We start from the raw sequence: 144,179 nt of genomic DNA on the forward strand, positions 1-144,179 counted from the left end.
CAATTTGGTAGTCGGTCGCAAGGTTCTTATGAAGTGCACAATCTGATGGTACTGGAACCACGCACCTGCCCGTGGGTCGCCCTCTCCGGCAAGTACCTCCATTTGTAGGATCCCATCCTTATCTATGATATCGCGAACCCTGGGGCATTGTAGACCAAGTCCCTCTAACAATGGCGATCCAGCTTCACCTTGGGGGAAATCTGGGTTTTACGTCAGGGGAGTCCATGGCCCCGGTACCCTTATCAGCCCGCACCTGACTGCGCATCCGTCCCATATTTTCAGAAGAACATATAAAGGGGGATACTTTCGTGCCACGTCTACCCAGGCCTCCTTTTAGACAAAATAACCCTTGTATTCGTTTAGCTGTACGTTCCAGTTCCCCGCAGTGTTCCGTGGGATCTTTTCGTGTCAGGTCTAGTACTACTTTGCTTATTGCCGCTCTATAGTAAGATCACGGGTCTGGGAGACCCAGACCCCCTTTGTTCTTCCGTTGTGTTAGTAATTTGTAACTAAGGCGTGGTCTGGAGCCTTTCCATATGTAGCTCGTTACTATTTTTTTGAGTCTATTGAAGTATTCTTTCGGTAAATTAATGGGTAAGGTTTGAAAGAGATAAAGAAGTCTGGGTAAAATATTCATTTTAAGCCTATTGAGTCTGCCGAACCACGATAAATTCAATGCTCTCCATTTGTCTAGGTCTTTTGTGATAGCTATAAGGATGGGCTCGTAGTTTAACTCGTACAGTTTTCCTGTCTCTGGGGATAGGACCACCCCTAGATATTTTATTTGGTCCTCTCGCCATCTTAGGGGAAATTTAGATGCTAATTGGGTAATATCCCTTGTGGGCAGAGAAATGTTTAGTATCTCAGACTTAGGCCTCCTTCCCACGAACGGATTTCCGCCGCGTAATTTGCAGTGGAAATCCGCTGCGTAGCCCGCAGCTATTAGGTTCTATTGAACCTAATAGCTATGGGCTCACGGTGCGGAATTCCACCGTGGAATTCTGCAGCGTGAATTCACCCGTCCTCACCCACGGCATGCTCTATTTGGCGTGGGTGTACGCGCGGACGGCTTCCATTGCAGTCAATGGAAGCCGTCCGTTCACGCTATCTTCCGCTACATATGACACGACCGGCCGCATCATATGACACGGCCGCCCGCGTCATGTGACGCGGTGAGCATGTCACATGATGCGGCGGAGGTGGACGGGGAAGCATCATGCGGGAGCGAGGGCGCCGGATCCGCAGGTAAGTATGGGGTCTCCTGGGGGGCACCGTGACAGGCTCCGCCGCGGAATTTTGCGGCGCAGCCCGTCACGGCCGTGTGCAGCCGGCCTTAGTCATGTTAATTTTGAAATTACTGACTCAGCTATATGTTTCGCATTCGCTTAGAATAGCGGGTATGTCCTTTTTGGGGTTTGTCGTGTAAATCAATAAGTCATCCGCAAATAGCGCAGCCTTATGCGTATTTCCCATGACTTCATATCCTGATATTTCTTTATTTCCTCTAATGGAATTGGCAAGCGACTCCATCACCAGTGCATACAGAGTCGGCGAAAGAGGGCGCCCTTGGCGTGTTCCGTTCTTTATGCTAAATGGTTTGGAAAGCGCGCCATTTAACCTAATCTGCGCCGTTGGATTGTTGTAAAGGGCCATTACCGATTGCCTACATCTATTGCCCATTCCTATCTGTTTCAGGGTGCTTTTTCAGGAATGACCAGTTGACCCGGTCGAACGCTTTTTCAGCGTCGACTGAGAGTAAGCAAAATGGTGTGTTAGCTTCCTTTGCCCTTTCCATCAGGGAGAGTGTTCTTATAGTGTTGTCCCTGGCTTCCCTTCCAGGGACAAACCCCACTTGATCTCTGTTTATAATTTCCCGGGTTATCGGTCTTAGGCGAGCTGCGATGATCTTCGCGAAGATTTTCGTATCGATATTTAGCAGGGAGATCGGGCGGTAGTTTTCGCACGCCATCGGATCTTTACTCGGTTTGGGCAATACAGTAATGGTAGCCTGCAGTGACTGCTGTGGGAAGGAGCATGTGTCTGAAATTACGTTGAAGGCCTTGCTTAGTATTGGAGCTAGGAGATCTCCAAAAGCTTTGTAAAACCTTGGCGTAAAACCGTTGGGTCCCGGGCTTTTTCCTATTTTTAACTCTTTTATTTCTTTAATACTTTCCTGATCTAAGAAATCCTCTTCTAGTGCCCGTGCTTGGTCTGGGGGCATTGTTTTCAATGTGTGCGTCTGTAGGTACTGGTCAATTTCCCTTTGGTCTACTGGGTTTTCTATATTATAGAGCTCGCTATAGTAGTTCTGAAAGCATTCTAAAATGTCTTTTGTTGAGTGAATTTTCCCCTTTTCTTTGGATTTCATCGCGAATACGTAGCTTTGATTGCCCCTGGGATTTAAAGCTCGTGCTAACCACGATCCGCTTTTGTTGCCATATTCGTAGAATTTTCCCTTGAATCTATCCCTAATGCAAAGGTGATTTTTCTACAAAATTCCCAGCACCTGCTGGCGTAGGGCTGAGATTTCTGCACTTAAGATCTGTGTGGGTTTTGCTTTGTTTGTTTGTTCCGCTTTCTCCATTTGGGCAATCAAGTGTGACAATTTACCTATCCTGTCCTTCTTTATGCGTGCCCCGTGGGATATAAATACCCCTCTTAGCACGCACTTGAGGGCTTCCCACTGTACCGTGGGCGCTGTAGTATCTGTACTGTGTATTTCTACAAAGGTATTGATGGTCTTTCCGATCTCCTGGAGACAGCACGAGTCACTCAAAAGGTTATCGTTTAGTCTCCAGGAGTTCAGTCCCCCGCCTCTCCTCTGCCCCAAGAGTGCCCCGTAGACAGGTGCGTGGTCCGACCATACGAAGTTGCCCATCGAACACTTTGGGTCTAGGTCTAAGAGATCGTGTGAGATGAAGATATAATCCAGTCTCCCATAACTATTATGGAACACTGAATGGTGACTGTAGTCCTTGACCCCCGGATGCAGAATCCTCCAGAGGTCAACGAGTCTCAGTTCTGCCAGTTGTCTCCGCATTCTACGCATGGACGCCAAGGGGAATCCGGACTTACCTGTGGAGGAATCCAGTTCTGGGTCCAAGCTGATGTTAAAGTCCCCTCCGAGGACGATCCTGGAACCTGAGGCGAACCGCGCCAGCTCTCCCAGAGTACGGTATCCAAACGAGACCTGTCCGGAATTTGGAAAATACATGTTAGCTATTGTTATTATACTTCCTCCCAGGTCAAGCTTTAGAAATATATATCTCCCTTCCTTATCTACTTTTGTATCCAGTACTCTATGTGGGAGGGTCTTATGAATTGCGATCGACACTCCACAGATTCTCTTGTCAGGGTGAGCACCGTGATACCAATTGGTGTAGTATCGGTTATTGCCTTTTGGTATATGCCCTACTTTATAGTGTGTCTCCTAAAAGAGGGCTATCATAACCTGTTTCTTATGTAAATGTGCCAGAATCTGTCCCCGTTTGGCTGGTGCATTCATTCCTCTGACGTATGTACAAAAAGTCAAACCAACCATAGTGTGATGGTTTTAGTAAAGGGTGGCTCTAAAGTCGGGCTGTGTCCGAGGTGTTAATGAGGCTTAGATCCCTGAGAGAGAGGAAGAAGAAAGTGATAAATAGAAAGGGGGTATGGGGCTGGGGTGGGTGACAGAAAACTATTATTCTGTCGATTGGATTCCAGGTGTCCAATCTAGCATAATGGGAAACCAACCTAAGGTTGGCTGCAGATGATGCATAAGCATCGTCCATCCTGCGGAGTAGAGTACTAGACAGCAGAGGGCGCCCCGCCGCCCCCACCAGCAACACAACCCAAATCTTAGTGATAAATTTGTAAACCTTACTTTCCGCATATTCTAGAATACTTATATAACTGTGAAGCAAATTAAAACTTTAACATGTTAAACTTCGATCCCAGGTGACCCTCCTCCCTCCAACCAGGTAGTTCCCCGCATGATATCTATCAATATTCGGTTCTTAGAGTCCGAATTACATTTCCCACACAATTCTATGGCAAGTATCCATAACTCCTTTTTTCACACAGGCTCTTCCGGGTTCCAAAGCTCATCGCTTTGCTCTGTTGTTGGTCTCGGAAGGTCTGGATCTGTGTGGTCTGACCTCTTGCCATGACTCTCTTGGAGCCTCGATAGGTAGGGCTGGGACATGGGGCCAATCTGGAATCATCACCATGGGTAGCTCTAAAGTTCCCAAGAACCCTGGCAGGTCCACTGGCGATTTAAAGGAAGCTGTTTTCCCGTTTCTTGTTGCCGTAAGTTGAAACAGGTACCCCCATCTATACATGATGTTGTTTGCTCTCAGCACGTCCAGTATCGGTCTCACCGCCCTACGTAGCTGCAGCGTGCGGCAAGCCAAATCTGGGAACACTTCTATGGGAGTCCCGTTATGTCCTTTTTTTCTCGGGTTTTCTTCATGATGGCTTTCTTATCTTTAAAGTAGTGAATACGGCAGACTACATCCCGTGGTCTGTTTGCGTTGTCTAGCTTTGGCCCTAGAGTCCTATGTATACGATCAATCATGACTGGGTTCTCAGGACAACATTGCAACAGAGAGCCGAAGAAATTGCGTGCCCAGTCCTCCAGTTGAGCCGGGATGATCTCTTCTGATAGGCCCCTCAGGCGTAAATTATTCCACCTGTGGCGGTTCTCAATATCATCGATATGGGTCAAAATGTCTGCCAATTGTATAGCCTGCGCATTTATTGCTTGACTGTGTGTGTCTAATGTAGTAAGGACCTTCTCTTGTGTCTCTTCCACTCCGCTTAGCCTGTTGCCCACTTGCTTGATCTCCTGCTGCAACGTGTGCATAGCTTCCTTATGGGAGGCCTCCAACCTCTGAAAATCACTTTTGGTTGGTAGTGCGCGCAAATGATCCCTCCAATCCCATTCGTCCTCTGACGAGGGGTCTCTACCTTGCTGGTTATATTTGGGAGTTTTGGGTCTGGCAGCTATGGCGGCGCTCCTGCGGGCTTTGTGCGAGGGGTTATGGCTCCCCTCTGGAGAGCTTATGCTGCTGCTCCCCCCTTCTGCATCAACTATGTAGGGGCTCTGTTTTTTTCTCATTTTGCCCTCTGCAGTTTTGGGGAGTTCATAGTCCCTTGTGGGGGAGGGGTGAGAGGATGAGTCTCTATGCGTGGGCATGCCTTCCCCTATACTCTGGGGTTTCAGGCCCTGCATATAGCTGTGGGTGCTCGCTGGTGTATAGGGGGATGCAGCTGCTTCCTTATACTCCGCTGTGGCTGTCCCGCCGGCCTCCGCAGCTCTCTCATCCTTCTCGGATCTGGGCTCTTCTCCTCCGCTGTCTGCTGGGCTCCGTGCCATGCTCAGTGCCACGTGTGCTTGGTCCGGCGCCATCTTGGAGGGGGGAGCCGCCGTTCCGCGGCTCCCGAAGTAGCACTGAATAGTTGGCGGATCTTCGTCCCCGGCGTCCGGCGGCTTTCTGGTGACCCTCCTCTTCACCATGGTGCCACCTGGGGTCTTTTCTCTGCTCACGGTTAGTGCTTGGGAGGGTTAAACCAGTGGTTGCAGCGGGAGCTCCAGGCTCGTGCTTCCTATCTTTGCATAGCTAGGCTCTGCCCCTTATTTGTTATATTAATGCCTGGTAAAGGGGTTGTCCAGAGTTCCTACAACGCTGACAACCCCTTTAATGGGTTAATGTCAATGGACAGTGATCTAAACAGCAGTATTACAGTAGGCACTAGAGGGAGCTCCAATGAAGGGCAGTACAAGTCAATGGAACCATTATATTTTTTGGACTTTACTGAGCATGCTTAATAGGAATGTGCAGAAAACATCTAGAAAGGGGCTCTGATGAACTACTGGACATAAGGTGGCTGAGCAGAGCAGCGGTGGTTGTTGTTGGTGGAGAGTTCAGGGGAAAACAGTTCTGCTATTAAGGCTCAATGTCCACAGGTGGATCTAATTTACAGAATCTGCAAAGAAGATCCTCAAATCAAGCCGCCCACAGGGAAGCAAGGGCGTCTGCACATGAATTAAGGCATATGCATTTGTTTCACAGACCTTTTGTGGCATGTTGGCCACAATGCAAGGACAGACCAGTCACTCTGCCACTGTGTAGGACACTGGTTGACACTCGTAGTGCGGGGACTACAGGCTGCTAGCAGTATGTGTGTATGTTGTATGCTGATATTCTCCCTGTGACTCCTACCTTTGAGAGAGCGTTTTGGTTGTGGTTCCTTCTCTGTGCTACCTATCAGTGGGTAAGGAGGGCTTTATATTCCTACCACTCCCTTTGTCCATTGCTGTTAATTCAGTTCTGTTAATGGTCTGGTGGGAGCAAGTTGGAGCCTCTATTCTGAATGAAAGCCATCTCCATACAGATAAGTGCTGATCTATCTTTACTTTCTTTGTTAGTATTTTTCACAAGAGCTTTGATTTATTTAGTATATCACTTCATGTGCCCTCACAGGGACAGTCAGGTCCCATGAGAAGATCGTGGGGCCGTCCTTATCAGGACGCTGACGCCGCATTCAGGCAGGGGTTCCCCATCTACCTGTTTAGTAAACGTCCATCTTCTCTAGGCTGGTGTGGAGTAGTCTTCTCAGCATCATACTGCAGGTATCTCTGCAGTTCTGTGTGAACGCCGCCCTGTGTCTAGCTGGACATGGTGTCTGGTGCCACTTGGACACGACAGTTTGTTTCACTGGTGTGAACTATTTCATCTTATCTATGCTTGAGCAAAAAAATGTGTTCCCACATCTCCTTACATCATGTTGTATGCTAAAAGAAAGAGGGCGCCTTACCCACGATCCGTTACATATGAGTGATGCAGTACTACAATGCTTGCTCAATCCTTAGAGTTGCTGCACCTTGATGTGAGCAAAGGCCACACCTTACCCACTCTAGATAGCTGTCAACCGAATGCTCATTTGGCCGACTCCTCTTCCTCCCAACTCCCCCGTAAACATGTCGGCTCGCTCAGCTGAAGGTGACTGAGTAACCAAGGATAGCTCTCCATGGCTTCCATAATGGCACCCAATGGTTTCAATTTCCTGTCCCAGCTTACAGTAGGAAGTGCAGCTCTGAAGGTCAAATTTATAAACCATTGAAATATTGTGCAGACAGGAATATCTATGAGCTCATGTTTTATTACTTGTGAGTAAATCTGCTATAAATATACAAACAAAGCGGAAACGCAGAAGGAAGCTCTTCTATCATAGTAATGAACAATAGTATATTTTGTATAACATAACTATTAGAAACTACTATTTCCTACTTTCCCTGGAGGTTTGGATGATACATAGGGTGGGTCAGTGTATGCCCACTGCCTGGCATCATCGGTGCGGATGGGAAGGAGGACCTGTCATGCTGTGGACCAGAGATCTGCGTCACATGAGGGAGGAAACAGATTGGGATGAGTCTGACTTTTTGGATGAGGTCACCATCAGCAGCAAGCAAGAAGCCAACAGAAATTATGAAACTGACCGATGACATAATGTAAGCGTAGGAAAGATAGGAAACAGGAAACCATGAGAAACAGAAAGGAAAACATATGAGATAGTATTAGCAGCCAGAAACATGAATATTTAAAGGGGTTGTCCCGCAAAATAAAGTAAAGTTCAGCACTTCTGTATGGCCATATTAATGCACTTTGTAATATACATCGTGCATGAAATATTGGCCATACAGAAGTTATTTACTTACCTACAGGGGGTCCCCCCCTGTGTTGGCGTCCCCGTTGCCATGGCGCCGACCAAAGTACTCCTCTGGTCGTTGGATCCATTGCACTAGCGCAGAGACGAATCCTCTTCAGGATGGTCCGTGCTCACGAGCTGCGTCCTGACTCCTCCCTCGGCTGTCCTCTTCTCCGCGTCATCGCATTGCTCCGCCTCCGCCACGTGGTGCCAATCAGCCAATGAGGTGGCTGCAATCGGCAGTGGAACGCAGACTGCAGAAGAACACCCACGGTGCACCATGGGAGAAGACCCGCGGTGCACCGTGGGAGAAGTCCAGCGGCGCCATCTTGGACAGAAGATTTTTAAAAGTTGCTGTAAGGGGATCCAGGTAAGAGAATTTTTTTTTTTAAACATAACACATGGCTGCGGTATTCCCTTTGAGTAACTGGGGGACTGGGCAAAAATTTTTTTGAATGTTTTGGCGCGGGACAACCCCTTTAACCCTTTCCAATCCAATTTGTATCCTGGTTTTCCTAGGGGGCTTGCTCTTTTTCTGCCGTTATACAACAGCGCTATCTGCTGGCTAAAGCCAATACTGCATGAGGTGACACGTTGGATAGGCTCAGACAGCAGAGAGGCTGGCAATATACAGTAAGAGAACCCCAATGGACGTCTTCCAACATCAAAGTTGTACAGCCTTAAATCATAATGTCTTCATAGGTCAGACAGTGGATTGGAAAGGGTTAAGTGAACTGCCATAATACTTCTTCAACTGCCTAAATAATACCACAATATAGAAAGAAAAATGCAACATAGAACCCACATGATCCACGCACATGCTAACTCAATAGAGCATCAATGATTCTACCATAAGACAGTAACAAGCAAAAATATAACAAATATAGGCCCCACCAGGGGTGTAACTATAGAGGATGCAGGGGATGCGGTTGCACCCGGGCCCAGGAGCCTTAGGGGGTCCATAAGGCCTCTCTTCTCCATATAGGCAACACAGTACTATGCGTAAAGCATTATAGTTGGGGGCCCTGTTACAAGTTTTGCATCGGGGGACAGGAGCTTCAAGTTACGCCTCTGGGCCCCACGTATGTAGTAGCTTCAGACAGCACTCAACAGAAATGTGGCCATGCAATACCTACATAATAATTGTCATAGAGTACCTGAATAATAGAACATTGGGTGATGCCAAGATTATAATGTATGTAGTATCTACAGAATAGAGGATAAGCATCTGATCAGTAGGGGTCCAACCACTGGGACCAAGGGTGAATGAAGTAGACCATACAACTGCTATGGGGCCCATGGAGAAAGGATGAAAAAGCTCTGATTGCACCATCCCTTTTGTTACTGGGCAGCAAAAACATAGGCAGGGCCTTCTTCCAAAAGAGGACCTCCTTTGTTAGCCAAGAAAGTAGAGAATTGTCCCAAGGGTCATTATAAATAGCAAGGAATGGGAAGCAAACACTGGGCTCTCCTGCCCTTGCTGGCAAAACTGGGCACCATAATGGGGCTCCCATTTAAGTTTTTGCTATGGGGCTCCATTTCTTCTATGTATGCCACCGACCAGGACACAGAACAATCACAAGAACATTGAGGAACAGATGCAAGTAAGTTTTTACATAATAACTTAAATAACTTAAAGGGGTTTGTCAGTCAGTGGCCGCCAGGATACATCGGGGTCAGAGCGAAAGCACTGCTCCGACCCCTGTGTAGTGGCCGGCGCTCGTAAAAACGCAGCTCTCACTGAAGTCAATGTGACCCCGGCCTGCAATCAACCTCTGAAGATGGGTTACTGCCACAGGTCTTCCAACAGGATGGCACCTCTCCATATTATGCATTGGCCATGTATCAGTGACTACAGGAACAATTCCAGGGAGTGTGGATTAGGGACCAATGGAGTCGCCCGACCTCACACAGCTTGATTTTTATCAACTGGAGGCCACAGTTTATAAGGAACAAATCCAGAATGGGGCCCATCTGAAGAGGAATATCATCTGGGCTTGCAAACAGATCACCCCATAAGTATTGAACAGTGTTCTTGCAGACTGGGGTGAGCAGGTTCACCTATGTCTTGATGTGGGCGGCGTATACATCGAACACATTCTTTAACCTCTTAATGACGCGGCCCCCTTTTTTTTCTATTTTAGTTTTTTCCTCCCCCTTCAAAAAAATCGTAACTCCTTTATTTATCCATCAACGTCGCTGTATGAGGGCTTGTTTTTTGCGGGACGAGTTGTATTTTTCAATGGTGCTATTTAATGTACCATATAATGTACTGAAAAACTTTAAAAAGATTCTAAGTGGAGTAAAATGAAAAAAAAAGCGACATTCCGCCATCTTTCAGTGCGTCTTGTTTTTACGGCGCACAAACTGCAACAAAAATGACATGATAACTTTATTCTATAGGTCAGTACAATTACTACGATACCAAATTGTGTAGTTTTTTTCTTACTATACTACTCTTTTTTTTTCAGACATTTAATTTTTCACAATTATTTTCTGCCGCTATCTTCTGCGCGCAATAACTTTTTTATTGTTCTGTCAACATAGTTGAGCAAGGACTCATTTTTTACGGGATTTCCTGTAGTTTCCGTTAGTACCAATTCAGAATACATACAACTTTTTGATCGCTTTTTATTGCGTTTTTCCTGGGACACAGGGTGATTGAAAAAGTGCATTTCTGGTGTTCTTTATTTTTTTTTTTCGGACGACGTTCACCATGCAGGGTAAATAATGCACTACTTTTATAGATCGGACTTTTATAGACGTGGCGATATCAAATATGTATTTTTATTTTATAATTTAGATTTTTTAATTATAGATATGGCAAAAGGGGGGTGATTTAAACTTTTATAACGTTTTTTTTTTTTTACAATTAATAAAACTTTATTGCTCTTATTTTCACTTTTCTTTTAAGCCCCCCTGGGGGACTACAACATGCAATACTTTGATCGCTCCTGCAGTATGACGCAATGCTATAGCATTACATCATACTGCAATTTGACAGGCAGTCTATCAAGCCACCCCACAGGGATGGCTTGATAGGCAGTCTGCTAAGGCAGCCCTGGGGCCTGCATGGCATGGCTCCCCCGATCTCACCGCAGATTTAAATGCCGCTGTCAGAATTGCTTGCCAACTCCTCTCGGACGCTGATGTCAGACTCATAGAATTCTATAGATATCTTCTATTTTCTTTACTATGTTGAAATTTTGTAAGCGGATGTAAAACGCCTCTGTCAGTTACAACAACAATTGCTCAGAGTTCCTCATCACTTCAACCACTTAAAGTAATAAACTATCCAATAAACAGTAATAGATAAAACAAACTTTGCTGTCATCCATTATTTATTACATGTTCTGAAGAAATCGGTATTATATTAAGTAATGTGCAGGATTTAACGGAAGTAGTAAAAAAGAAACTAGATCAACGTTACTAGATACTAAATAATAAGCCATCTACACCTCTGGCCCGTAGACTCAGATCAAACCCTCCCACGAGCCCCTTTTATAAACTTTGTACCAAAAATGGTGCAATTAAGGCAAACTCTGCTTACAATTATCGCCCCATTTACCTTATCAATGTGGACCTAAAACTCCTCACCAAAATCTTAGCTTCACCTCTAAATATTGCCCTGCCTCTAATTATTAATGGAGACCAGATCAGGTTTGTTCCGGGCCGCCAAGCCTCAGATAATAACGCCGAATTACTCATCTTACACATATTTGTCAATCCGGGGGCATTCCTGCTGTGCCGCTCTCTCTAGATGTACCCTAAATTGGCCATATTTGTTCTCAGTGCTCGAGTACTGGAAGTTCCCTATTGAATTTGCTAAAAATACTATATACTTCCCCTAAAGCTTTTGTTCCTTATAAGGGCTTCGGTTCAGATACCATAACAATTCACTGAGGCGCTCAGCAGGGATGCTCTTTATCTCGGCTACTCTTCATTGTAGCGATGGAACCCTTTCCAATCAAAATTCGCAATAACCCAGATATTAAGGGAATTTAAATTGCATCGATTTACCACACATATCCTCTTCTTACACCACGATCCCTAACCTACTGGTGGAACTGTCAACTGCCTGACAATCAATAACGCAAAATCTAAAATCCTTGATCTCACCCTACCCCCAAATCTGGTCTCCCAACTTCAATCTCATTTCCCCTTTCAATGGCTTTTGGGGTCACTGGACTACCCGGGCATAAGTCTAACTAATTCTTACGCATCTGTAGAATACTCCTAGAAAGCTGGAATCTATGATTCTATGAACCACTATCATATCCCATGGATAGAAAGCGTAAATTCTTTGAAAATGTCACTCCGTCCTAAACTTCTATGTTTCTTCAGAACTCTTCCAGTTCATGTACCAGGGCACATTCTGAAAACATTTCAGCAAATGTCCCTTCATTTTATTTGGAAGGACTCCATCCTTAGAGTCGCATGTTCTACTTTATATAGGCATAGATTGCGAGGAGGGATGGGTGTACCAAACTTGTTAAAGTATTATGAGGCAGCACAGATAGCCTAGTTAGCTCTCTCCACACTACTAATAATACCCCACTCCGGCTGTCCTTAGAGGCAACTGAAGTCTATCCACTCACTACTGATTCAATTTTGTGGACCCCGCCAATACATAGACCCCCTATTACTAGAGATCAGCAAGTATACTCGCTAAAGGCAATTGCTCGAGCGAGCATTGCCTTTAGCGAGTATCTCCTCACTCGAGACAGAAGGTTCGGGTGCCGGCAGCGGGCAGGGAGCTGCGGGGGAGAGCGGGGCGGAACGGAGGGGAGATCTCTCTCTCCCTCTCTCCCCCCCGATCCCTCCTGCTGACTGCTGCTACTCACCGCTCCCCCGCGCCGACACTCGAACCTTCCGTCTCGAGCAGGGAGATACTCGCTAAAGGCAATGCTCGCTCGAGCAATTTCCTTTAGCGAGTATACTCGCTCATCTCTACCTATTACCAACCCTATTACAAAACATTCCCTTAAAGGGGTTCTGACATTAAAAAAGAAAAAATTTACTCACCTTGCTTGGCCAGGACTGATCGCCAGGCATGTCTCCTCCAGCCGGCATCTTCTTCTGTGGCTTGTAGAAGCAGAGCAGGAGCGGTCAAAATGACTGCTTCCTGCTCTGCTCCATCAGTCAGCCACTTCCGAGGTGAACAGGCGGGCCACCTACAGCAAGCACGTCACAAGCAGTGCTTGCTGTGGGCGGCCCGTCTGTCCTGGCTGAACTTTGAGATTCTGCGCGTGCGCAGTGGAGACGCGGCCCGTCCTGACTCCTGTCAGAGGGCACCTCTCCACTGCGCATGCGCGCAATCTCGGAGCGGCGCGGTTCGTGGAGGAAGAAGAGGAAGAGCAGCGCCTGCTGGGAGATGACCCCCCCGATGTCAACAACAACAGGAGACAAGGTAAGTATCATGTTTTTATGCTTTAACAGCCATTAAATTGTGGGTTCCCTGTGTCCATTAGGAAGACCAGGGAACAATGGCTGTTAAAGCATAAAAACATTATTCATGTCAGAACCCCTTTAAGATCTGGGATTCCATTAAATACTCTAGAAATTTAATCTCTCCCCATTTACTCCTCCTGCCATTTCTACGAAACCCGTTATTCTCTCCAGGCAATGATTCGCCTCAATCCTTTAAAGTCTGGACCAATAATATATCACTTACTTCCGCTGGTGGGGAGTGATACCTGGTTTCCAACTTTCCAGAGAAAGTATAATCTGCTGTTCTCTGAAATATTCCGATACCTACAACTAAAATACTTTAAATCCTTTTTCCTTAAAAATACAAAATCCCCTTTGACTAACCCCTTTTGAATCCTTTGCCTCAAGTACCCACAGGCCAAAGGTCTTATCTCTCACAAATATACTCTAGACTTGTCCATTCAACATATCGTACACGAATGACATATGTATCACGGTGTGAAAAAGATGTAGGCAGTGCCCTCTCAGATAAAGACTGGTCCTGGATCTGGAAATCCACCAATAGAAATGCCCGTAACATACTAATGCTGGAAACATCGTTTAAAGTGTCACTGTGTTGGTACTTGGTTCCCACCCGAATAGCTCATGCAGTGCCAGGCTACTCCCCAAACTGCTTTCACGGTTGTTCATAACCAGGTGATATACTACATTTGGTGGTCCTGTCCCAGAGCTAAGAGACTTTGGATCAGAGTCTGCCCATTAATCTACACAGTAACCAACCGTAACATACATAAGAATCCCTGGGAGGCTTTATTGAATAAGCGTATTGAGAACATCTCCTCAGCCTCCAGAAAACTAATATCTTTTTTTCTTCCTAGGTGCAAAACAAACCATCGCCCAATTGTGGAAAAAAGCTTCCCTGGATTTCTCGGCAGTAAAACGCCGAATGGATTGGTATTTAATTAATGAAAAATTAACATCAATAGTTGAAGATAGACACAAAGGTTTTCTGAAAATCTGGACCCCATGGATAAACTACACCCTTCCTTCTCAAAATAGTGGTCCCCTAAACACTGTACAAGCTACCATTTACCATTTACTCGTAAAAACCCTGCCACATAGCTTTGTACCCCTTCTCCGGACACTGGCCCCATAAGACAGGACTCCCCTTTCCTTCCGCCTCCCCACATCCCAATTTCTCTTCCTCTTCATCCTTAAGCAGGTTGGCCCTGGCCAGGTACCTATTAATTTAGCGATCTCATGAATGAAGACATTTATACATAATCTGAGAGATCCCATCATTCACAACAACATTATCGAATCTTTATTTTACTAATTCGTTATACTGTTTGATTATATCGTAATCAAACTGTATTGTACTTAGCATATATCAGCTTGCTACAAATCTCAAAATTTATTATAAATTATTGTTAAAAAAGCAAACCAGAAACCTTCAGTATTTTGATGACCAATACAGAATGTGGAGACCAGCAGACAAAGCAAAGGTTCCATTTTGTCAACTATTTATGGCAGAGTGGCCACCGGAGTGGCAGATTTATGCTGCGAGGAGGCCCAATTACAGATATCTCAGGCAGGCTGTGTGATAGATAGGGACCTCAGACCCAGAGAAACCCTAGTTAGATTAATTATGAACCAACTGGCAGTGCTTAATATAAACCTGCTGCGATTGTCCCACAGTGCTCCCAAACTAAAAGAGACTGGCTTATGCGAAAGGCCAGTGGGAGCCATCTGAGGGGACATATGTACATTTTGGGGTGTAGGTAGTACACCTTACCTCTGTTATAGAGGGAAAAGTTGCAATCAAAATTATTCAACACTAGAGATTAGTGAGCATACTCGCTAAGGACAATTACTCGAGCGAGCATTGTCCTTAGCGAGTACCTGCCCACTCGGAAGAAAAGATTTGGGTACCCGTGCGGGTGAGCGATGAGTTGCGGGAGTGAGCAGGGAGGGTGAGAGAGATCTCCCCTCCGTTCCCTCCGGTCTCTCCCCCGCCGCTTCCTGCCCCCGCCGGCACCCGAATCTTTTCTTCCGAGCGGCCAGGTACTCGCTAAGGACAATGCTCGCTCGAGTAATTGTCCTTAACAGGAATGCTCGCTCATCTCTATTCAACACACATTTTATTTTGTGATTTTGCGAAATTTACTAACTTTCAGCTGCTTGAAAAATAGATAAAAAATCACACAAGAACTATTTATATATCTCAACACAACTATATAACAAGTGGCTTCTCTAAATACAACATAAAATACCACTTTTAATGACAAGTAGAGTCTCAAAATTATTCAACACCCTGAAAAGAATTCCTAATAAGAGCACACATTTACAAATGAGGCGTTTTCCCAAGGAGACCTGATGCAACTGATCAAAGACTTCATTCATTGCATCAGGTGTGCTTGAGATGAAACACATCAAACACCTGGACAGCCTTGTACAAACAAGGAAATCGATACAAAAAAAATAACTTTCTCTTACTGTTGCACGGGCAAAAATCCTTCTGCGACTAGAACAATGGTGGGAAAATGTCTTTTTGGCGATTTTTAATGAGTACTGAAGAACAGGCACATAAGATTCATCCTGTTCATGATGCGAAGTTAACTCCGCCCAGCAGCACCCGAGGATCGGGACACAGCCTAGGAGACAGTGGGGTAGAGTTTATGCCTTTGTCCCAGTGACTCTACCATCTCCCAACCCGAGTGTAACCGGTGACACGTTTAAGGGCCGAGGGCAGGTTGATAAATGGGGAACCCAATACTGGAATGCCTTAGTCCTGTTTTATGTCACGCTTTTCTTCTGCCACGGGAGAATTTCTAGATAGCGGTGTAAACTCACCCTCGTGCCGCATCCTATTTGTCGGAGTAAATCTACACACACAGGATTCTTTTAAGACATAGCCTCCGGAAACGGACGGCGACTGGTCGCATAATTTGAAGTAACTGCATTACAACTTCAGAATACACGCCGGCAGGAAAATAGTGCCAAAACATGAAAGTGGTGTGACAGGGAGGACTCACGGGTGAACAGAAGAAGCCACAGTCTTGTTATCTGTAGATCCTGATCCTGGCAACACGCTCTCTTCTCTCCAAACACTCTACTGGTCAACACTCACATTTGACATAAAGGGTACGCTGCATGGCAGTTCCTCACTCTCTCTCTTAGTATGGAAGGAGCCCTTTGATATCTACTGGGTAGAGCATGCCCAGGGCAGGCTGTAGACTTCTTTCCGCTTTTTCCATTGAAGGTGCCTGTGTGGCCCTCTTGCAGAACACCGACTTGACTCTGCACAAGCTAACTCACTCCTGCAAGCCCAGAACAGAAGAACCTCTTGGGCACACCTTGCAATCACATATATCACACCAGGTCACATGACAAACAAACAGATACATTTTCCAGACAGTCAGCTCACATACCAGACAGTTAAGCCTTTCAGTGCTACACATATGCAATACACCTCAATCAAACAACACAAACGACTCTGACTAAACAATACTGAGCATACACACTTTTGAGGAGGGGCCCCGTTGTACCGAGTCACTACATCGGGAAACAAAAAGATTGGGAAAGTTGAAAATCAACTGCCAAATCCTTATCTTCTCAGGCATAGGTAACCAGATGAAAGAGAAGAGAAAGCATAGTTGTAAAGTTCAAAATTATAGGAACACTGGCCACACTACTTGGCTGTGGCAGAAAAAGGAAGCCATCATCGGCTGCCACCAGATTCCTGAGGTGGTAGGTGGCCAAAAACTCTTGAGTTTTTGGCCACCTACAAAAGACCTGCAGCAAGATTTGGTGTCAGCAGGCACTGAGGTTTCTGTTTGTACAGTAAGATGCTTTCACAAAAGTTGGAATATTTGGCAACAGCATTGCCATATATGCCATCCCAAAATTTGACATCAAAATCCACAGGTCTAACTGGGACTGTGATGCAGAACAGCCAGCAGATATCTGACATTTTCAATTCTGCTTCAAAATCCGCATGTTAGCAGTGCAGATTTTGGTGCTGAGTATTCAGTTACGCGTGAAATCATCATTAGACACATACTAAGCGCTGATGTTTTTCATGCCCGAATTCCTCAGGAACGTTGCCAAAAGCTGGTGTCTGGCTATGCATCATGTCTCCCTTGGCTTCCACACATATAGAAAGGAGTTGACAGATAGAAACAATTCCTTTAAAGCTCATAACATTGATAAAATACTCCTCCGTGTGTTATAAGACCCATGGACCCTGTTGTACTGAGGCATCACAACCTGCCACTATGGTCTGTAACGTGTCTGCTTAATTGGACTCAAGAAAGACAATGAGTTAGCATGGTGACTCAATACAACTGAATGATCTCCAGCTGTTTCGGATAAGAGTCTATAGACCCATGAGTCAAATGTAGAACTCTTTCAACAACAGAAATCTCAATGTGGTTGGTGTAAAGCAAACACAACATTCTGCAACATAAAACCAACATGGTGGTGGTGGAAGTATTAGTATAGTGAGTGGATGATGGACTGCGTCAGGACCTGGACAACTAACCATGAGTTCTGCACTGTATCAGAGAACTGTCCATTCAGCTCAACCTTGTGGGGTTTTTTCATGTAGCAGCGTGGAGAATGGTGCGGTCAAGAAAAAACATCCACGGTCTCCCTACTTTGCTGGATATGCGGTGCAGGACAGGGGACCCTTCTGCACATTTTGTGGGATTGCCCAGTGTTGACAGGTTTCTGGTCGGAGGTGTGGCCTATTACCTCCAAATTCACGGATTTTACCTTGCCAAAATCTCCCACATTCTTCCTCCCGTCTGGGCGGAGACTTTCACATATCAGGCTGCTGAGTACTAGCAGAGGTTGCCAGTGTTTGGTTAGACTTAGCTTTGCTAGCACCCGCATATACTGTTCCCAACTGTTTGTTCTTTGACCCATTTATGCCTTTGACTCAGCTCCTGTCCTAGTCCTTTTGTACTGCTCACATGCCTCCCCGGTTTGACTCGGTTTTCCATGACTACTCTCTATTTTACTCTCGGTCGTTTGCTCTCGGTAGGTTTTGACCCGGCTGGTTTTGACCATCCGTCTCCTGTCCCACTTTCTTGGGATCCCTGTCACTGGGTCAGAGCAGGGACCGCCGCCCAGTTGTCGCCCTGGGAATTAGCAGTAACAGTTGGGGCATTTGTAGCTGAATACAACATACAAAGTTGTGAAAGTTCATACAGTAAAAGCCCATTTACACCAGCCGATGATTGCTAAAAAATTGCAAAACGGTGATTGTTTTAGCGATAATCGGTGCATGTAAATGTGTGCCCATCTTGCGCTTTTCGGGCACTGTTAGCTGATCGTTAAATTCAAGCTAACCTAAAAATCGCCCTTCACTCTTATTAGTAGTTCTCCACGGGGAGTGCTGATAGCATTGCTTTCCTGTGGAGAACAAAGGATCTGAGGACAGATAATAGCCTTCGGGCTATCAACTGCATTCAGGAAAGGCTTCATTTACACACTTAATTGGTACTTAAGTAGCTGAGTAGCTACTTAATACTTTGTGCAAATAGATCGCTCAAAGCTGTCACTCACAATGTTGTTTGAGCGATCTTTGAGCGATCATCTGCCAGTGTAAATGGGCCTTTAAGCCCAATGTCCAGTTGCATGCATGGATTCCACGGTTGAATCCCACAGCAGAGTCCCTGTGAGCCCACAGCCATGGGGAGAAAAAAAGGTTTTCTTACCTCTCCGTTTCCAGCGCGAATCTCGTCTGTGCTGGCCAGATCTCCTTTCTTTAGCACGGGAGATGCGTCTGGACGTGCCAGCGACGTGTCGGACGCATGCGCAGTGTTTTTTTTTTTAAATGTCCTGCTTTCCCGTGAATATGCGGCACAGCCACAATGACAGCTGCAGCTGTGCCGCGGGTATAACGGCTTCCATCGACTTCAATGGAAGCCGTCCCGCGGGATCCGCAGACCTCTCTTTACTGTGATTCGGACAATGAACTCTTTCATCTCTCCTCCATTTTTCATATATTCAAATCCACAAAATCATCATCAATGAGAAATGACAGTGTAGGCATCTACTCTTCCATTCCTGGAAGACAGAATTGTATTTGCTGTTGTAGGGGCTGACTGACCCTGTGCACTGCCATTTAGCCTATTGTCTATTAGTTTTCCTGTGACACTAAAAACTATTACAGTCAGTAAAACTATCTCCTGAGCGTCATATGTTACTAATCATAGACTATTTATAATGACCAAAGACTGATGCAACTCTTTGTACCGACTGCTGTGTTACTAACGATTTGCAATCAGTAAAATAATATTACTTTCAGATATAATCAGTATTTCAAAAGCTGTACCCGCCTCGCTGCCAGAGCATTTACCATAATCCTGCTCAAAAACATTGGGTCAGTTTCCAATAAATTCCCCAATTCAGATTTAGAAACTACTGTTGCAGCGTTAGATAACAGGGACTTCCTTCCCAATTATACCAGCTCTAGGCACAATACTTGGTTTAAAGGGACAGTGCATGCCTGCACATTGGCTGTGAATCTGTTATTGACCTCTGCTCGTTAATTACATTTAGCTCCAGTAATTTATATGGTTTCTGCAGTACAACTAGGATGGGAGGCCCAGTGTAGTGTAGTATTATTCTGTACGGTTTGGGGGCCCAAAGCCCTTCACCTCGAACCAGCACCGTATACCTTTATGCAGGGTCAAAATTGTTTCTCTTTACAAAGAGCTCCAAGTCATTAACCCTTTAGCCGTATGAGGGCTTGTTTTCTTAGGATGAGTTGTACTTTTTAATGGCATCGCTCTGGGGTATATATAATGTGTTGTAGAATTTTTATTACATTTTTTGGGGAGTGGTTGGGGGTTGGGTGGAGTTTAAAATTCCACAATTGTTTTATTGTCTTGGGGTTTTGCTTTCACAGCGTTCACCATTCCGTGAAAACATGATAATTTTCTTATCTGATCAGCATGATTACTGCGATATCAAATTTAGATAGCTTTTTTAAAAATTCTTTTTCTACTTTTTCACAATAAAAACACATTTCTAAAGAAAAATAATTGAATCTGTATTGTCCCATTCTGAGACCCATAAAATGTCTGTTTTTCTCTGTGAGGTCTTGTTTTTTGTATTTTGAGGCACATGCGGCTTTTGAATGGCTTTTTATAGTGTTTTTTTGGTAGGCGAACAAAAGAAAAATAGGAATTACTTTTTCGAAATTATTTTCAAGGCGTTCTCTGTGCACGATAAACAATGAAATATTTTCATTGTTTGGATCGTTGCAAAGGCGGTAATACCTATTGTGTGTTGCCTTTTAAAGCATTTTTTAAAATATTTTATCCAGACCCCTTCACTTTTTTTTACATGTTATATTTTGGCCTTGTGCAAATTTAAGAAAAAAATTCAGTTTTTGTCCTCATCATTCTGCACTCAATACTCCATAGTGGCAAAGAGAAAAAAGAATGTTAGAAATCTTTGTAAATATATCAAATCTAGCATTTTGCATTGACATAAGTATTCAGACCCTTTGATATGACGCTTTAAATTTAGCTCTGGGGCTTCCCATGTCTCTTGAGCATCCTCAGATATTTCTACACCTTGATTGGAGTCACCTGTGGTAAATTCAGTTGATTGGACGTCATTTTAAAAGAAACCCCCCTGTCTATAGAAGGTCTCACAGCTCACAATGCATATCAGAGCCAAAACCAAACCATGAGGAGGAAAGAACTTATTGTAGAGCTCACAGATAGGATTATGGAGACACAGATCTGGAGAAGGTTACAAAAAATTTGTCCTGCACACAAAGTTCCCAAGAGCACAGCAGCTTCCATACTTCGTACATGGAAGAAGTTTGGAGCAACCAGGACTCTTCTTAGAGCTGCCAACCCACCAAACTAAGTAATCGGGTGCGAAGGGCCTAAGTAAGAGAGGTAACTAAGAACCCAATGGCCACTCTGGCTGAGCTCCAAAGTTTTATGGCAGACTAGCCAGAAAGAAGCCTCTCCTCAGTAAAAGACACATGAAAGCTGGCCTGGAGTTTGCCAAAAAACACCCAAAGGACCTCAGACTGTGAGAAACAGGATTCTCTGCTCTGATGAAAGAAAGGTTGAACTTTTGGCCTGAATTCTAAGCATTATGTCTGGAGTAAACCAGGCGCCGCTCACCACCTGCCCAATACCATCCCTACAGTGAAGTATGGTGGTGGTAGCATCATGCTGCAGGGTGTTCCTCAGCGTCCGGGAAAGGGAGACCGGTCAGGGTTCATGGAAAGCTGAATCGAGCAAAGTGCTGAGATATTCTTAACGAAGACCTGATCCAAAGCGTAAGGCACCTCCGACTGGGTGGAAGGGTCAACTTCCAACAAGACAATGACCCTAATCCCACAGCCAAGACAACACAGGAGGGGCTTAGGGACAACTCTGTGAATGTTCTTGAGTGGCCCAGCCAGAGCCCTGACTTGAACACAATCGAGCATCTCTGGACAGACCTGAAAATAGCCGTCCATAGACAGCCCCCATGCAATCTGATAATTTGAGAGGATCTGCAGAGAAGAATGGCAGAAAATCCCCAAACCTTGTGGCATCATACCCAAGAAGACCGGCGGCTGTAATCGCTGCCACAAGGTGCTTCAACTAAGTATTGAGTACGGGGTGGGAATACTTATGTCACTGCAAAATGTTAGTTTTTCATCTTTAGAAAATGTACAAAGATTTCTAACATTCTATTTTCACTTTGTTATTATGGGCTATTGAGTGCAGAATAATGAGGAACAACTTGATTTTTTTTTATTTGCATAAAGCCACAACATAACAAAATGTAAAAAAAAAGGGAAATGGTCTGAAGACTTTCCAGACCCACTGTAAGTAAGGCCCTGGATTAGTCTGGACTTGGTGGAGTAGAAAGCAGGAGGGTGGTGCAGCAGGAGTCCTTGAGAGTCAGGGTCAAAGCTAGAAGGACGCCCTACTGTTGGATTTAGTGTTTGAAGGTAACGTGGATCTGAAGATTGGTCTGGGAGTCTTTTAGTGAGATTTTCTACTGGGCAATAATCAGACTGTCAGAAGGTTGATTCAGACCAGACCTCTCAAACTATTTAAGACCCCAGACCAGACCCGAAAAGTCAAATGGGTGGTTTGGGACTTTACTATTGCTGTTCTATTCATTGGTCATCAATAGTTGATCGGCAGAGATTCACCACTTGGAATCCCCACCAATCATCTGCTGGAAGTGATGAATTGAATTCAGTTATGGAATTTAATGGGAGCTACGTCTGTAAATACCAACTCAGGAGTGCACTACAGACAGAGCTGTCCGCTTTTGGCTCTGTCCACAATGATAGCGGACATCTAATCACTGGGAGTCCCTGCCAGCAAGGGGAGGGGGCGGGACGGGGCGGGAGTTTAGCACACTAGCTCCCGCCCCCTCCCCTTGCCAACAGCCAACGAGAGGGCGGAAAGGGGGAGGCAGTTTAGTAGAGCTAAACTCTCTCCACCCACCCAAAGGTATTCCGGGTGCAGCATATACTCGCTGGACCCGGGCCGTCTGAGCGGGCGCATAAATGGGAGATGCAGTCAAGACTTGATCACGGCTGTCTCTCGTTCATTCAAAATCGCAGCGCCCGTGTGAAGGAGCCCTGAGCCTGAGGATAAGTCACCAGCAGTAAAGTCCTGGAGAACCCCTTTAAGTCAGAATTCAGACCAGTCCTCTAAAATTAATCCAAACCACAGACCAGACTGCTAAAATGAATTAGACCCCAGACCAGACTAAAAAAAGAAAATTGGAAAAACATATTTTCCACTCTCAGGTCTTCTTTCCTTCCAGGTGCCACCTCACAAGATGTTCCGATGCTAGGCAGTGTCAGGACCTTGTGGTATGGGCTCCGGTGGTACAGTAGTTCCTGATGGCAGACATGCTGTTATACATACATTGTATATATGACAGCTGATCTGTAAGATCCAGACAGCTGACATCCCTAGTCTGGATTCGGATCATGGTCCGCTAGTTGATTACTCTTGGCTGCTTTTACAATACAGTCACAGCTACAGGGAATTGGCCATATATCACCTGTGCATATGTCTGCTCTCACACAGACTAGTTGTCCCGGCAGTGAGTACAGGGTGCATTACCGAGCCGGGCGCAACCGAGAGTAGAATAGAAAATCTGTTTTGTCCTGAGAAGAAAAATAGGTACTTGGAATTTTAAAAAAAGGGTTTTTGTTAACCAGGAAAGAAGTGCCTGCTGTGCGTTTCCCTCTCCTCACCCGCTCCATGACTCTTGGTGCAGTTCACTACCCACTTGCTCACAAGCACCATATCTCCCCTGTAGAGGGGATTTTTGCAACTACTAGCTAGGGAGATAGGACCAAGCAGGGTTAGGCCCCCCCACTCAAAGGGTCCCTTTGCTGCCACATAGTCTGTCACTATGTTATACATGTTATTTTTCCACTACACCTGCTAATACAATACAAACTTTTATCCTGCTTTAGACCATTGAGAGTGGGTCCTAAAAACAGAAGAGGTGCAAATCTTTTCTTTACACGTTTGCCTTACAACTACTGTTGCAAACTAAACTCTAGAATAAGTTGTCATTTTGCTGCTAAACTCGTCCTGCAGTTCCATCTCAGGACAGCGGACCTATCACCTGAGGATCTAAAAGGCTCTTGTGTGTAGTGACCTCTTCTTCCACTTGTGTGGAGCTTGTTGGCCACTAGATGCCTCTACGACGCAGAGAAGAGATTTCACCCCGTTACCAGAGGGGGGCGCATTATTGGGATGTGAGAAGCTGGATAGTCATATCGATGAATTGTCCCTCACCAGCCATTCTGACCAGACTGTTAGGAGGTGTTGGGACCAGTGGATGTGTGAGAGCACACAAGGTGACCGGGCTCAGGACGCCCCCTACAGACCACCAGTAGAGAGGAGTGTCTGAACAGACTGTTAGGGGGTGTTGGGACCAGTGGATGTGTGAGGGCACAGAAGGTGCCCAGGCTCAGGACACCCCCTACAGACCACCAGTAGAGAGGAGCATCTGACCAGACTGTTAGGAGGTGTTGGGAATAGTGGATGTGTGAAGGTATACACACAAGGCAACCGGATCCAGGGCACCCTCAACAGACCACCAGCAGAGAAGATTGTGTGATCGTTCGACAAGCGCGAACAGCTCCAACTGTTTCATGGGACCATATTGGTTGCCAACTTCAACAGTCTATGAGTCTGCATGATCTAAAGGCTCAGTTACAGCAAATTTGGAGTGATATGTTGCAGAACACTATAAGGAGCCTATATTCCTTTATGCCCGCCTGTATCACATATTGCATCTAAGCTACAGGTGGTACAACAGGGTACTAGAGCCTCCATGCCCACCCGTATCACATCTTGTACCCAAGCTAAAGGTGGTACAACAGCATACTAGAGCCTCCCTACAAGGGGTCCGATCTCCACAATAAATGATCCATTTGCTCTGATATTGTAATCACTTATGGCAATGGTACAATCACACAGAGAAAGTTTGATTCCATTCTGACAACTTCTTCGAGGGAAGGGTTTGCTTTTTACAACAAGTGCACTAAAATAGTAACAGTGTGCAAGGCTAAAAAAAAGACATATGTCCATCCAGGTCAGCCTATTTAAGCCCCAATGTTGATCCAAAAGAAGGCAATAAAAACTCCAATGAGGAAAAAAGCCAATTTGCCCCATGACTTCTTTTGATGGACCCTATCATTCTATTTGCCTTGGCAGCAGCTGCCTGACACTAGTTGCTCCAGTTAAGCTTACAGTTAACTAAAATCCCCAAGTCCTTTTCCATGTCATTTAGTGTGTAATGGTGACATGTTAGTCCTCTGCCCATGTGCAGAACCGCACATTTATCAGTGTTAAATCTCATTTACCACTTTTACTGACCAGAATCCTGCAGTGTTATGCTGTCTTACAGAAGAGCGCAGCTAGCTGCCAACCGTATTGTCTTATCTTCTTCCTTAGGGTAGCACCAGGTTTCCGGTTATTCAGCAAAAAATGAAAAGCAACCAGCAGGGGGAATTGTAATAATATTCTTATTAAAATATGTCAGAGTCCTGATCCTGTGAGGTCACGCTGAGCTGAGGGTGGAGATTAGTGATGTCAGCACACGTTCCCCCACGACAGGGAACTCTCCAGCCCGGCGATCAGCCTTATAAAGAATGAAGAGGCATCAAATTCTTCACATTTCTGAAGCAGACGAGGAGCGGAGGTGAGTGCTAGCTCACTAGTCACAGCGACTACCGTAACTACTAGGGGGCGCTGAACCTACCGCAGCTATCCAACTGCCAGGCTGCAAGTATATCAGGGATGATTACTGGAAACCATCCAATGAGGATGAGAAATATATATATATGCAAATGTTCTGTATATCAGTGTATAAGATGTAGTCTCCTGTATGTGTATATATATAATAGGATGGCTCTCCGCTCTATATATCAGTGTATAGGATGTAGTCTCCGGGGTATATATATATATATATATATATATATATATAATAGGACTGTTCTCCGCTTTGTATATTAATCCCTGGTGTGTGTGTGTGTGTATATATATATATATATATATATATAATAGGACCGTTCTCAGCTCTGTATATCAGTGTATAGGATGTAGTCTCCGGGGTGTATATATATATATATATATATATATATATAATAGGACTGTTCTCCGCTTTGTATATTAATCCCTGGTGTGTGTGTGTGTATATATATATATATATATATATATATATAATAGGACTGTTCTCAGCTCTGTATATCAGTGTATAGGATGTAGTCTCCGGCATTTATATATAAAAGGACTGATCTCCGCTCTGTATATCAGTGTTTAGGATGTAGTCTCTGGTGTGTGTGTATGTATATATATATATATATAAAACTAGCTGATATACCCGGCTTCGCCCGAGTTAATTTGGTGCTAGCATTTATCTGGTGATAAATCATATGAAGTCGTGGTTACTTTAGAGATACCGAGGAAAAAAATATGTTCACCATTTTGCATGGTTCTTGCGTTACCCAGGAAACACCACGTGGAGGTAACCATGCCACGTTTCCCTTATATAAAATGACATCGGGAAGTGAGAGAATTAGATTACATACGTAAAATTTGGACGCTAATTCTTTTGCGCTTAAAATTGAATAATCTAGTTGGGACCCATTAGCTTTTCCTATTTATGACATAATCAATGCTCGTGCCAAATTTCAAGTTTCTATGCCAGCGGGAAGTAAGAGAATTAGATTCCGTAGGTAAAAGTTGGACGCTAATTCTTTTGGGCTAGAATTGAATAATCGATTTGGGACCCATTAGCTTTTCCTATTCATGACATAATCAATGCTCGTGCCAAATTTCAAGTTTCTATGCCACCGGGAAGTAAGAGAATTAGATTCCGTATGTAAAATTTGGACGCTAATTCTTTTGCACTAGAATTGAATAATCTGTTTACTTTTCCTATTTTGGACATAATCTATTCTTGTGCCATATTTCCTGTTTCTACGACATCAGGAAGTTGGAGAATTAGTGGTGAGTCAGTCAGTGAGTCAGTGAGGGCTTTCGTCTTTATATATATAGATAGGACTGTTCTCTGCTCTGTATATCAGTGTGTAGGATGTAGTCTCCGATGTATGTATACATAATAGGACTGTTTTCCGCTCTGTATATTTCCTGAATCTACCTCACTTCTATGTGTATATTCTGTGGGGGAAAGCAGAAGGGAAAGGGACTTGTCATTTGTGTAGCGCCAACTTATTCTGCATCGCTTTCAGGTAATTTATTTATTACCCCCCACCAAGCTCAGTCCTAATTTTAATGAACTCGGAAGGATAGAACGCTGAGTCAACCTTGGGCCGCCTACCTGAACCATGCGGGATTAAAGTTGAAACCTTCAGATCGTGAGCGAGAGCTTAGGTCTGCATGCCTTAACACTCTGCACTACACTAGGCACATCTACCTGACCTCTATGTGTATATATTTGAAGAATTTACCTCACTTCTATGTGTATATACTGAGGAGAATCTACATCACCTCTATGTGTATATACTGAGGAGAATCTACATCACCTCTATGTGTATATACTGAGGAGAATCTACCTCACCATTATGTGTATATACTGAGCAGAAGCTACCTCACCTCTATGTGTATATGCTGAGGAGAATCTATTTCACCTCTATGTGTATATGCTGAGGAGAATCTACTTCACCTCTATGTGTATATACTGAGGAGAATCTACATCACCTCTATGTGTATATACTGAGGAGAATCTACATCACCTCTATGTGTATATACTGAGGAGAATCTACCTCACCTCTATGTGTATATACTGAGGAGAATCTACATCACCTCTATGTGTATATACTGAGGGGAATCTACTTCCCCTCTATGTGTATATACTGAGGAGAATCTACCTCACCTTTATGTGTATATAGTGAGGAGAATCTACTTAACCTCTATGTGTATATACTGAAGAGAATCTATTTCACCTCTATGTGTATTGTGAGGGATTAGCGTTTAGGATCGGTAGCAACCTGGGCATAAGCAGTCAGAGACAGTGACACATAGGATTAAGTCTTTAGTCCAGGCTTTGCCTGGGTTTATTTCCAAGCAAACAAAAGCAAAATACAGGCCTTAACATCAGGCAAACATAACATAAATCCTGCTCGTCTGAGCACTTACTATACATGTAGCGTCCCTGTCTACACACTGGTAACAAATAGCTCCTGCACACAGCCAGCCAGGACTCTCAGACCTGCAAAGGTCTCAGCTCTCCCTCTGGCCCTGTAGGCCCAGGCTTTATATGGCCTGGTACCAGCCCCACCTGGTACGTGGGAGTGACCATCCCACCCTTCACTTTGGTCACTCCAGGAAAAGCCGGCCCGGATTATGTGGCTTGGAGCAACTTACATACTACAACGTGTTAGTGGCTTAATGCCACTAACACTAAACTGCCGGCTTCCTCCACCGAGCCCAGGCTGCTCGGTGGCACGCATCTGCCCAAGCGCTCCCCAAGGCAGCATAGGAGAGCATCCTAGGCGGGATATACCTTCCCTCCAGCACCTTGCCGGTCACTGTCTCACAGTATATAGTGAGGAGAATCTACCTCACCTCTATGTGTATATACTGAGGGGAATCTACCTCCCCTCTATGTGTATATGCTGAGGAGAATCTACATCACCTCTATGTGTATATAGTGAGGAGATCTACTTCACCTCTATGTGTATATAGTGAGGAGAATCTACCTCACCTCTATGGATATATACTGAGGAGAATCTACCTCACCTCTATGTGTATATACTGAGGAGAATCTACCTCACCTCTATGTGTATGTAGTGAGGAGAATCTACATCACCTCTATGTGTATATAGTGAGGAGTATCTACTTCACCTCTATGTGTATATAGTGAGGAGAATCTACCTCACCTCTATGGATATATACTGAGGAGAATCTACCTCACCTCTATGTGTATATACTGAGGAGAATCTACCTCACCTCTATGTGTATGTAGTGAGTAGAATCTACCTCACCTCTATGTGTATATACTGAGGAGAATCTACATCACCTCTATGTGTATATACTGAGGAGAATCTACATCACCTCTATGTGTATATACTGAGGAGAATCTACCTCACCATTATGTGTATATACTGAGCAGAAGCTACCTCACCTCTATGTGTATATGCTGAGGAGAATCTATTTCACCTCTATGTGTATATGCAGAGGAGAATCTACTTCACCTCTATGTGTATATACTGAGTAGAATCAACCTCACCTTTATGTGTATATGCTGAGGAGAATCTACTTCACCTCTGTGTGTATATACTGAAGATAATCTATTTCACCTCTATGTGTATATAGTGAGGAGAATCTACCTCACCTCTATGTGTATATACTGAAGGGGAATCTACCTCCCCTCTATGTCTATATAGTGAGGAGAATCTACCTCACCTCTATGTGTATATAGTGAGGAGAATCTACCTCACCTCTATGTGTATATACTGAGTAGAATCTACCTCACCTCTATGTGTATATACTGAGGAGAATCTACATCACCTCTATGTGTATATACTAAGGAGAATCTACCTCCCCTCTATGTGTATATACTGAGGAGAATCTACCTCACCTCTATGTGTATATACTGAGAAGAATCTACCTCACCTCTATGTGAATATACTGAGGGGAATCTACCTCCCCTCTATGTGTATATAGTGAGGAGAATCTACCTCACCTCTACGTGTATACACTGAGTAGAATCTACCTCACCTCTATGTGTATATACTGAGGAGAATCTACATCACCTCTATGTGTATATACTGAGGAGAATCTACATAACCTCTATGTGTATATACTGAGGAGAATCTACCTCACCTCTATGTGTATATACTGAGGAGAATCTACATCACCTCTATGTGTATATACTGAGGAGAATCTACTTCCCCTCTATGTGTATATACTGAGGAGAATCTACCTCACCTTTATGTGTATATAGTGAGGAGAATCTACTTTACCTCTATGTGTATATACTGAAGAGAATCTATTTCACCTCTATGTGTATATAGTGAGGAGAATCTACCTCACCTCTATGTGTATATACTGAGGGGAATCTACCTCCCCTCTATGTGTATATGCTGAGGAGAATCTACATCACCTCTATGTGTATATACTGAGGAGAATCTACTTCACCTCTATGTGTATATAGTGAGGAGAATCTACCTCACCTTTATGTGTATATAGTGAGGAGAATCTACTTCACCTCTATGTGTATATACTGAGGGGAATCTACCTCCCCTCTATGTGTATATAGTGAGGAGAATCTACCTCAACTCTATGTGTAAATACTGAGGGGAATCTACCTCCCCTCTATGTGTATATACTGAGGAGAATCTACATCACCTCTATGTGTATATACTGAAGAGAATCTATTTCACCTCTATGTGTATATAGTGAGGAGAATCTACCTCACCTCTATGTGTATATACTGAGGGGAACCTACCTCCCCTCTATGTGTATATAGTGAGGAGAATCTACCTCACCTCTATGTGTATATACTGAAGAGAATCTATTTCACCTCTATGTGTATATAGTGAGGAGAATCTACCCTACCTCTATCTTTATATACTGAGGGGAATCTACCTCCCCTCTATGTGTATATAGTGAGGAGAATCTACCTCACCTCTATGTGTATATACTGAGGGGAATCTACCTCACCTCTATGTGTATATAGTGAGGAGAATCTACCTCACCTCTATGTGTATATACTGAGGGGAATCTACCTCACCTCTATGTGTATATACTGAGGGGAATCTACCTAACCTCTATGTGTATTTAGTGAGTAGAATCTACCTCACCTCTATGTGTATATACTGAGGAGAATCTACCTCACGTCTCTGTGTATATATTGAGGAGTCTCTACCTCACCCCTGTGTGTATATACTGAGGAGAATCTACCTCACCTTTATGTGTTTATATTGAGGAGATTCTACATCACCCCTCTGTTTATATACTGAAGAGAATCTACCTCACCTCTATGTGTATATACTGAGGAGAATCTACCTCACCTTTATGTGTATATACCAAGGAGAATCTATCTCACCTCTATGTGTATATACCGAGGAGAATCTACCTCACCTCTCTGTGTATATACTGAGTATCTACCTCACCTCTCTGTGTATACACTGAGGAGAATCTACCTCACCTCTATGTGTATATACTGAGGGGAATCTACCTCCCCTCTATGTGTATATAGTGAGGAGAATCTACCTCACCTCTATGTGTATATACTGAAGAGAATCTATTTCACCTCCATGTGTATATAGTGAGGAGAATCTACCTGACCTCTATGTGTATATACTGAGGGGAATCTACCTCCCCTCTATGTGTATATAGTGAGGAGAATCTACCTTACCTCTATGTGTATATACTGAGGGGAATCTACCTCACCTCTATGTGTATATACTGAGGGGAATCTACCTCACCTTTATGTGTATATACCGAGGAGAATCTATCTCACCTCTATGTGTATATACCGAGGAGAATCTACCTCACCTCTCTGTGTATATACTGAGTATCTACCTCACCTCTCTGTGTATACACTGAGGAGAATATACCTCACCTCTGTGTGTATATACTGAGGAGAATCTACCTCACCTTTATGTGTATATACCGAGGAGAATCTATCTCACCTCTATGTGTATATACTGAAGAGAATCTATTTCACCTCTATGTGTATATAGTGAGGAGAATCTACCTCACCTCTATGTGTATATACTGAGGGGAATCTACTTCCCCTCTATGTGTATATGCTGAGGAGAATCTACATCACCTCTATGTGTATATACTGAGGAGAATCTACTTCACCTCTATGTGTATATAGTGAGGAGAATCTACCTCACCTTTATGTGTATATAGTGAGGAGAATCTACTTCACCTCTATGTGTATATACTGAGGGGAATCTACCTCCCCTCTATGTGTATATAGTGAGGAGAATCTACATCACCTCTATGTGTATATACTGAGGAGAATCTATTTCACCTCTATGTGTATATAGTGAGGAGAATCTACCTCACCTCTATGTGTATATACTGAGGGGAATCTACCTCCCCTCTATGTGTATATAGTGAGGAGAATCTACCTCACCTCTATGTGTATATACTGAAGAGAATCTATTTCACCTCTATGTGTATATAGTGAGGAGAATCTACCTGACCTCTATGTGTATATACTGAGAGGAATCTACCTCCCCTCTATGTGTATATAGTGAGGAGAATCTACCCTACCTCTATCTTTATATACTGAGGGGAATCTACCTCCCCTCTATGTGTATATAGTGAGGAGAATCTACCTCACCTCTATGTGTATATACTGAGGGGAATCTACCTCACCTCTATGTGTATATAGTGAGGAGAATCTACCTCACCTCTATGTGTATATACTGAGGGGAATCTACCTAACCTCTATGTGTATATACCGAGGAGAATCTATCTCACCTCTATGTGTATATACCGAGGAGAAGCTACCTCACCTCTCTGTGTATATACTGAGTATCTACCTCACCTCTCTGTGTATACACTGAGGGGAATCTACCTCCCCTCTATGTGCATATAGTGAGGAGAATCTACCTCACCTCTATGTGTATATACTGAAGAGAATCTATTTCACCTCCATGTGTATATAGTGAGGAGAATCTACCTGACCTCTCTGTGTATATACTGAGAATCTACCTCCCCTCTATGTGTATATAGTGAGGAGAATCTACCTTACCTCTATGTGTATATACTGAGGGGAATCTACCTCACCTCTATGTGTATATACTGAGGGGAATCTACCTCACCTTTATGTGTATATACTGAGGAGAATCTACCTCACCTCTCTGTGTATATACTGAGTATCTACCTCACCTCTCTGTGTATACACTGAGGAGAATATACCTCACCTCTGTGTGTATATACTGAGTATCTACCTCACCTCTCTGTGTATACACTGAGGAGAATATACCTCACTTCTATGTGTATATACTGAGGAGAATCTACCTCACCTTTATGTGTTTATATTGAGGATAATCTACATCACCTCTCTGTTTATATACTGAGGAGAATCTACCCCACCTCTATGTGTATATACTGAGGAGATTCTACCTCACCTCTATGTGTATATACTGAAGGGAATCTACCCAACCTCTATGTGTATATAGTGAGTAGAGTCTACCTCACCTCTATGTGTATATACTCAGGAGAATCTACCTGACCTCTGTGTGTATATACTGAGGGGAATCTACCTCACCTCTATGTGTATATAGTGAGTAGAGTCTACCTCACCTCTATGTGTATATACTGAGGAGAATCCACCTCACCTCTGTGTGTATATACTGAGGAGAATCTACCTGACCTCTATGTGTATATACTGAGGAGAATCTACCTCACCTCTATGTGTATATAGTGAGGAGAATCTACATATATATATATATTAGGACTGTTCCCCGCTCTGTTTATTTGTGTGTAGGACGTAGTCTCCGGTGTGTACATATACATAATAGGACTGTTCTCAGCTCTGTATATCAGTGAATAGAACACAGTTGATAAAGCAGGAAATGTATAGTAAATATATCATCTTCCAGTAGACACGCAGCCCCCCATAATACAATATACTGCAGTACATATTATTGCATTCTACGACTTCTTGATATCAGTCTGGTGCGGCTGGTGTATGTGCGGGATACTGGCTGGTGTATGTGCGAGATACTGGATGTGATCAGTGTGGGAGTCAGATAACCCTTATCAGCGGTGGGAGGTCATCACGCTGTAAACAAACTGATTCAACCCTGGGAGTCAGTATGGTAACACACAGATCCTCCATCACTGGGAAGAAGTACGGACAAAGTTTGAAGGAGCCATGCGGCCTCCCCCACGGTGCGGAATGCCAGGGGGATGCAATGATGCCACTTTGCTCTGGGCAGAATATTTAAATACAGGGCAGCAAACAACCTTTTCCAGCCAGGGGTCCTGCTACTAGTTACCCGCACACGGTATACAGGAAAGGGTAAATAAATCAGACAATATCACTGTATAGGCGAGTAAACCCCAAGGACCACGTGGATCCCTCAGCGTTTCCTCCTGTCATTTGCAGGTTGCCTGTAACGACCGGCACCCGTATGACTGATGTCCTGATCCTCAGAAGGAAGGAAATTGTTACTCATGATCCTATTTTGGACGTTTCACTTCCACGTTGCAACTCATTTTTTTTCGTCTATGTGTAAGAATTCGCGTCTGGCGCAGAATTAATGGCCGTTCACAGCAGATGATGTATCAGTCCGTCAGCGGTAATGTGAGACAGGTTCCTTGTATGAGTTGGATCTTTGTATCCAGGTATCGTTTACCATCACAGACAATTACACCTTTTTGGAAACACTTTCACTGTGAGTCACACGATGATATCGCCAACCACAAGATGCTGATGATGGCGCCTGTAGCGGAGACAAGCGGGCATTGTATTCTGTTAGGACACTTATCTCTGGCCCTGTTGTTTCGTGTGTCCTAGGATCCGTGAATACGGTGCGTCTCGCAGCACAGACGGTCAGGCAAGGCTTAGTAGTGATGATGTAGTCAAGACAGGCAGGTAACAGGCTGATGAAGCAGAGCCGGGCAGATCACTGGACTGAGTAGCAGAGCTGTGCGGGTCATTGGGCAGACTAGGTAAAAGAAGGTGACCTGGTTTAGCAGTTATTGGGAACAGACCAAGGATCAACTGCATAGATACTCAGACAAGGCCTGACTCAAGTCCTAAGACCACAGCCGGGCTCACACAAGTGTATCTCGCTGCGTGCCACTCCCACGAAAGACATACGCACGTCATGCAGCAAGTATGCAATCACCATGTACTATCTTGACGTGTATGCACGCGAAATACTGGATAGAACATGCTTCAATTTCTTCTCATGCACTTTGCGCAATTCGTGTGAGCGTCAACACCTATGGGGGTTGTTACAGCGTATTACGTGCAAAACCCACGCGCGAATAGGCTGCGACAATACATTCGTGTGACTTAATTTAAGGCTGTCTAATTTACTGCATGCCGCCCGCATATCATAGTCTCGCAGCACACAGCAAGAACCCAATGACATTGCATATTTGCTGCAGGCCACTGATTTCCATGCACTATCTTGGCGTGTACGCGTGCCAAGATAGAACACGATGCAGTCTGTATTACATACATGTTTTGCGCAATACGTGTAATCGGGAGCATGGAAGGCTATGGCAGGTTGGTACGTGCACAAAACTGCACCCGGGCAGAATAGGATGTACCGACACAGTCATGTCAAGAAGAACAAAGTAGTTAATGAGTTCATTAGAAACAACTTTGGCAACCCAGAGCGAGGAGAGTTAACCCCTGGATGGCCACGGTGGACCCAACTGTCAAAAGATTCTGGTCCTTGCCAATAACTTAGCGCCATGCTCAGAAGGCTTAGCGATATGGTAAAAGCTCTGCAGTAGAGATGAGCGAACCTACTCGCCCATGCCCCTTTTTCGCCCGAGCACCGCGATTTTCGAGTACTTCTGTACTCGGGCGAAAAGATTCGGGGGGCGCCGTGGGTGAGTGGGGGGGGGGGGGGGGGGAGAGGGAGAGAGATTGATTTCAATTAGATTGATTTCAATTAGAAATGTGAAATGCTTCATTTCCCCTGTGGGGGTGCTGTAGGGAAACTGAACACTACACATTCAGACACTCTATGATCATATTACTTTTGCAAAAAGAGATTGCCTGCACTGGACAACGCTTTACTATTTGTTGTTCAGCCATTGTCCTGAACTCTTTAATCCCAGCAGGGAGGATGAGAAGTTTTTTGTAACTGCTGAAACCTTCTTTGAAAACAAATGTTAGCAGATGTTGCATAATTTTTCGTTTGCATGAAAAGTACCAAAAACCCACAGAGCGGAGTGACCTATATATGATTTTTATATCCAGATCTTGAAATAGTCAACTTGACTTTACTAGGATGACTGTGTAATGATTCATAGTAACCAGACTACTTAATTATCCTGCCTTGAACAATCATCCCTTCCATCTGACAAGCAGCCCCAGCGCTGAAGAAACTACACAGAGTCTATCATGCTAAGAAGTAGTGGAGTGGAGACAAATGGCATTGATCTATTGGTAGTTTATAGTTTTTCTTGGAAGTTACGGACACTATAAAGCCTGTCACAAGTAACAGACTTCGCAAAAATGTTGCTCCATATATATCTGCGGTGGCTTGTTTCTGATGTAGTAGACCGATTCTCCTCCAGGGTTGTAGGTAGTGGCGTGACGCAGTTTCGGGGTGGCCCAGTAGCTAACAGACGGAGATGAAGGATAGATTTTTTTTTCATAGAAGTAAGCTTTTTCTGAACTGAAACTGGCATATAATTTTTGCTCCAAAGGAGATTTCGGCACTTGAGCGTTGCACAATAACTTGAACCAGAGGTCTCACAACGTTAGCTTTTTTGGAAAGGCAAAGTACTCGAACCCCAACTGAATCACTACATCTCCATCAACATAGTAAATACCAAACTTTTCCACGTTTGTGGCATCTCGCGGCCTTACACACTGTGTATGGCTAATTCTTGTATTCTGTGACCCCTCGGTCATCTTGGATTCTACAAAATTGCACCATCTGGCATTTGTACCATGCGGCTGTTGGCAACGAACTCTGAGTGGCAGAGCTGCTCGCATTGTAAGGGCTGGTGTGGGGCACCCCCTTACACCAACATCAGACACTAAATGAGGTTACCATGTAAAGTACATATACAGTAGGTCAGTCCACAACACACTCACTTTTATTATGTACCTTTCAAGGATTAAACACAGATATGACTCTGCAAAGTCCAGGAGGCCATCATGGACACTTAATTACCAGAATATACAGAAAGACACAATATCCAACCAAGTTATCAAATGGTCTTTATCCAATATGAGAACGACAGGCAGCATATGCAAACCACCTGATTGAAACGTCCTGTATCATTTTTATGTTGGATAAGTAATAACTTTTCTCCTTGATGAATACTAACACATTCTATATATACTAGATGAGGAGTCCTCCAAACCCACGAGGGTAGGCAAAGCAGTCAACATATCGAACAATATACTATACAATTTTTTTACCCAACCTTATACCAAGTTAGGAGTAGGGGTAAGGACGTGTTGGATTTTAATGGTCTCCAATGAAGAATTTTATCTACTGATCAATGAGCTGGATAATCCTTTATCATATCTACTATTCCCTGACTACGCAGGATCCACGCTCCGGACTATGTGGATATGAGCCTGGGTGGTTGCTATCCAGCACCATATCTTCCTACTGGTGTCCTATAGTGAAATAACAACAGTGTACTTGAATTGGAAGACATACATGCGCTACACGATAGTATGGGATATGAGCTCCTGGGGGCCCCGGGACATGGATATCAATTTTGTATTATGGACCCTGTAAGAGACAGAGAGTAGAACCCAATTCGAAAGTTGAAGAGTAGCGTGTGAGAAGGAGAAATCCACTTTTTGTGTCTCTCTAAGTCCTGTGGGACCTCTGCTATGACTGATGTAAGGTAAGCATACTGGAAGTGGCCTCCTTCTGCTACGATGCATGCATAGAGCCGTTGTTGGACCCCTGTCCATTTCAGGGACTCTCAATGTTTATCTGTACCTGAATCTCCTGCAGATGACAGTGGATGACATGCTGGATGATCTGCCGCTATTGTAGGAGAAGGAGGCCACTTCCAGTACTCTCAGAGGTCTCCTGGGATTTAGAGAGACGCGGAAATTGGATTTCTGCTTCTCACGTGCTACTCTTCAACTTTGCAATTGGGTTTTACTCTCTCTCTTACAGGAGCCATGGCCCAAAATTGAAATCCATGCTCCGCAGCCCATGCGCCACGCCATCATGTATCTCATCCATGCCAAGTACGCTATTGTTAGTTCAACATAGAAGGCAATTTCTCATCCATCTGAAGTAGTCAGCATGAGTAAATACGTGGTCAGCGATGAAAAAGTTGATGGACAAACACTTATAGTAAAAGCCATAAACATATCTGAGAGTAGAGTCCACTCACTCTGTGCTCATGTAAACTACTTGACATTCCACTTCTTACCCAGTTAACCCCTAGAATTCCCACAAATCCTGCAGTGCATAAAACCATTCACACATCTATGTATACTGCCTATATGCTGCATTATTAAGGATCAAGCACAGTAATTATGCAGCGCTTGGTCCTGGGCTTTAATCTCGGTGATAGTAAAAATATTGCGTGGGATTATGTAGCACCAGAGAAGAAAGCAGAAGCGTTTTTTAACCACTTCTGCTTTCTCTCTTGCAGGGTACATTGTGCTCAATGAGTGCTATGTAGTGAAGAGAGAAAGCGGAAGTATTATCCCCCCTATTCGACACGCTGATCACGGGACCAACAACAGCTGCCCTCTGCCACAGCAGTGCTGCAGGGTCCTAGCAGACCCAGATCAGCTATGTTAGTGACTACTGTCCCTACAGGGGGGATGTTTTCCCCTGTAACTGGGGCTCCTATGGATGCTGCTCCTATGAATGCCCCAGCTACAGTGGGAAGGTGTCAAATCATTAAAAAAAGACAATGTGAATGACCCCCAGAGGTCTTATATGATGCCATGGGGGTCACAGATGTGAAAAGAAATAGTTACAAAAATAAGTTTAAAAAAAATTACAAAACAAAATTAAAAAAATAAATAAATATATTCATATATATGAAAACAACCCATGGGCAACGCCAAATCTTTTGCCATATTCAGCCTGTAATCAGAGACTATACAAATGATATATCAAGATTAGAGATGAGCGAACCTACTTGGCCACGCCCCTTTTTCACCCGAGCGCCGCGATTTTCGAGTACTTCCGTACTTGGGTGAAAAGATTTGGGGGGGGCGCCGGGGGTGAGTGGGGGGTTGCAGCGGGGAGTGGGGGGGAGAGGGAGAGGGCTCCCCCCTGTTCCCCGCTGCTACCCCCCGCTCCGCCACGCCTCCCCCACCCCCCCGGCACCCCCAGAATCTTTTCACCCGAGTACGGAAGTACTCGAAAATCGCGGTGCTCGGTCGAGTAATTACTCGAAACGAGTAGGTTCGCTCATCTCTAATCAAGATGCCTGAAACAAAATGAGGAACCCATTCCCATACTTAATTTTAGCGTAAATATACTAATTTTAAAAATAAACTATAATTTCTATTTAAATAGGGTTGTTTTTTTTAGCTTTTTACCCCTAATAAAAATAAAGGAAAAAAGTTAGTGAAAAAGGATATAAAAAAATAGCTCTATATCTTACGGAAACAAATGCAGCAAAAATTATTTTGGTAGTTGAAGGAAAAACAACAGAGCAGTAAAACCAGCACATGGGTAGAATCCCTAAAAAGTATCGGGTCCCTCTGGAGCAGAACGCCCTGGTCCTTAAGGGGTTAATGTTGTCCCCTATAACTTCCTCTATATGAACCTTGTTGTGGTCCTCTCCAGCAGGACTCTCCTCCTCCTCCTCCGTCCCCCGCCTGCCGATCTGCTGGCTTTCTGCTGACTAACTCTTCAGTAATGTTGTCCTCTCTCTGTTCTCTGCAGCTGCTTGCAGTCGTTGGGGAGAACACAAGGCTGCGGACTGCAGAAGATCTAGCAAGGGATCTCCAAGGATGCAGAAGGTAAGTGAAGGCGGGAGGGTCACAATGCGATACTTCTACGAGTTACAGATTGTCCAAGCAGAATGATACATTTGCGGATGACATATATAAGAGGTTTTTGAACCCACCAATAAAAAAAATGTATGGAAGTGAGGGGCGGCAGAAAAAGTTCTCTACGATGTAAAACTATCTAAAAAAATCTGGTATACCAAATTGAGTTGAATGGTTGACTGGTTGAGCCCTCGTCGCTCCATATGTGCTAATAGTAGAGATATCGTTTGAAGCTGCCAGACCCCATCATTTATAATGCTTGATATGTGGCAAAGGGGTCTTTGAGTCACATTAGGTCCCACCGTACCAGGACCATGTGTAACGTCTACCACGCAGCCCCTATAACTACCCCTATGTGTAATAAGAAAGATAGCTTGCATCCCCCCTCCAGCAAAGGACACCAAATCTGCAATGTGCATTATGTCCCACTTCAACTACAACTTAGGGCTCATTCGCACAGGAGTATTTACGTTCCGTATCACGTATGTATTTTTTATGAGTGTAAGAGGTCTCTCACACAAGCGTGTATCTCGCGCACAGGAGCACGCAGCAAGTATGCCATGAAGTGTGTACTCGCCATGTGCCGACAATCCCCATACACTATCTTGGCGTATATGCGTGCGTAATACGCGCCAAGATAGTGCATGCTGCGATCTTTTTTTGTGCACGCCTATTGCACGCTGTTTGCAAGAGGCACAATTGAAAGCCAAAGTCAAGATTGGTGCTGCGTATTACCCGTGTAAAACCCACGCACAGAATACACGGCAGCATACGCCCGTATCAGAGAGCCCTAACATGGACAGAATAAGCCCCCTTGCTTTGTACTGATGTATTTAGATGAGCGTACGTTTCACTTGACTTTCAGTCCTACGAAAAAATTGCAGCACATCCTATTTTTGTCTGTAATCACGGACCAAAACTGCCTATTAATGTCTATTAGATCATGTAAAAACGCAGCAAATACAGAGTTGTTTGACTATTTACTGCACTTTTATGCAAGTTGGCTCACAATTTTCACGCCTGCAAAATTTTCTGAAAACGCGGTCATCAGCCCTAAAATAAATGCCATTTCTGGATCACTTGCTGCTCAGGTTTATCATTTGTCTGGGTTAAATCACATATAAACATTTTGTCGGGAGTCTACTATTGTCAGAAACTGACTCAGTCCTGAAATGTTGCAGTTTTGTCATGGGCACTGAGCCTTCCTATTATGATATAGCTTGTGTTGTGTACATCGGAATATTCAGCGGTAATCTCATGATAACCACATAAAAACACCTCAATTATAAAGGTGAAGGCAGATTGCACAAGGTCACAGTACTGAGAATAAGAGATGGATACAGTTCGGCTGCTCCTCCCTCCCCTCTCGCAGCACAGTGATTTCTGCAGGTTACGGAGCATGCCCACAACAGTGTCCCATAGAAGTCAACAACTTGTTTTTAGCTCTGTTTGTATGCCTGTTGTAATACAACTCTGTGGCAAGATGGTTCTTCCTATAATCATAATAAAAAAAAGTTACAAACAGCATATAAAAAACTAAAACAATAAAGGGATTGGTTTCTGTATAGGTTTTTAATAAGTGACAAAATATATATTCCCGTTCTGCATCCATTCACTTTATTGGATTACTGATCATGGGGATTTTGTGGGGTAGCTCACCACGGGTCACACATTGATGACCTAAAGCAGTGTTCCCCAACTCCAGTCCTCAGGGACCCCAACAGGTCATGTTTTCAGGATTTCCTCAGTGTTGTACAGGTGATGTCATTATTGTCAGTGCCTCAGACATTGCCACAGGTGTTCTTACTATAGGAGATCCTGAAAACATGACCTGTTCAACACTCATTGCTCAGCTGATCCATCTCTTGTGCAACCGAATAAATCATCGTTGTGGCTGCACATCTCCCGTCCACATGGAAATGGGAATACGGTGCCAACAGTGATGATTCTCCATGCAGGATGAACCAGCTTTCATCCTGCATAGTCTTTGAATCGGCCCGTGTAACATTAGGGTAGACGAGCACCAATCTTGTTGATCGGCACTAGTCTACTGGAGCAAATTGCTCCATGGAAAAGAGCCCTAAGCATAGGCCATCAATGATATATCCAGAAACTCCTGAAAGGGGTTTACCAGAATTTCAAGTTATTCCATATTTACAGGATAGGGGATAACTTGCTGATGGATGGGGGTCTCAGGGCTGAGACCCCCACCGATCTCAAAAGCAGGACTCCTGTATCTCGCTCTCTTGTCACTGCCAGGGTGGCTTCTCACCCTGTAGTGACATTACTCTGAATTGAGCACTGGTTACACATGTGTGGTCAACGCTCCATGTATTTCAATGGGACTGATGGAAATACTTGAGCGGGTGCTGCTCAGGCATCTCAGCTGTCCAGTTGCTCGACCAGCACTTCATTCAGTCTCCTGCTCACTGTGGGGGCTGCAGTTATTAAATTGCAAGCAAAGCCCAGAGAGTCGGTCGCCAGTAGCCCCCTGATGCAGAAATTCTTCAACTAGCTTGGGTATAGCAATGTTTAGCGCATCCTCAATAAAGAACCCGTTAGTAGACTCAGTCAGAAAGCAATGAGACTCGAGTTCATTGGAGAGGACAGGATAGGCCTGTAGCTCAGTCTAACTGGAGTGCACCGTAAGAGAAGAACCTGCAGCTCACACATGAAATATGAGGAAGACCACATCTCTGTTTTGCTATAAACTTTACTTTTTAACTGAAAAACAGCGGTATAGCAAACAGAGCAGTTCATTACTTTTGTGGGAAGACAACATGGAAGACGCGTATTATGCCCACGGTACCGGTATGGCGTGACCGAGAATATTCTACTTAGAAGAGAATCCGCAATGATCTGGCTCTCCAAGGGCCTTCTACTTCAGCACAAAATTCAATATCCTGTAGGGAAACTAAGCCAAGGACCTTGTAGCATTGTACTATCCCAAAGTCTCGTCGCATGCGTCCTGCTATCTTCCAGTACTGCTCTACTCTGCTCTTCCTGGAATCTTAGGCCCTACCTATGCATCAGGTGGAACAAGGGGTAAGAGCACATGCAACCAAGGCTGCCTCCCTTAAAGGCACAGAATGTTACAAGTAAATAACAGCATCCCACAATTACAGCACAAATACAGGGCATCTCACGCTCATACACAGTAATCCCACAGGGAGGTGTGGGACCCCTGTTCCTGAAAATGCCTATTGTGGATAGCAGATTCTGGTACGACCCCCTTTAAGTCATGATAAGAACTCATGATGCAACTGACTTATGGGGCATCACATCACCTTTGGCCCTTCAAAGATGAAGAACACCAACCCCCCCCCACCACACACACACACACAAAATTATTCCCGGAGCAACCAAAATGTGTCTGGTCATTGAGAATTACGATAAGTACCTCAAACATAATTTTACGATTCATCAGACTTGTTCCAGTAAGTACATCTGGATATGTTCCATCAAGCAGACATCAATTGTACAAAGTATAAATATTGGATAGTAGGAGTGTGAGGTATACTTGGCCAAACAGAGAAAAAGTTGAGACACAAAGCAGAAAATACACAACACTTCATTACATTCCAAGTAGTTGAGGCTCTGAGCCAACTATGAGATGCTCTAGTAACTCGAAGGGTCAGACAAGGCCCAGAGGGATGTTTTTCTTGACTTTATAGCATAAGCTCATGAGTCATTGGATGACCCATAAAGATTCACGGTTTCAGACATAGTTATAATTGGATCCAGCCCAACTTCACTTAAGTGTACTTTAGAAGAGTTTCGTGTGAGAGGTACGCAGACTTGTAGCTTTGTTATATAGTACAATTGCTGCAAAATGTTAATTGGGGTATGTCATTTGATATAATCACAGCCATATTTTTACTGTTTTAATTAAAAAGCATTTCCATTAAAAAGCAAAAAGAACACAAGTTAATATAAACCCACAAGTTTTCCACTCCTGGGCTCTTGAGTTATTAGTATGAATAACACCCAGGGGCTGTAAGGGTATTTAGGTTTGAATTAGATCTATAGTCTGCTAATGGGATTTGTATAAGCATTATTAGTAATAGTATCATTATTATAACAGTTTATATACCAAAAGGTCAGAACATACATTTTAGGAGGTGGTGTGCACTATAACTATGTATTTTATAGCACTGTTTTCTCTCCTGCCGACATAGCTTTTCATTTATTGGAAATTACAATGAATTTCCAGCCATTTTATTAGAAACACACATCTAGTATTGCGTTGGCCCCTATTGGACCTTCAGCCCTGCAGCAATTCATTGTGGTGTCCATCCACAAGTATTAGAGGACCCATGGTGTGCAAAGGAAACTATTCCTACACTATTACTCCACCTCCTCCAGCTTAAGTTGTTGACATCTGACAGAAAGGGGTCATCACTTCATGCTGCTTGTGCCAAATTTTGACTGTTCTATCAAGATGGTGCAACTAAAATCTAGATTGATCAGACCAGGAGATGCTTTCCACTGCTTAGTGATCCAATTTTTTTGCTCTTTTGCGGACTGGAATCTTGCCTTTCTTAGATAGCCATGGCATTGGAGCTGTTCCTCTGCTATTATGCATATTCTCTTAAGGAATGATGAGTTATACGTTCAGACACATTAGAGCAGCAGTTTTTTTTACTGTGCATCCTCAGCTGACCCCTTTCGTTAAGAAGATGTTTACGTCAACAGGATCCCCCTTTGCTGGATGTTTTTCCTGGACCATACCATTCTTAGTAAACTTGCCACACCAATACCTGAGAAAATTCCACAAGGTTGGCAGTGACATCCCGGCCCCGGCTAGTCTAGCACCAATGACTGGGCCTTGGTGGAAGTTGCTCAGATCGCTGGATTTTCCCATCTAATGTGGATTCAAACTGAAACTGATCCACGGAAAGTTGTCCCGTGATTTTATGCCACACTGGTCTAATTTCCATACATGGAAGCTCCAATTGTAAAAGGGCCGGGGCTCTAATAAAGTGGTCATTCAGCATAGTTCTAGTCTAATCAGTCTGCTTAGACCCTTCAGCTTTGAACTCATAACTGATCTCCAGTAATCGTATGATCAATCATGTAATCATAGGACATTAACAGGATGCGGTTGCGGTCAAGACTGTTTCATTTTTCTCATTTTTGGCCTTTAAACCAAATCCTACTATAAATCCCAGCACTCATTGTCACATACAGTAATGTACAGCTCAATGTAAAACTATGTGATAAGCAGACAGAAGGTCTTTGTTATGTAGGATGCCTGGAAAATTCTGCTTTATTGCATCTGTTCATTTGAACAATGGTTATTTCCAGACCCCACAAAGATAAGATTATATATTATGATGACTCTTCGAGAAGAATGTTGCTGTCATTACAGGCCTGAGTTTAATGGATGAGATTGGAGTGATAGAGTAGATGCTGGATGTTGGATGCAAGTTATGGAGTCTTGATGTCCGTAAAGAGAAGAATGTGAAGCTCCTGCTTCCAAATACAAGCCTGACTCCTCAGCTATATATATACTGTATTGTCTAGCTGTCTTATGGGTTAGTTTTCTTCCAGCCTTTCTTTACCTTGCTTGTGTGTGTTCCCCTTACAGATTAAAAGCCTTCTTCTTGGCCACCGAGCGATGACAATCTTATTGATCTTACTCCTTGGCGAGGTCGTATCATCTATTAAAGTATCACCCATTAAAGAGGTAAGAAGATTGATTAAAGGATGTTACAGTACATTGTAGGCCAGAAGGTATTAGATATAGGCCTTAACCTAAATGACTACCCACTGTATGGTCATTTGATTGAATGGCCCCTGTATGATACTACTGGTTTGGCTGGTTGAGGCTGTCTCCAGCTATTACCTGAGGGTTGTGGGACCTGTGACCCCAAACTGAATGGAGTTATCTGCAGTAACAACCTTAATGCTTATTTAAAGTTTTATATAAAGTGACTTAACTTTTTCTTGGGCACGTCTTCAAACAAAGGCTGGACAGATATATGGGATGATTTAGTGATCCTGCAATGAGCAGGGGGTTGGACCAGATGACCCTGGGGGTCCTTCCAACTCTACCAGTCTAAGATTTGATGCCTGAATATTTTTTGCATCTTTGTAGAAAAAGTAATTATCAGCATGCCTATTAACACCTCTATCATTTCTCTCCCAGGTTCTTCATCATCGAGAGACGAGAGGAACAAGGACAAATAAATGTGAATATGAATATTTACTATTTTTTAATCTTGGTTGGAGAATTAGTGGTGAAGAATGAGATAATAGGAAGGATGCAGTTGGGTGTCACAGATGAAAAAGGATAGTATAACTGTCTGGTTAGTGTAGTGGACCTCATGAGAACCAGAACCAGTAAGCCCAGTTCAAAACAATTTAGCAAAATGTGATCTCGTTTGGGTGGTGATCCTATCACTGACACATAAAAATACACAACTACTATCAGAATGGCTTCCTTTATGAGCAGGGGTGATCTGATAATGGAAGAAGGCAATAGCAGATAACAGTCATTGCGTTAATTCTCTGTTCTACAGCTCAGTGCACCGAAAGACCTTCGGGAAGAATCTACACCGCTGGAGACACTTGGCTGCGTCCTGCAGGACGGAGGGTGGAGTTCTGCCGCTGTAACGATGGTCGGATTAGGTGTCACAGTGTGCCGGTCATGGGTAAGTTAATTCCAACCGAGAAGTTGTCCAAAGTACTTGGTTCAGATCTGACCTTTGCAACATCTAAGATATTAACATAGCATGTTAGGCTGAAAACAGACAAATGTCCATCCAGTTCAGCCGGTTTCCACCGCCCAGAGGAAGGCAAAAAAGCCCCAATGAGGCAGAAGCCAATTCACCCCTTATTTTTTAGGGAAAAAAAATTCCTTCTCGACTCCATAATGGCAGTGAGAATAATCCCTGGATCAATATTTAAAAAGTTCCTACCGGACTCCAAGAGTGGCAGTTGGGAGATCCCCAGATCAAAAATCCTTCTGACTAGTTAATGTCCATAACCTGTAATGTCCTAGTGCTCTAAAAAGGCATCTAGTCCCCTCTTAAACTCCTCAATTGATTTCACCATCACCATGTCCTCAGGCAGAGAGTTCCACAGTCTCACTGCTCTTACAGTAAAGAACCCCCTTCGGTGTTGGTGGTGAAACCTTCTTTCCTCTAGATGTAGAGGATGCCCTCTTGTTACCGTCACAGTCTTGGATATAAATAGATAATCTGCATGGTGTTTCTATGTTGGACAATAACCTTAAAACGAGCCTCTGATTTGAAGACAATTTTCTCTTTTGGGACTGGAGGGAGTGTATATTACCTTCTGATGCTCTTTTCTGCCATCCCTCCGATCCATCGGTTCTGAGTCCTGTTTTTAACCATTCAAGATGGCTGATGCTGTCTTCATTACCTTTAGTTGTTCTTCTCTGCTGCCCCTCCAATTCGCTGGTTCTGGACCCCATTTTTGGCCATCCAAGATGGCTGCAAAGAACTTTCTAACTGATTGCCCTCTGATCACATAAGCATTTCTGGCCAATCAAAGAGCATGTGTAATGCAATGGTAGTCTAACACTAGTGGCGATTAGGTAGTCTGTAGATTGTATCATCTCAGATGGCTGAAAACAGGACTCAGAAGCGGTGGATCAGAGGGACAGCAAAGATACCATCCTTCCCCTTTGGTATTTTGTTCCCAAACCAGAAAATTGTTTTAAGTAGTTGCTGTGCTCACTTACCTTCTGAGTTCTAAGCTTAAAGTATATTTTCTCCTAATTGTATCGGACTACAGCTGAGATAGGGCCTTGTGTGTTATGGCAGCAGTATGCAGTCCTAATCTCTCACTCACGACCTCAAGGTTGCGAGTTCAATCCCCGCTTGGTTCAGGTAGCTGGCTCACGGTTGACTCAGCCTTCCATCCTTCCGAAGTCGGTAAAATGAGTACCCAGCTTGCTGGGAGGTAAAGATGACAAACCATCCCGCAAAAACAGTCTGCCAAGAAAATGTCACGATGTGACGTCACCCTAGGAGTCGGTCACGAATCGGTGCTTGCACCAGGGGACTTTACCTTTTACAACTGAGATGGGCTAAGGGAGGACAACAAAATTAATTAACTTTCATGTTGTTTTCTACAGATTGCAATGAGATTAAGTGTTACAATGGAGGACGTTGTGTCAAGGCTCTCTACTCCCCGAATTACTTGTGTAAATGTCTCAGCGGATTCACTGGAGAGCACTGTGAAACAGGTATGAAGAGCGGGCGCTGTATAGTACCACTATGTCCATACACTGGTAATGAATTGGTACATTGATGGTGAGCAGAGGTGTACAAACCCTAGGACAGGGGAGTCAAACTCATTATCACCGAGGGCCACATCAGCCTTATTATAATCGTAATTGTATAATAAGTGCTCAATCACAGGAGTGTATTTGCGAGGTGTATTACGCATGCAGTCATTAGAACCTGTTGATTTCAATGGGTTTCTTCAAAAACATACTTCTTGTGCGATAGCTTGAAAAAATATGCATGACCTACTTTGGTGTGTATTACACACCACAATAGGCAATCGAATGAGTGGGAGCAAATATGCAGTGAGTACACAGGAAACTTGCGTATGCACTGCATACCTGCGCGCCATTTCAATAAGTCTGTCTGCATCCTTTTTTGCGTGCGCACTTATGCCCGTGTGAACGAGTCCTAATAGGGACCAACACAGTGGCCATCATAGTAACAATGACCCCCATAGTGGTTCCAGTAGTAATAGTGATCCCCAGTATTAATAGCAACCCCCCTATTGGCCTGTGGCCGGGCAGCATCCCTACATGTTTCCACTCCGGTCTGGCAATGGCTGCTACTGCTGAGTCTATGACCATTGACCTCACACCATGGTGTCTGCGTACAGGGCGGTGCATGCAGACGACAGCAAGGGGAGAGGTCAGTGGTCACAGACTGTACTGCCGCTGCCGGACCGGAGCTGCAGACGGGGTGAGTAGAATTCCCGTTAAGTTTGATGTTAGGCAATTGCTGCCAGATCTTTGGGGAGCAAACGGGTGGGGAATCACCCCAAAAGTCTTAAAAATGGCGCAGAGAACGGAATAACAAATCCTTCTGTTTAAGAGGACAGATCACCACAATAAGGGACTCAGTTTGATTTCTGCTCTGGAGCGCTCTCGCTTCTATATACCGCTGATGCTGAGTACTGCCTTATACTGATTATATCCAGTGATATTTGGGATCTCGTTGACATTTTGCAGACACTTTGGCTTCCTGTTATGAGGGCTCTGGACAGTTCTACCGCGGAAACTACAGCCGGACAAACAGCGGACTGGTTTGTTTGAACTGGAACTCCCTGGAACTTAATGAGAAGATATACAAAGCTCAGCACAAAGACGCAGAGCAACTTGGGCTGGGGAACCACAACTACTGCAGGTACCCGGCGAACTGAATGAGTTATGTGTCTACTGCCCCCTACTGATGTGAGCATATCAGTACAGATGATGTAGTGTGTGATACAGTATACAACCTCTTGCTGGCACCTTGTTGTTGGTTAACCCCTTCACGATGCGGCACTTTTTCTGTTTTACATTTTTGATTTTTTTTTTCCTCCCCACTTTCAAAAAATCATAACTCATTTATTTTTCAATTCGCTTAGCTGTATGAGGGCTTTTTTTGGGGGGGAGGACGAGTTGTATTTTTCAATGTTACTATTTAATGTAACATAAAATGCACTGAAAAACTTTTTAAAAATTCTAAATGCAGTGAAATGGATAAAAAACGCAATTTTACCCATATTTGGGAGGTCTCATTTTTAGGGCGTACACACTGTGGCAAAAATAACCAAATTTACAGTTATTGGTCCTGGGCTTTAATTCTGGATGATAGCAAAAATGCAGCACAGGATTAAAGCCTCTGCTCCTACAATTAAGCAGCTGTCAGACACAGCAGAGGACCGAGAGGGGAGGGGAAAAGTGTTTTTTAACTGCTTCTGCCTTTCCAGGTTACATAGTCCTCAATGAGCACTATGTACTAAAGAGTGGAAGTAGAAGTGTCACTTCCGCTATTGAACTCAGGGATCAAGTGACCGCTAGGTGCCCCCTGTTACAGAAGAGCTGCAGGGTCCTGCCAGATCCTAATCAGCTCTTTTAGTGACTGATGTCACTGCATGGGATGTTTTCCTCTGTAACTGGGGCTCCTATGGATTCCTCAGCTACAGTGGGAAAGTGTGAAATTTAAAAAAAGACTATGTGAATGACCCCCTTCTAGAGCTCTTATATGACGTCATGGGGGACATGGATAAATTAAAAAAAATAATAATTACAAAAATAAGTTTAAAAAAATGCAGAATAAAATGAAAAAAAAAAAAAAATATATATATATATATATATATCAAAGAAAATTACCTACCACCTACGGAAACCAAAATTGCCGCCATACAAACCCTGTAACCCAAAACTATACAAATTTTATATCAAAACGTCTGAAATAAAATGAGGAACCCGTTCCCATATTTTATTTTAGCATAACTATACTGATTTTAAAAAATAAACAACTATAAATTTCAAAAAATCTTTATTTTTTAACTTTTTACCTCTTATAAAACAAAAAAACTGAAAACAAAAATCAGTGAAAAAAAAGACAGCCCTATATGTCACTGGAAAAAATGCAGCAAAAATAATTTTGGTAGCTGAAGAAAAAGAAAAGGCAGTAAATCTACCAGATGAGTAAAATCGTTAAAAAGTGCCTGGTCCTTAAGGGCTTAATAGGTCAGACTTTTATGAATGCAGTGGTACCTGTTTTTTTTGTCTTCAAATGGGGGTTAACTTTTAATATCCTTTCTTTTTACAATAATGAAAAAAACTTTTTTTTACTTATTTATACTCCCTATAGGGGACTTGAACTTGCGAAAATTTGATTGCTTATACCATATACTGCAATACTTTAGTATATTTCTGTAGGCATTCCATTAAAACAGGTCCTAGGCAAAAATACATGGCTGCCATGACATAAGGGTGGCACCCAGAGATCTCATCGCGGGAAAGCCATTTGGGATCTATCGATCCATCAAAAGATTCGGGTGCTGGCGGGGGTGAGCGGTGAGTTGCGGGAGTGAGCAGGGGGGAACGGGGGGGGGGGGGTTAACAGTGTTAACAGCCGAGATCATCGCGAATGCTGTCAAAGCTTGCCAACACCTGACGTCTATGTAGTGAGCCCTGGTCCCGAGCCCACTTCATATACAAGATACCCGAAAGTGTGCCGTACATGTATGGCGCACATTGGGAAGGGGTTAATTGTAATACAAAAGCATAATTGTCTACCTGGAAGAATGAAGGCAAAGACCAACACTACTGATATAAATCAGAGAAGTGCTAATTCTTGGGCTCTTTGGATGCCTCTGCGGTACAAGTTAGACCCCTCACACAGTAGGCCTAGTGGAAGGAGACGGTTCTGCTCTGAAGCAGGAAGTCACTTTGGTGCCGGTCCAGCAATCAGATATTTACATAGCCATAAAATTCTCTGACCTCCTGAAGGGGGACTGTCTGCGGCACCCAGATTAACGTCATTTACATTATTTTACAGGAATCCGGATGGCGATAAAAAACCCTGGTGTTATATATTTAAGAATGGGAAGTACATCTGGGATTATTGCAGTGTGCCGACCTGCAAAGCAAGTGAGTGCCAGCACAGCCTGGAGAACATCCATTGTCGTGCCGCAGGAGGGGCTGCCAGGAAGCCGCTTCTAGGACTACAATGGAATTTCCAGCAATTATGGATATAAATTATTTGCAGAGGTTGAATTATTACTGGCATCTAGTGATTGCCGCATGCACCTTTATTATCAATCTGCCAGGTCATACGAGGATACAGAAGCGTAACACTCAATGGAAAATCTATAACCAGATGCGCCATTTATAATGCAAGGGGAATTCAAAAAGAACCGTGCAGAAGTAAAGCAGTTTAATATGTAAAGTGACCCAGTACAGCCAGAATGACACGAAAAGATAGGAGAACTCTACAAGTTTGTATTGCACCTTACAGAAGTTTGATGGGGGGCGCTGCAGTGGAATCGAGAACAGAGGATATATCAGGACGTGTCTAGGCAGAATTGGGCTACTGACTTGACATCTAGCATGTCACCAGTGGTGACCACAGTAAAGTTATCACGGGTTGCCAGCCCTGCTGGATAAAGACTGGGGTGACAGCATGACATGATCCGCTCACCAGTACCCTGTTAGATAAAGACTGGGGTGACAGCATGGCATGATCCACTCACCAGTGCCCCGTTGGATAAAGACTGGGGTGACAGCATGGCATGATCCACTCACCAGTGCCCCGTTGGATAAAGACTGGGGTGACAGCATGGCATGATCCGCTCACCAGTGCATGGTCCGTTTCATTCCGGTGTTGACCACCAATATAAGCACTAGTGTGTGGATGAATTGACAGCTGGGACCGATCAGCTGTACATATTTTTATTTATTGTAGCAAATATTAGCCCTGTTTTCCGGTCAGGGTCGCCTGTGGGGTTGCCCTTATCAGGGCGAGTGCCCTGCTTTTTAGGAAGGGTCTCATTGCATTAATAGATTAGGGTCAGATTTCCTGTTCCTCCACTTTTTGGTTTAGTTATAAATACTGTCTGTTCTCCATGTTAGTATATTGTGTTTATATTCGTCCTTTTAGGACAGCAAATTACGTCTGATCCGGATTAGGGTTTTTTTGCATTCAGCTTTGATGTAACAAAGGTACATTAAAAGCTTGAAGAGTTCTTCTATCTTTTCATGTCATTGTGGCTGCTGTATGTCAACTTATTAGAGATGAGCGAGTATACTCACTAAGGCAAATTACTCGAGCGAGTAGTGCCTTAGCCGAGTATCTCCCCGCTCGTCTCCAAAGATTCGGGTGCTGGCGGCAGGTGGGGAGCGGGGAGGATATCTCTCTCCCTCTCTCCCCCCGCAACTCACCTGTCACCCGCGTCGGCCCCCGAATCTTTAGAGACGAGCGGGGAGATACTCGGCTAAGGCACTACTCGCTCGAGTAATGTGCCTTAGCGAGTATACTCGCTCATCTCTACAACTTATGTATGTAGAAATCAGCTTCACCTTAGCACCATTCTTTTTGATTCTCCCTGCACTTTTTTCTCTTATATAGTACTAGAGCAATTGCTACCTCTGCACCCCCTCTAGCTACATCTTTGAAGATACATCCCCCATTCCTGTTATTGATGTGTAACTAGGCAAATGTGCTTATCAGGACTCAGGAAAGCTGGGTATCACTAAGAAATAATTGGACAGTTCGCATTGAAATCAATGAGTCATTGGTGTAATGCACGGATATGCCTGGTTCTTGAGAGCAGGAGAAGCTGTATGTAGCCAGTATTTCAAATAATTGATGGGGGTCCTTGAAAAAAGACTTTCCAAATTTTCAAAAGCAGTTTGAGCTCTACCAATTCTGTTTTCCATCTAGAATTTCCTATTTTTCCACTACCTGCAATCCACATACAGGTGGGGGCGTCCTAAGCAGCTATTATGCCAGTACCGTACTGGCCAGGACTTCCTCTCCCACACTTGGCCAGCTCCAATCATCCTCCAGGTAGCATCTGAATCCCTGCCTATCCGTTGCATGCAGTAACTAGCAGTGCTCTTATATCCCTTTACAAACCAAATGCCTAACAACAAGCAGTGGATTGCAAAATGGCTGGAAGGGAAACCCCAAGTGGCAGACACTCCAAACTTGATTTTCAGTGATAAAACAAAAAATTCTGAAAATGCACATATATTACAAGATTGATGATACATACATAGGCTGTTAGATGAGCAGTAGTGTTGCATGAAAATTTTCTGTCCATTTAAGCAATTTGCTTACCTCTAAGTGCTTTCTTATAGCAAATCTGTGTATCTTAAAGTTCTGTATATCATACCACCCCATCAAAAATGCTTTACTAATGATACTATAGACCTATAGACCTACGTATGGATGCACATTTACTTGCAATCTATTTATGCACCATACACTTCCAACAGTTGTGGGCCGAACGTTCATGTGTTTAGGGTGGTAAGCTGCAGCCAGACAGCTCTGCTGGTGACTTGTCCCACAGGGAATAAAAGGATCGGAAATAGAAGCTCAACATTCCCAGTCGTTCTTTTCTCCTGTTCTGTTGGGAGAAAGTTGACCCGCCCCCATATATATCAGAGAGTCGTCCAGTCCCGAAATTGGTGAATTTGGACAACTAAGCACGAATGTGTATGGGAGCCTTTACAGCAAGCTCATTGACGCTGATAGCCTATTTCCTATAGTCTAGCAGAGACAGACTTCCTATTGAAGACTATGAGACTGTGATCCTATGCAAATTCCACTTACATGGTGCCAAGGCCTTTCTTGGGAATGCCAAAATGAATGGGACTGATCTGCAATACCAGGCACAACCACTATACAATGTACAGCGCTGTGCCTGGTATGCACTGATGTGATGCTCACCATTTTCACTTCAATCAGCTGATCAGCGAGGATCCTGAGTTGCAGACCCTCGATGATCAATTATTGATGACTTATCCTGAGGATAGATGTAACGTTCTTACTAAGGAATCATACATAGAAGTCTTCTGAAATCAAAGACGTCTTATCATTTGACTCCGCCTTGAGGTCATTAGTGGTACTTTGTTTTTTCTTTGCACCTGGCCTTTAATATGTAGGTTACTAAGAGGGATTCTGGGGTCCTATGTAAGTTCCCCAAAATACAACAGCACCGAATACTGTCTAGGCCGAATCCTCTATAGCTTGGCAGCATGATTGCACAGACACATCACTGACGAATGCCTGATAACTCATTAGTCATTCATAGATACAATGATGGTCATGAGATGCCCTAGATATAAAAAGGTATTTCTCCTCTCCAGACACAACAGACTGTTACTCTGAGCGAGGCACCACCTATCAAGGATCTACGAGTACCACCTTATCTGGTGACAGCTGCTTGCGTTGGGACTCACCTTTGGTGAAGACAAAGCAGTTTAGTGCCTGGCAAGGTAACGCCCGAACACTGGGACTGGGGAGTCACAATTACTGCAGGTAAGTGCGAGTTTTGGGGCAAGGCTTTAAAAAGAATGCCATATGTATATAACTAGTCTGCTCACCTTAAGGTGATGTAAAGAATATGACTGTAGATATAGGTACAGTATCTGGAATAGCTACTAGAGCGGCTTGGTGCCTATAATAGGAATGAAGCAGCTCTTTCTGTGCCTCTCACAGCAGGAAATCTCAGCACAATCTGAAGATCAATGAACAACGGAGTAAATGTAGTCACTTGTACCTACCTAGTCTAAGGCTGGGCTCACACGGGGCTGATTTCCAGCGGAATGTCCGCAGCAATTTCTGCAATTAATCCTCATTATGTCTATTTATACTGCAGATTTCAACCCTTGAAATACAAGGATCGAAACCCACGGCAGATCTGTAGCCAAATCTGGGTGCAGATTTGGCTACTGTAGATTTGATGCATATTTGCTTTGGGCTTTCCAGCGCAAAAAGCCTGCAGCGATTATGCTGTGTATAAAGGCTCATTCACCCGACAACTGGACTGTGTAAACGAACGAACAAACAGCTGATCATCCCCTACTGTTCTGTTCAGCCTTCCTTAGATAGTTACTCAGAGACTTCTTCTGGATGTTTCCAATATATTCCGATTGAACATACTCTGTAAGGTCCAAAGAATATAATGGCTCTATTGATTTTTATTCACGGTCTGTATTGGAGCTCCCTCTAGTAGCTAACTTTTATATTGCAGTCTATCCATTGACTTTAATGGGGCTGGCTTTACACTATTTGTAGCAGAGGCAGCCTGCCACCCTGCTACACAAGGATGTACTGTATTCTCCAACTCATCCATAAATGTGCACATCAATGTGCATGTCACTTTAGTAGGACGGGGCTGCTAGACATTGTCTTACCATGGATATGGGTAGGCATTAGTGATGAGCGAGCATTGCCCTTAGCGAGTACCTGCCCGCTCGAGAGAAAAGGTTCAGCTGCCGGCGGCGGGCAGGGAGCGGTGGAGGAGAGCGGGGAGGAACGGAGGGGAGATCTCTCTCTCCCTCTCTCCCCCCTGCTCCCTCCTGCTCACTGCCGCAACTCACCTGTCACCCGCGCCGGCTCCCGAACCTTCTCTGCCGAGCGGGCAGGTACTCGCTAAGGGCAATGCTCGATCGAGTAATTGTCCTTAGTGAGTATGCTCGCTCATCTCTAGTAGGCATATTTGATTGTCAGTAACTCCCATTGAAGTCCAAAAGCAATAATATATCGAATGCACTTGGCCCGCTATACTCTTGTGGCACACTTAGGTTACTGCCATTTAGAAGAGTTGGCAGCTCTCCCGACATGTCTATATTTGTAAATAGTTATATTCTCCATATAATATCATTTCTGGAGTATCTTTTCTTAGAACTGTGTTATGCTATCCCTCTGTTATTCCTCCTGGAAATATATGAATAAATTGACAACTTGGTGTTATCATTCCCTTTGTTTAGGAGCATAGTTTGTAAGGCTAAAAAAAAAAATATAAGTCCATCCAGTTCAGCCTGTTATCAATGACTTCTGTTGCTTACACATATTGAAAAGCGCTGTGCAGATATTATCAGCACTCAGACCGCTCGATGGGTGTATCACAGTGAGCAGCAACATGCCCACTGACCTAGGGAAAGGTAACGCCCAGTTGTCAAACTAGTTTTACATTTCCAGGAGGAATAACAGAGTATTCATGCCAGACAGCTAACGGGTCTTGTTTAACCCCTTCTCTGCTGTTTGAATACTTAAAGATCAAAAAAAGTAATATCGTCTTATGTCCATTACAGGAATCCGGACAATGACATGCGCCCTTGGTGTCACGTGATGAACGGTAGTGCGGCATCCTGGGAATTCTGTGATGTCGCCCGCTGCTGTAAGTGACAGTTAATGATTTGTGAGACAGCTAGGGTATGTTCACACACTACGGACTTTCAGTGCGGTTCCGCTGCATGTGTTGCCCGCGGATCTTGACGCGCAAATTTTACCCTCTTTATTTAAAAAAGTGAAATCTGCGCTGAAAATCCGCAGCACGCTACGGAAATAAAATCCGCATTGCAGGTCAATCTACGCGTGGACTCTCAGCCACGCGCTGCGAATTTCCTGCAACCAATTGCGCTACGTGTGAACATACACATAAGTAGGAGACTCTAGTCTAAGTGCGTCACTTTTTCCCGTTATGACAGCTACTTGTGGAATCCGGCGACCCCAGCTGAAGCCTCGTTTCAAGATCGCCAGGGGTAGATCTACACATATAACCTCCCACCCGTGGACGGCCGCCATCTTTCGCTTCTCCAAGAATGCAGAGTATTTTCGCTGTGGAGGGACGCTCATACACCCCTGCTGGGTAGTGACAGCCGCCCATTGCTTCCATGAAGAGTGAGTAGCTTACCCGGCCATGGATGATGCTAAATCTATATGGTCTGCCCACTGACAGCCTTTCTTTACAGGCAATCTCCAAAGCTATTACGGGTAAAACTGGGGCGGACGGTGCGGCTCGAACCCGGTGAGGAGGAACAAAGCTTCACAGTGGAACAACTGTACATACACCCTCAGTTTGATGATTACACCTTTGACAATGACATTGGTCAGTATACACTCTTCATGCCAAATCTTAAACGGGTTGTATGAGATTAGAAAAATATGGTGCTTTCTTACAGTAACAGCGCCACTCTTGTTTAGTGGCTGTGTTTGGTATTGCAGAGCAGCCCCGTTTCAGCTTTAAACCTATAACAGTTTCACTTTTCCATCCATGCTCCATGCAGCTTTGTGAGGGCTTGTTTTTTGTGGGACAGCTTGCAGATTTTTATGAGTGTCCTTTTGGAGTGTATATGCAACTTTTTGAACACTTTGTGTCGTGTTTGGACTTTTTTTCTTTTTTACCATGTACATCTTGCAAGATCAATAATGCGTTCATTTCACTGGGTCATGCAGAACTTTCTCTCCCAGCATTTCACGCTTGATTTGCAAAGGAACTTCAGAACGGACGCTCTGAACGCAGGCACAAACATAGGCCTATTGCCTGAAGGCCAATTAGCCCTTCAGATGCCATGGCAATCCATAAGCATCTCAGGGGGCCAAATGGGGTGTCAGAAGAATTCCCCTTTCTCTATTAAGTTGAGTCCATTTAAGCAGGAGTGTGGCTATAGGGGATGCAGAGGTAGAAGATACACCCATCCCTAATGTCTGAGGGGGTTCATAGCCTCATCAGTCCAATATTATAAATGCTATACGTAATATAGGTGGAGGGACCTGCTGCAATCTTTGGTCAGATTTCCTAGATGTGTATATCGCTTTGCTTGGCGTTAGACCCTGATAATTGTGTCCCCTGTATATAGTTAATCATAGAATGGTAGAGTTGGAAGGGACCCCCAGGTCATCGGGTCCAACCCCCTGCTCAGTGCAGGATTCATATTATATATCTGCTCCTGTTTGATTACTGTCTTATTCCTTTCCTTCATGGATACACATGTTATATATATTGCATGATGATTTATGTCTTACAGCTCTTCTAAAGCTCAAGTCTTCTTCTGGATCATGCGCTATGGAGACAGACAGCGCTCGGCCAGCATGTATGCCTGTCAGGGACCAGGCGCTACCGGACTGGACAGAATGTGAAATCGCAGGATTTGGGAAACATGAACATAGTAAGGAAACAACAATAATCAAAGCAGGGAAATACGGTGAACAACTTCTGATTGGACTCAAGTCGTATAGCTTTGACGATTTTTTTAAATAAAGACCCTGAAAGTGACCCTTCTGGGACAGGCGGGGCAGGAATGTATATTACCTGCAGGTATTCTTCTCTGCCGCCCCTCCAATTCTGGGCCCTGTTTTCAGACATCTGGCTGCAGCAATATTCTAACTACCTAATGCACACTGTACATTGGCCAGTGCTGATCACATGAGCAGCTCTGGCCAGTTAGAGAGCAGGCAAAGTGCATTAGTAGTCTAACTCCACCAATGCACTGTGGGTATCATATAACCCGAAGAGTGTGTCAACCATCAGCCAAAAACAGGATCCAAAATTACAGGATCAGAGGGATGGCAGAGAAAAACAACTGTAGGTAATATACTCCCTCGTCCTCCAGTGCCAGGACAAAATTTTATTCCAACACTGAAGGGTCACTTTAAAAGTAATGTATGAAAATCCATCTTATAGAAAATGTTACCGTTATATAAAGTATAATTTATTAGTATGCACCTAATAACATATGTCTTTGTCAAGATATCGGAGATTACCATTTATTGTAATACCACTTTCTACCACAGTTGGTGGAGAATATTTTTTAGTCACATCAATGCAACCGCACCCCTTTATCAATCTACTTCTTTATTAACCCATTAAGGATCAAGCTCTGTAAATTTACGGTGCTTGGTCCTGGGCCTTAGTCCTGGCTGATAGTAAAAATATGAAGCAGGTTGGGTGCTCGACTGTTAGTCACAGCTGGGGACTCAGAGGAGAAGGGAGAAGCGGTTTTTACCCCTTCTGCCTTCTCCATTACAGGCTACATATCGCTCAATGAGCACTATGTAGTGAATAGAGAAAGCGGAAGTGTTACTTTCACTATTTGACCTGGCTATCATGTGACCGCCGGGTGCGCCCTGCCAAGGTAGAGCTGCAGGGTCCTAGCAGACAGAGATCAGCTCTGTTAGTGACTTCTGTCGCTGCAGGGGGATGTTTTCTCCTGTAATTGAGGCTCCTATGGATGCTGCTCCTATGGATGCCCCAGCTACAGTGGGAAAGTGTGAAATTAAAGAAAAAAGAAACAATATGATTGACCCCAGAGGTCTTATATGACATCATGGAGGACATAGATGGTAAAAAAAGAGTTACAAAAATAAGTTTAAAAAATTATGGAATAAAATTAAATATATAAAAGAAAACGAACCACCAGCAACGCCAACCAAAACCGTCACCTTATATGCCCTGTAATCCAAAACAATACAAACTATATATCAAAATGAGGAACCCTTTCCTATACTTTATCTTAGCGTAAATATACTAATTTTTAAAATAATTATAAAATAAAACTTTTTTTTAGCTTTTTCCCTCCAATAAAACTTAAAAACTGAAATAAACAGAAAAAAAACAGCCCTATATGTCACAGAAAAAAATAATGCAGCAAAAATAATTTTGGTAGCTGCCATAAAAACATCACATGGGTAAAATCCCTAAAAAGCGTCTGGTCCTTAAGGGGTTAGAATACGTCTCAGAGACTCAAAAGCACTAACTTCTGTGATATAATAAATGTGTAAGTCCTCCTATATAATCAACAGACCCTTTCCAATCCTTTGGGCTAATTTAGACTACTGGCTGCCCCTCCGCACCGTACTGATAACTATGGGAATCGGAGTAGTAAATGTGAGCAGACCCCATGTGCCCTGTGGGGGTCCGTAGTTCTTCATCTCTCCTCTTGTATATTGCATACATGATTTTAACTCTTATTTTTCCTCTTCTCTCAGATTCTGCATTCCTGTCCAAGCAGCTTAAAGAAGGCCGTGTGAGGCTGTTTCCTGACAAGCTGTGCACTCCCCAACAACTCGCTGACCGGACGGTGACGGCTAACATGCTGTGTGCCGGGGACACCGTTAACCAGGATGATGCTTGCCAGGTGATTCCTTCATGCATTAGGAAAAGTTGATATCACCACCTCTATGTAAAGTATTTACCCCCAAAATCTGTTTCTGGCAGCTGTATATTCAGAGCAGTTATTAGTTTCATTAACCCCTTAAGGACCAGGCTGTTTTGTACCTTAAGGACCAGACACTTTTTAGGGATTTGACCCATGTGGCAGTTTTACTGCCCTATTTTATTTTTCCTTCAGCTACCAAAATTATTTTTGCTGCGTTATTTCTTCCTTGCCATAAAGGACTTCTTTTAAATAGATTTTTTTCACTGTATTTTTTTTTTGTTTTTTTAGTTTTATTAGGTGTAAAAAGCTGAAAAAAACTGATTTTTAAAATTTTATAGTTGTTTATTTTTAAAATGAGCAAATTTATGCTAAAATAAAGGACAGGAACGGGTTTCTAATTTTTTTCCAGACGTTTTGATATATAATTTGTATAGTTTGGGATTACAGGGCGCATATAGTGACAGATTAGGTTGGTGGTGGGTCTTTTTTTTTTTTACATATATATTTTTACTTTATTCTGTAATTTTTTTAAACTTATTTTTTAAACTATTTTTTTTTTATCATCTATGACTCTCATGATGTCATTATAAGACCTCTGGGGGTCATTCACATTGTCTTTTATGATATTTCACACTTTTTTACTGAAACTGGAGCATCCATGGGAGCCCCAGTTATAGTGGAAAACATCCCCTGTACTGAGAAGAGTCACTAACAGAGCTGATCTTGGTCTGCTAGGTTCCTTCAGCTTGGCTGCGGCAATGGGCACCTGTCGGTCACGTGATTGCTGGGTCGAATAGTGGAAATGACATTTCCGCTTTCTCTATTCACTACATAGTGCGCATTGAGAACTATGTAGTCTGCAAGAAAGAATACAGCAGCGCTTAAAAAACGCTTCTGTCCTCTCCTCCATGTATTCGGCTGTGACTAACAGCTGAGGACACGATGTGGCCTGCTCCTGCTAGATTACAGGAGTTTTAATCCTACGCCATATTTATACTATCAACCGAGAGTAAAGCCCAGGATCAATCCCCATAAATTTACGGAGTTTGGTCCATAATGGGTTAAAGAAAGGCATCATTATAGCTGGGCATTAAGGGTTGAAGCAACTTATTTTAGACTTCTGTCACATAGACATCACCCCAACTATTAGCAAGTCTTACATTTAAATGAGCCCCATGTAGTACTATAATATCCAGGTAGCGTTCACTTCAGGGAAATGTATGACCAGTGTAGCCACTGCAATGACAGGTTTGAAACTCTAGAGGGCGATGGTGTACAAAAAGTGTCAACAGAGGAGGGTTCTGTGATACTCCACCTGCAACAGGTGGAAGGTAGTCAGGAATGCACTTCTGAGCTACCATTCTGGCCATAGCTCGAATCCCGTGCTGCTGTATGCTGGTGATGTGAAGCTTCTGAGCTCCCTGGTTTCTGGCTTCCCCTCTGTTGGTACAAAGTCTTAGAGGAAAAGCCTTGTGAGCTGATGCCCGACAGGGTAAGAGATGCACCCTGTACTATTAAAGGAATGTATATGCACTGCCGTGTAACATTCTGTGGCACGAGGTCTATTGTTAATAAAGGCAATGCTTAAAGGGGATGTACCACCATTATAAGTTATCTCGTACTCACAGGATAGGGATAATTTGCTGATTAGCGGGGTTTCATCACTGAGATCCCTACCGATCTCTACAATGTGCATCCCAAGTGGATAGGGGATAATTTTTTAAAATCTTGGTACAGCCCCTTTGATGTATAGCGAGAGGCCAGGCGGACAGGATTTTGTTTTGTAACTGTCCGGGAAGATACAATAAAATTGGCATAAGCCAGAGTTCAAGAAAATTTCTGGTATTGGACTGAGTTCCTAAATGTGGCATTTATGTCAGAAAATGGCAGTCCCAAGCAAGTAACTGATCCCCTAATGTCACACCAGCCACAACTTGCCCCATGATATCAGCAACCATCAGTGATTTGTAATGTATCACGCTGTGACTAATATTATCTTCCTTCCCTGCAGGGTGATTCTGGAGGGCCACTTGTGTGCCCCATTGATGGCCGCATGCACCTCATCGGCGTCATAAGCTGGGGTGAGGAATGCGGGGTAAAAGACAAGCCTGGAGTTTACACCCGAGTGACCCGCTACATAGACTGGATAGAGCAAAAAACAGGCATTCGATTGAACTGAGAGCGGATAGACACTACCATTCAAACCACTAAAGACATTGCTGGAAATGTCCAAAGACTTTAGGGAGCTGCTACTAACGGGGCCAGGTGGATGCTGGGCAATAGGGAGAATGGATATTTATGAGTTTTTAATATTTAATCAGACGAAGGCCAAGGAACAAACTTCAGAGCAGGACTTGAGACTTGGACGGGTATTCTTCTGAAGGTCGCTCCCCTGCTTCAAGGTTGATTCAGCTGGAATCCCCAAGGTGATACGAAGTCTAATAGATCTGTATGGACCAACATTCTGGAAGTGCTGGAAGACATTGGAATGTGATACTATTTCCCAATCGGACTTTATTTTCCACTTTTCCATAGTGATGGGTAAATTCAGCTGTAGCAGACAGTGGAGGGATCTTAAGTTGATGCAAGTTTTTTATTATATATTTTTGTATTTCATTCTGTAAATTTTTTTTTAGCATTTTGTAACATTTTTTTATCCTCTGTGACCCCCGGGTCATCCTCTAAGATTTCTGTGGACATTCACACTGTCACTTTTTTCTTATTTCACTATTTTCCACTGTTCTAAGGCAGCCATAGTTACAGGTGAAAACGTCCACCAAGGGTGATAAGTCACTGGCAGAGCTGAGCTGGGGGCTGCTAAGACCCAGCAGCTCTATTATTCCAGGAGTCGCAGGCGATCGCGTGATCGCCGGGGCCAATAGAGGAAACTGCAGTGGAGCACGCAACCTGCTTCTGATACATTGTAGGAGCTTTAAAACCACATCGTATATCTATATATATAAAGACGAAAGCCCTCACTGACTGACTCACTGACTCACTGACTCACTGACTGACTCGCCAAAAGTTCTCCAACTTCCCGATGTCGTAGAAACATGAAATTTGGCACAAGCATAGATTATCTCCAAAATAGGAAAAGTAATTGGGTCACAACTCGATTATTCAATTCTAGCGCAAAAGAATTGGTGTCGAAATTTTACGTACATAATCTAAATCTCTCACTTCCCAATGTCATAGAAACTTAAAATTTGGCAGGAACATTGATTATGTCATACATAGGAAAAGCTAATGGGTCCCAACTCCATTATTCAATTCTAGCGCAAAAGAATTAGCGTCCAAATTTTACGTACGGAATGTAATTTTCTCACTTTCCGGTGTTATAGAAACGTGAAATTTGGCACGAGCATTGATTATGTCATAAATAGGAAAAGCTAATGGGTCCCAACTCGATTATTCAATTCTATGCGCAAAAGAATTAGCGTCCAAATTTTACGTACGGAATGTAATTTTCTCACTCTCCGGTGTCATAGAAACGTGAAATTTGGCACGAGCATTGATTATGTCATAAATAGGAAAAGCTAATAGGTCCCAACTCAATTATTCAATTCTATGCGCAAAAGAATTAGCGTCCAAATTTTACGTACGGAATGTAATTTTCTCACTTTCCGGTGTCATAGAAACGTGAAATTTGGCACGAGCATTGATTATGTCATAAATAGGAAAAGCTAATTGGTCCTAACTCGAATATTCAATTCTAGCGCAAAAGAATTAGCATCCAAATTTTACGTACGGAATGTAATTTTCTCACTTTCCGGTGTCATAGAAACGTGAAATTTGGCACGAGCATTGATTATGTCATAAATAGGAAAAGCTAATTGGTCCTAACTCGAATATTCAATTCTAGCGCAAAAGAATTAGCATCCAAATTTTACATACGGAATGTAATTTTCTCACTTACCAGTGTCATAGAAATGTGAAATTTGGCACGAGCATTGATGTCATTTTATATGAAGGAAACGTTGCATGGTTGCCTCCACGTGGTGTTTCCTGGGTAACGCAGAGAACTATGCAAAATGGTGAACATATGTTTTTCCTCAGTGTCTCTAAAGTAACCACGACTTCATAAGATTTCCGTGTGACCACCAGATAAACACCAGTACCAAATTAACTTGGGCAAAGCCGGGTATATCAGCTAGTTTACTATAAACTGGGAATAAAGTCCAGGCCCAAGCACCGTATATTTATGGCGGTTGGTCCTTTACAGTTTAAAAGGGCTGTCCAGTTGCAGACTACTGCTGGCCTACCCTAAGTATAGGCCATCAATAATAGATTGGTGGGAGTCGTCCTGTTTGCTAGCATGGTGATACTGAGCACAGAACTGATTTCTACAGGAAGCAGATAGCTTCATTCGGACTGTAGTGGCTTGGCTTGGTATTACATGCAAAGTTCCCATTCACTTCAATAGGAACTTTGCCTGTAATACCAAGCTTGGCCACTGCAGTAGGAACGGAGCTGCCTGTCAGCTCAGTGCACAATCCCACTGGTCCCTAGCGCCACACTCTCACCAATATACTATTGATGAGCTATTGTCATTAAAAGTTTACAACTGGACAACCCCTTTGACATTGGCTCTATAGTCAAAATATGTCGTATCTAGCATATATATCTTTACTATATAGAAAAATAATAATATTGCCACCTGAAAACCATCAGCAAGCAGCTGATAGTCTTAGTATGTGTATCTGTTTAGAGTCATATAGTCTTATGAGTACAGCTGCCAGTTGAACAGGTCCGAGGAATAAGTGGAGACTGACAATATAATTGGATACAGGCTACTACATGTATGTAACCTGGAGTTACACGGTATAGATATTATATCAATGAATGTAGAGAAACCACTATTTGTATACATGTATTCCTGGACGAATATGTTGTTTGGTTACATGATCATTGTGACTCGCTGTATTACTAAATGTGACTCTGAATGTTTTATATGATTTTCATATGAAGTGTGTTATTTTAGTCATAGCATCCATGTAGCTATGAAACCTCTGAACAAGAATCAGAAGTAGTATTTATATCCATATGTTACTAGTGGGGCTCAGTTGGTCCTAATGACATCGGGTACTCTCCGTGATATACTTTCTACTAGGGTCCGAAACACTTTAGCTGATATTTCCCTCCATTCATCCTGTAAAAGTCTGGCGAGTTCTGTCAAAGAAGATGGACGTTATTTATATTTCCTGAGTCGACGTTCTAGTTTTTCCCATAGATGTTCAGTAGAGTTTAGATCGGGACTCTGCAGGCCAGTTCAATCGTGGAACATCCATATTCTAAAACAACATAAAACAGTGTTGGATGTGTGACAAGGCGCGTTGTCTTGTTGGAAGTATGGCCGACCATTCCCAGAGTATTAGCACAATGTTGGCAGCACATTATTGTCTAGAATGTCAGGGAACACCTCTGTGTTCATGGTTCTTGTCACTACAACCAACGGACTGAGACCATGCAATGTAACACATCCCCAGAGTATAACTGAACCTCTGTCGTACTTAACTGTTGGCACAACACACTCGGGCAGAAGGCGTTCCCCAGGATCCTCCACACCCAGGTACATCTGATGTGAGGATGGAGTAGTGCTATTCATCACTCCATAAAACGTTCTTCCATTGCTCAACTATCCAATGATGACGCTCCTTGCACCACTGTAGATGAGACAATGCATCTTCTTTGTGAGAACTCACCAGATGTTTGCAGGATGAATGGAGGGAAATACCAGCTGAAGTGAAGCAGACATTATGAGAAACTATGCCACAGAGAGTATCCAGTGTCATTAGGGCCAAAGGAGCCCCACTAAGTAGTAACATATGGAAATAAATACTACTTTTGATTCTTGCTCAAAGGTGTCCAATTACTTTTGGTAGGATAGTGTACAATGTCATTGGAGCTGAGGTTTCTCGTTTGGGATCTTCTTCTATAAACACAGCAATATTTCCCACTCTGTAAGACTGAGCACCACCATGTATTACAGTCACCCATTCACATGAAAAGATGGCATGTAATAAGGTATTATCACACTTCCCCAGCAGGGGCGATTATGATGGTGGTCACGGATCCTGCCAGAAGTTGACCAGGAGAGGGCAGATGGTCCAGCCAATCATAAAATGTCTAAAGAATTTTTAGAAAAGCTCCTTTGCAGTAGAGGCTTCTGGCATTGTACGTTAGCCTAAGAAAGAAGATTGCCCTCTCCTCTGGCCGCACCTACTCGTGTCACTTTGAGACTTTCAGCGGGAGACAAATCTGACATCATTGAAGGTTCCTTATAATTAATCAACAAAATAGTCCACAACTCAATAATGATGGCCAACCTTCTAGATTGCAGCCCTCTATGTTGGGTCCCTTGTGGCTGGGGCCCCACTTATAAAATGTCCCAATGGCATTAGAGGTTAAAGCAACCCTCCAGTTTCGGGATAAAATAATGTCCCACAACTGGGTGGGGGGGTATATTACCTACACCTGTCCTTATCTACTGCCCATCTGATCTGCTGGTTTTGGGTCCTATTTTTTGGCTGTCCAAGATGGCCAAAACAATCTTCAGACTACCTAATCTTCATAGTGCATTTGGAGTGTTCGACTACTAATGCACTATACTTGATCTTTGATTGGCCAGTGCTGCTCACATGACCAGCACCAGCCAATCAGAGAGCAGCGTACAGTCTGCATTAGCTAGGTAGAAAATTACAGCAGCCATCTTAAACAGCCAAAACCAGAAGAAGAACAATATACTCCCTGCCTCTTTTAGGTCCAAGACAGAATTTTGTCCTGAAACTGGAGGTCGCTTTAATGAATACTTTGAAGTTGCACCCATAGGAATGTGTGCGGCCCAAAACCCCTGTGTCTCCAAGTTGTGCCCAAAACGCATTGGACACCAAATTTGGACCTCCTAACCATTCAGTCTTCCGCAAAAGTAAATGGGGACCAAAGTCTATTGACCAACCTTTCCTATAGATCTCTATTGAAGTCTTCATCACACATTGAGCCATGACCACCCTGTACCCGTGTTACAAGGCCAGGGTCATCATTGGCAATAATTAATGACTGCTTCCCGTAATTATGTGACATCAGTCACAGCAGACATGTTACAAGGGACCAACAACATTTTTGAACCTTCTGATGTCACCTCTACACATGCTGACTGCCGCTGGTCCCACCGAAGGCAGCTCCGGTGACAGTCATCTATTATGTATGGGTACTCAATGGGCGAGGTGTGAGCAGTGTATTACATTACTGCATTGCTAGGGCACAATAGCTGGATCTAAGCCCGTGTGGGAGAATATAAAGTTGTTATTCAGTAGCTGCTTCTATGAGAGCCAGGTTTTATGAGCGCTATGGGAGTCGTTATCAGTTAAGGCTAATTACGTTCTGGTTTTAATGTCGCCTTTTGTCTTGAGTGCTGCAGAATGCTGCAATAGTGGGGGGGAAAAGGAAACAACCCAAAGACAGCTCATGGGAATATATTAGGTGTGAAATGATGGAAATGATAATGAAATTCATTGTTAACACGAGTGGATGAAGAGAATACTAATAAAGTTTTACTTGATGTGAACTTCTTGGACTGTTTATTACTGTAATGCATCATGCCCCTTAGGTCCCCTTACATTGGCATATTTGGGGTCATGTGCTGTCCGTGTTAATCTATAGCCTATGTATAGGCTATACACATTGATGTTTTTTTCATATGTACTGACAGTCCATGTGAAAAAACTCATTACATGTCCTATTCCTGTCTGGAGGGGTATCATCACTCCTTAAGGAGAGCACCTAGGAGGTGAGTGAGGAGACTTATAAGGCCATGCAAGCTTCTCTGGGAAATATGCAAATAAGGGAGATGGAAGAATGCCTCTGCAGCGCCACCTATTGGATGTCAGCCTTCCTGCAAATCACAGATGAGAATCAGCACATGCACACTGTGTAAGTGACTGAGAACGACTGAGCGATCGGCATTTAAACCAGTTAGTGAACGAGCCAACGATGGCTTTTATGCCTGCAGGAAATCAACGATGAACAAGAAGCGAATGATTTACCGCTCTTCATTCAATTGTTGGCAGCGTTTATTCTGAACGATTATCGTTCATTTTCGCTCGATTGAATGAATTGTTCCGTGTAAAAGGGCCTTAACATATACTGAATAACCCCTTTATTAGAGACCCCCATCTAGTAGTGCGGTGGACCTCCTTTGGCCTTGAGGCCTCGTTCACACAGGTGACACGGCCTCGTGAAAAATCGCAGCAATATCGCGATGCTAGTCCGTGCGATATCGCTGTGTCTTCTCGTGGCAATACCGTGATTTTGAGGGACTAGAAAGTCGCGCAACTATGTAGCACTACCTGCGGGGATTTTCAAGGGTGGGGCTTGAAATATAAGCCTTACCCTGAAAATCAGCCGTAGCTCAAGAAAATTTTTTTTAAAGTATACATCACCTCTCCCGCACTGTCCGTGGCTCTGCTGCAGCTTCTCCCGGTGTCCCGGCACTGATCATCTTCTTCTCTTCTGGCTCGGATATAGAAAAATCCCTTCCTCCTGGAAGTGCTGACTGTGATTGGCTGATGCTTAGTCAATCAGAGCCAGTACTCGATGAATGGCTGTGATTGGTTCATCGAGTGCTGGCTGTGATTGTCAAAGTGGCAGCCATTCACAGCCAGCGCTTCCAGGAAGTGGGGATTTTTCAATCCCCGGCCAGAAGATGATGCAGAGAACAGTGTCGGGGACCCGGGGAGAAGACGGGGCCGGGCTGACAGCGCTAAGGTGATGAATGTGTATTTTTTTTTATCTATGTGTTATTTTTGCCTGGAATTAGGGCTTAGATTATGGCTTTGATAGTAGTATTTCCTACTGTTAAAGTTGCATCGCACCGTTTTCATGCAATGTGATGCAACAGAGAGGAAGGCTCCATAGGGAAACATTGGCTACAAAACCTCACAAGTTGCGTGCATATCCTCGGACCCCCACGGTTTTTGTGTCACGTTGTTGCATACTACAAAACATCGCATGTATGAAGCAACCTATAGGAAAGCATGGCCTTCTCATACATGCGATTTGTAGCAACGCTACAAAATTCCGCGGCTTTGTCGCCCATGTGAACGAGGCCTAAGAACCACAGCAATTTGTTGTGGCGTAGATTCCACTAGGTGATGAAATTGTTCTGCAGGAATACCGGCCCCTGCGGTATTGAAGTTGTCACAGGTTATCTTGAGGCACTGACATGCTCTGTACAGGGGTCACCAATTCATGCTGCTTGCGCCAAATTCTGCCCTTCATCAACAAGGCGCAACAGAAATCTGGATCCATCTGACCAGGAGATATATCTCCACTGCTCCGTGATACAATTTTTGTGCTCTTTTGTCCATCAAAAATTTCTCCTTTCTGTTTCACTTAGACAGCATTGGAGCTGGAACTGGTGGTCTGCTGTTATAGCCCATCCGTGCTCAGGAACGACTAGTTGTGCATTTGGACACGTTAGTTGGGACACCAGCATTGTATTTGGCTGCAGTTTGCTTGACTATGTACTGCCTGTTCATTAGATCAGTTCCTGACATCCTCTTCGGATTCCTTTTGTCAACAATTTGTTTACCTCCCCAGGATCCCCCTTCGGATGTTTTTCCTCCATCACTCCATTGTCGGTATACTCTCCAGAATACGGTAGAAGAAAACTCACAAAGTTGGTGGTGTATGAAATCCCGACCCCGGCTACTTTAGTACCAATGACCAGACCTCATTGGAAGTCACTCCGATTGCTGTATTTTCCCATCTAATGTGGATTCACACTGAAACTGATCCACAGAAAACTTATCATGTGATTTTATGACGCACTCCGGGGTCACGGGTGTAATTTGGAAGCACCAGTCGTGAAAGGTCCAGAGTCTGTAATAATGGGGTCAGTCAGATTGGGTAGGCAAGAGGGAGCATTGGACAAATACAAGGCAATGTGACTGTCAGACTACAAGGGTTTGTTTGTAGTCTGTTACTATGGAAACTATGGCATCTTTAGGAGCTCTGGACAAAACAAAAGGAGATTTTTAATTATAACTATTAGCAAAGTTGCCTTATTTTTCTACAGCTAGTGGAGAATGAGATGAGATGAGGGACTATCTGGAACCACTCATAGATTAAAGTATTGGTGGACCCTGTTAAATTCGGATGATGTATGAGGGCTGGATAGTGGCAAACAGGAGTCCCGCGCATCTGTACTATGGAGTTATAGCTGATGCTCCAGACATAGTCCATATATAGGACACATATTGCAATGCTTCTAAAAGGGGAATACCTGCATATCACAATACTTTTTCTGTTGCATAGGTTGAGTCTGCCAGAATGAGATATATCATGCATGGAGGCATATAATAAATCATCATGTTGTAGGGTCTGGCTGACCATAATATAGTACTGTACAACTAGAACGCCATCCTGGGAGGAATAACTTTATTACACAAAGGAACAGGTGAGACCTCCATCTCAAATCCCTTCCTCTAGGTATCCTTGAATCACACAGTACAGTGCTGGTGCTACAAGTCACCATCAGCACCTTGTAGAGTAGCAGTATTCCTGCAGCATGTACAATTATTAGCGGTTCTGCCATTTTGCACAGTCATTCATTGCATGCCGGATAATACAAGTGCAGTACTCTCTTATAAACACTTCAAGGAACACAGCGTACTTCAGTAGTCAGAGCATCACAGCAGAACTATATAATGTATTCACACATGGGAGGAGGAAAACGGACCACTATCTAGTAGGGATCTGCACTAGGTGTACCCTCGTATAATGATAAGATGCATGAAGAACAGTAAATGTTATCCGGGTAAACACACCATAGAATCAACCCATAGGCAGCTATGAGGAGGAACAGGGACAACTTCAAATCCATGTTCCTCAGGGGTGGGATTAACCTGAGCTAGACTCCTCCTCTCTTGGGGCAAGGCCAGAGCTGAGAACCATACATGCATCACTTTGTGCGTTTCTCCTGTAGGGAAGGAACATGGAAAGAAGAACAGACCTCATGTCATTTCCTGTCCTAATAATGGAGAGAACCAGCATCAGAAGGAGGAGGCATTTCTACTTGGCCTCTAATCAGAAGCTGGTGGTATAACATGGATTAAAGAGCGCGTCTCTCATTGATCTCATTCACAGCTTAGCTCTGGTGATCTATATACAAGACACAACCGCTATTAGTCATCTACACATACACACTGCAAGTCACATTTCCGTATTTACAAGAGTACAATGTTGTAGAAGCATCAGGCGCATCGAAACGCTTCACAGGTGGTGATAGAAGTTCCTCCGAATTGCATCTTCTTTTATGTTCTGACTTGGAACTTGCCTGCTTTGGTCATGTATTTGATTCCTTTGAAGGGCTTGTACTTCTCACCATACATGTCCAACCTGTTCACCTTCAATCCTACAGGGGGCAGCATACAGAAAAGAAAGAATGTTAGTGGTACCCGATGATCTATTAAATACTGACATTAAAGGGGTTGTCCAGTTGTAAAACTACTGTTGGCTTACCTCAGGATAGTAGATTGGTGGTGGTCCATCGTCAGGGAACAGTGTCAAGCAGCTGTTCTCTGGGCTAGTGCACTGAGATGATTTCAGCAGGAAGCAGACAGCTCTGTTCCCATTGCAGTGGCCATGCTTGGTATTACAAGCCAAGTTCCCAGTGTAATCAATACCTGCAAGACCAAGCCAGGCCACTGCTGTGGGAGCTGCCTGCTTCCTGCAGAAATCAGCTCAGTGTATGAGTCCGTTGGCCCAGCAAACAGCTGATCAGTAGGGGTCACAGGTGTCAGACCCCCACTAATCAACAATTGATGACCTACCCTGAGGGTAAGTCATCAGTAGATTACAACTTAACAGCCCCTTTAAACAAGACCATTAAAGGAGTACTGAAATTCCCAGAACAAGAACAGCAACAGTGGGCTTGGTGTGTAGGCCACATAGGTTTCAACTTAAGTTGCCACCAAAAAATACCAGCAAAGGTAAAAGGGGAGGTGGTTTAGGAGTTTAGGGGAGTGACTTATGATGAATGTTTTTACCTTCATTTTTCCAGTGGCCCCAATAGTATTATTGCCCCCTTCAGTAGCACCAATAGTAATAGGGCTCTCTTTAGTGACCCCAGTAGTAATAGTAGCCTCAGCAATAATAGGGCTCCCTCCAAGTGTCTTCCCCACCCTTGAGCATCCAGCCGGGCAGCAACCACTCACGCTGAAGTTTTGGTTGGCACACCACTGCAGCGCTAAGAGAAAATCCTCCCTCCTTCCCCCGGCGTCTGGTTTCCAGCCAGTACTGTGTGCAGCGCAGATGCCAGAGGATGGAGTGAGGATCCTCTCTGAGTACTGCTGCAGTGTCCCGATGGAAACTTCAGAGTGAGGTACAGCACTTGATGATGTGACTGCTGCCCGGTCGGTGATGCTCATACCAGGTAATTATTTTTTACTGACCATGAATACCGTATATAGCCGGTAAAATACAAATACCGGCACTGGCTTCTATAGTAAATTACCAGCTGGGCCGGTTGTTTATCAGTCGGGAGGTAACCGTAGATTAAACTCAGAGCAAAGGAAGCAGATGGCACTTTATTTTATAGAGATTTTTTATGCAATTTTTGTAAAAAGGGGGAAGGAACATTTTTGAGGCCACCTATGCCATACCTGAGATAGCCAGCTGCTGGATCTTGAAGTTAAGGTTTAGCGTTGGATTCTCATCAGGCTTGGAGCAGCCGGCTTGGAGGACCATGGTTCCCTTCAGACTCGGTAACTTCTGAGGATTAATCTTCCCCACTTCCCATGACAATAACTAAGAGGACATGTAATAATGAGAACAGGACGTGTAAAACATCATATCGTAATACTCATGCATTGGTTGTACAACACACCTTGGTCACGGGATCAAATACGTATGTCCCTTGGGATGGGGTCAGCGTCATGTTTAGGACACCTTTTGGCATCTGTCCAGTTACAGTCACACCCTCCACAGTCTTGCCCATACTCTGCTTGGGTCCCAGGGTCACCTCAAACCGTCCAGAGCTGCTTCCTTCCCGAAAGCTGATCCCATGCTTCACATAGACTGGAATGGCCACCAGGCTGTAACACAGGAACACCGTGCATAATGCATGACCACTAAATAAGCCATAAGTTGTAATGTATATCTGACCATCAGGCCACGGCGGCATAAAGACTAACCAATTTAAAAAAAAAATGCACTTGAAAAACATTGCTGCTTCCTTCCAGAAACAGTGCCACGCTTGTATAGAGGTCGTATCCGGTACTGCAGCTCAGCTCTACTGAAGTGAATAGGGCTGAGCTGCAATACTGCATACAACTGTAGACCGTTGCGATGCCGTTTTGGGAATAAAGCAGACACATTTTGCCAAGCCTGTGCAATACCTTTAACCCCTTCAGGACCAGGATTATCGCCCTCTAGGATTGCAAGAATTCTTTCGATGCAGAGCTCAAGAGTTGTATTAAAGGGGTTTTCAGGGTATTTACTATTGACTATCTATAGGATAGGCTGTTGACAGTTTTTCAGCGGGGGTCCGCCACTCCGGATTCCCGCCAATCAGCTGATCCTTCAGCCACTGTTAGTGAAGCTGGGCCAGGCGTCGGCGGTCAGAGCCAGATTTGTAATGGGAAGGCTTTGTGCTCATTGAAATCAATGGGAGCGACGCCTTCTATTACACGTCCGGCTGTGGCTTGGCTTTATGCAATGTGTTAGGGCGCCATCAGACGAGCGTATACCAAAATACGCTTGCTCCTGCGCAGCTTTTTTGCTCAGAGAACAAGTGTTTTTTGTGCACATGCCTGTGCAAATACTGTGTCTACTTGTGCAGGTACCGCTTTTTTCACACGGGCGAGTGAACACCCCGCCCCAATTTAAATGGCGAGTTATCCTAAAGTGGTGCTAGTGATCGTGGGTATGAGCAGAGTTTTGTGCATACCTGCGCGGTCAGATATGCTAATTTGCGCACCTCCTATAGACCTCTATGGGGCTCTTTGGTGTCCCTGACATCATCCAGCCCTTCTGCACTGACAGCAGGCCAAAGATCAGCTGAGTGGTGAGATTGAATGCAGAAGACCACCGCTGATCAAATATTGATGACTGACCTGAAGGTATGTCATAAATAGTAAAAGCCAGGAACACCATTTTAAGCCCCAGGCTTCCATGGCAACCCATCAGAACTCCACGGTCACAGGGAAGTAGCTGAGGGGACCCTCTCCCACTGTCCAACTACCTAGAGGCTGTGGTCACTATTCACTGCGGCATCTAGGGGGTTGACCGAAAAGGATCAGAAATAACTCTGACCTTGGCTGTTGCAGTGGAATGTTAGCTGTAGGTTACATCGCCACCCACTGTGGATGGCATGGGCACATCTCCTGTACCCGCCCTAGCCACTGGACACAACTTTACATGCTCTCGCAGGAAGGAGTCTAAGGCTTGATTTGATTTCCCATTGAGAGAGAATACCTACAGATATTTGGCAGTTCCCTTACATACATAAGATTGCCTGAAGGGCTCTAATGTGTTTGCAGGCTCTAGAAGAAGCCTAGATGGAACTTTCTTACACAACTATAATGTCTGCCAAGCAGGTCCCCAATATAACAATACCCTATATATCCACTAGACATTGCCCCTCTCCTTTCTTACTTCTGGGCGCTGACATGGTAGGACAGCAGTCGGAAGTTCCCATCTGGAGGAATAAAGGACAAGATCCGTTCCGATTCCCAGCGCTTAAAGCGCACACAAGGATGGAAGCTCACGTCATCCAAGAGGCGAGGATTCTGCAAAGACGGAAGACCAAGGTACAGATAGGTAGTAATGGTACAATGAATGGACCCTCTATTGTAGAGCCCGTCTAGCAACATGATTGACTTCATATGACCAGCAATATGTAACGGCGACCATCGTATCGGAAGACCCAGAATGTGCCGAGAAAACAGTCCCCACATCGTTACCAATCTCCACCAGTTGGAAATGGTGACACGTGACAGGGAGGGTCATCGACTCATACTGCCTGCGCCAAATTCTGACTGTCTCATCAGCATGGTGCACGAAAAATCTGAATTCATAGGAGCAGGCAAAGTTTATTTCGCTGCTCAGTGATCCAATTTTGTAGCCCTTTTGCCTGCCAGAGTCTGGCTTTTGTTTCTCTTTGACAACAGTGGCGCTGGAGCTGGTCGTCTGCTGTCATAGCCCATCCGTGCTAAGGAACAATAAGTTGTGCATTCCGACACACAGAGGCTGTTCACATCACGGTTTTAAATGTAGGTTTAGTGTATTCGTAAAATGTACATAAAAATAAAAAAGATCTAAAAAAAATGTACGCAATTCTAAGCATACATATTTTCTTTAACGCATGCGGCCATGCGTTTCTTTACGTTTGTCCATTTTTACATAAAAATGTATGTTTTTCACTATAACGTCATTCTTTTAAATAAAGTCTTGCAGTTGAACACTTTCTTCTTTTTTAAGTATTTACATTCCCATACATCACTTATTGAATGAAATGTACAAAGATATACATGGAGAACACTTTTTTTGATGGGGCAGAGAAGCGCGGTATGCTACATTTTTCTATCCCATAAAACGTGCGTGTATGGAAGAGAGGTCAAACATATGAACTACATTTGGAGAGTCATATCTATGGGCAGGGGTGTAACTAAAGGCTCAGGGGCCCTGATGCAAAATGTGAGCTGGGGCCCCCCTCCATCTGTATCTGTACCCGTACCCATACCTAAACCATGCTGCACAGAGGCATAACTTGAAGCTTCTGGGCCCCAACGCAAAACCTGTAACAGGGCCCCCAACTATAATGCTTTATTAATAGTAATGGGCTCCCAATATGGAGAAGAGAGGCCTTATGGGCCCCCTAAGGCTCCTGGGCCCGGGTGCAACCGCATCCCCTGCACCCTCTATAGTTACGCCCCTGTCTACGGGGCGTCACGTAATATGTTTTAATGCTTCTTTGTATCAAAACGTATACGCTTGCCGAATGGCTGAAATACAATGACCGGCTGTTGATGTTTTTCCACTGCTCAGCTATACAATTTTTTTGCTCTTTTGTTCACTGGAGTTTCGACTTCCTGTTTCCCTTGGACAGCAATGGCGCCGTAATTGGTTGTCTGCTGTTATCGCCCATCGTGCTAATTGCTAGGGGCGTCCAAGCAAACCTGTTAAAATTCTGTTTTAATGATTTTGATATTTATGATTCATGTTTTTTTATGCTGCAAGAAGGTAGCCAGATAAATAATGTTTCCTTTGGTAGGATCAGCGTGAGCATCCCATGAACAACCCCAACTAGCTCTAAAAAAATTGGAAGATGATGATCCCTCTAGTCTGAGATGGGTCTGGGAAGGTGTTGTTTCTCCTTGTGGAGAGCACCAAGTAGGCAGCAGGAGACTTGAAGGCCATGCAATGCTCCTCTGGGGATGAAGGTATGCAAATGGAAGATTGAAAAGTGCTTCCACAGCGCCACCTTTTTGAAAGTAGTTTCCCTATAAGTCAATGTCCGACCCTCTTACAGGCCTTGCAACATGACTAATGATATAAGCCATACCAGAATATTCTCCATAAGGAAAAGGTACCCATCTACAGCAACTGTTTCGGGGTTCTTGCCCCTCGGTATACCCTCGGTACACAGTAGGGTTCTGGTTGGCTGGGTGAGAGGCTTGTGACGTTGTTCTGGGGAAGTACTGTTTCTCTTTGCCAACCAGAACCCACCTGTACACCGATGAGGGGTAAGAACCCCAGACAGCTGTGTGCCCATGGGGATCTTTTCCTTACGGAGAAGGTTCTGGTTTTGGCTTAAGCCTCATGTTCACGGGAGGATTTGATTCATGGTACCCACGTGGGAGATCCGCAAATCAAGCAGCTCATAGGGAAGCATGGGTGTCCGCAAATTAATTAAAGCATGCGGATTTGATTTGCAGACCTTCTGGTCTGGAAAACAAATGGCAGTGTGCTCCATTTCTGTGTGGATCCCGCACGGACTGCTTTTATTGAGGTCAATGGAAGCCGTCCGATCCGGGGGACACCCGCAGCTGACACTGTAGATGTGCCGCAGATCCGCATGAAAGCAGGAGTTTAAATACAAAATAAAAAAAGGGTACTGTGCATGCGCGTGGTACAACATCCGGCGCGCCTGCACACACCTGCGGTGCAGAAGAAAGAAGACCTGGACAGGTAAAAAAAAAAAAAATGTCTTTGGCCACGGACAGGGTCAACCCACCCATGGACATGAGGCCTTATTCTTAGTCATGTTGAAAGGCCTGTTAGAAAGCTGGACATTGACTTATAAGGACGCTGCCTTCCAATTTAGGTGACGCTGTGGAGACAGTGCGTTTTTCCTGTGCATTTCAGTCGTGCGCAAATACGCCACTGTGTGGTGGTATTACAATACATAATGAACTCCTTCACCTTCCTCACTCTCCCACAGCATCCTCCATCCTTTGCCAAAGCTTCTTCTGACTGCACAGACTAATGCAGGTGGTGCAATGACATCTCACCACCGGCACGTCGGAGACGTGGTGGAACAGAAAGCACTGGGCTACCTACAGTGGCACCGTCACAGTTAATTGTATCCACATCTTATAGACAGATGCAATATTAATTTCATAGGATGAGGACCAGATAGATGACACCTCTGCATGGACATCCCCCAGGCTCCGAGGAACCCACCACCTGCCCTGTGCTGACACAGCTTTCAGTAATGGAGAGATAATGGCACAATAGGTACCGTATCTTGTCCGTGACGCCATATAATGACAATACAGCGTCAGTGTTGCATTTGCTGTCGTCTTTCCATAACATATACATACACATACTCTATCCAGCATTACAATGGGACGCTCTATCTTAATGTCACTTTCAGACTAACTTACCATAAATGACAAGGTTAGGTCGGGCATCCCGCTAAGCTTTACACAGGCATCTATCACACCCTGAATCTCAGCCGCCACCGTACATCCTGTAGAAGAGGAAAAAAGGGACAACCATGAGCTACTGTACAAGATCTGCACACCTAGACCTACTCTGCATGTGAGCCCACCCTAGTTCATTGACTCCTATCTTCATAGACTTCTGATAGGCCATGGATACCTACAAGACCATGGATACCTACAAGACCATTACATTGATGCAAGTTCCCTATAGGTGTTTAAACCAGTTTGGAACAGCTCCGGTCCATTCATATGGATTGTGGTTTGTTTAACTGCTTATGGACGCAGTTAAATTTATCAACGTAGCTGTCTGAGGGATTGTTTTTTGGGGGACAAGTCATATTTTTTCAATGGCACTATGTAATGTACCATCTAATATACTGAAAGATTTTTTAAAAACTTCTAGCTGAAGTGGAATTAAATAAACATTGCGTTACCTTGGGATGAGGGGTGTTTCTATGGTGTACAAACTGCAGCAAAATGACATAACTTTATTCTATGGTTCAGTATAATTACTGGGAGATACCAAACCTATGTAGTTTTTTTTTGCTTTACTACTTTCAAAAAATAAAATATCTTTGGAAAAAAATAAAACATTTTCTGACGCATCTTCTGACCGCCATAAGTTTTTACATTTTGGTTGACATAGTTGTGCGACGGCTCCCCTTTTGTGGCACGTTCTGTAGTTTCTATTCGTAATTTGGAGTATACATTACTTTTTGACTGCTTTTTATAAAAAAAATTTATTGGGGACAGGGGGGGGGGGGGTATGACCAACAAAAGCATAATTCCTGCGTGTATTTTTTTTCTGACGACATTCACTGTGCAAGGTAAATAAAGCATTACTTTGATAGATCGGACTTTATGGACGCAAATATGTTTCTCAGTTTTTTTATTATAAATGTGGCAAAAGTTTTTTTTGTTTTTACCTTTATTAACTTACTTTTTTCTATATTCTAAATTTTACATTTTTACTTGGTTTTAGGCCCCACAGGGGACAAGAACTTGTGATGGTTTGATCGCTCCTGAAGTATGCTGTAATGCCATAGTACTACATTATACCGCGATCTGACAGGCAATCTATCAAGCCACCCCACAGACACAGCTTGATAGGGAGTCTGCAATGGCAGCCCTGGCAAATGAACGGTGGATCACGACCACGACTAGAGATGAGCGAGCATACTCGCTAAGGGCAATTACTCGAGCGAGCATTGTCCTTAGCGAGTACCTGCCCGCTCGGAAGAAAAGATTTGGGTGCCGTCGCAGGTGAGTGTTGAGTTGCGGGAGTGAGCGGGGGGAGCGGGGGAAGAGAGAAATCTCCCCTTCGTTCCTCCCCGCTCTCCCCCGCCGCTCCCCGCCGGCACCCGAATCTTTTCTTCCGAGCGGGCAGGTACTCGCTAAGGACAATGCTCGCTCGAGTAATTGTCCTTAGCGAGTATGCTCGCTCATCTCTGATCACGACCTAATCGCAGTGGGCTGTTCAGAACCCCCGAACTCTGATCGGAGCATTTAAATGCCGCTGTCAGCCGACACCTGCATTGTATGGATCTGGATCAAACCCTGGTCACCCTCTATACAAACCCCGAACCTCCATAATGTAACTGCACATCATGGAGCATTAAGGGGTTAAAGGGTAACTAAACTTAAAAAAAAAAGCTTCTGACACGTCATAGTGACAAGTCATAACTATTGATTGGTGGGAGTCCGGGTGCCGAGACCCTCACTGATTGCTAAAACAAACAGGCAAAATCTCTCATCCGAGCTCAGTGCTAATTCAGCAGTTTCCGTTATTACTCGTAGCAGCGCACAGGTGTAATGGGGGTGGGATAACGTTTACGCTTATTATAATATTGTTTCCTTTATCGTAAGTTTTATTACTAAGCCACTGTGCCTTTAAATGTTGATGGTGCCGTTTCCCGTTTGAGAAAGGAGTCATATGATAAAAGGTGGAGTCTGAGCCGTACCGTGGCGGAGGAGATTGAGGCCTGGGCCATAGAGTGCACACAGTGGGAGCGGCACTTCTGGCGTTGGACATCTAAAGAAAGACGCAACTCCTAAAGAAGTGACAGTAAACTCTACAACACCGCTTAGGGATTGGCTGCCAGTGACTCCTCTTGAAAAAGTTGTATGTTTGATCTGCTAACTCCTGTCTCAAGCGCACATTTTTGCCGTACTTTTGTGGTGAGCATGTAAACTGTTCTGACACCATACCCGCGGCAGGAGGACGTGTTGCTGTGGGACTCCTCCCAGATCTTTGCCTGTGCACATCACATATGGTGCCACTAACGTATGACGAATGTGTGTAACGTGTTGGCATTTCTGTTCCAAACTCGCGTCGCCATTGTCATTGTACACATTCTCAAATTTCCAATAGCAATTCAAAATGGTCTTCCCTTGCTCAAAGGTCAAGCATGCCTCCGCCATTTTATTTGACTCTCCTAACAGCTGCATGGTGGCTTAAGCAATTAGTTGACTGCCAACATATTATATATTACTGCCAACATTCAATTTAGCTTTCAAATTGACTTGCCGCTCAAGCGGTAGATGAGGACTTCACCGGTATAGTTACCTGATTTATCAATGATGGCATCTATCTCTTCTATTACATCAAAGTAGGCCTCATTGTTGGTGTATTTCACTCCCGTTCTTCTCCAGGGAACTACTGAGAGCTGTCCGGTGGGGAGCTGGTCACCTACGTTTGAGCTGCCTGAAAAACACAGGTAGAATACTATGGGTACAATCTAGAACCAGGCTTAAAGTCTAGAAAGATTGTCCCCCGTTGGACCATCTCTCAACAAACCCCATCGGCCATGGGCGTAACTATAGGGGATGTAGAGGATAAGGTTGCACCCGGGCCCAGTAGCCTTAGAAGGCCCATAAGGCCTCTCTTCTCCATATAGGGAGCCCAGTACTATGGATAAAGCATTATAGTTGGGGGTCCTGTTACAGGTTTTGCATTGGGACCAGAAGCGTCACGTTACGCCTCTGCCAACGGCCCTATTTCACAGGATGATTGTTGGGTGCTAAAGTGCAGGATAGTCATCATAGAGATAATCACTTCTACACATTCACATAGAAGGGATGATCGTTCAGTGAATGGAGGCATCACTCATAGATGTTCATGAAGCATATGTAAGACGTTAAGTATTATTCTTCTTGCAAGAGTGTTACCTGTAATGGTGTTCACCACACTCCGTAGGATGGTTGGAGGTTTGATTAGCTCCTTTAGGATGTTGGATTCAGTGGCAAGTGGGAATCCATTATCCAACATCTCCTCAAGAACCTCATAGACCACCACGACATTCTCTTTAATGACGGCTTCTGAGCAGGATCCAAAGTAATCCTAGAGTGGGAATAGGAATCAGTTACTGTATATGGGGTTAAAATAATAACTTTTCTTGGCTGATTTAGCCATTTTCTCCCAAGATTAATAGCCGTGATGGTTCCTGGTCCCAACTTGCACACCAAGGCAAACGTGCTTGCTAGTGGAAGGGTTGGACGAGTTGATTGTGAATGGTAGCTTTATGCCTAGTAGATCCTTCCCATCCTTTATTTTCCTCTGGGTATTCTTGTCTCCGGTCCCATTCCATAACTTACTTAGGTTGTTAAGCATGACTGGCCTTAACATGCATTAAACTACGCAGTCTAGCTACCGCATATGTCGGTAATCCCACCCAACTATGGTGGACAATGGTTGTCTGAATTTATAGCAAAATTGTGTGAAGTTGCAGGCAGGTGCAGTTTTGGCAGTTGGACTGCGTGGTCTTACCCTTAGGCCTCAGGCATACTTGCTGTGTGTCCCAGCTGTGCCGGAGATGCTTGGGTGCAACTTGCATTGAACACCACACAGACACCTGTCCGTCTGCTGTTTGATATACAGATGGTCCGTACATTGACATGCATAAAGACATGTGATACAGACAAGAATAAGACGTGCAATGAATAAACTGCATTGTGCATAGCCCTGTAATGGGTCCACGACTGTCTGGAAATTAACACAGGCGGGACACGGAGCCAAACACATCAGTGTGCCGGAGACCTTAGGTAGAGAAAGGCTGCTTTATAGAGAGGGCAAGAGGGGCAAATGCCTCCACCACTTACCGCCCCATCACCCTCTACTGAATAAGCCATAGGGAGGGCGTAAGTAGCAGTCGCTGATTCGAGCCTTGACAACGCAGGACCTGCACACTATTGTACAGTGGTATTAAGGTATGTTTGGTGGTTTTATTACTTGGGCATTATATGGTTTGGATATTCAGGCACCATTTGCCCACTGTGTGGTATTATTAGACACCATTTGGCACTATTATGTGAAATACTGGTGCTGAGAGGTAGTGCATTATCTTAATACTGGTGCTGAGAGGTAGCGCATTCACAGCAGATGTTCCATCTTCCTTATTAGCATATTACCCAAAGGAGCATGAATGGCTTTATAAGTCTCCTCACTCACTTTCTCTCCCTAAGGAGAAAAGATAGCGTTCCTGACTCACATCGCAGGCCTCTCACCAGCCAAGCCAGAAACCTACTGCACACTAATGAGGGGCAAACACCCCAAAACCGCTGTCTGTGTATGGATTCTGGCTTGGCTTTCAATTCCCAGTCATTACTTCAAGGCTTGTATAAAGAGTCTAACATTGTATCGCAGGTATGCTGCCTTCCAATAGGTGAACTAGTGAACTAGTCTCAGTTCTCCATCATTTCCTAAAGGCGTTATCCTAAAATCTAAACCTATCCTCTACTTACATGATAGGGGCTAACTTTAGAATAGTTGGTGGGGTCTCACCACAAATAGCCCCATCAATCCAGGTTCCTGTATTCCTATTCCTTACGGTGGTCTCACTGCACCCCCTGCAGTGAGGAGCAGATGAAATGGAGCACTGGTTGTCACACATGCGCAGTGCTGCTCCATTCATTTTCGAAGTGACCCTGCAATCAGGAGGACAAGGGACCCCCACTGATAATAAAGTTATCCCCATTCTGTGGATAACGTTAGATTGTGGGATAACCCCTTTAAAAGAAATGAGGGGACCCCCATACACTGTAGTGCCCTGGGGCCTCCACACTCCTTTTTTACATCCTGAGAATAGATTTCAACCACAATTGGCGCCAAACCCGTTATGAGTCAACACATTCCATGTACAGCGCTACCACACGTGCCAGGGCAGTATCAGGGCATGGTGTAGTCTCTCTCCAAAGAGAGCACCCAAGAGCGGTGTGGGGACACCTAAAAGATGAGTAAGGAGACTTATAAGGCCATGCTAGCTCCTCTGAGAAATTTATGGGTGCTCTCCTTGGGGAGAGACTATACCATCCCCTGACCCACTCACCCCATAGGTGTCTCCAAACACTTTTTGAGTGCTCTCCTTAAGGAGACACAACACCGCTTTTGACCCAGTGCGATATCAACAACTGTTCAGAAATGTACATGTTATCAAAGTCAGGTTACATTCACATGGGCGGGTGCGCGATAGTTCTCTTTGCCAATATACAATTTTTTTTTTATTATTAACAAAAAAAAAAATGCATAGCTTCTGTAAAATTGCGATCTTCATACGTGTTAGGATCGAAAGTTTTTCCCATTGACTTCAATGAAAAACATCGCACTTGCATGCTCATCACACAGTATGCAAGTGCCATGCGATGTTTTTTTAAGGTCCCATTGTAAACAATAGGCAAACACACAAAGATAGAACTTGCTACAAGGAGAAAGCGGTCAACCCCCCTCCCCCCCCCCAAAAAAAACGATCATGTGAATGAATCCATTCAAAAGAACGGATTTCATATTCGCACGAGTTTTTCGGTTATCGCACAAAATTTGCTCGAAAGCATCGCTTATATGAATAAGCCCTGAAGCAGAGAGTAAACTCCCAGTATCTGTATAGCAGTGATACTACAGTCACTATGAAGAAAATCGTACCTGAAACGTGTCGACCACACGGTGAAGAAACTCAATCACAAAAAGTGGCGGCACTTCAGTTTGGATGACCGCGACAAAAAAGATGGCGTGCCGGTAAACACTGAGCAAGTAGTGGTGGGGTGTAGGGATGATTGGCGGCACATTTTCTGCCTCAGACGCCCTTTCCTGAGCCTCAAAAAAGTAGTCACAGACAGAACGGGAGACTACGCTCTTCCAGTGTTTCTCCAAGAAGATGTCCCCCGAGGGGTTAATGAGGAACAAGCTGTGGATCATGGTCGCCGATGGCCAATTAGAATATTGGTGATATAGCTGGGTTCCTGCAAGGGAAATACAAGACACTTTAGTATAGTGTGAATGAACCCTTAGGCCAAATTCAGACAGCCCGAGAATCTTGGGTGTGACTCACAATGGACAGCGCACAGAAGCTTGTCTGTGTGCTGTCCGGGGACAGCCCACCTTCTATGTCCCATTGCCATCCGTGATACAGAGAACAGGCAAGGACTTTTTTCACATGGAACTCTGGTCGGCGTGAAAAAGCGCTCATGTGTATAGGCTCATCGAACAGCATGAGAAATACACGGACAGAAAATATGGCCGTCTGAATAAGGCAATAAAATGACCTGCGTCTGCATATTTTTGTGTATTTCACTGTATTTTTTGCGCGCGAGTCGTGTGTATTTGCATGCGCAAAAAAAAAACAAGAAAAAAAAAACAGGAACCGATGCTCTCAGCCATAGAAAAAAAACAATATTTTAGCAAGTTCAAAAAGTTCAATTTCCCTGCATAAATGCGCAGGAAAATAGAGCATGCTGCGTGTTTATTTGCGCGACCGAATTGCGCACGCCAAATACAGGCATGTGAACGAACCCATTGAAAACAATTCTATTTTCTCAGTATTTCCTGCGCAAGTTTTTTGTGCGCCAATATGCTCTTGTGAATCCGTTAATCCGTTTATTTCTAGCTATCTCAGTGATCAACCCTGTAGAATTGGGCAGGTAGCGCCACTTACTAGTAGCCTGGATTGGAGATTCTAAATTCCAGCCTCCAGGGAGCGCTGGCTGTGACTGGTTCTTGAGCGGCGCGTTTCACCCAATCAGAGTCAGTGCTTGATGAGTGTCAGGGCAGCAGATTACCTTCCTCCATCAATAACGGTACATTTAGTATATACATCCTTCATCTTCTAAGACACACATATGAACATAAGGCAGTTGGGCCAAATTTGGCCCACCACCTCATTTTATGTGGCCCTTCGGCCGTGCAGTAACCTAACAAGCATTCCACTCACCCAGCCTGCAGCTCTGGCCCGGAGGCAGTGCATAGTATGTGCCATCCTGTATGCAGCACAGATGCGGAGGGGAGAGGTAAGCGGTCACAGACTCAGCAGTGGTGAGTGGAATGCCTGTTGGGATGCTACCTGGCTAGAGGCAAATGGATGGGGGTTGGCGCTATTACTGCTGGGACTAATATAGGGGGAACTATTACTACTGGGGCCACTAATTACTATACAGTCTTATAATTACAATTGGCCCTTTGAAGACAACCATAAGTCCGGATTCGCACAAGCATTTTGTGTATTTGTGCAGCATTCTTCCGTAATGGTTGTTGCGTATTTGCCAAATTTATCAAAATTGTTCCCATAGAAAAGTTTATAGGAAAACTCAAGAAAATGCCAAAAACTTACAGCATGCTGCATTTCGAACTTTGGGTCTTGGATTTCGACACCCTGTCCTCAGGATAGGTCAACAATATCATGTGGGACGGGGGGGGGGGGGGGGGTGATGTTCTTAGGTCACATGATGTCACTCACGTGAGAAGAGGCCTTGGTGCCCATGGGACCATCATGGCCCCGTCAAACAGGTGATCGGCAGGGGTCTCAGGCAGCAGACCCCACCAATCCTATTTCAGTCACGAAAAAAACCCTTAAACACTTCTTATTAACGCAAGGCGCTACTGTAATGTTATACCACCCTTATTATACAGGAATTACACCATATACTGGTTCTGGCACAACACTATGAATTGTGTCATTTACATTCTATAATTAAAAGCCCTTTTGTGGACATAGGATAGTGTTTCATGCGTAAACATCCTGGAGTGGCGTCTATGTACACAGACCGCAGATTTAACTAGAATTGGAGAAGTTCTTGTCACATGACCTCTTATGAAAAGTGCCGTGAATGTACAGTATAACACACCAGGATATATTTGTTATACTATTAGTGTAACTTAGGGTCCTTTTAGATGAGCAGACCAAATATCCATAGGTGAACTGATCAACGGTGTAACCAGCTGATCGTCGATTGTTCAAATAGGATTTTACACAGAACAAGGATCGGCCACACTTACAGTTGTTTATTATTTGTGATTGTTCCTGTGGCTATTTGTTTCCATAATACAGCGACCCTGGTTGGTAATGCAAGCTCATGGAATTCAATGCGAGCTACGCGTGCAGTACCAATCCAGGGTACTGCACTAGAGTCAGCGCATTCTGCTTCCTGCACTGACTGCTGTGACAGTGGCTTCGGAAATCAGCTGATCTGAGGGGATCTGAAGGGCGGTTCCCCCGACAATAATCTATTGATAACCTGTTGATAAACAATATAAAAAAAAAAAATAACAGTTTTTATGCGGTGTGATGCAACTTTTATAATAGGAGATCCTACTGTAAAAACCCTAAAATAAGCCCTAGCTTCATTAAAAAAAAAAACATTACCACCTAACAGGTGCTGTCAGGTTCCCGACACTTGTTTGAAGTCTTCAGTCATCGCTTCCTGGATTGGAAGTTCGAAATTCCAGCCTCCAGGGAGCGCTGGCTTCGATTGGTTATTGAGCGACGTGTCTCAGCCAATCAGAGCCAGTGCTTGATGAGTGTCAGGGCAGTAGATTACCTTCCTCCATCAATAACTGTACACTTAGTATATACATTCTTCATCTTCTAAGACACACACATATGAACATAAGGCAGTTGGGCCGAATTTGGCCCACCACCTCATTTTATGTGGCCCGTCAGCCGTGCAGCAACCTAACAGGCATTCCACTCACCCAGCCTGCAGCTTCGGCCCGGCGGCAGTGCATAGTATGTGCTATCCTGTATGCAGCACAGATGCGGAGGGGAGAGGTAAACGGTCACAGACTCAGCAGTGGTGAGTGGAATGCCTGTAGGGATGCTACCATCTGCTTAATCCCGCTGCAGAATCCAGCCGTGCCCGCAGACATGGACAGGAAAATACATTTTCTTACCTGCCAGCTCCAGCGCGGATCTCCTCCGTGCCGACCGGAACTTTTTTCTTCAGCAGGGTGGATGCGTCCGGACACTCCGGCGACATGATGAACGCATGCACTGTGCAATTTAATTTTTTTTTTTTTAATCTCCTGCTTTCCCGTGGATCCGCGGCACGTCCATAGTGACAGTTACGGGTGTGCCGCGGATCGGACGGCTTCCAATGATGTCAATGCAGGATCCACAGAAAAATGAAGCATGCTGCGATTTCTACCCTTGCGTGCGCTCCGCATGCCAGGGGAAAAAAAAATTACATCCACATGATTTAAATTGCCTTGCAGATGCTAATGCATCCCTATGGGCAGCTAGAGGTGTGGATGACTCGCACGGATTTTATCATTAAAATACCGCCGTGGACATTGGACCTAAGGTCATGAACCAATAATACTACATCAAAGAAATAACTCTTTCCCATTACGGATTCCCTCGAAATATCCTAGTGCACAGGTTGGTCTGCCTAGTCTTAACCCGTGGAGCTAGCATGCTGAGTTTTTTTTTGGCGCAACCGAAATGCACATGCAAAATAGACGCATGCGAACGAACAGTCATTGGAAACGAGTTTGACACTCCTGCTGTAAGAAGACAAGTCACCGGGCCGCAGGCCTCCTTACCCCACTTTTTACTAAAAAAAAATCTTTGGAAACATCTCACAAGTCTTAGGCTCTTCCAACTCTTCGCCGTGGCCTACGACACCCTAATTAAGACCTTTATGCTACTGCATAGTGAGCAGATGATGACGGGAGGCCATGAGGTCAAGGAGCCAACCACAATGCCTGCTCCGCACACGAGTCTACATGTATGTGCCCCTCGAAGTGTTCACGGCACTATTTTCCTTGGGCTATGTATATGTATAAAGGGTCTAGGCAGAAATATATTGAAGGTCTACCGGTATAAGCACAGGGTTTAGTATTGTGCATCACCAACATCCCTTCCCACCTCCAGCTTTAGGACTCTGCAAGGTGCAATGATAATGATGCACTAAGAAAGGAAGATTTCCGGGAAGCGATACAAGAAGTCCTACCTTACACAGGTCTGCGGTACATTGGATACAATGTCAGGCTCATTCAGTGAAGCTCCTTCCTCTGTATCATATGATGCTTCCTCCCCTCTGGCAGCTCAGCTGACTCCCTCCTCCCTCTAGCAGCAGCATTCTGTGCACAGGAAGGGAGGAGACTGCTGATCCCGTCATGTGTGCTCCAAAATGTCTGCACATTGCTTTCATGCAGCCTCTCTTGTCATGGGTGCGACAACCCGACTGTAAGGGCTTCTTAGTAAGGCAATGGGAAGACTTTGCTGCAGCTGGTTTTTGTAGCTCAGTGCAGTGAGTCCAGAGTATGGGGACTCCGACACCCCATCCAATATGAGAAGAAGCAAAATTTGTCTAGGTTTAATTTTTGTAAAGCTATTTATCAAAAGTGATCTCTGCATTAGAAACCCCAATTGTCAAATACACTACCCTACCAGAAGTAGTTGGACACCCAAGCAAGAATCAGAAGGATTTCTACATATTAATTCTTAGTGGGGCTCCTTTTGTCTTTCTACTAACAACTGAGGTATTATTGTATGTTGATGCCACTGGAAGGTAGGGGTTTCACAGGTGTTCCACCACTATCACACCCCTAGCTCCCGATTGGCGGAATACCTTATGGTCCTACATGCTGCTGGAATGGATGTGTGGCTGAAGCAGCGTGGAATGTAAGTGAGGCGCGCTCCCTCTGTCTTACCCGCCGCACTGCTGGACACGTGTTAACCGCCTTGGTGTCACAGTCCTGACACTGTAGGCTCCCTGCTTTAGCCGCGCTGCCTGTGGCAGTCCCCCGCTGCTGTTGCCTCCATTCAGTGGTAATGCAATCATCTAACTACCCCGCGGCGCTCTGTCATTCCCTGCTCTGCTCCTGGGGTGTGCGACTGGTGGCTAGGAGTCTCTCTTCCCCCGGCCCTGTAACCTACCTGCTGCACTGGGCCACGATGTGAGGGTGACATGGGGGGAAGGGGCTGCTTGTGCCCCGCCAACGCTGCTGCCGCCACTGGAAGAGACGGTTTACGCCTCTTTTGTCTCTGCTGTTTTTAGCCCGCGCTGCGGTACTAAGGCCTCATGTCCACTAGCTAAATGGAATTGCAGATTCCGCAGCGGATTTTGCCGATAGGGAATCATTGGCCATCCGCGGTCCATTAAATAGATTTTTGCACCTGCGGATGGCACTTTAAGGCCTCATGTCCACGGGGAAAATCAGGCCCGCTACGGATTCTCCATGGAGAATCTGCAGCGGGTCCCTCCTGCCCCGCGGACATGAGCGCTGAAAATAAGAATAAACTTACCCGCAGCGGAACGGGCAGGTCTTCTCTTCTTCACGGCCGGATCTTCTCTCTTCGGCCGGCGGATGTGCTTGGCACGCCGACTGCGTGCCGCGTGCATGCGCCGGGCCAAAGAAAGAAGATCCGGCCGTGAAGAAGAGAAGAGCTGTCCGGTCCTCTGCGGGTAAGTTATTCTTATTTTAGGTCTCCCGCGGATCTGGACAGCTTCCATAGGCTTCAATAGAAGCCTGCAGGAGCCATCCCCGCGGGAGACCCGCACGAAAATGGAGCATGTCACGTTTTTTTTCATTCTCCATTTTTTAAAATTCCCTTTTATTGACCATCCGCGGGTATTTATCTTCCCGCGGGTGGTCAATGCATCCCTGTGGGGTGCGGATCCGCATGCGGGTAATTTTAATTCATCTTCTGCCCGTGGACATGAGGCCTAAAAGAATTGCGTTTTTCACGCGCGGGAAAAAAAACGCAGCATGCTCCATACTGCCGTGGATTCTGCGCGGATTTGATTGCAATGTGTGCAGATATCTGCATGCAAAAAAAAAAAAACATTTAAAGCAAATCCGCGCGGAATCTGGCAGATTCTGCGCGGATTGTATTTTTCAAGTAGACATGAGGCCTAAACTGAGGGGGGTTCCGCCTTCTGTGCCACCGTCACCGAGGAACAGCCTTGCAGCTGGGGCTGCACGGCTGCAGCAGGGCCCGCTATATGCCTTTGGTAGAAAAGTTTAGTTATCTACCAGGACCTGCACCCCAGCCTGCTGTACAGCCAATCAGGTACAGGGGGCATCACCCCCTGTCAATCTTGATACCACCAGAAATTCCTGGTGGCATCAAGATACAATAATACCAACTTCTGATACACTTCACTTTATCTGGTATTTCCCTCCATTCATTTTCAAGAAAATAGACGCTGTTCATATTACTTGACCCAATGTTCGAGTTCGCCCCATGGATGTTCAGTAGGGTTCAGGTCGTTCCAATTGTGGAACATCCGTATCCTTAAACCAATTGTGATAGAGATTTGATTGGGGTTGCTCCTCGATGGGTAGCACAGGTCATATCTTTAGTGCACGCAGCATGGACATGGGTCTTCAAAAATCAAAATGAGGTTTATTTTCTTTAACCTGAGGTGCAGCTATACAGAAATCAGCCACTTCAAGCAGTAACATAAAATGAAAATCTGCCCGTCTGGCCCTAACTTTACATAGAACGGCCCCAACTGTTGACTGGTGGGCTACCCCTGCCAGCAGCACGAGTCCCGTTGTAAATCCTGCACTCACACAAATGATCACAGCACATCCGCTCTCGCAGAGCGATATCGCTGTGAAGACAATCGGGGCAAAACCACAGCTTTCTTCAGGTGTTTTATGACCGTCAGCAATGCCCTTTCTCATGAAGAATTGTATACCACATCACTACCGCCTGCGATAGGACTTGCTGCGATTTTCAAATCTCGCAACATCGCAGGACAGAAAGCATCGTAGATGGGAATGAAACTATTGAAAATCATTGGTTCCATAATTCTACGTTTCACTCGATCCCACATCGCATCTCACTCTCTAAGGCGCTGTGAAGGAGTTAAGAAGCAGCAACAAAGAGGGGGTTGCATATCCATTCATTTTACAGATAGCCTATAGGTTTCAATGAGAACTATGTAGTGCTTCATTTCTCCTGCGGAGGCACTGCAGGGGAATTGAGAACAACCTCTGACAGCTTATGGCTGATTGCTCAGGGTTTCGGCAGTAGAACACTTTGTTTATTGTCGAGGGACTCTTCCAACAAAAAAGTCAATAACTCCTTTAAGCAGTTTCTGATGTGTCAGGCTGCGCCCCCTCCCACCTTCTCTCTAAAAATGCTAGACTGACCATAAACAGTCACTTTTGCAGTTACTTAATCAGATCTTTTGGGCAATCAGCAGAAATCCAACCATTTTTAGCTAGGGTTTCTCAAAGAAACGGATACCTTGCAATGTCACATGCTGTATTAGTTGTTGGAGTTGTAGAACTGCTGATCATAACAGCAACTAAACTCCCATAGAAAATAATGACACGGCACAAGGCGACTAGGTTAATGCAAAAAGTAATGGTTTTCTAGGGTTAAACTGCTTGAAAAAAATTGCATCAATGTAAGGTGGTCCACAGAAGACTGGCTGAGACTTGTAAAAGTGTCCAGAACTACTTAAACACCCTGCCTACCAGTATCCTTGGCCAGGATGAAGACCAGACCCACTATAAAAGATAGTCACGTACAGGTGAGGGAAAGGAGGGTCTCTGAAAGGCTTAGACATGCAACCCAAGAGCACTTCCTTGTCCCTAACTACTACCAGAGATAGAAGGGCAGACCGGAGATTTCTATTGGAACAAGGAACTTGATGCGGAGCGGGTGGAATCCTAAAGCAATCGCGAAAGCCGGAATACAGAAATTGGACTTTAAGCCTATCAGAGAACCTATTTAGAAATAGGACCATCTCTGGAAGTTTCACTGGCGTCGTCCCTTTGTCCAAAATTAGCCTTTTCCTTTCCTCTTTTAAAGCAGCGGGATGCCTGTGGGATGTCCCGTTACAATGGGAACAGATGTGCTTAAATTTACAGTTCCCAGTAAACTTGCATTGGTCCTCATTAAATTGCCAACACAGGCCTGTCTTATGTCCTGCTGACTGCCAGGACTGTCTATAACCCTAAGGACTACCGGCAAGCTAAAAGACCCAGCTTCCCCTTGAAAGGACTGCCCATATCTCACCGGGGCCATCACCCTCAACCACAGGCCAATGTCCTTGTGATCGCACCTAATATTTGGGTGACCCGCTTTCCTTTGCCTGAATTGTTCGTCATGTTGCAGCCAGGACTGTCCGCCGTATACTTGGTACGCTTCCCCTATAGCATCCATAAAGCAAAAAAGTGGGGAACAGTTTTCCGGGGCCTTTTCCCCAATGATGCTAGCTAAAATGGCAAATGCCTGCAACCAGTTTGTGAACATCTGCGGGATCAAACATCATCTTTTCTCCTCTTCCTTCTGCTTTTTTGATTCCTTTCTCTTCCCTTTCCAAATAAAAATTTTCCAAAAGGGAGGAGGGAGAATATCTTCTCATGTATATCCTGCTATATCTTATCTCTGACCTTTCTTTCAGTGCGCACCCAGCAGGCCCTTAAAACAAACGTACTCCTCCCCTTTCTCTTTATCGTCTAAACATATTCAGTCCTCGTCCTTCTCCATCTGCACAGCAACCGTCACCCCAGAGGCCAGCTGGACATCTACTTGACTCATTGCTATGGGGGCACTGTCCATATTTACCGAAGGGACTGATGGGTTCGTCCATGCCAAAATCCGAGATGGGTGGCCCCCCAGAATTCGACCCGGATCCTCTCTCATAAAGAGACGTCGGCCCCTCTTCATCTTCTGTAACTGGCAAACCTACAGATGTTCAGACTGTCTGCGATGAAGAAGCCTTAACCAGTGCCCTGGACGAAGGAGCCCTCCTCCGTGCTGAATGGCCAGCTGAATGACCCCCATACACTGTATCCCGGTATAAGTGTATCTTGACACCACCAGCCTGGTGGAGTCAAGATTGACAGGGGGATGACGCCCCCTGATGCTGATTGGCTGCAGAGCTGGATGGGCTTCAGGTCCTTTCAGCCCACTAAGCACAGCTGTGGAGGCAGAGAGCTCCGTGTCGTGATTTTTGATTTATGTCAGGGAGGGAGGGTTAGGGTGAGGGGTCAGTGTCACAGTTAGTCTTTAACTTTTCATATAAGCCTAACTGTTACACTGACCCTTCACCCTAACCCTCCATCCCTGACATAAATAATAAGAGACGGCACGTTGCTCTTTCCTGGCCCTGCTGCCACTCCCCCTGCGGCCGAAGCAGGTGGGAGCGCATTAAGTGGAGTCCCCGCTGTTGTGTCACTCACCCTCCATGACAGTATAGTATCGCGCTGCCGCTCCCTCCACAGCCACAGCATCTGGTAGTGGTGTAACTGTCGTTGCTGCTGGTGTTCCCGGGTGGCACTCCTGCACCCACGGCAAAGTTGCCTTCCCCTTGCATTCCCCCTATGGGCCAAGCCGGCGGCAGCGCTATCAGTGGTGTCCCCACTTCAGTTCGGCACTGTTTCCTTCCTGCACGGCGTGCTTTAGGCGCCGTTCGGGAGCCATGAGCACTGCTGCCGACCGGACTTTGCTGTTCACGATTGTGAGAGCGCCGCTGCCTACAGGAGCTGTGAAAGCCAGGATGGGGATAAAGTGGTTCCTCCATGCATGCCGGACGCCAGGCAGAGGTGTAACTTAAAGATTCAGGGCCCCAATGCAAAATCTGTAACAGAGCCCCCCAACTATAATGCTTTATTCATACTACTAGGCTCCCTATATGGAGACGATGGGCCTTATGGGTCGTGGGCCCGGGGGCAACTGCACCCCCTGCACCCCCTATAGTTACGCCCCTGGCTACAGGACCTGTGAGTGCCAACAGCCGAACAGCCAATGAGGAACAGGGGCGGCAACCCCCTGTCAAACACACAGTATCTTGACTCCACCTCAACTTCAGGTGGTGTCAAGATACACTAATACCCTGTATCCCTCTAAAACATATCACTTACAAAAGTTCAGGAAAGATGTTAGTTTGTATTATAAGTTATTCCTTATTAACAGGATGAGGGATAACTTGTAGATCGATGAGGGTCTCGCCGCTGAGATCTCTGCCGATCTTGAGAATGGGACCCATTCTCCTGTCACTGTTGGTGTCGCAGTGACGTCAGCATGAAGGAAGCGCTGGCTGACTGGGTGTGGTCAGCGCTCCGTTCATTTCAATGGGACTGGCGGAAATACCACTCCAGTATCTTGGCAGCCCCATTGAAAGTAAATGAAGCACTCCTGCACTTGCGCGACCAACGCTCCATTCAGTCTGCTCCTCACTGCAGGGATAGGGGGTGCAGTAACCCACAGTGGGGAGGATGGAGGACATGGGACCCCCGTTCGCAGTGGTGATTCCCCCACCGATCTGCAAGGTATGCCCTATCCTGTGAATGCAAAAAACACTGTGCAGATACGTTTTTATGCCAACGCTCGTCTGAAGTCACCCTTAAGATACTTTTAGACGGAACGATAGTCATTCAAAGGTGAACAATAATTGTTCGGCCTAAACGCAAGCTGACAACTGAGCGATGAACGACAACCGATTCAAGGTTCATCTTATGGTGGCAATGGGGAGGATCAGGCTAATACCCACACATATCGCCATGATATAGGGACTTCCTCTTATGCCGTGAAATGAGTTAATGAGACGGCATGGGACGAGCGACAATGGGGATAGGAATGGGTTAAAGGAGAAGCGAGCGAAGGTGGGCGGAGCTAGGACAGGAAAGGGAAAAGGGGAGAAGAAGGAAGTGGAGCTCAGTGCAGCGGTGAACAGCGTGGAAGAAGGAGCTAAGAAGAGAAGCACCCACCCGCCCGCCCCGAGGCAGGGTGAGGAAGATGAGCGACGTTGAGGTTATTTGTTTTTTAGTTCGGATCAAGGTTTTTTCTGTTTTTGTTTTTTCTCGGAAGTTGTCACAGCTACGTTAGGCCTGGAGTTTTTTCCATGCTGGAGAAGGAGAGTCGAGGAAGGTTAGCAGCCAAGGACCTGGGCTCACGAATTTCCTCGGGACTATTGTGGACTCAAAGTTGGACGTTTACGGCATGGAAAAGGTTTTTTCTCATAAAGGTTTTCTTAATTGAATAAAGTTTTTGATAAGCGTTGGTTTAATAAAGCTGTGGCCTACCCCACAATTTTACCCAACAGAAGGTCTGATGGTTATTTTAGTTATGTTAGTTAAGTAAGCGAGCATAGAGGTAAGGTTATTTGTCGCTGGTCTTAAGGCAATATGCATTTTATGGCGTGGATCCACCAAATTCTGCACGCAAAATTTCAATGCAGAAACTAGGGTTTAACGACTGTGGACGTGCAACCACTGTCAACCTACTGAGTAGGTGATGATCCAGTCCAGCACGGTTGACAGACGATCCCAGCATGTAAGGAAAGATACCGATTGTACGAACCCCATGTGCAGATAGAAACTAGGGAAGGTATCTTGCCCAGAACTAATAACCAGGAGGGAAGACCCCTGCCAATAAGCGCAGCACTGATCCCGATAAGGAAGACCCCACTGTCTTCTTCTAGGCAATGACTGACCCTGACAGGACAGAGCAACTTTAAAACAAATGGCAGAACAATACCGGGGCGTACAGGGGAAAAGGAAGTACAGACTGACAGGGATGAACAGAGAGGCAGACTTTCGAGGATAACAGACAGCTGGATACACAAACGGAGGACACAGAACATGAGGTAGCCCGGAAACTACCAGAGCAGCTGCTAAACATGGAGTGATGGACACACATCACACAAGAACACTACAGCACTGACTGAAAGGTCCAGGGCAGCTATATAGGGCGGTGCTTAGAAAAGGAGCATCCGCTGAGCAGGAGGCCCAGAAGCAATAAACCCTAGGAGTGCTGAAAAAGAATAAATGTAAGTTCAGTGAACAGGGAGAGCAGGACGACGCCCACGTCTGCCAGACATAAAAGCAGAGGATTGTGTCTGAACAGTGCACATAACAGAGGGTTTACATGCACATTTGTGCTGCGTACTTGTTCGATGGGAGTTGAAATTGTGTATGTGCGTACTTTACTGTATTTTTCTGCGCACACGTTCCCTGCGTATTTGCATGTGCAAATTACACACAAGCCTGCTCCCATTGATTATAATGGGCAACTAAGTTTAATACGTGCTATGTTCGTGAGCAATTACGTCTATATGAATAAGCCCTCACAGTCACATTAAAATTTTAAAAACCGTGTATTTTTCTTTTTTTTTGTAGATTTAGAATTTTTCACTTAAAGTCCATTTTTAACCACCTAGTGACATAACTAATTTTAGCTTTAAGAAACAGTAAATAGTTTTTTCATTTGTGATCCAGCAGTCAGAACTTTTCAATTTTTCCCATCAATGTAGCTCAGTGATTCCCACTCACCAGGCTGGGAATCACTCAGCCTATATTAATTAAAGGGGTCATCCAGGCACCGCCCCGAGATACGTCGGAGGTTGGAGGTGTCAATGAGAGCTATGCCTGCAGTTACAGGGACCGGCCACTACTCAGGGGTTGAAGTAGCGCTTCCGTTCCGACCCTGGGGTATCCCGACTGGCGCTGTCTATTGAAAGAATTCTACTCGCCTTGCCTGCAGCTGCAGTCCGGCCACGCAGTGCAGAGTCTGTGACCGTTGACATCTGCGCATAGGTGAAAGGACCAGAGTTGCAGGCGGGGTGAGTGTAAAGCCTATAGGGATGTTGCCCGGCTAGAGGAAAATAGGGGAATTGCTATCGGCCTCTGGCCAGGCAGCATCCCTGGAACTACTATGGGGTGGCACTATTACTACTGGGGCCACTATAGGGGACTCTGTTACTACAGGGGCAACTGTGAGGGTCCCTTTCACTGCTGGGGCCACTATGGGGGCAAAAAAGCTCAGACAGGCCCATTGAAATAGTGTGCTAATACGTAGCACCTCTAGTGAACGCAGCACCGCTGGTCAAGTGATGCAGAAGTGGCCAGTAGTGCTGCATTCAATAAAGGCCATTGGGTGCCTGGAATATCGAAGGTAAAATCATACATTGTTATAAACCACGCCCATAGCCATGCCCTCTGAGCACCCTCCCCCCCCCCCCCCCCCCCATTTTGTTAGGTGTGCCCTGCGGTAAAACTTTTTTTCCGGGGTTGTGCCAAAGCTGAAAAGGTTGGGAAATACTAATGTATCTGTATGACACCTTGTATTTCATGTACATATAATGTAGTAAATATATTTAATTAATTTGACAGGCATTTTCTGCATTGTTTTTTTTGGATTTACTTTTGAAGGTGTCCACCGTGGTAATATAATATAAATATTGTTTTAACTCTATTCTACAGGTCATGACAATTCTGGCAACACCAAATTTATAGAGGTGTTATATATTTATATAATTTATTTATTTATTGATACTTCTATACAATATAACCACTTTTTTTATATATATATATAGACTTTTTGCATGTCACCACATTCCAGGACCAGAGCGTTTTTTATCTTTCCGTTGACAGTGCTGTATGAGGGCTTGTTTTTTGTATTATTTTGAGGTTTGTATATCTTTTTCATATATTTGGCTATTTTGACACTCAGGTATTTTTTTAATGGAATTTACAGTGCAAGATAAATAACGTAATATTTTATAGTACAAGATGTTACGGATGTGGTAGTGCCAATTTTGTGTAGTTTTTTGTTCTTTTTTGCATTATTTTAAATATTGTATAGAGGGAAAAAACTTTTTCAAATTATTTTTCTGTAAAAATCTTTATGGGATGAACAAAGAAACCCCACATGTGATAATAGGAGATCAAACATGTTCTCTGTATGATAATAGGACAATAGGGAGTGATTACATGAACAAAACTCCATGTTATCCTCCTCTTGGGACAGGGAGAGATACAGGAGAATCATAGGTCTGCTCTACCGCTTGCTGGTCCACTGCCCCCATCTCTACCTCTCTGCTCTGCACACACTGAAATGACTGCTGTAATTTCAATATTCCCAATCCCACTTCAAACAGCTGTAGCTTCAGTTCCATCAGTGCTACAGACAAACTTCCAGAGTCAATAAACTGTTTGAAGTAGGATGAGCTCTGTTCATCCAAAATTGTAATGTCCTTTTCATGCAGAAGGAACACAGCTTGTCTTAAACTATAAGGGTATTAAGTATGCTCAGGTCTGCATTATTCGAGTCGAGCTTTTTGTAAAATTCGAGAGCTCTACTCGAGTAACGAACCCCATTGGCTACAATGGGAGACTTGAATATTTTTGTATGTGGGTCCCAAGCTTTTTTTTTTCCTTGGTTCGTGTGTTTTTCTCTCTCTCTCTCTCCCCAAAAATTTGCCATTGAGACGCGCCCTGCGTCGCGGCAGGGCCAAAACAGGCACGTCACAGCGGGGAGGAGCCAAAAACTGGGCGGGGTCGAACACGGCATGATACTCCCAAGCTCGGCAGAGTACGTTCGCTCAACTCTAGTGTTAAGCTTTGTACCACCATGGCTGTGAGTGGAGTCGCGCGATGGTGCAGGGTGTGTGCAAGAGGGTGGTACCTCCTGTAACTATGCAGTCCTCGAACTGATAAAGCTCCACAGGAAAATGAAAGTCAATGTGAGAGGACGCTGCAGTTTTTGTCTAGGCAGAAGGGAGCATGAAAAATGCCCGAGGGCTGCAGTCAAAAAGTGTGGCCAAGTGTTCCTGTCCCGGGCGAAAAGTGGAAGGAGAGAGAGAAAGGAGCTACTTATTCTTGATGGATATCCCCTTGTGAGACTCTACACCATGTAAATGTGCAGTGTCTGAGGAGTGGGTCCACAGCTGAGGAGATTGCGGGGTAGATTGAGGCCTTGTCATGGGGTTCTACCATCTCCTCCCTTGGGGGTAGCATGGAACCTGACCAAGTTACTGCTGGGGGAGTTTCACAGGGAGAACTTAATCCGCAGTTTACCCTAAAGCCCTTGTTGTCACAGGTGATGCCACCGTTCCGTCCTCTGTGGTGAATCCAGAATTTGGAAATAAATAGTCCACACACAGAGGTTTAACTTTCAGAGCAAAACCAGAAATGGTCGGTAGCGCTCGTTTACTTGAAGAAACTATTTACAGTCCACAAACTTTATTTCAGCCAACATGACACCGGTGTAGACAAAATAGTAGTGTGACAGGGAGGATTCGTGGGATGGCAGACAAATCCACAGTCCTAGTTATCTATGGGGTTCTGCTCCTGGTGACTTTCTTCACTCTCACTCTCCAGCTCTCTACCGGTATACATTCACAGTTAGGAGTCACACTCAGTGCTGCCTGGCGGTTCCTCTCACACTCAGCATGTCCTAGTAATACTGAGGCTTCCTGGGTGAAGTGGACCCAGGGCAGATATTAGGCTATCACTCAGCCTCTTCCATCTTGGGATCTTCGTAGGATGAAGCACAGTTTCTCTTACTCACTAAAAGGCTCTCTCTTCCCAAGACTCCAACTCACTAACTTCCACAGACTTCTGACTAGACTGACTTGCACAGCATCCTTGCAAACACATATACATAGCATGATCACATGACATACAACAAGATACATTTCTCAGATATAACCCAGACATTAACACATTCATACTTATGGAGGGGCCCATTAACTCTGGGCACTACAAATGCTATTATAGAAGAGTGCTACCAATGTTCATTCCTGTTGATGTTACCAGGTAAAAATACGCTGAAGTAGAAAAGACAAGGCCTGTCCGGTGCTATGTACCGAATAACTGCATGGTGCCAAGGCAGGGCTATGCCTGGGCCTTTTACAAGCATTTTCCAATAATGGTCAGGAGGAAGGAGCTGTCCAGCACTTTCTGCATGAGGAACCCGCTTCCTCAGAGTTCTTTCACATGCCCCAACACACATCATATAGTCAATGAATCATATCAAGGCAGGCAAACATTTATTTAGTATGTATAAGGGCCCTATTACACGGGCTGGGAAATGATTCAGATTAAATGTGTGCATGGCTGAACGACGAACGTTGCAGTCATTACACCATGCGAGGGCTTTTAGGATCCCATTGAAAACAATGGGCGAGGTGTTTTGCAGAAAGGCCAAAGATAGAACATGCTGCAACTTTTTTTCTCTCACAGTATCGTTCCTGTGATATCAAAAGAACAGATTTCATATGTGCAAGCCTTTTGTGCGCATCACAAAACGGTGCACATTCCAGACAGCAGTTTTTATCTTTTCAGGAGATTTGCAATTTTTTGTAGTCCGTGTTTCCCTATTGAGCCTTTTCCTTTTTGTTGCATCGCATGAAAACACGGTTTTCGTGCGGTGCGATGCAACTTTTACAGTAGAAAATCCTAATGTTCAGGGCCAATGCCCTCAGGAAAAATCCTGCTGTTCAGGGGTTTAGAACGGAAACCTCGGAACACAAGCTAGCCTTGTTTGTGGACAACCTTCTGATATACCTCACAAATCCGAGAATTGCTCTGCCGACTGTCTTGAGAGAGTTCAAGAGCTTTGGTAGAGTCAGCAACTTCAAAGTTAATGTCCATAAATCTGAGATCCTCAATGTAACAATCCTACCAGCCAAGGCCTCGAACCTTAAGTCACCATTCACCAGCTAGACGGACGACCGTATTGTTTGTTCAGGGGCGGAAGTGACGTCAGACGCCAGAGGCAGGCGCCAGAAGCAGAGGCAGGAGCAGGGCAGAAGTGGGACACTGCAGCGGCGCAGGAGCCAGTACCAGCGCCCGGAGGCCACCAGGAGTCCGAGGGAGCGGCTGGAGGATTGCCCGCTGAAGATCCAGCGGGCAGAAGCAAGACAGCAGGTCCCGGAACGGAGCAGCAGGAGGGCAGAGAGCGCGGCGACTGGGAGAGCAGGTGACGTCACCGGAGCTGTGGAGGAGCCGATAAGTATATTCTGTGTATCTTCTGTGTATCTAGTCTGTCTTAGTGTGTGTGTGTGTGTGTGTGTGTATCTAAGTGTGTGTCTTCTGTGTATCTAGTGTGTGTCCCAGGGTGTCTGTGCCTGTGGGTCTAAGTGTGTGTCTGTGACTAAGTGAGGGGTATTTGACTGTATTACAGTGTGAGTGTGTAAGTGTCTGTGTGTAAGGTGTAAGGGAAGCAGGATTGGGTGATTGAGTGAGGGAAAAGAAAAAAAAAGTTTTAAAAAAGTGTGTGAGTGGTTCCGCATGGGCGGCAGCGCGTGAGCGGTTGCGCATGGGCGGCAGCGCGTGAGTGGTTGCGCATGGGCGGCAGCGTGTGAGCAAGTCTATCTTCACTACTTCCACAAGTAAATTGTAGATCCCCATTAGGATGAGCTCCATGCCTGACAATGTCGTCCGGTGTGCTACCTGTGCAATGTATACATTCCTAGATCAGCCGATCGAGGGTGCATACTGTTGCACAAGATGCGTGCACATCGCACATTTAGAAGCCCAAATCCTGGATCTAAATGGGCAACTTGCAACACTGAGATCCATTGACGACATGGAAAGGAGTTTGGTGCTCACTGAGCAGACACTCGCTGGGGTAGAGGTGGGGGCGAACGGTAGTACGGAAGAGCAGGGGGAGCAGGCAGCTAGGTGGGTGACAGATAGAAGGAGGGGTAGAGGGAAGAGAACCAGGGAGGCTGGTCCTGAACTGGCACAACCCAACAAGTCTGCAATGTTGGCAGATGAGGGGGGTGCCATTACAGAGCCAGCACCGCTGCAGCACGACACACCCTCTGAACGCCAGGGAGATGACTGCTCCAGTGAGACGGGGACGGGAAGCGCAGGGCAGGCTAGACAGGTCATAGTGGTGGGGGACTCAATTATAAGGAGACAGATAGGGCAATCTGTCATAACAGCTGGGATCATCGAACGGTGTGTTGTCTTCCTGGCGCTCGAGTTCGACACATCGCGGATCGGATTAACAGATTACTGGGAGGGTCTGGTGAGGATCCAGTGGTCATGGTGCACGTTGGCACTAATGAACAAATTAGAGGTCAATGGAGGGCCCTCAAAAATGATTTCAGGGACTTCGGGTCCAAGCTTAGGACCAGGACCTCCAGGGTAGTTTTCTGGGAAATACTACCTGCACCTAAGGCCACACTAGAAAGGCAGCAGGATCTTAGGGAGGTAAACAAGTGGCTCCGAAGTTGGTGTAAGAAGGAGGGATTTGGGTTCCTGGAGAAATGGGCTGACTTTGCTGTCGGCTACAGGCTCTATCGTAGGGATGGGCTGCATCTTAATGGGGATGGTGCAGCTGTGCTGGGTAAAAAGATGGCTAGAAGGCTGGAGGAGTGTTTAAACTTGGGACTGGGGGCAGGGCAAAAAGAGAAATAGGGGGGTAGTCAGTGTAGCTAGTGACCTGGGTTTAAGCAATGGGAAGGGGGGGGGGGGGTCGAGCAGGGGATGGGGTTAGTACAGTTAGAACTGACAGATCAGCCAATAGTACCATAAGCAACAAAACGAATTTAAAGAACAAAAAATATATAAATTGTATGACCATGAATGCAAGAAGTCTGATCAGTAAAGTGGGTGAGCTTGAAGCAAGAATGGCCGATGAAAATTATGATATAGTTGGATTAACAGAAACATGGCTGGATGATAAGTGCGATTGGGAATTTACAGGATTACGATCTCTTCAGAAGAGACCGTGGGAACCAGAAAGAGGGAGGGGTATTCTGTACGTTAAATCGTACTTAAAGCCAAGGCTACGGGAAGATATAGGTGCAGGAGATGAACAGGTGGAATCTCTGTGGGTAGAAATACAGGCAGAAAAAAAACAACAAAATCCTGATGGGTTTTCTAAAAACCACTAAAAGCAACAGAAGAAATTGAAACCTTATGTTATAGGAATAAATCATATTCCAGAAGATTTCACTGGTTTGCTCCAAATTGGTTATAATGAGAAGCTTCATGCATGAATATATGTATTTGGACTCAGGGGTATTCCCCTTGAGCCCCCATACCCTTCTGCTATATTGTAAGGAAGTACAATACAGTTATACTGAATATGACGCACCAATTACATGCATACCCCTCCCAACAGCACAACAACTCATGATTGGCCTAGTATGTAAGGACGCTGCTGATTAACATATGTTTACGCTCCAGATGTATGTTGCTATGTGAACACGTAATTTCTAGGAAACGCAACTAGAATAGACTATCAGTATCTCTGCCTGGACTTAGGAATCCAAGGGAGTAGAACAGAAGTAGCCCCCCTGCTTATGAGCGCTGGGCATCACAGGTCTTTCTCATGAGAAACACATCTCAGGACCTTGTAGAACTTGAGATAAGGCGTGTATTTCAGGATACCAGCAAAAGAATGAACCAGTTAACCATTTGACTGCTAGCTATTTTCTATGATGGTGGATATATGAATATATACATACATATAGTTGCATAGGCTGCTTTAAGAAACACAATTACATTATTATTACTACAACACTTTCTATTAAGGCAGATAGAAGAGGTGTCAAACCGCTACGAAGTAATTATCATGGGGGACTTTAATTATCCAGATATAATATAGGAAAACGAAACCTGCAAATCTCATAGGGGTGTTAAGTTCTTGAGATCAATTAAAGATAACTACCTTACCCAACTTGTGCGGGAACCAACGAGAGGGAGGGCCATTCTGGACTTAGTACTAGCTAACAAACCGGACCAAATAATGGGGGTACAGGTTGAGGGGCACTTGGGGAACAGTGACCACAATATAATCAACTTCCAGCTGTCATTCAATAAGAAGCTTTATCAGGGAGCGACAAACAAACTAAACTTTAGTAAAGCAACATTTGATCAGCTGAGAACTACTATAGGTAACATTAATTGGGACAACACCCTCAAAAATATCAGTACAGAGGACAAATGGGAAAAGTTTAAAAGGATCCTAATCACCGCATGTGAGTAGTTCATTCCCTTTAAAAATAAAGGAACTTCAAGTAAAAGGAAACCAATGTGGCTCGACAAGACGGTAAGGGGGGCAATAAATGAAAAAAAAAGAAAGCGTTCAAACTACTAAAGCAAGAGGGCAGCGAAGAAGCGCTAAAATCGTACAGGGAAAAAAAACCAAAATATGCAAAGAGATAGGATCAAAATTGCCAAGGAGGAGGCAGAAAGACTGATCGCCAAAGAGAGCAAAAACAACCCGAAACTATTTTTCAACTATATTAACAGCAAAAGGATTTGCACTGAGAGCACTGGCCCTTTAACAAATAATGCAGGAGAAATCATTGAAGATGATGGAGGGAAGGCAAATCTATTGAATCGTTTCTTTTCAAGCGTATTCACAAATGAAAAGGAAATGCCACACGAGATGCAGGGGAATAAAATGAACCCCTCACAAAATATCTCATACCTAACGCAGGAGGAAGTGCGGAACCTGTTAAAGAAGATTAAAATCGATAAATCGCCAGGCCCAGATGGAATACACCCAAGGGTACTAAGGGAACTAAGTGACGAGATAGCTAGACCACTATATCTAATATTTGTGGCTACTATCAAGACCAGGGTTGTACATTTGGATTGGCGCATTGCCAACGTGGTTCCAATTTACAAAAAGGGGACCAAAAGTGAGCCTGGTAACTACAGGCTGGTAAGTCTCACTTCAGTAACGGGAAAAATATTCGAGGGGTTTCTGAGAGACGCCATCGAAGAGTACCTCAAGGAGAACAACGGAATAACTCACCAGCATGGGTTCATGAAGGGTCGATCATGTCAGATCAGACCAATATGATCAGCTTCTACGATGAAGTAAGCTCTAGGCTGGACCTGGGAGAGTCTATCGATCTTGTATATCTGGACTTCTTTAAAGAATTTGACACTGTGTCGCATAATAGGCTGATATATAAAATGAGACAGCTCGGATTGGGTGAAAACGTGTGTAAGTGGGTAAAGAATTGGCTCAGAGATAGAAAGCAGAGGGTGGTAATAAATGGTTCATACTCTGATTGGACCACCGTCGCTAGTGGGGTGCCACAGGGTTCAGTATTAGGCCCCATTCTGTTCAATATATTTATCAATGACCTGATAGAGGGGCTGCACAGTAAAATATCAATATTTGCAGATGGCACAAAATTATACAATATAATTAATGCAACGGCAGACAATATACGGCTACAAACGGACCTAGATAAGCTGAGGGCTTGGGCAGAAAAATGTTAAATGAAGTTCAATGTTGATAAATGTAAGGTTGTGCACATGGGCAGGAGAAACGGATGTCACCAATATACACTTAATGGGGTACTGCTAGGGAAAAGTGATATGGAAAGGGACCTGGGGGTACTAGTGGATTGTAGACTAAACTGGAGTAACCAATGCCAGTCAGCTGCTGCAAAAGCTGATAAAGTATTGGGGTGCATTAAAAGAGGTATAGGGGCGAGAACATTATCCTCCCACTATATAAGGCACTTGTCAGGCCTCACATGGAATACTGCGCACAGTTCTGGTCACCGGTGCTCAGGAAAGATGTTACAGTGCTGGAGGGGGTTCAAAGAAGGGCAACTAAACTAATAAATGGAATGACGGGACTGGAATACCCAGAGAGGCTATCCAAATTGGGATTATTTACTCTAGAAAAAAAGACGGCTAAGGGGTGATCAAATAATGATGTATAAGTACATGAGGGGACAATACAAGGATCTCTCCCATGATCTGTTTACACCCAGGACCATGACGGTAACGAGAGGGCATTTGCTACGTCTAGAGGAAAGCAGGTTTTACCACCAACACAGAAAGGCGTTCTTTACTGTTAGAGCAGTTAGATTGTGGAACTCTCTGCCTGAGGACGTGGTGATGGCAAAATCCATAGAAGAGTTTAAGAGGGAACTAGATGTCTTTCTGGAGTGGAAGGATATTACAGGATGTAAATCTTAGGTTAATTGTTAATCCGGGTTTACAGGCAGGTAGGAACTATTAGGGGTTGATCCAGGGATTAGTGTGATTGCCATTAGGGAGTCGGGAAGGAAATTTTCCCCCAAATGGGCGAATTGGCTTCTGCTCTTGGGATTTTTTTGCCTTCCTCTGGATCAACAACATAGGAGGATAAACAGGCTGGACTAGATGGACATTGTCTTCATTCAGCCTTACAAACTATGTTACTATATTAAGTATCTAGGCATTCACGTTGCAAGTGATCCAAATCATTTATTTGAATTCAACTATAAACCATTGCTCTCCAATTTCGGAAAAGACCTTGAAAAGTGGCGCCCTCTTATCATATTGTTATTTGGGAGATCTAACACCCTGAAAATGGACTCCCTCCCTAAATTTTAATACGCATTTCAAACCATACCCCTAAGACTCCCTAAAACATACCTATCTCAGATTCATACGTTGTCCCGAGACTTTGTATGGGGAGGGTTAAAGCCCTGGGTGAAATTCAAGACAATTTTACGTTGTAAAGAAAACAGTGGAGTGGGTCTCCCAAGTTTCTCCTTATATCACAAGGCCGCTATGTGCAACTGCATCCTAGATAGCTTCCACAATAGATCTACCAAACTCTGCGTGGAGCTAGAACATGAGTACCCCATACCAGATAAACGACTCCTTGTGGCTCCTGCCCACAGTGTACAGCCAGCTGCCAAAGATGACTCCCTTTTTGAGACGGTTGCTGGATGTTTGGTACAGTTTTGCTACTCACTTGGGATTGGTGTTCCAACTTGGCCCCCTCACCCCCCTGGTCAGGAATCTGGACCTATCCTCACTCCTAGGAGGCATACCTCTACTGGCAGGACTGGAGTCCTCACCCCAGTGGATTAGAGACGTTATCTCAATGTTGGGTATTCATCCCCTGAGGGAGCTGTTGCGAGTGGGAGGTTCCAATACCTGCAGATTAGTCATTTAGTACACTCTCTAGGTCCTCTTATCTGCTCTAGTTCGAACAACTATGCACGTATTCCACACTTACAGTGGCCAAGATCTCGGTTTTATGCCGCCTCCTGTTGGTAGCAGAGACTCGTAATGACACGGTGAATTGTGAGAGAACTAGGAAAGACAAATAGGGAAATCCTTCCCAGAAAAACTATGGTCTAAATCCTTTAATTCACTTTCGATCTCCTCCAAATATCAAGAGATCAACTACAAGTTACTGTCTCAATGGTATAAAATCCCAAAACGCTTAACTAAGATGTGACCCCAGACACTTGCTGGAGATGCTCCCAGAGAAGAGGCAGTTTCCTACACATTTGGTGGTCATGCCCATTGATCTCCCCACTATGGTAGGACATCTTCAACTTAAACAACACGGTATATAGAGATTCAATTATCCTCTTACCGGAAGCAGCCCTAATATCCATGATTCCAGGACCCATCTCGTAAATCAAAAAACACCCCCTCAGATTATTTCTCATAGCTATTTATCAGATTATTCCAAAGCTTTGGAAATCCCCCTCACCCCCCATGAAAATTATGTGGTTGGAAACCCTTCACCATATAATTCAAGTGGAAGAACTCGCCACAAGCGATGGAAACAAACTCAAAAAAATTCTACTCTACTTGGACTGCTTGGTTACTTTTCCGCAGTTCAACCAAACTAAAATGCTGGCTCCAAACGGGTGTTGTACCTTGACAGATTTGACTACAACAACTCTCTTACTTAGTACTGAACCAAGAGATGGGTCCCCCAACCGCCGCAGACGCCTATCCCTCCTTCTTCATTCCCTCATTATACTTCCCACTCCTCCTATACCTCTTTCCATTCTTCACCACCACATACCTGACTTCCTACTAAGCTTTCCACCTACAAGGTCTTGCAGTTGGGAAGTTTTAGAAGAAGGGGAATATATGTTTAGCCTCTTTTTTATTGTACTGCTTAACGTACTATTTGTATAAAGTACATTTACGGTACAAATGTTTATTTCCGTGTATTCTCAAACCTTAATAAAATCATTTTGAACAATAATCCATGGACAGGGTGTTTTGCACACATGTGAGAACTGGCCCTCCATGCGCAAAAAGTACAGTACTATGCGCAGACACGTGCGCAAATCTAACCTCATTCATCTGCAAATATGTTGCCCTGAGGCAAGCATTTTTGTACATATGGTCGTCTCAATAAGCCCTAGCTCTGACTAATACTCTTTCTGTCTGATCGGTGGGGGTCTAACTGCCTCATCCCTTTTATATTCTGTATTGTAGTGTCCATAGCATCCGCCATTTTGGTAAGGTCAGCGGATAAATCAGAGGCCTTAGTTACGTAATTGTATCTCCCCTCATGAATATAATCCGAGAGGGGAGATGAAAAGTAAACTTTCATTTTTTTTAACTTTACATGATTGCCGTTTTCCATTGGATAGTGGAGATCATGTAACTGGCAACTGCATACAGCGGTCCCCGGTGACGTCTCCCTGCTCTCAGCTACTCTTACTAGCTGGGACCAGGGTGATTTTCAATCTCCCTGGCTTCCAGGCCTTCTGCTCATGTGTCAGACATTTTTCCGTCTGGTGTGCATGCATAGAAGATGGCACCAGATCCTGGAAGGACCAGAGCACCGCTGGACATCGCGGAGGATGGAGGTGAGTAGTTTCAGCTCCCCTCATGGATTTGATCCAAGAAAGATATCTTTTTGTTTACTTTCATGCGATTGGCATTATCCATTGGATAACGGCGTTCGCGTAACCGGGGGTCGCATATCGTGCCCCCGCTGACAACCTGCAGCTGTCATGTAAACAGCCCCCGCGGCTTTAATCCCCAGGGTTAAGGTAAGTGTATTCTCAAACCTTAATAAAAACATTTTGAAGAATATTCCATGGACAGGGTGTCAAGTAAGTAAAGGTAAAAAAAATGGTCTAAAAAACTTGCAAACAAAAAGTTTATTGAATATGAGTGAAGGGTCATCTTATCTGTGCTCCCATATTGCAGGGTCCTACCATGCCTGTCAGCAAGACCTGATGGCTTTGGTCGCACAGCCATGCTGCATAGCTGGATGCAAAACATAGAACAGCACATTCTTATGCCCTTAATGACCACAGATACGCCTTTTGACAGCCTGCACCTTTAGGACATGTATGAGGGGAGATTGTGCGGTGATCTCCCTCCCTACATCGCAGCTGCCGATTGTTTTCTACAGTCGACAACCAGCGGCAACAACTCCGATTGGAGCTGTTGACCATTTAAATGCCGCTGTCAATTCTGACAGCGGCATTTAAATCCCACTTGCGGGTGTCATGGCAGCCGGGATCCTTTTGAAAGGCCCCAGGGCTGTCATAGTAGAATGCCTATTAAGCCATCACTGTGGGGTGGCCTGATAGACTGCCTGCCTGATAGCAGTATGATGTAATGCTGTGGCATTACATCATATTGCAGGAGCGATCAAAGCATCGCTAGTTGTGGTCCCCTCTGGGCACTAAAAAAAATAAGAAAAAATAACATCAATAAAGTTACTAATTATTTAAAAAACAATAATATAAGTTTAAAAAAAAAATTTTCCCCCATATTTATAATAAAAGAATCTAAGTAATAAAATAAAAATACATATGTGGTATCGCTGCGTCTGTAAAAGTCTGATCTATCAAGGTAACACATTATTTTCCCCGCACGGTGAACTCGTCAGAAAAAAATAAATAAAGAGCGCCAGAAATGCGCTTTTTTGGTCACCCTGTCTCCAAGAGAAAAAGCAATAAAAAAGTGATCAAAAAGTTCTATGTATTCCAAAATGGTGCCAACGCAAACTACAGGAGGTCTCACAAAAAAACAGCCCTCGCTCAACTATGTCGATAGAAGAATAAAAAACCTAGTGCGCAGAGAAGATGGCGGCAGAAAATAATTTTAAAAAATTAAATATCTTTGAAAAAAAAACTACAAGTAGTACAGCAAAAACAAAAAACTATGTAAGTTTGGTATTGCAGTAATTCTACTAATCCATAGAATAAAGTTATCAGGTGATTTTCGTTGCAGTTTGTGTGCCGTAGAAACAAGATGCCCCGAAAGATGGCGGAATTTCATTTTTTTTCCATTTCTCTCCACATTTTTTAAAACTTTTTCAGTACCTTAGATGCTATATTATGTAGCACCATTGAAAAATACAACTCGTCCAACAAGAAACAAGCCCTCATACTACTAGATCAACGGATAAATAAAGGAGTTCCGATTTTTTAAAAGGGGGAGAAAAAAAACGAAAATTGAAAAACGAAAAAAAGCTCAGTCACTGAGGGGTTATGCCTTTCTTAAATCAGCTTCAGATGGACGTATTTGCGGGTGCAAAATATACGCGTGCAATACGCAGAGAACAGAACCCATTGATGTCAATGGGTTCTTTCTAGAGATGAGCGAACGCGTTCGTCCGAGCTTGATATTCGTGCGAATATTAGGGTGTTCGGGATGTTCGTTATTCGTAACGAACACCATGCGGTGTTCTGGTTACTTTCACTTCCTTCCCTGAGACGTTAGCGCGCTTTTCTGGCCAATTGAAAGACAGGGAAGGCATTACAACTTCCCCCTGCAACGTTTAAGCCCTATACCACCCCCCTGCTGTGAGTGGCTGGCGAGATCAGGTGTTCGCCTAATATAAAAGTCGGCCCCTCCCGCGGCTCGCCTCAGATGCCTTGTGAGTTAGATGAGGGACAGTGCTGTTTATACCGGAGCTGCTGTAGGGAAAGAATTGGTAGTTAGTGTAGGCTTCAAGACCCCCCAAAGGTCCTTATTAGGGCCACTGATAGCTGTGTGTTGGCTGCTGTTAGCAGTGGGATTTTTTTTTTTCTCAAAATCGCCTCTGCAGACCGTTGCACCTGGCATTAGGGACAGAAGTGCTGCATAGGCAGGGAGAGTGTTAGGAGTGAGTGTAGCCTTCAAGAACCTCAACGGTCCTTTCTAGGGCCATATTTATCCGTGTGCAGTACTGTCCAGGCTGCTGTTAGCTGTGCTGCATTTTTTTTGGGCTTCTCAAAATCGCCTCTGCAGAGCATTCCACCCTCCATTGATACTGCAGGGAAAGAATTGTGTAGGCAGGGCCACAACACAGTTATTATTCATAGAATATACGCAGTGCTGCCTTTTGGTGGGAAAAAACTGAAAACAAATCTATTTGTCCAGCCTCTGTCCGTCCTTACGGGCGGTGGAGACGTGTGAGCTGCGTGAAGAACAGTGCTAAATCATACGCACCCAGCTACGCTTTACTGCTGGCTTCGCCATTTGCTTTCCTTAATTGGGAAAAAAAATACCTGCTCTGCCAGAGTTATAATAACTCTGCTACCCTCACGTTCTGTGACACATAAGCAGGGACACAGCACAGTTATTAAACTTCTCATGTTCATAGAATATACGCAGTGCTGCCTTTTGGTGGGAAAAAACTGAAAACAAATCTATTTGTCCAGCCTCTGTCCGTCCTTACGGGCGGTGGAGACGTGTGAGCTGCGTGAAGAACAGTGCTAAATCATACGCACCCAGCTACGCTTTACTGCTGGCTTCGCCATTTGCTTTCCTTAATTGGGAAAAAAAATACCTGCTCTGCCAGAGTTATAATAACTCTGCTACCCTCACGTTCTGTGACACATAAGCAGGGACACAGCACAGTTATTAAACTTCTCATGTTCATAGAATATACGCAGTGCTGCCTTTTGGTGGGAAAAAACTGAAAACAAATCTATTTGTCCAGCCTCTGTCCGTCCTTACGGGCGGTGGAGACGTGTGAGCTGCGTGAAGAACAGTGCTAAATCATACGCACCCAGCTACGCTTTACTGCTGGCTTCGCCATTTGCTTTCCTTAATTGGGAAAAAAAATACCTGCTCTGCCAGAGTTATAATAACTCTGCTACCCTCACGTTCTGTGACACATAAGCAGGGACACAGCACAGTTATTAAACTTCTCATGTTCATAGAATATACGCAGTGCTGCCTTTTGGTGGGAAAAAACTGAAAACAAATCTATTTGTCCAGCCTCTGTCCGTCCTTACGGGCGGTGGAGACGTGTGAGCTGCGTGAAGAACAGTGCTAAATCATACGCACCCAGCTACGCTTTACTGCTGGCTTCGCCATTTGCTTTCCTTAATTGGGAAAAAAAATACCTGCTCTGCCAGAGTTATAATAACTCTGCTACCCTCACGTTCTGTGACACATAAGCAGGGACACAGCACAGTTATTAAACTTAGATAATTCATTCACTAGAGGCAGTGGGGCCTTTCGTTTTCCAAAAAGGGCAAAAATTATATTTGGCCTGCAGTCTTGCGCCAATTTATTTCCTGCCTGTGAAATCAAATCACTGGTAATACAGCATGCTGAGGGGTAGGGGTAGGCCTAGAGGACGTGGACGCGGCCGAGGACGCGGAGGGCCAAGTCAGGGTGTGGGCACAGGCCAAGCTCCTGATCCAGGTGTGTCGCAGCCGACTGCTGCGCGATTAGGAGAGAGGCACGTTTCTGGCGTCCCCACATTCATCGCCCAATTAATGGGTCCACGCGGGAGACGGTTATTAGAAAATGAGCAGTGTGAGCAGGTCCTGTCCTGGATGGCAGAAAGTGCTTCGAGCAACCTATCGTCTACCCGCAGTTCTGCGCCGTCCACTGCTGCCAATCCGAATCCTCTGTCTGCTGCTCCTCCTTCCTCCCAGCCTCCTCACTCCACTACAATAACACCTGCTCAGGAGCGGGAGCACTCCCAGGAACTGTTCTCGGGCCCCTGCTTAGATTGGGCAGCAGCGGTTCCTCTCCCACCAGAGGAGTTTATCGTCACTGATGCCCAACCATTCGAAAGTTCCCGGGGTCCGGGGGAAGAGGCTGGGGACTTCCGCCAACTGTCTCAACAACTTTCTGTGGGTGAGGAGGACGATGACGATCAGACACAGTTGTCTTGCAGTGAGGTAGTAGTAAGGGCAGTAAGTCCCAGGGAGCAGCGCACAGAGGATTCGGAGGAAGAGCAGCAGGACGATGAGGTGACTGACCCCACCTGGTGTGCAACGCTTACTCAGGAGGACAGGTCTTCAGAGGGGGAGTCAAGGGCATCAGCAGGGCAGGTTGCAAGAGGCAGTGCAGTGGCCAGGGGTAGAGGCAGGGCCAGACCGAATAATCCACCAAGTGTTTCCCAAAGCGCCCCCTCGCGCCATGCCACCCTGCGGAGGCCGAGGTGCTCTAAGGTCTGGCAGTTTTTCACAGAGACGCCTGACGACCGACGAACAGTGGTGTGCAACCTTTGTCGCGCAAAGCTCAGCCGGGGAGCCAACACCAACAGCCTCACCACCACCACCATGCGCAGACATATGATGGCCAAGCACCCCGCAAGGTGGGACAAAGGCCGTTCACCGCCTCCGGTTTGCACCCCTGCCTCTCCCCCTGTGCCCCAACCTGCCACTGAGATGCAACCCCCCTCTCAGGACACAGGCACTACCGCCTCATGGCCTGCACCCACACCCTCATCTCCGCTGTCCTCGGCCCCATCCAGCAGTGTAGTTCAGCGCACCGTTCAGCCGTCGCTTGCGCAAGTGTTCGAGCGCAAGCGCAAGTACGCCGCCACGCACCCGCACGCTCAAACGTTAACCGTCCGCATCGCAAAATTCATCAGCCTTGAGATGCTGCCGTATAGGGTTGTGGAAACGGAGTCCTTCAAAAGTATCATGGAGGCGGCGGCCCCGCGCTACTCAGTTCCCAGTCGCCACTACTTTTCCCGATGTGCCGTCCCAGCCCTGCACGACCACGTCTCCCGCAACATTGTGCGCGCCCTCACCAACGCGGTTACTGCCACGGTCCACTTAACTACGGACACGTGGACAAGCACAGGCGGGCAGGGCCACTACATCTCCCTGACGGCACATTGGGTGAATTTAGTGGAGGCTGGGACAGAGTCAGAGCCTGGGACCGCTCACGTCCTACCCACCCCCAGAATTGCGGGCCCCAGCTCGGTGCTGGTATCTGCGGAGGTGTATGCTTCCTCCACTAAAGCACCCTCCTCCTCCTCCTCCTCCTCTGTCTCACAATCAAGATGTGTTAGCAGCAGCATGTCGCCAGCAGTCGGTGTCGCGCGGTGTGGCAGCACAGCGGTGGGCAAGCGTCAGCAGGCCGTGCTGAAACTACTCAGCTTAGGCGATAAGAGGCACACGGCCCACGAACTGCTGCAGGGTCTGACACAGCAGACCGACCGCTGGCTTGCGCCGCTGAGCCTCCAACCGGGCATGGTCGTGTGTGACAACGGCCGTAACCTGGTGGCGGCTCTGCAGCTTGGCAGCCTCACGCACGTGCCATGCCTGGCCCACGTCTTTAATTTGGTGGTTCAGCGCTTTCTGAAAAGCTACCCACGCTTGTCAGACCTGCTCGTAAAGGCGCGCCGGCTCTGCGCACATTTCCGCAAGTCCCACACGGACGCTGCCACCCTGCGCACCCTGCAACATCACTTTAAGCTGCCAGTGCACCGACTGCTGTGCGACGTGCCCACACGGTGGAACTCTACGCTCCACATGTTGGCCAGGCTCTATGAACAACGGAGAGCTATAGTCGAATACCAACTCCAACATGGGCGGCGCAGTGGGAGTCAGCCTCCTCAATTCCTTTCAGAAGAGTGGGCCTGGTTGGCAGACATCTGCCATGTCCTTGGTAATTTTGAGGAGTCTACCCAGGTGGTGAGCGGCGATGCTACAATCATTAGCGTCACCATTCCTCTGCTATGCATCTTGAGAAATTCCCTGCAAACCATAAAGGCAGCTGCTTTGCGCTCGGAAACGGGGGCGGGGGAAGACAGTATGCCGCTGGATAGTCAGGGCACCCTCCTGTCTATTTCTCAGCGCGTACAGGAGGAGGAGGAGGAGCATGAGGAGGATGAGGAGGAGGGGGAAGAGACAGCTTGGGCCGCTGCTGACGGTACACCGGCTGATTGCCTGTCATCCTTTCAGCGTGTATGGCCTGAGGAGGAGGAGGAGGAGGAGGAGGATCCTGAAAGTGATCTTCCTAGTGAGGACAGCCATGTGTTGCGTACTGGTACCCTGGCACACATGGCTGACTTCATGTTAGGATGCCTTTCTCGTGACCCTCGCGTTGCACGCATTCTGGCCACGACGGATTACTGGGTGTACACACTGCTCGATCCACGGTATAAGGAGAACCTGCCCACTCTGATTCCCGAAGAGGAAAGGGGTTCGAGAGTGTTGCTATACCACAGGACCCTTGCGGACAAGCTGATGGTAAAATTCCCAGCCGACAGCGCTAGTGGCCGAAGGCGCAGTACCGAGGGCAAGGTAGCAGGGGATGTGCGTAGATCGAGCAGCATGTACATCCCAGGCAGTGCAACAGTCTTTAAGGGCCTGGCCAGCTTTATGGCTCCCCACCAAGACTGTGTCACCGCTCCCCAGTCACGGCTGAGTCGGCGGGAGCACTGTAAAAGGATGGTGAGGGAGTACGTAGCGGATCGCACGACCATCCTTGGTGACGCCTCTGCCCCCTACAACTACTGGGTGTCGAAGCTGGACACGTGGCCTGAACTAGCACTGTATGCCCTGGAGGTGCTTGCTTGTCCTGCGGCTAGCGTCTTGTCGGAAAGGGTGTTTAGTGCGGCTGGGGGAATCATCACAGATAAGCGTAGCCGCTTGTCAACCGACAGTGCCGACAGGCTAACACTCATCAAGATGAACAAAGGCTGGATTTCCCCAGACTTCTGTTCTCCACCAGCGGACAGCAGCGATACGTAAGCAATACGTAGGCTGCACCCGCGGATGGAAGCTACGTTCTCTCTCACCATCCAAAACGGGGACATTTCTGCTTCATCAATCTGTGTCTAATATTCCTCCTCCTCCTCCTCCTGCTCCTCCTCCTGAAACCTCACGTAATCACGCTGAACGGGCAATTTTTCTTAGGGCCACAAGGCTCAGTCAAATAATTTTTCAGAACAATTTTTAAAAGTTTCAATGCGCTTAAAAGCATTGGAACTTTAACTTGAACCAATTTTTCGTTACACTGGGCTGCCTCCAGGCCTAGTTACCACTTAAGCCACATTAACCAAAGCGATTAATGTGTTTCACCTGCCCTCTTGGCTGGCCATGGCCAATTTTTGGGATGTACATTAGTACTGTTGATACAGCAATTTTTGTGGGCCCTCGCCTACAGTGTAATCAAATTAATTTTTAGCCCACCTGCATTACAGCTGACGTAACCTCAGCTGTGTTGGGCAATGCAATGGGATATTTTTGTGTACCGCCGGTGGGTTCCAGGGAGCCACCCATGCTGTAGGTGCACACGGAGTTTTTAATACATCTGTACACTTCTAAAGAACCCCAGTCTGACTGGGGCATGCAGTGTGGGCCGAAGCCCACCTGTATTACGCACGACATTACTACCTCAGCTGTGTTGGGCAATGCAATGGGATATTTCTATGTACCGCCGGTGGCTTCCTGGCACCCACCCAGGCAGTGGGTCCACAGGGAGTTTAACCTACATGTGTCCACTTGTAAAGAACCCCAGTCTGACTGGGGCATGCAGTGTGGGCCGAAGCCCACCTGCATTAAGCACGACATTACTACCTCAGCTGTGTTGGGCAATGCAATGGGATATTTTTGTGTACCGCCGGTGGGTTCCAGGGAGCCACCCATGCTGTAGGTGCACACGGAGTTTTTAATACATCTGTACACTTCTAAAGAACCCCAGTCTGACTGGGGCATGCAGTGTGGGCCGAAGCCCACCTGTATTACGCACAACATTACTACCTCAGCTGTGTTGGGCAATGCAATGGGATATTTCTATGTACCGCCGGTGGCTTCCTGGCACCCACCCAGGCAGTGGGTCCACAGGGAATTATAAATGCATCTGTTTCCACTTATAAAGAAACCCAGTCAGACTGGGGCATGCAGTGTGGGCCGAAACCCACCTGCATTAACCCTTTCCAGTCCACTGTGTGACCTGTGAAGACATTAGGGTTTAAGGCTGTACAGCTCCGTTGTTGGTAGACATCCGTCGGGGTTCTCTTACTGTATATTGCCAGCCTCTCTGCTGTCGGAGCCTATCCTACGTGTCAGCTCATGCAGTACTGGCTTTAGCCAGCATATAGCGCCGTTGTATAACGGCAGAAAAAGAGTAAGCCCCCTAGGAAAACCATATACAAATTGGATTGGAAAGGGTTAAGCACAACATTACTACCTCAGCTGTGTTGGGCAATGCAATGGGATATTTCTATGTACCGCCGGTGGCTTCCTGGCACCCACCCATGCTGTAGGTGCACACGGAGTTTTTACTACATCTGTACACTTATAAAGAACCCCAGTCAGACTGGGGCATGCAGTGTGGGCCGAAGCCCACCTGCATTAAGCACGACATTACTACCTCAGCTGTGTTGGGCAATGCAATGGGATATTTCTGTGTACCACCGGTGGGTTCCAGGGAGCCACCCATGCTGTGGGTCGACAGGGACTTCACAATAGGGAGTTGTACCTGCCTGTGTCTATGAATTAAAAAGCCCGGTCTGACTGGGGCATGCAGACACCTTGACAGAATGAATAGTGTGTGGCACATAGGTTCCCCATTGCTATGCCCACGTGTGCAGCTCCTGATGGCGGTGGCACAGGATTCTATTTCTCATTGCTTCTGTACAGCATTGTGGGCTATCGCTCCGCCACTTTTAAAGAGGGTCGCTGCCTAGCCGTGCCAACCTCTGCAGTGTGTGCCTGCGGTCCCTCGTCATGGCAGACGCAATTCTAAATAGACATGAGCGTGGTGTGGCATGAGGGCAGCTGAAGGCTGCCCAGGGACACTTTGGTGTGCGCTGTGGGGGGGAGGGGGGGCGGTTGGGCAGCATGTAACCCAGGAGAAGTGTCAGTGGAGTGTCATGCAGGCAGTGATTGTGCTTTGTTGTAGCTAGTGTGGTGCTTAGCAAAGGTATGCCATGCTAATGAGGGCTTTTCAGAAGTAAAAGTTGTTGGGAGGGGGGGGGGCCCACTCTTGCCGCTATTGTGGCTTAATAGTGGGACCTGTGAACTTAGGATGCAGCCCAACATGTAGCCCCTCGCCTGCCCTATCCGTCACTGTGTCATTCCCATCACTTTCCTGAATTGCCCAGATTTTCACACATGAAAACCTTAGCGAGCATCGGCGAAATACAAAAATGTTCTGGTCGCCCATTGACTTCAATGGGGTTCGTTGTTCGAAACGAACCCTCGAGCATCACGGGAAGTTCGTTACGAATAACGAACACCCGAACATTTTGGTGTTCGCTCATCTCTAGTTCTTTCACATTAAGGTTTTTTTATTTTTTGCGTGCATTTCGGTTGTGCGCCAAAAAATATGACCTACTCTATTTTCCTATATATTTGCACAACAAAAGGTCCAATAGAAGTCTATGGGAGGTGCACAAATGCCTGCGCAATACACGAGCGGATGCGTGAAACACTGCACAAAACCGCAAAGATATGCAGAAAGTTGGAGTTTTGCAAACTAGAAGGCACTACTGAGGTGGCGCAGTCAGAAGCGGAATACTCAGGACACTCAGTGACTCACAGGTGATGTTCTCTGCTCAGTCTTTTTCTTCTCCATCTGCTCCAGATATTCATGACTTCTCCAGCTAATTCTTGTCTCTCCAGAGTTTGCAGCCCAGACATATTTGGCTCTTTTGAAAATAATAGCACCACATATTGTGTGTTACCTGAAAATTACACGACTTAACAGTGAATTATAATACATTGTGCTTTCTGAAATAAACAATGATCTACATTGTGCCACCTTATGTATAATACACTGTGCAACAGAAAAGAAAATAACACTTTGTTCCCCCTGAAATAAATAATAATCTACACTGTGCCCCCAGAAATAAGTTATAATACCCACTGTGTGCCCTGAAATAATACACTGTACCCCATGAAATAAATAATAATACTCTGCCTCCTGAAGTAAATGATAATACCTACTGTGCCCCTGAAATGATCTATCTTCTTTTCTTCTCTGTCCGGGTCCAGATCTCATCTCTACTTTCTCTCCCCATCTTGCCACTACCACCAATGCTTATTTCAAGACCCTCCTACATAGTAACAATTCCCACACTGTGCCCAGAACAAAATAATAACGCCCCCTTTGTAGCCCCACAGTTTCCATCCCACTAGTCTGAGTTCTCCTTCCAAGAGCCAGTCATGTGAATGATGTGGTCAGTCCCTGGTCTCAGCATTTTGTACACTTGGGCCACTGATTGGCTACAGCAGTCATGTGCTCAAATATTATTGCACTTCCCGAACGTGAATGGAGACTGACGGACAATGACTGAAGAGGCCGGGGGGACTGAAAGTGGTGAGTATAGTACATTTTTTAGTTTACTGAAAACTTTGTTGGGTGTTTGGACACTGCTCAGGTGACTGAAAGGGGGGCATGAAATCCAAGTGACTCCTGGGAAACCCAGGTGACTTCACATGTCTTAGAATACACTCTTGGAGTGGTTAGCCGCAAAAGAAGAGGGGGCCCTCAAAGAACACACTGGATTGATACTATCAAAGCCGACAACAATTTGCAAATGATCAAACTGAAAGAAGCCATAAAAAACAGAACCGCATGGAGAGGGCCAATCAGTAAAGTATCTGATAGAGAGATAGAATATGCCCTTAGGCTAACTTCAAATGCGAAAGCGCAATATGGGGCCGTGAATCCTCCCCCCATATTGCGCTCTCCACCATTTGAAATTCCCAGGGAAGCGAGGCATTTTCACATGAAAACAGCCTCGCATCACTTTGGGGATGAAGAGAATCCCCTGCAGCAGCTGTCACAGCCGCAGCAGAGGATCATGGAGTTTCTCCCATTGCTTTCAATGGGGGTTGGCGCTGCTTCGGGCTGCGATTCGAGATCACGCAGCTAGATAGAACATGCCACGACTTGTGCCATGCGGAAAAACATTGCTCATGTGTATGACCCCATTCAAAAGAATTGGGTTCATATTTGTGTGTCTCGCAATGGAAAAATCTTGCGCAATTTTCTCGACCGTGTGAAGCCGGCCTTAGTGTAACACTGACTGACAATACAGAAGTACCAAAGTGGGACAAAAAAAAACAAAAAGTTAATTGGAATTTTAAAAAAAACTAATTCCTCTTTTGCTTTCAAAAAGTACAAAGAAAGTAAACATTTTATTGTGTAGAAAGTTAAAAAAAAAATTCTAAAAATCTAAAAGAAAAGTTTTGTACTGACACAATCGCAGTGACATGTTATTTATACTAATTTATAATTACTAAAATTTTTTTTATTTCGCCTGTCTAAATTTGTAAGACTAAAAGTTCTATGTACCTCAAAAATAACATCATTAGAGATGAGCGAGCGTACTCGTCCGAGCTTGATACTCGTTCGAGTATTAGCGTGTTCGAGATGCTCGTTACTCGAGACGAGCACCACGCGATGTTCGAGTTACTTTCACTTTCATCTCTGAGACAGCGCGCTTTTCTGGCCAATAGAAAGACAGGGAAGGCATTACAACTTCCCCCTGCGACGTTCAAGCCCTATACCACCCCCTGCAGTGAGTGGCTGGCGAGATCAGGTGTCACCCGAGTATAAAAATCGGCCCCTCCCGCGGCTCGCCACAGATGCGTTCTGACAGAGATCAGGGAAAGTGCTGTCTTGCTGGAGTTGCTATGGGGAGAGTGTTAGGAGTATTTTAGGCTTCAAGAACCCCAACGGTCCTTCTTAGGGCCACATCTAACCGTGTGCAGTAGTGTGGAGGCTGCTTTTTGCAGTGTTGCACTTTTTTTTTTTTTTTTTTGTATATCGGCCGTGCAGAACATTGCGCCCTGCAGTAATTATACATAGTCCAGGGCAAGTAGTGGTGGTGAGGCAGGGACAGAAGACATATTTATTGAATATAGGCAGTGGGCCTTTCCAAAAACATTTGGGAAAAAAAATCTATTTGGGCTGCCTGTGACTGTCCTCAGTGTACTGGGTCTGTGCTGGGGTTAGTTGTCCTAATTCATACGCAGCCAGCTAAGTGTTACAGAAGGCTTGCGCAAAATTATTTCCTGGCTCTGTGTTGGCTGTTACATCACCGCTGTATTCCAGTCCACAGTGCAACAGTCTGCAGTTATTTTACATACTCCAGGGCCAGTAGTGGTGACGCAGAGAGAGAAGACATATACAGTGTATATAGGCAGTGCGCCTTTCCAAAAACATTTGGGAAAAAAAATCTATTTGGGCTGCCTGTGACCGTCCTCAGTGTACTGGGTCTGTGCTGGGGGTAGTTGTCGTAATTCATACGCAGCCAGCTAAGTGTTACAGCAGGCTTGCGCAAAATTATTTCCTGGCTCTGTGTTGGCTGTTACATCACCGCTGTATTCCAGTCCACAGTGCAACAGTCTGCAGTTATTTTACATACTCCAGGGCCAGTAGTGGTGACGCAGAGAGAGAAGACATATACAGTGTATATAGGCAGTGGGCCTTTCCAAAAACATTTGGGAAAAAAAATCTATTTGGGCTGCCTGTGACCGTCCTCAGTGTACTGGGTCTGTGCTGGGGGTAGTTGTCGTAATTCATACGTAGCCAGCTAAGTGTTACAGCAGGCTTGCGCAAAATTATTTCCTGGCTCTGCTGTGCGTTCCGTAAGCGAAGTCAGCCTCCAACCACAGGCCAATAAGCGGCACATTTAATTACAGCGTTCTGTTTCTGCACTACTGGTAATACACCATGCTGAGGGGTAGGGGTAGGCCTGTGTCGCGCCAAGATCAACCGGGGAGCCACCACCACCAGCCTCACCACCACCAGCATGCGCAGACATATGATGGCCAAGCACCCCACAAGGTGGGACGAAGGCCGTTTACCGCCTCCGGTTTGCACCGCTGCCTCTCCCCCTGTGCCCCAACCTGCCACTGAGATCCAACCCCCCTCTCAGGACACAGGCACTACCGTCTCCTGGCCTGCACCTACACCCTCACCTCCGCTGTCCTCGGCCCCATCCACCAATGTCTGTCAGCGCACCGTCCAGCCGTCGCTAGCGCAAGTGTTGGAGCACAAGTACGCCGCCACGCACCCGCACGCTCAAGCGTTAAACGTGCACATAGCCAAATTTATCAGCCTGGAGATGCTGCCGTATAGGGTTGTGGAAACGGAGGCTTTCAAAAGTATGATGGCGGCGGCGGCCCCGCGCTACTCAGTTCCCAGTCGCCACTACTTTTCCCGATGTGCCGTCCCAGCCCTGCACGACCACGTCTCCCGCAACATTGTACGCGCCCTCACCAACGCGGTTACTGCCAAGGTCCACTTAACAACGGACACGTGGACAAGCACAGGCGGGCAGGGCCACTATATCTCCCTGATGGCACATTGGGTGAATTTAGTGGAGGCTGGGACAGAGTCAGAGCCTGGGACCACTCACGTCCTACCCACCCCCCCGAATTGCGTGCCCCAGCTCGGTGGTGGTATCTGCGGCGGTGTATGCTTCCTCCACTAAACCACCCTCCTCCTCCTACGCAACCTCTGTCTCACAATCAAGATGTGTCAGCAGCAGCACGTCGGCAGCAGTTGGTGTCGCGCGGCGTGGCAGCACAGCAGTGGGCAAGCGTCAGCAGGCCGTGCTGAAACTACTCAGCTTAGGAGATAAGAGGCACACGGCCCACGAACTGCTGCAGGGTCTGACAGAGCAGACCGACCGCTGGCTTGCGCCACTGAGCCTCCAACCGGGCATGGTCGTGTGTGACAACGGCCGTAACCTGGTGGCGGCTCTGCAGCTTGGCAGCCTCACGCACGTGCCATGCCTGGCCCACGTCTTTAATTTGGTGGTTCAGCGCTTTCTGAAAAGCTACCCACGCTTGTCAGACCTGCTCGGAAAGGTGCGCCGGCTCTGCGCACATTTCCGTAAGTCCCACACGGACGCTGCCACCCTGCGCACCCTGCAACATCGGTTTCATCTGCCAGTGCACCGACTGCTGTGCGACGTGCCCACACGGTGGAACTCAACACTCCACATGTTGGCCAGGCTCTATGAGCAGCGTAGAGCTATAGTGGAATACCAACTCCAACATGGGCGGCGCAGTGGGAGTCAGCCTCCTCAATTCTTTACAGAAGAGTGGGCCTGGTTGGCAGACATCTGCCAGGTCCTTGGAAACTTTGAGGAGTCTACCCAGATGGTGAGCGACAATGCTGCAATCATTAGCGTCACCATTCCTCTGCTACGCCTCTTGAGAAGTTCCCTGCAAAGCATAAAGGCAGACGCTTTGCGCTCGGAAACAGAGGTGGGGGAAGACAGTTTTTCGCTGGATAGTCAGAGCACCCTCCTGTCTATATCTCAGCGCGTTGAGGAGGAGGAGGAGGAGCATGAGGAGGATGAGGAGGAGGGGGAAGAGACAGCTTGGCCCACTGCTGAGGGTACCCATGCTGTGTATGGCCTGAGGAGGAGGAGGATCCTGAAAGTGATCTTCCTAGTGAGGACAGCCATGTGTTGCGTACAGGTACCCTGGCACACATGGCTGACTTCATGTTAGGATGCCTTTCTCATGACCCTCGCGTTACACGCATTCTGGCCACTACGGATTACTGGGTGTACACACTGCTCGACCCACGGTATAAGGAGAACCTTTCCACTCTCATACCGAAGAGGAAAGGGGTTCGAGAGTGATGCTATACCACAGGACCCTTGCGGACAAACTGATGGTAAAATTCCCATCCGACAGCGCTAGTGGCCGAAGGCGCAGTTCCGAGGGCCAGGTAGCAGGGGAGGCGCAGAGATCAGGCAGCATGTACAGCACAGGCAGGGGAACACTCTCTAAGGCCTTTGACAGCTTTCTGGCTCCCCAGCAAGACTGTGTCACCGCTCCCCAGTCAAGGCTGAGTCGGCGGGAGCACTGTAAAAGGATGGTGAGGGAGTACGTAGCCGATCACACGACCGTCCTCCGTGACGCCTCTGCCCCCTACAACTATTGGGTGTCGAAGCTGGACACGTGGCCTGAACTCGCGCTGTATGCCCTGGAGGTGCTTGCTTGTCCTGCGGCTAGCATCTTGTCAGAGAGGGTGTTTAGTGCGGCTGGGGGAATCATCACAGATAAGCGTACCCGCCTGTCAACCGACAGTGCCGACAGGCTTACACTCATCAAGATGAACAAAGCCTGGATTTCCCCAGACTTCTCTTCTCCACCAGCGGACAGCAGCGGTACCTAAACAATACGTAGGCTGCACCTGCGGATGGAAGCATCGTTCTCTATCACCATCAAAAACGTGGACCTTTTAGCTTCATCAATCTGTGTCTAATATTCCCCATCCTCCTCCTGCTCCTCCTCCTGAAACCTGACGTAATCACGCCGAACGGGCAATTTTTCTTAGGCCCACAAGGCTCAGTCATATAATTTTTGTAAACAATTTTTAGATGTTTCAATGCTCATTAAAGCGTTGAAACTTTCACCTGAACCGATTTTTATTTTAACTGGGCTGCCTCCAGGCCTAGTTACAAATTAAGCCACATTAACCAAAGCGATTAATGGGTTTCACCTGCCCTCTTGGTTGGGCATGGGCAATTTTTTTGACGTACATTAGTACTGTTGGTACACCAATTTTTTGGGGCCCTCGCCTACAGTGTAATCCAATTAATTTTTTGCCCACCTGCATTAAAGCTGATGTTACATCAGCTGTGTTGGGCACTGCAATGGGATATATTTATGTACCGCCGGTGGGTTCCAGGGAGCCACCCATGCTGTCGGTCCACAGGGAGTTGTAACTGCATGTGTCTACTTCTAAAGAACCCCAGTCTGACTGGGGCATGCAGTGTGGGCCGAAGCCCACCTGCATTTAATCGGACGTTACCTCAGCTGTGATGGGCACTGCAATGGGATACATTTATGTACAGCCGGTGGGTTCCAGGGAGCCACCCATGCTGTGGGTGCACACGGAATTCCCATTGCGGAGTTGTACCTGCCTGTGACTATTTATAAAAAACCACGGTCTGACTGGGCATGCAGACACCTTGACAGAATGAATAGTGTGTGGCACATAGGTTCCCCATTGCTATGCCCACGTGTGCAGCTCCTGATGGACGTGGCACAGGATTGGATTTCTCATTGCTTCTGTACAGCATTGTGGGCTATCGCCCCGCCCCTTTTAAAGAGGGTCGCTGCCTAGCCATGCCAACCCTCTGCAGTGTGTGCCTTCGGTTCCTCCTCATGGCAGACGCACTTATAAATAGACATGAGGGTGGTGTGGCATGAGTGCAGCTGAAGGCTGCGCAGGGACACTTTGGTGTGCGCTGTGGACACTGGGTCGTGCAGGGGGGTTGGGCAGCATGTAACCCAGGAGAAGTGGCAGCGGAGTGTCATGCAGGCAGTGATTGTGCTTTGTTGGAGGTAGTGTGGTGCTTAGCTAAGGTATGCATTGCTAATGAGGGCTTTTCAGTAAAAGTTGTTGGGAGGGGGGGGGGGGACCCACTCTTGCCGCTATTGTGGCTTAATAGTGGGACCAGGGAACTTGAGATGCAGCCCAACATGTAGCCCCTCGCCTGCCCTATCCGTTGCTGTGTCGTTCCCATCACTTTCTTGAATTGCCCAGATTTTCACAAATGAAAACCTTAGCGAGCATCGGCGATATACAAAAATGCTCGGGTCGCCCATTGACTTCAATGGGGTTCGTTACTCGAAACGAACCCTCGAGCATCGCGATAATTTCATCCTGAGTAACGAGCACCCGAGCATTTTGGTGCTCGCTCATCTCTAAACATCATTAAAAAAAAACAAAAAAACACATGCTGCAAAAAAAGGTTAAGAGTTTAATTTGTTCCGTGACCGAGCTCTTAACCCAAAACACTCGTAAGTCAAATCAATTTTCCCCATTGAAATGAATGGAAAATCCATTAATTAGTTCCGGATCGCGAAGCTCTCCCACTGAGTTCAATGGGGATGGCGTTGTCCCATTGAAAGCTATAGGACGCCGGCACCCCCACAGTGATTTTTGGGGAAGGGCTTTAAATATAAACCCTACCCTAAAAATCATCCCTAGCTGTAGTAAAAAATTTAAAAAATATATACTCACCTGTCTGCCGGGGCTCAGGCACATCTAGCTGCCATTTGTTCTCCCTGCACTGCTCTGAAGCTTTTCAGCAGGCGGGGATTAAAATTGCAGGGAGAACAAGCGGCGACTAGACACCCCTGAGCCCCGGCAGCGGCGAACAGGTGAGTAGATATTTTTTACTACAGCTAGGGATGATTTTTCAGGGAAGGGCTTACATTTAAAGCCCTTCCCTGAAAAATCACTGCAGGAGTTGCCGGCAGGCCATTGCTTACAATGGGGCCACCGACAGCAGCGGCGGCCCCATTAAAAGCAAGGCTTGTAACCCAAGTTTTTGCTCTTAAATCAGAGCAAAAATTCAGGAGAGAGCCTGTTTTCAAGTCAAAAAGCTTGTAAGCTGAGGCACTCTTAACCCAAGGTATTACTGTATTATCCATATGATAGCCTGGAAAGAACCAGACTTTTTGCAAGTTTGCTTTCAAGATTTTTAGGTATTTCCTGGAACATTTCATACACGAAGGGCAGAGAATATATTAAAGGAGTTATCCAGAGATATATACCTGCCTAGGTCCAGTACAGGCCCAACTGTGGCAGCACCTCCATTTCCCACGTGGTTCTAATAGTGGCTCAAATGATGACATGGACCTCTCCTTGTCATTGATGTCACTGCTGGCTGACTGTTTCATTTCAACAACCAAGCCAGCGCCCTTCTCTGTTACGGTAAAGACAGAGAAAGGTATTGAATCGTTGTTGAAATGAGCCAGTCAGCCAGCCCCCCCCCCCCCCCCCCCCTGCAATGATGTCACCGAAACAAAAGATCTTTCCATCAACTATTGGATGAAGAATTCAAGGGTAGCTGACTGATTATGACAGTCTATCATCGCTTGACTAAGCTCATTCTATTAGGACTACTAATTTCCATTTATATGCCGTGGTTATGACCTGTACACTCCGCTGTTTTACTGGTCAGGCATGCTCAGTGCCTTCAAATTTTGTACAGTCCTGAATGCCCACTCACCAGTAACTGGCAATGGGGCATTATGGGAGACTTTGGTAGTTTTTAACTCCCCGGCAGCCTTTTTAAATAACAATGTGGAAATCTGAAGTTGGTTGGAAAGCAGTGGTTGTGCAGGCCGGCAAAAAAATGGTACTGGAGTTCAGTTTGATGATTTAGAAGGATGTTTGGAATGATTGCAATAAGTGGAAATGCAGCGTCCGACGAGCAGGCCCACAGTGAGGAGACATCGGGGTAGAGAAAGGCCTTGTCACGGGGCTCTACCATCTCCTCCCCTGGGGTAGCTCGGGAACCGACTCAGTTACTGCTGAGGGAGATCAAAGGGGTTGTTCCCGGGGGTTACCTTAAGTCCAGTTGTCACTCGTGACGCCGCCGTTTCATTCTCTGCGGCAGATTTCATAGATGTAATAAAGTAGTCCACACACAGGGTAACTTTTTGAACAAGAAGCGCGAAAGGTCGATTCTGTTCATTTACTGGAAACTCTTGAACTTAGATCCACATAAACAGTCTTAGTACAGAAAAAAAACAAGGCACAGTGATGTAATCAGGAGGATTCTCGGGGCATTTGGATAGTCCACAGTCCAAGTTATCTGTGACATTCCTCTCCAGACGACTCTCTTTTTCTCTCTCTACCAGTCAACACTCACTTACGTTGTCTTCTCCTTGCTGTAAAGTAGCTTGTCCTGCTCCCAGTGCTCAGTAGGAGCACCGAGGTCTCTTAAGTAGAATAGGCCCAGGACGAGCGTAAGGAAGTCGCTCGGCTTCCTCCATTCGCTCCATACACAGACCGATGTCCAGTGTCTGTGTGGCTCACTCACTTGACTCCCTCACTGCCTTACTGACTCCTTTTTCCTGACTGACAGGCTCCACGATACTTTTTGGATCTCTCTCATAGCATCCTTGTAAACACATATATCTCAGACACAATCACATGACCACAGACGACCAAAACGTTACATTTTCCAGACAGGACTAGACATACCAAACATTAACCCATTCAGTCCTGCAAACATGTAATACACATAACTCTGATGCATGCCACAAATAAGATGCTGACAAGACATTGAAATGAGACAGACATATAACATTTATGCAGGGGCCCCATTAACTCTGGGCCACTACAGAAACATTAGGGAAACTTTGAGAATTTTGTCCAGTGTCCGGAATACCCCTTTAAACTTTTGAACTGTTTAAAGGGGTTATCTTGGGACATAGTGTTACACAAAAGCTTGCTCAGCTTGAAGCAGTAAAGTCACCCTTCTGCACTCTTCACTGATCTTCACTTCCGGATGCGGGGAGCCAGCTAAGTCCAGGGATGTAGGTGTTATACTTACCTCGTCTGTCATTTTCCCGGTGTGAGTGCTGAAAGCTACTACTCAATGCATTGAGCGGCGCTGCTAAGTAGTCCTCCCATTCTAATTTTATAATAGGAGGACTACTTAGCTGTGCAGCTCAAAGCATATAGCGCCAGCTTTCAGCACTGACACTGGGGGAATGACAAGGTAGGTAAGTATAACATTTACATCCCTGGACTCAACTGGTTACTTACTTTTGAGCCCATAAGCTTAGCTCATAGGGCTAAAATAGGGGACAGTCTCTTTGACGCATTAAGGACCAAGCACTGTAAATTTACGTTTAGTCCTGGTCTGTAATCCCAGCCGATAGTAAAAATACAGCGCAGGATTAAAGCTCCGGCTCCTGCAATGTAGCAGAAGCAGGTCGGGTCCTCGGCTGTTCGTAACAGCCAAGGACCTGGAGGAGAAGTCAGAAGCGTCTTTAACCACTTCTGCCTTCTCTTTTGCAGGTTACATAGCTCTCAATAAGTGTTATGTTGTAAATAGCGAAAGTGGAAGTGTCACTTCCGCTATTCGACCTGCCGATCCCTTGACCACTGGGTGCCCCTTGCCACAGCAGAACTTCAGGGTTCTAGCAGACCCAGATCAGCTCTGTTAGTGACTTCTGTCCCTACAAGGGGATATTCACCCCTGTAACTGGGGCGCCTATGGATGCGGCAGCTACAGTGGAAAAGTGTGGGAAAAAAAAAGACATTGTGAATGACCCCCAGAGGTCTTATATGCTATCATGGGGTACATAGATGTTAAAAAAAGTTACAAAAATTGCAGAATTAAATACTAAATTATATATAGCCGACGCTAACAAAAACGTTGCTGCAAACCAAGACTATACAAATATATATCAAAATGTCCAGAACAAAATGAGGAACCCATTCCTGTACTTTAATTTAGCGTAAATATGCCAATTTTAAAAATAAACAACTATAACAACTGTTCATTTCCATCATAAGATGGATGTGTTTGGCCAGGAGATTCCCCTGTCCTGCTCACCAAATGGAACTCCCGGCGAAGATGTGAAAGCAGCCTAATGCATTCCATGATGTAATGATTAAAGCAATACATACAGACGTAGTAATGTTGTGGATGAGGGTCTATGTACTTGATGGCCTAATTTTTTAGTTACTAAATGTACCCATGAGTCCCTACATCATAGTAAGTCTGTCTCGGCCACTGTTGTAAAAAAGTTGTAAAAGCACAGGACTACATTTTTGCCCTCAATCACCAATAGGTAAAGTGCCCTGAAGCAAGCACCAAGTCACGATTGACTCCTTGGGTAATGTCATTGTGACATTTTCTAGGCAGACCGTTTTTGTGGGGTGGTTTGCCATTGCCTTCCCCAGACAGCTTCTTACCCCCCCCCCCCCAGCAAGCTGGGTACTCATTTTATTGACCTCAGAAGGATGAAAGGCCGAGTCAACCTTCAGCATGCTGGGTACTCATTTTATTGACATCAGAAGGATGGAAGGCCGAGTCAACCTTCAGCCGGCTACCTGAACCATGCAGTGATTGAACCCGCCACATTCAAGTCGTGAGCCCTTTCAATCACCAATAGTAAAAGTTATAGCCACTAGTTGCGGCCATCGATGCCTCCTCCTGCCTTTCCCTTCTGCCGGCATCCTCCTGCACCAGAAAGACACCACACCATTCTCTGGTTGCCGACTCTACCTGCAGGGCGCATGTGTTTGCTCTGGCTATCTCTTAAAGGGCCAATACATGCACCCAGCTTTCCATCCCCAACCTATTTCAGCCCTTACTGGGTTATTTAATGGGATTATTCTGGAGCTTTTTCTATTGCTAACCTATCCTCATGATAGGTCATCAATAGATGATTGTGGGGATTCGCTGCTCAGGATCCCAGCCGATTAGCTAATTCCCTGTCAATGTGGTCAGCGCTGGAAGCAGATAGCACTGACAGCATTGCAGCAGCCTTGTTTGGTGCTACAGGCACGGCTCCCGCTGCATTCAATGGAAGTTGTACCTGCAATACCAACCTGGACCCTGTCCATGATGATGGCAATGAAAATTAACTGATCGGCTGGCATACCGATCATCCATTGATGATAGAAACAAAAACTCCCATACAACCATTTTAAGCTCCCCCCCACCCCCCACTGGAAGGCACCTAAGCAAATATTCCAAGTACAGATGTTCTGTAGTGACAGTGGACCCTGTGGGTTGTAAATCCGGGACTTTGTGCATTAACTGCATTTGGTGTGTGTTAATAAATACTTGCAGGTGCCAGATTATAAGGAAGTGAAGTCTCCTGGAGCCTTTCTACATGTATGTTGGCCATTTCCTGCCGTTGAGGTTGGCGATCCACAAGCGAGTAAACCCCTTGCCACATAAGTGGCGGATGCGCTGGCACAAAAGAGAGGCTAAATGTGCGGGCGACAAATGTTTGCTGCTGGATGCGGTTAAAGAGCCAGGAGGCTGAAATGGCGGTTGCCATGGAGCGCCTGCAGGCAGCATTTAAAGGGCCAGGAGGCCAAAAAACAGTGGTTGTCTGAGGGGGCAACAAAGGTCCAAGCAGAGGACGTCTGCAAAGCAAGTTGGTGGACCTTGTATTTTGTTTCTGCTGTGAGACTGACTTTGCTGTGGAGAAATGAGCTATCGAGGAGCTCCTCTGGTGGATTGGCAAATGAAGTTCAATGTTGATAAACGTAAGGTTATGCACATGGGCAGGAGAAACAGATGTCACCAATATACACTAAATGGGGTACTGCTGGGGAAAAGTTACATGGAAAAAGACCTGGGGGTACTAGTGGATTGTAGATTTAACTGGTGCAATCAATGCCAGTCAGCTGCACAGACTGACAGTAACAAGAGGGCATCCGCTACGTCTTGAGGAAAGAAAGCTCTCGTTTTCTTCGGCCTATCATCCTCAGACTAATGGACAAACGGAAAGATGTAACCAAAGTCTGGAACAATATCTGCAGTGTTATGTCTCAGGGAGACAGGAGGATTGGTCAGAGTTCTTGCCTTTAGCTGAATTTGCGCTAAACAACAGGTCTCTGGATTCTACGGGGACGTCGGCCTTCTTTTGTAATTATGGTTTCTACCCGTGTTTTGGTCCCTTTTCTAAGGGATTATCAGAAGAATCTTCAGAAGATGGCTAAAATTTTAAGTGGGTGGCGGATAACAGATGTTTGAAGGGGACTAATTTCTTGGTGGGAGACTTGGTTTGGTTGTCTACCAGGAACATAAAAAAATCAAACAATAGTCATTAAAGTTAGGTCCACGATTTATCGTTCTGTTTAAAATCTTGGAAAAAGTTAATCCGGTGTCTTTTCGTTTAGAGATTCCTAGTTCAATGAGAATCCATAATGTATTTAATAAAATTCTGTTGAAAAAGTTTGTGGACTCTGGCAATGGTTCATCTCCGCCGGCCCCGGTTGTGATGGATAAAGATGTTCATTTTGAGGTAGTTCACATAGTGGACTCTCCCCCTAGTTTGGAGATCTCTTCAGTATTTGGTGCATTGGCATGGCTATGGTCCTGAGGAGAGACCATTGGTGCCGGCAGCGGACGTCCATGTGGACCGATTAGTGAAAAATGTTCACGGGCTGAATCCTAAGCGACCTGGTCCTAAGGGTCCTGGGGCCCCTTCTGGAAGGGGAGATACTGTTGCAGCAGTGCTGGGTTTGCTGCTGAATTGACGGAGTCTGGTGTGGGTTTTAGACATGGTTCTGCGCCTTCTTGCTTAGTTGATGTGATGCAATGTACTCATATCTGTGGATGATTAGCTGGGATGTATAGCAAGCTAAAGTGCTGTAAATTATCATTGGCTCACTGTCTGAGCTGGCAGCTAGTGGCTCCCGTGGACAGTTTGGTGTCCACTGTTCCTTACTGCGGACGGCTCTGTGTGCTGTGGCTTATTCTACTAAAGCTAAGTGCTGTGTTTTATTTTGTTTTGTCCTTTATCAGTTTGGCCAAGTAGGGTTACTTAGGTCCCAGGAACGAGTGCAGGCCCGCATCTATCGATGCGATCAGTCTGCCGTGTTGGGCAGGGAACTCTCCCTCATTCGTTACGTATTTAGGAAAAGACTTCCCATTTATTGTTTGTTTGTTTTGGCTGCCGCACTGTGAGCAATTATTGCATGTCTGCAGGTGCTTGTCCAGCATCTTCTTTGCAGATGTAACAGGGACCCATAAGTTCTCTCTTCTCTATATAGGGAGCCCAGTACTAGGAATAAAGCATTATAGTTGGGGGCCCAGTTACAGATTTTGCATTGGGGCCAGAAGCTTCAAGTTACGCCTCTGTATGTAACTATGTATAAATACATTATGGGACAATACAAGGATCTCTCCCATGATCTGTTTATACCCAGGATTGTGACGGTAACAAGAGGGCATCCTCTTAGAGGAAAGAAGGTTTCATCACCAACACAGAATAGGGTTCTTTACTATAAGAGCAGTGAGACTGTGGAACTCTTCGCCTGAGGACGTGGTGATGGCAAAGCGATAGAGAAGACTAGACATCTTTTTAGAGCATTATGACTGTTACATAATGCTTGTGGATCCACTGTGTCTCCCTGCCAGATGGAATCACCCGGCAGGATAGACAGCTGACACCAAAGTGAAGATTGAACAGAATGTGAGAACACAGTACAAGAACGAGAGTAGCCATACCCTGAACTCAGATGGATGTGGTGTCCCTGTCCTGGCAATAATCCTGTAGATGGAGAGGTCCAGGCCTCCTTTCCTGACCCTGGCTCCTAGACGTCCCTATCTACCTGGTGATGATGGGAATCCAGGGTCATATGCACCAAGGGTGTTAGTGTATCTTGACGCTACCAGGAACTCCTGGTGGAGTCAAGATTGACAGGAGGGTGACGCCCCCTAATGCTGATTGGATGCGCATCAGGCTTGAAAAGTAGGTCCTGGAAGGGCACTAAAAAGCAGAGTTTAAATGAAATGCTGTCTGCCGGCGGCCCTGTCAGCTCACTGGCCTCAGCTCTCCCACTGACATTTTTTCCGCCGCTGCGAGTATTAGCTCCGTACCACGCGCTCGTCCACTGAAATTGGCCGCACTCATCGCCGCAGGGAGTGTGAGATGTCTTACTGCCGGCCGGTGGCTCAGAGGTGTCTTGTGGCCGATGGCTGCGAGCTCCGTGCTGTCCATGTGCCGCAAAACGTGTGCACTGACAGGGGGCTTCCGGGCTCTGGGCTGCCACAGGGGGACCTACTTGCAGCTGTGGCTGGAGGCCCGGCGGCCGATTTATCCCTTTTCTATCGTTTCTTGCAGGACCTAGTGCACAAAACACTGTGCAGCCAATCAGCTACAGGGGGCGTGACCCCCCCGTCAATCTGGACTCCACCATCAATTGCTGGTGGCGTCAAGATACACTAATACCTGCACCGAGCCACATGGATATGGTGGAGTGAACATAAAATGGGAACCAGAGACAGTCCTGAGCAGAGATCACAGATACAGAGAATGGGCAGACAAAACAAAACCCAGCAGCAAACACACAGGAAGGTGGGAACACAGTAAGACAAGGTAAAAACTGGTTTAGGATACACAACAAAGTGAATACAGACAGGATGGCTGCACCAGCAGCTTGCATGCAGTCATACACGAAATGACAACACCACCAAGCATTGTGGGTAAGAGTTGGAGAGTTTAAATAGGAAGCTGATCACAAATCCCTACAAGCTGGGCAGAGGAGCTAGACACAGTAACCATGTTAATGCTGGAAAGAACAGAAGCTGACTCAAAAGACAGGAGGCCACCTTGGTCTGCTGGACCTAATAATGACATTACAGGTTATAAACATTAAATAGACAGATGTGTTGTTGATTCAGGAATTCTCCAACTGCCGGACTTGGAGTCAGGTAGGAACTTTGTCATGTTGATCCAGGGATTATTCTGACTGCCAGTATGAAGTTAGGAAGGATTTTTTTCCTCGAAATGGGGTAAATTGGCTTCTGCCTCGTCGGTTTTTTTTGGTCTTCCTCTGGATCAGCAAGGGGAGATGGAAACAGGCTGAACTCCTTGGACCTTTATTTTTTTGTCAGTCTAGCATACTATGTTACCCTGTTGGGCCGCCTCTAGCTTGTATGCAAAATGTGATACTGCGGGCATGGAGGCTCTAGCTTGGATACAAGATGTGATACAGGCGGGCAGGGAGGCTCTGGTACCCTGTGGTACCTCCTCTAGCTTGGATACTAGCGGGCATGGGGGCTCTAGTACCCTGTTGGACCACTCATACTTGATGATGATCAGACTATCCTCTCTACTGGTGGTCTATCAAGGGCATTTTAAGCCCGGTCACACATGCACAGGTAACAGTCTGGCCAGAACGGCTGGTGGGGGACAATTCATCGATACGACCATCCAGCTTCTCACATCCCAATAATACACCCCTCTCAGACTCTGGTAATGGGGTGAAATGTCTTCTCTGCGCCGTAGAGGCGTTTAGTAGTCAACAAGCTCTACACAAGCAGAAGAAGAGGTCACTACACACAAGGAGCCTCCAAGAGCCTCTTATAGGCCAAGGGGGAACCACTTCTAGGGGCTCCGGTGACAAGACCGTTCACCTAATCACTATAACTGTATGCCGAGTTTTGCAGCAAAATTACAACTCCTTTTAGGTGTTGTTTTTCTTGACAATGTGTACTATTGGAGTATATGGAATACTCATATGTGTATTCAGGCTCAGCCTGCACAAAATTCTTCTACTAAACTGTAGCTTCCATTGTTGCCATGGTAACAAGTTCTCCTAAGGTAATCTTCAAAGTTACTAGTCCTTGACCTGAAACAAACTGTTTTGCAGCTGTCAATGTCTGAATGCACTTCCAATCTCCATGGATACTTTTGTGCGGTACTGTATGTATATTATTAAGGAGGATCGCTAGAGATTATAGGAACATAATCATTCTGAGAAAAAGAAATACAAGGCGATTCTCTTGCTACGAAACTAAACATTCCTGTGGCTCTGATTGGCTGCAGCAGTCACGTGACTTCCGGCGGCTGCCTAGGCGGAGGACGGGGATGAGGCAGCGGAAGATGCTCAGCTGAGTCCAGGGGAGTCCGAAGACAGGTGAGTATGCGGTTCTTTTTGATTTTATCACCTGCCTGCCCGTTAAAAAAAATGCGTCTGTTTCTCACACAAGCCTTTTAAGTTGCTTCAAGAGCCGGGAAAAAAATGGGAGGCACAAGGACGATAGCAAAACCTGGTTGCTTTTCTTGGAAGAACTTGGTACGCCATAGGCACGGCAATTCTGCAACACGACCCCTCCGGTGCAAAAGGCAAAATCACGCTAAACCAAAAAATAAGAAAAACTGCTACTCTGCCAGTAATGCAGCAACCAACAGCAGCACTCCAACATGGCCATGTACCTCTGGCATCTCTTCCCTTCTTAAAGGCACAGTTCACAAAAACCCTACATATCAAAGATAAAACAGTACATACATATTAGGATGGGTTCACATCTGGATTGGAAGGTCTGGTCGGAGCTTCCGCCGCAGATCCGTCTCAAAATACTGGAAGAAAGAGCCCTTTTTTTCTAAAAGCTGGGCAGCTGAGCTTCTGCTCCGAGTTTGGTATATCTTGGCACTGACAGCGGGCGTTGCCTGCAAAAACCCAGCGGTCATGTAAGTGCTTAATCGCTGTAGCCAATCACCAGTCTCAGTATTGGCTGCATCGCCTTGGGATAGGGGTGCAGCCTACAGGATTAGGTGAGTATATCTGTTTTTTAGCACCCAAAACCATTGGAGATGGAAGCAACACGAAGGGTGAAGAAGGGGTTATGGTGGGTGGGGGACCTTTTTAATATCTTTGTATTGGATCCAAAGACGCAGCTGTGAGACAGGCGTTTGACTCGTGTTTATTGTTCATGAACGCTAGTGAACGGGTTCATTTAAACAGTATCAAAAGGCATTCCGAAAAAGTAGGTGAAGAATGTGACCATCAAAATCTGGAATTCACAAATTGGTGAATATATTTTAAGACAACTGTTACTTCCAGCAAGATGGCGCAACGTCTCACACATCTAATTATGAGGGAAATCAAATGTTATTGCGGATTTCTTCCGGTTTACCAAAGACCGTGTATACAGAAATAATCTGTGAACAATTGACGCCCTCAAAGTCGCGATACGCAGTAGTGTTTTGTCACATCAGTAGATGTCTACTCCGGTACGCAGACTGACATACAGAAGTACTTGGATGTCGGAGGCGACATTTACAGCAGATGCTCCAGGCAACATACAAGGGAAATACAGATCAATTCTCATAGGGAGCCTGACAGAAGTTATTGGGGAAAGTTTGTGCTTCCTAGCGAAAGAATCACCCTGTGTTACGGTATACTGCCCTTGATATGCCAGCCCGGGTTGCCCTGATCTCACCCGCAACCCCTGTCCCTGCCTACTTGCCTCCACTCCTGGCTAACCCCAGGCGGGCAACTGGGCGGCGGTCCCTACTCTCGCTAGAGACCGAAAAGGAACACTGGCGTACCTGATGGAAAGGGCAGAATAACGACAGAAAAGGCAGATGTAATAAACCAACACGAAAATACAAAGCAGACCTGAGGCAGATGGGATAACCTGGCAGAAATAGCAGACAAACTGACAAGAGCAGGAGACCAACAGAGGCAGGCTAGCTAGCACACTGAGGGAAACCAATAACTGGCAGTGATTGCACGTCACTGCCAGACTTCTAAAGAAAAGCCTCCGCCCCGGGGCGGAAAGAGGGAGAAGCCGACTCCCAACAGACAATATAAAAAGGAAGCTAGTGCATGGCAGCTGCACTCACGGTTGCGCGCGCACAGCCCAGCGAGCCACCAGCACACCGCCGGCCAAGCACCCCCGGCGGGGGGACCCAGCACCCCACTGCATGGTAACACCCTGTATTACTGCTCTCTCACTAATTCGATTGACAACCAAGTAATAAAGTAGTAAAAAGACGACGTAGGGTGCGCTCCCACATAACAGAAACTGCTTGTTTTAACGTCCCCAGCAACCAAGACACAAGGCCCACACTGAGGAGCAGGCGGGGGTAGAGATGGCACTTGTCACGGTGGCTCTACCAGACTCCTCCCCAGAGGGACACATTTAACCTCGGCCCAGGTACTGCTAGGCCTCTTCCAGGCAACGCTGGGTAGCGGTTACTTGTATAGGGTGTAGAGGACTGAAGAAGTTGTCACTCGTGACGCCACTGTTCCTTCACATTGTTGATTCTCGGGTGGTAGAAATTGTAAAGTCCACACACTATTAACGTTGAAACTCTAATCACTGGGAACGGACAGTGACTGGAAACTTTACTTTTTGTTCGCAAGACTACAGCTTTACACACCAGTGTAAGAAAGACAGTTTAGAAGACAGAGAGGAGAACACGAGATGACACCGGACCTACAGGCTAAGTTATCTGTAAGGTTCTGCTCCTGGAAAGGGAACATTCCAGAGGAGGATGAGGGAAGGGAAAACTCCACTGACACCCACTTGAAATTTAGAAGGTAAATTGCTGCATAATGGACTCTTTCTCCTCTCTCACTCTTCACAGGTGGTTCCTGGGATTGGGAATGTCAGGAAACCTCTCTTCTGTTTCCATATCTTCACCACATGAGTGTTAAAGGTACCCCCATGTGGCCGGCAAGATAGAAGACCAGAGACAGAAGACCACACCTAGCTCTCAATCACTCATATTTATATTCATACAATAACACGGGACTAGACTTGATACTTTTTCCAAACATATCCCAGCCACTTGCAGACATTAACCTCTTACAAGACACTTTGCACAGAGCATCCACATAAAAGACATGACATGTATGACAACTATGGAGGGGCCAGATATACATGTTTCGGGTCACTACATTGTGGCCGAGATTGTGCCCAGCCACAGCAGCCAATGGAAGCACAATTTTGCTGATAAGGTTGGCAAGATCATGTGGCTACTAGCAGCTGTGGCTGGGCAAAGTCTCAGCCACAAGCGGTTTCTGTTATGTGGGAAAACACCTATAAAGAAATTATCTACAGAGAATTTTTTTCGACAACAGAGTGGTGGAATAGCATAAAATGACATATTCACCTTACCCGATTCCCCGCCGCCCCTGTTCTGCCGCTGCTTGGTCCACCGCTAGGCTTCACTGACCACTGCTGTGGCAATGACATTCCAACAATGGGACATGATGTGACTGCTGTGGCTCGTCACTGGCCAAAATGGCCAAAATGAGCAATAATTGGCTGCAGCAGTTACATTTCCCAGGTGTTGGAGACATCATCACAAGCAGAAGTGAGGACCAGTATTGGACCAAGCATAGATGGAATGGGAGTCTCCGGGTCCTGGTGAGGTTATTTCATCAACCTGAGCCTGTTTGAAAACATAATTTCCCCCTGGATAACTCTTTAAAAGCGTTGTAGCAGAATCAATCCGCAGGACAGGGGATAACTTGCTGATTAGCGTGAGTCTCACCGCTGAGACCACTACTGATCTTGAGAACGGGGATCCTGTGTCCCCACGGCTCCTCACTGTGGACTTAATGCGCACCCCCTGCAGTGAGAAAGAAAACTGAGCGTAGTGCTGGTCATGTAAATGTGCTGCAGCTCCATTTGTTTTCAATGGTACTGCCAGAAATAGTCAAGACAAATACTCGTGGTATACCGGTGTGTAGGAAAGGTGGCATCACCCGTGGCAACTACTAACCCAACCCTTCTGTTTATTGGCATTCCCTATTCTAGGGGTGTCTTTGGTAATCTGCAGATACGCTCTGGCCTTGGCTGCGTGTCATCCCTCCGGGAAAATGAGCCTGGTAATTGCCGCCGTGACAAGCCAACACTTAACCCTCCCAGCTCCCCACATATGTCAGGTGTCTGGAGTGCTCCTCTGCCTCCGATCTGCCGCTCCCACGTCCCATTTTCAGACTTCCAAGATGGCCCATGCAATATACTTAATCCCCACAGTACATTATTAGTGTTAGACTACCAATACACTGTAATTGTTGTTTGATTGGCCAGAGCTGGTCACGTGATTAACTTTGGCTAATCAGAGAGCTGTGCATTAGGTAGTTAGAAAATTGTGGCAACCATATTGCATGGCCAAAAATAGGGCCCAGAACAGGCAGATTGGAAGGGCGGCAGAGAAGAACAACTGCCGGTATTATACTTACCCTACCTCCCGACCCGGGCCCGAAACCAGATGGTCACTTTAAGACACTTCCCAATCCCCTTGTTTCGAGCAATTCAGTTCTTCTGGGGAGGGAAGTCCTGCTCAGAATCCACCCAAAAAGGGGTGGAACCAAACATCACTGGATACCCTCCGTCTATGGGCCCCATAGCAGCCGCATAGTCTGCCGCTATAGTATGTTTGCCCTTGTTCGAAGACTGTATGGGACTTATTTGCAATACCAGACATACCCCATGAAGAAAAATGGCGCCATACTTAGAGGAAAACCAGCATGGCTTTGTAACCTGCTACAACCCCTATAAGTTGCATGCTTCATAAGTCAATGTTCAGTATATTGGAAATGTTCCTACTGACTTTTTATTGGCAGATCCACGTCAGATTTTTCTAAAAAGGATCTATCATAATAGTCCGTGGCAGAAATCCAGGGCTGATCTGCAGACGGAAAAGTCTGTGCCATATGAACTATGGTATGGATTTCCATAACATTCCATATAATCTAAAAACATGACCTGTTGGGGTCCCTTGAGGACTAGAGTTGGGAAACACTGCTTTAGAGTGTCCAGGGCACTAAGGGTGGATTCAAATGGGTGTATACATTTGTGGGCGCAATAGTTTTTTGCGCACAGGACACAAACCATGCCCCGATTTAAATGGCTATTTAGGCTAATGAGGTGCAGATGTGGGTTTTTTTCACTGCGCAATTGTGCAACTTCCTGCATTGCTTGTGCATTTGCGCCCCCGTCATAGACTTCTGGGGGATCTTTGGTGCACAAATGCACACAAAATTATACCATACAGCGTTTTTCTCCATGTGCAAAGAAAGGATATGTGTGCGAACCCACTGAAATGAATGAACTGTATCCTCTGTGTATTGCATGCGCAAAAAAGTACGCAAATATGTCCGTGTGAAGCCGCCCTAAGTGCAGTAGTTACACAGGCTAAGAGGTTGTTTGCATTAGGAGTAGAGATGAGCGAGCATACTCGTTAAGGCGATTTACTTGAGAGAGCATCGCCTTTTTTGAGTCCCTGCTGGCTCGTCCCTGAAGATTCAGGGGGGCCGCAGGGGTGAGTGGGGAGTTGTGGAGGGGATTGGGAGGGAGAGAGAGAGGGATCTCTCTCACGCTCCTCCCCGCACCCCCTCCGACCCCCACGGCCCCCCCAAATCTTCAGGGACGAGCCAGCAGGTACTTGAAAAAAGCGATGCTCTCTCTCGTATATCGCCTCACCGAGTATGCTCGCTCATCTCTAATTAGGAGTCTGCCATCCATTGAGCATATGCATTTTAATATAAAAAAATGTAAACGTCTTGCTTGATGTGCCCATTGGCTATAACTGGTGAGGCGTAACTCAGAACTGCGCACTATTCGCTACATCTGAACTCCCTTACGTTTATGTACTTTTTTCGTAAGACAGGAAAGTGTAGCCGCGATTTTCAGTCCCACAAAAAACTTATGGAAATCTTTTTTGTAATCAAATACCTTAAAGGAAAAAAAAAGGTTCAACTACAAAACTTTATAAGGAAAAGCATTTACAGTGAAAAACTTTTTGGAATAAATTTTTTTTTAAGGTAAAAACAAACACAAACATAAAGAAACGTTCGCCTATCAGTTTAAAGTATGCGTTTTCGAGATGTAGAGGTATGTTTAAAATAGCAAACCTCTGTATACATTAAGGGCTCCTTCCCATGGACGGATTTCCGCCGCGTAATTCCATTGCAGCCAATGGAAGCTGTCCGTTCACGCTATCGTCCGCTGTAGCACAGCGGAAGATAGCGTGAAATCGCCTCTCCGCCTACCGCCGCCGCGTCATATGACACAGCCAGCGTGAGCAAGGATGCCGGATCCGCAGGTAAGTTTGGGGGTCTCTGGGGGGCGCCGTTACGGGCTCCGCCGCGGAATTCCGCGGTGGAGCCCGTCACGGCCGTGTGCAACCGGCCTAAGTGTGCGTGAATATCCTAATATGAATGCCCCAATATGTAAAAGTAAAGATATTAAATTAAAACTATCTGCTGGGCTTATGGTTGGCCACACAACCGTAGATCGCTGTGTAGCCCTGAAAGTGACTTGCAAGTTATCATGACCACGAGCTGCAAAAAAACACAAAAACACTTGTTGCAGCAAAAGTCTACATGTAGCCCCAGCCTAAAGAATTAGGAATAAATAACATTAACCCTTTCCAATCCACTGTCTGACATCTGAAGACAATCTGATTGAAGCCTCTACAGCTCCAATGTTGGAAGATGTCCGGCAGGGTATTCTTACTGTAGATTACTGGCCGCTCTGTTGTTGGGGGCCTCTCCAGCATGTCACATACCGCAGTACTGGCTCTAGCCAGCAGATGGTGCCATTGTATAATGGCAGAAAGAGAAAAACCCCTAGGAAACCCTGAATCCAAAATTGGATTGCAAAGGGTTAACAAGCAAAAAGTTCCCCAAAAATTCAAGAAACTTTTTTTCTTGCTTTTATAGGTTTCTTCCATACAGTATAAACATTATCACATGACTGCAGAAAAGCTACAACTCATTCCAAAAATAAAAAAATGTTTCATACACTAGAATTCTAAGCGGCCTTTCACACGGAATGGAATAGGCCGCACCGCGGTGAATTCTACACCCGCTTCCACAGGCTACCTGCAGATTTTCATGCAAAATTGAAAATTTCTCGAAACCTGCCTGCAAGTCCGCATCAAAATCTGCCGTTAGACCTGCGGATTTGATGTGGAATTCCACAGCTGCGGATTTGCCCGCGTCCCATGGCGTGATTCGGTGTAAAAGGTCCCTAAGGCCGGATTCACACAAGCATATACACCGTTTCAAGTGCATTTTCACACATTGCGTATTTGCACGCCAAAGTGTAGTTTTTGAAGTACTTTTTGCGTGTGCAAATTGCGCGCATTTGCGCACGCAGGAAAAGGCACAGCCCTGGTCCGGTCAATTGAAATGGCTGAGTAGTCTTATTAGTTTCATAAGTACTTCTACTGTGCCGGAAAATAGAACGCGCTGCGTATGGTTTTCCGCGACGGAAGTGCACAGGCAAAATACGCATTTGTGAACTAACCCATTGAAATCAATAGGTTCTAGTCACTGTGTAGGGCGTGCACAAATACAGTTATGTGTATCCGACCTTGGGTGGCTTCACAAGGGCGTAAGCGCAATTGCACAGGCCTCAATGCAACGTATTTGCGGTATGAGGCCTTTAATTTTACTGTACTTTCTATGCTCGCAGGATATGTTCATTTGCGCGCAGCAGACACACTTGCCCCAATTTAAATGGCTATTGAGCCTAATGAGTTCCAGATGTGTCTATTTTCCCAGGGAATTGCGCAGTGTATGGTGCATCTCCTTGCGAATGGCGTGCACATTGGCACACCTCCCATAGATTTCTCTTGGGCCCTTTTGTTGCGCAAATACGCAGAAAAAAAGAAGCACGTTCTTTTTTGAGCGCCAAAATACATGTATGTGAACAAACTCATTGGAATCAATGGCTTCTATTCCTGCGTATTTCACACGCAAATTTTGTGTGTGCGAATATGCCCGCGTGAAGCCGCCCTCAGGGTAGTTTCACACAGGCGATCGCGATATTGCCACGAGAAAATCTCAGCAAAATCGCATATTTGTTCACACGATTTTTAAGCATCAGCGCTGCCTTTTCTTACAAAATTTTGCTGCTGCTTGAGATTTTCTTGCGCAATTCTCCGTGAGAAAGACAACAGGATTTTTTAATATTTAAAATGCATCGTACGAAAATCACAAATTCGTGCGATGCGATTAAACGAAGACTCCATGGGCGATAAAAAAGAGCAAATCGCAGAGAGACTGCGCAGCCGCGATTTTTTTTCACGCAACATCGCATGTGTGAAAACATCGTAAATCTGTAGGAAACCATAGAAAAGCATGGGTTTCATAATTCCGCGTTTTCACACGCTCTCGCCCATAGGAAACCGGCCATAGAGTCCAAAAAAAAAGAAAAGTTAACCCCTTCAGGACTGAGCATTTCTATTCCATTGATGCATTCCCAGATCCATGAGTTTTTTTTATTTTCCTGATGAGGAAGATCTGCTTTTGCGGGACAAGTTGTAGCTTTTATTGTACCATTTTGGAGTATATATACTTTATTATATACCTCTATTGATTTTTGGAGTAAGGAAGGAGGGGGGAGTCTATTCCGCCATTTGATTTTGCATTCTTTTTTTACGCCAAGAGGCTGGATTCACACGAACGTATATCGGCTCGGTTTTCACGCCGAGCCGATATACGTCATCCTCATCTGCAGGGGGGGGGGGGAGGATGGAAGAGCCGGGAGCAGGAACTGAGCTCCCGCCCCCTCACTTTTATTGGCACCAGGTTAGGGCAATTTCATTTGTTGTTTGACTCCATAAGTTTATTCTGCATTGGACTCTTTTTTTCAGATACTTTATTTTTTTTTCCTTTTGTCCCCATTATGCCCAAAAGGACTCATTTATCTCCCCTTTGCATAGTTGAGAAATGCAAATGTTTATTTTGTCTAAAGTTTAACCCTTTCCAATCCAATTTGTATCCTGGTTTTCCTAGGGGGATTACTCTTTTTCTGCCGTCATACAACGGCGCTATCTGCTGGCTGAAGCCAGTACTGCATGAGGTGACACGTTGGATAGGCTCTGACAGCAGAGAGGCTGGCATTATACAGTAAGAGAACCCCGACGGACGTCTTCCAACATCGGAGCTGTACAGCCTTAAATCATAATGTCTTCAGAGGTCAGACAGTGGATTGGAAAGGGTTAATGCATAATCTGATTGTAAAATGTTTAAGGTAACGTTTGAACTGTTTAAAGCTGATGTGCAGGAGGATGTAAGTTAAAGTAAACGTTTTGCTTGCAGTTAACTGACTGTG

The 144,179-nt window shown here is 45.4% G+C and overlaps 2 protein-coding genes across 2 annotated transcripts; one reads left to right on the plus strand and one right to left on the minus strand.

Moving 5' to 3' along the window:
* Positions 1–25,227: 25,227 nt before the first annotated feature.
* On the plus strand, positions 25,228–63,290 carry PLAT (plasminogen activator, tissue type). Its single transcript, XM_066593408.1, has 15 exons — positions 25,228–25,338; positions 39,215–39,291; positions 44,912–45,010; positions 45,473–45,515; positions 45,846–45,977; positions 47,429–47,539; positions 48,548–48,722; positions 50,871–50,962; positions 54,185–54,356; positions 56,135–56,220; positions 56,531–56,723; positions 56,795–56,931; positions 57,851–57,991; positions 59,811–59,959; positions 61,992–63,290. Exons 2-15 carry the CDS (start codon positions 39,283–39,285, stop codon positions 62,157–62,159), a joined length of 1,707 nt encoding a protein of 568 aa, XP_066449505.1. The 5' UTR covers positions 25,228–25,338; positions 39,215–39,282; the 3' UTR covers positions 62,160–63,290.
* Positions 63,291–70,310: 7,020 nt separating this feature from the next.
* AP3M2 (adaptor related protein complex 3 subunit mu 2) lies at positions 70,311–88,270 on the minus strand. The gene is made up of 9 exons (XM_066593409.1): positions 88,144–88,270; positions 83,843–84,159; positions 81,097–81,268; positions 80,495–80,632; positions 77,869–77,954; positions 74,636–74,769; positions 72,867–73,074; positions 72,643–72,787; positions 70,311–71,393 (listed from the first exon to the last, which is right to left on the minus strand). The coding sequence occupies exons 2-9, from the start codon at positions 84,113–84,115 to the stop codon at positions 71,293–71,295; spliced, it is 1,257 nt and encodes a 418-aa protein (XP_066449506.1). The 5' UTR covers positions 84,116–84,159; positions 88,144–88,270; the 3' UTR covers positions 70,311–71,292.
* Between the last annotated feature and the right edge of the window lie 55,909 nt (positions 88,271–144,179).

The sequence above is a fragment of the Eleutherodactylus coqui genome, chromosome 2, assembly GCF_035609145.1.
Source record: "Eleutherodactylus coqui strain aEleCoq1 chromosome 2, aEleCoq1.hap1, whole genome shotgun sequence".
In the NCBI taxonomy this organism is placed as follows: Eukaryota; Metazoa; Chordata; class Amphibia; order Anura; family Eleutherodactylidae; genus Eleutherodactylus; species Eleutherodactylus coqui.

Coding starts and splice junctions, on each gene's coding strand:
- PLAT (XM_066593408.1), top strand. Junction 54,357..56,134: donor GGGAGTCACAATTACTGCAG/GTAAGTGCGAGT, acceptor TGTCCATTACAG/GAATCCGGACAATGACATGC. Junction 57,992..59,810: donor ATTTGGGAAACATGAACATA/GTAAGGAAACAA, acceptor CTCTTCTCTCAG/ATTCTGCATTCCTGTCCAAG.
- AP3M2 (XM_066593409.1), bottom strand. CDS start 84,115: ATGATCCACAGCTTGTTCCTCATTAACCCCTCGGGGGACATCTTCTTG. Junction 80,633..81,096: donor TGTGGTGAACACCATTACAG/GTAACACTCTTG, acceptor TGTGTTTTTCAG/GCAGCTCAAACGTAGGTGAC. Junction 74,770..77,868: donor ACCTAACCTTGTCATTTATG/GTAAGTTAGTCT, acceptor CCGTCTTTGCAG/AATCCTCGCCTCTTGGATGA.